Source organism: Amblyomma americanum, chromosome 2, assembly GCF_052857255.1.
Source record: "Amblyomma americanum isolate KBUSLIRL-KWMA chromosome 2, ASM5285725v1, whole genome shotgun sequence".
Classification (NCBI taxonomy): domain Eukaryota; kingdom Metazoa; phylum Arthropoda; class Arachnida; order Ixodida; family Ixodidae; genus Amblyomma; species Amblyomma americanum.
This window is the reverse complement of record NC_135498.1, coordinates 103,184,806-103,328,984: the sequence shown is the minus strand read 5'-3', so window position 1 is coordinate 103,328,984 and position 144,179 is coordinate 103,184,806. Positions and strand designations below refer to the sequence as shown.

Here is a 144,179-nt window from a genome sequence, read left to right as displayed (position 1 = left end):
GTCCAAAAGTGGGCTATTTTCTTTCAGAGCCAGCCGAAAAGCCAAGAAGTTTCTTTTTATACGATTTCAACCAAAGAGTAGAACAAGCAGCAGGTAGCTAAATTGCGGCTTTTCATAAGTTTAGCCGCTTAAAAGCGAAAAGCGTTCCGCGCAAACGCCTTATCGTAGCATTTTCTACACACTATTGCGACAAAGATGGCTGTATTAGAAAAGATAAATAAAAACAACATTATACAGGTGACTGCGAACTTACTGTCAGGAGACCCCTAACTCTTCTGCATCGATATCCTTGCGTCTTTACGCTGCAGGTCACCAAAACAGCTGGAAGAGTGACATTGATAGTTATTACGAGCTCTGGGCAGTAAAAGCGCAGTTTGAAATTCGCAAATTCAACCATACAATTTTCGCGTTGTGGTGTTGTAATATGCAAAAGGTGCACGAGTTTTTATGCTCGAGGATTGCACAATAGAACCCTCCATCGATTATGTAATACTACGTGCCTGTGCACTTAGACCCTATATTTAGTGTAAATGCCATGGCTGGCACAGCCGTACAGCGCATGTAACAACGGAAGTCAGAGCACAAGCTCGCAGGGCCTACGTCGTCCTGCCTTGCTTAATTTCATTCCATGCTGCATAAACCCTAAGGACGGATGGGACGCAGACTAGAAGAATTTTCCTCCTCTGGCCACCAAACAGAAGCCATCGTGCCGAATTTTTTGTTGGTGGCGGTTTGAGGTCTTGTTCTTGCACCTAAATTTACTGTTTATCTAAATTTTGTATTTCGTTTTAACAAGTGATGTGTATTTCCCGACTGTCAAGTAAACCTTAAAAAATAGGTTGAGCTCCCATTTATTGAAGATATGGCTTTGTTTTCTACCAAGAAGGTATCGTTTATTCAAGGTATTGCTTGTTTTCTGCCAAGACGATATTTTCAGCACGCTGAATGCTGACAATTCAATCTTTTCTGCGAAGTCCAGGGTAGGGGACGGTTCGGGTGGTTAATGCGACACATCTTTGTAAGCTCTAGAAATCTGAACTCAAGCCGTCCAAAAGCCTGCATTCACAATCGCTGAGGGGCCGTGGCAGTAAGAAGGCGCACATGATCTCATTAAAAAGGATAAGCGGAATGTCACTATACCAAAGATATCGCTTGGCAAACCTAATTTTGAATCAAACCCCAATGCCTACTGCTCGTATCTGGAAAGGGGAGTTCTGTGGGACAAATATTTTTACAGGGCTGTCATCGCCTGCCGTGCGGGAAAAACATATCACTTTCATGTCGGAAATTTCCCATTTTTGTCCTTTCCGCTGTAACTTCGACAAGGAAACCATTCCACTTAGAAATTTTTCTCCGCGACACTTTTTTAGCCTGACTGAGAGTGGTCTCGTAAGTCTCGATCAGAGTTTCGTTGCTACGCCACCTGTTAGCGAAAGTGGAAGTTACTGTCTGCACTTATTACTAAACCAAGTTCATAAACCACAGTACAAATGCAAGACAACTCCGCATCCACACCGTGTGCTTAACATTCCTTCAGCCTAGTTCACAAAGCAGACATGAGGAAAACCAAGGGCGGATAACGAAACTTTGCCCTGTAAGCTGATGCCGTGAGAAGGTCTGCGATGAAATTCAAACTGAAACTTACCTAACATAGCCAGAAGCGGAAGGCAGCCTCGTGTGGCAGCCATGGCCCTCGTCTGCCGCGGGCGTCTCCGCTTACTGGACGTTTGTGTGAGCGCGAGAACTTAAGGCTGGCACAAGCACTGTAAGCGCTGGCCTTGTATTCTTAAGCCATTTTTGGAGCGCATTGTCTTTCTCCTGCAACAAAGAACCGCGGGATCTGATATGCACGCAGTCTCCAGCATGTAACATTGCCTGCTAACAAAAAAACGCTCAAAAAGAACTTTAGACTTTCGTTACCTACGTCTGGGATGAACTTCTATTGTCTTAGAGTTTTTCAGTGGACGTCGGGAAGGCAGGCCTTTACAGGACGCGTTACGCAATATGAAGGGTTCTCCGTGCGCACAATAGGGTTTGCCTCCAGGGTGAGAAAGGGTCACCTTCAAGTATATGTAGAGGATATATATCAGTATAGTGACAACTTGAGACAGCTGGGCTCTGACGACGGTATTACAGCTACATATTTGCCACACTTCAGTGACGAGCAGCATGCGCATGTGTCAGACGTATTCATAGCAGCTCTACAAGAACAGACGGCGTCTGCTTGCGGGCCGAAACAAACAAGTCACTGACACTCAGTGATCAAAGAAATACATTGAAGCATTTTGGTCCCTGTATAAGAGCAAAAAACGGAATACTATTTACTCACGCTGCTCGTACTTGGATCCCATTGTCGTGAGCGCAGTAGGCGCGTCACACATGAGAGACTGACGCGACTTCTTAACGAGAATTACTAGCGGAATATATCTCAAGGTCCCTGAAGTACATTCGGGCAATCCGATTGAGCGGCACTAAACCTACATTCGGCTGTCTCAGGTCTACAACTCATCCGTCTTGAGTGCACCAAGAAATGCATTAGTTGTTTTTTGAATTGGACATAGAATGCTCACAATGCAGAGATCAGTGAACTATTAACAAAGCAGCAGCTGTGAAATTGAAGAAGAGGGCGGAGTTTCTATGTAAATAAATATACAGTCTATGAACTACAATCAGGATGTCTAGTCCAACTATCGTACTGATTTTAACTCGACGCGTATATTTACATGTTTCATGGAAGTAGAGTAATTTGTTCATGTGCGTGTAATTAGAGGCTTCCCCTTCGGGACTATATGATGTAAGTTTCAGTATCGGAACGGAAGTATTATTCTACAAAAAGCATGCTTTTCTTAAGCCCAGCCAAGGGGCACAACTTCGAGCACACGTGATTGCTGAATTTATAAGACATAATTGACCAAATGCGAAAGGGCGCGAAGAAACGAGGACGAACACACAAAGACAGGATAGGTTTAGTCCTCGTTTCTTTGTGCCAGTTCACCTTTGTTTAATTATGTCTCGTTAAAGCGAACTGGGTCAAACTAAAGCAGTGCTAAACGTACACACAACCTATTCTTTAATAATGGTGCTACGTGAAGTCAAGCCGATGAAAGAGAACGACATGACGGATGATGATGGCATGATATAATCCCTGCGCCTGGCACGAGCGCTCCGTGCAGTGCCACAGCCCATTTAATCGTCTGCTATTCCGTGAGAGAGAGGAATAAAAACGTTTAATGCACAGAACTTTATTTTCCACCCATGTACGAGGCTCCCTACTCCCCGCTTCGGGGACGCAGGCTCAATGGTTGGGTGGGCTATCATTCCAGGACCCCATTGGCTTTTACCGCCACTTGTGCCCAGTTCACCAGCGAAAGCTGGTCTTCCGGCAGTGAGCCTGTATTGACTTTATGGTTTCTTTTTCTGCAAGTCGATGCTTGTGGCTAAATACCCTCCTAATAATCATCGCCACTTGCTCAGTTGTTGCCTTCAATCAATCGAGACACAATGACACGGCCAGGCCCGGATTGCTGCTGAGAAAAAACAGTGCCTATTGCATGATCGCTAGCGTCAGTGCGAACTTCAGTGGGGGCGACGACATCGAAGTGTGTGCCAAGACTGGCGAGGTTGGGTGTTTCGAGATCAGCGTGGCAAATGCGCTTGTTTGCTGGGGTCACCAAGAGAGAGTCATGTCCTCATGTCCACAGAGGTGGCGGGCGATGTCGGCAAAGCCTGGCACGAATCGACGGAATTATAAGCACAGCCCGATGAAGCTCTGCACGTGTTTGCAGGCAGGCGGAATCGGAAAGTCTTTCATGGCTCGGATCTTAATTGGATCAGGGTGAACACCCGTGGCGAGGATAACACGGCCCAACATTGCAATCTGACGACTCGCGAAACGACTCGCATTTTTAAGACTTGAGCTGCAGGCCGGCCTGACGGAAAAGTGAAGTAATCATGGAAAGGTCATTGAGGTGAGAGGAAAAGCGCGGACAGAATACAATGACGCCGTTGAGATATGAAATAAACGTGACCCACTTGAATCCGCGCGCAAGGGCGTCTATCATATGCTGAAAGGTGACCGGCGCGTTGGATCAGACGGAAGGCCTAACGATGAACTGATACAGCCCATCAGGCGTCAGAAACGTGGACTTCTTATGGTCCTGGTCATCCACTGCTATCTGCCGATAGCCGGAGCGAAGATGTATGAAGAAGGAGAAATTGGCACCATAGAGGCAATTAAGTGCGTCGTCGATTAGCGGGAGGGGAACACGTGCTTTTTGGTGGTCTTATTCAGGTGGCAATAATATACAAGAAATTGAAGGCGGTTTAGCATTGCTAAGCATGAAATATTGAGCGAAAGCAAGTTTTTGCAGGTGGATACCACCGCCACCTGTTGTTGCTTCGAAGGCCCAGGCCCGCAGATTGAGCTGCCCCGCACTTGCCCCGCTCGTTTTAAATGTCAAACACAGTACTCGTCTCATCTAAATCAACTGAGTTACTTTTTCCTCGCTATTGCCAATTTTCTCAAAGTACGGCGGCGGACTATTGCTCGATCGCCGTGTTTATGCAACAATGTTATCAACGCCAATACATTTTGCTCCAGTGCCGCGCTCCTACCAACGAATAGAGCACCTTACCTTTCACTCCCGCCACGTTGTTCAAAGGGCGAATCAGCTGACCAGCGGAGCCAGTAATTCGCGTTTCCTTTCCTTTCGTGACTGCCTCATAGGCTTCACGTCCACCTGCAGATTTTACGGGGTAGGAGGCTAAATGTGCTCTTTGCGCAAAGATGCAATTTGATGAAGACCACGACGTGCAATGAACAGCTCGAAAGTGTGGCAGTTTAAAACGAGGAGTGATAGATTACGGCCATATAGCACAGCGCTGTCGTGCAGTGACCAGCGAAGCTGATCTGTTCGCGCCGCAGTGGTTCGAAACTGAGTAGCGGCCATATTTATTTCATTGCTGCAGGCATCTGAGAGACTTGATATAAATGTCGCCTTATTCAAGTTGCTAGTGTAGTAGTGCTTTCGCACTAAAAACTGCATGAGCCAACCAGCACCTTCACAGGGACGGCTGACGAGGCTCAGGGACGGTTCGATAATGTTCACAGCAAGCGTTTCGGTGACCTCGGCGTTGATGACCTGTAGCTCAGCGTGGGAGACTCGGTATGGTCGACAGCGGATACGAGAGGCATAATAATAATAATAATTGGTTTTTTGGGGAAAGGAAATGGCGCAGTATCTGTCTCATATATCTTTGGACACCTGATCCGCGCCGTAAGGGAAGGGATAAAGGAGGGAGTGAAAGAAGAAAGGAAGAATAGGTGCCGTAGTGGAGGGCTCCGGCATAATTTCGACCACCTGGGGATCTTTAACGTGCACTGACATCGCACAGCACACGGGCGCCTTAGCGTTTTTCCTCCATAAAAACGCAGCCGCCGCGGTCGGGTTCGAACCCGGGAACTCCGGATCAGTAGTCGAGCGCCCTAACCACTGAGCCACCGCGGCGGGGCTGAGAGGCATCTCCGGTGTCGATGCGTTGCGTCATAACGAGAGCATGACCCAGCGGGATGTTACTAAGGTCGAAAATGTCCCCCAAAAAATCTAGAATGTCTCTAAGTGGAGCAGCATGCGTGCATATAGCGAGGGGAGATAGGGCGGCAACGCAATGCCGCACGGAAGAACCTGAGGAGAGAAGCTGAAGGTTAGAAAAGGCAGAGGCAGCGCGTTCGCTTCGGATGTGGCGATGGCATAGGGCAGTGCAACGTTGCGGGTCAGCAGGAGACCAGTCCCACGTGCAACAAGGTAGGCCTCATACAGAACGTGAGGAGAGGGTGTCAGTGCACCGATAGAGGCGGCTTGGGACGGCAGGCCAGCAGTCTCTATTGAGCAATCACGGGTAGGAATCGACGTGCTCGAAATCGAGTGGTAGGAGCGCTAGTTTGAGGACATCCTGCGAAAAGAGCTCAATTGTGGGGGAGGAAGTCCATGGCGAGAATGAGGGCGTGGGCTCAGGTGGTCAGAACGGTGAACTGAACCGGAGTACTGTGGCCTGCAGCAGTGACACTGACAGCATACATAGTGCGTCGACAGCAGATGTGCCCCCATCCATGACGCGCACACGGGATGTTGCACTAGCACAAGGCACTCGCCACAGTACTGCTGCTGATGTCGCCGACTTTCTTCTGTACTACCTCATCCTCCGTTATGGTGCACCTCGCAAACTTCTTACCGACCACGGCCGCTGCTTTCTGTCCTGAGTTGTCGACGACACTCTCCGTTCCTGCTCGACTGAGCATAAGCTGAACACCGCCTATCGCTCACAAAGAAACGGCCTCACAGAGCGACTGAACCGCCCTCTCAACCGGATCACCGTGACCGGGTTGTCGCCCTCCCATACGTGATTTTCTCATACAACTGCTGCCATCATGATACTGCCGGTTACTCACCTTTCTATCCTTTGTACGGCCGCTAGTCCCAATTAAATTTGTACGCACTGCTTCCTACCCCTATTTCTCCGCCTTCTGCATACGCCCACGACCCAAATGCCCGTGCCGACTACGCCCGTCAACTGGCGCGGTCCCGACTACTAACCTCGCAGGTCTCAGAGCAGGACTACTACGACCGCCCCCGCCCGCATGGTCTCGGTAAAGTTTCTTCTCTTGGGTCCTTTTCCTTGTACCAGGGATGCGCCGTCCGAGACGGTTTCATGAAGGGAAGGCTAATCGCACCTGAAGTGGTCCGTCAGTGACGGGCTAATAACGACTTGTGGCCGCGGGAGTTGACGTGAAAATGCAATTGAATTCAATACATAATATTTACATAAACAGCGTATTTACAAAAATAGCACATTTAAACAGAGATGCAATTAAGATGGAACTGACCAAAAGGGAGATCTTCCCTCCTCGGCATAGCCGAAGATGCAGAGCATCTAAACCTAGCCCAGAACGACGGATTGGGCTCCCGGGCTCGGTTTTAAATCCTCCAGAGTCCCTCTCGCACTTAAGAAGCATCCAATAGCAGCAAGCAACACGATTGGTGGCTTTCTGCTTGCTGCCCCTTCAACTTTGACCATATTAACACTCATCCCCAAAGCACAAAATCAAAAAAAAGAATCAAATTATTTACAAAATGCGATGCACAGAGCGATCTCCGCAAAAACGATTGGCTTTCCGAATCGCGCGTCCCGCCCTACAACCTTCATAGTGCACGCCAAACGCCTTCTCTAGGTAAGAAAGGACTAACAAACATAAACAAACAAAGTAGACGGACCGCTGAGTCTTTCTCTGCAGCTGTCAAACGGGCGCCTTGCTAGAACAACCAACTATGACCCCGCATGCGGTCCCCACACTTGAGACATTCCAAAAAGTTGAAAACGCACCCTGGCCTTTGACCCGTTGACAACCGGCCACACTGAGATCCCTGTCACCGGCCGCCCTTCTTACAAAGGCAAATATGTCGAAGGGAATGCCGTATTTCTTCCACTCGTCCCACGCACCTGATGCTGGCTCATCGACCCTACAGTCTCCTTCTCCCCTGGTTTCTTCGTCTTGCTTTGGTCGCCATCTCGCTGCGTCGGGCTTTCCGAGAAACATCTGTCCCGATATGTTGTCCTCCACCGTGTGTTCCGCCAGGTAACCGCCGTCACCTACGAGATCGCTCCGGCCTCCCGTGAAGACCGTCTCTCGTGAAGTTCAGCGTGATGTCGCACACGTCTCACGCCTCACACCCTACCTCCGCTGTCCGCTGCAACGCCCTGCAACTGGTAATGCGAATGTAGACAAATTGCACGAAGCGTATCTGCGGCGTGCGTGTTCTCGGCGTGTGCGCTTCGTTCCGCGCCACTGCCCACATCATCATCTTCTAGTACGTGAGAATATCATAAGAACGTTGAAGAAATGGCCTACAGCCCCTTGCGACAAAGCGTAGCTGCAAAGCAATCTGCAAACTGCAAGCACTTTTTGCCCGATGTGCGTGTTCCAGCACGTTTCGCCGCCCCGCTTCGTGACACCCGCTGTACAGCCCTTTCTTCGATGGTGTATTGATAAAGTTAATCAACCGGCGGGGTGTCCTGTCCAGTCAAGGTACAAAAAAAAATTGCCCTGACTGCTTTTTACAGTGAGTGCAGAAGTCTGAGCGTGTACGCTGCAATTGTCAACAACTTGTTACTAGCGCCACCAACACAGAAATATTCATTTACGGACCGTGATGCAGACCCGTCTTCGGAGAGCCTCACGAGGCCACAAGGACCCGCAGTCAGTCTATTTAAAACAATGCAGTTTATGCGCTCGAGAAACAATCTTTACCGAAGAAAGGACGTCGGCATACAAATTACTTGCACCTACTAAATAATGTCTCCAAATGAGCGCCATCATTTCCCAGTTTATCGACCTTCTTTAGTGAATATTAGGGCACCGTCGGAGAATCCATGTACCACTTAGTAAATTGTAACTTCATCATAATCATCAGCAGCAGTAGCTGTAGCCTGACTACGCCCACTGCCGGACAAAGGCCTCTTCCATATCTCTCCAATCAACCTGGTCCTGTGCCAGCTGGGGCCACCCAATCCCCGCAAACTTCTTAATCTCATCCATCCGCCTAACTTTCTGCCGCCCTCTGCTACGATTTCGCTCTCTTGGAGTTTATTCCGTTACCCTTAAGTGCCAACTCCAAGGCAGTGTTGCCGCATTGGCCGTGTTGGTTTTTCCAAGTTGTCGGCTAAAAATTTCCCGTTTTATCTCACAGATATATTTTTTCAATATATAGTAATTTTAGAGTGAATACAGCCAAGGTAATAATTATAAGAATGAGTGAAATAAAATGTATGCAAAGCCCATTAATAATGAACTTCAGGGCTGAATTGTTCTTGATCACATCATCAATCACCACTTCGTTTTTATTAGTTGTTGCGTTGGGACGGGGACCAGCTCGGCTACTTCCATTTCCTGTCTAGCCTCTCCTGTATAGACCGTAGAAATTTTCGGGAATTGTTTTAAAACAACATGCGTACATAGGGGTTGTGTAACTAATGACCTGGGAGTGGTTGGAAGTAGTTAATGTTAGGGTCACTGCCACTATAGCTAAAAGAAATCCAAGGACGCAGCACTCGAAGCCTGAATGGACCTGAATGGGCCAGGGCTCTGTATCCAAGTCTAGGCAGCAAATTAAAGGGAAACATCAAGCCAAATTTGTTCTCGCGACACTAGTCAGGCCGCCATGATAAGAGAATTTTCCCTTCATCTCTGCACATTTTCCAGAGAAAACTCATTTAGAACACCGGTATTTATCGAAACCAAAATTTCCCACGTTTTCAATGCGTTATTAAACATAATGCCCTTTTTCCCTCAGTGGCTTGATTTCCCACGATTCGGCGACACTGCTCCAAGGGCCCTTCCTGGGCGTAGGCGCCCAGCGTCGGCGATCTTGGCGTACGCCGGAACGGGCGCCAAAAAGGGGCATCCATCTCCATCTTCCTCGTGCTGGCTCACTCTCCCACTTCAGCCGACCGAGAGAATTTTAAGCTGTGAAGAGAAGGGGCTGGGAGGCGCTTAAAAGATAACTTAAACCGCGAAGAAAAGTTCGGGGAACCTGAAACAGCTTCAAGTCATGTATAAAAATTCGTTGGAGGCACTTAGCCGTTGGCGACTCATTAACTCATTGCACTAATTTGAATTTGAGCGGTGACGTCACGCTGCGCATGCGCAGTTGTTCCTGGGTGGCAGATCACACCACCCGCCACAGTGGGCAGTTTGTTCACAGTCCAGTTGGCAGGTTGTGATCATGTGACAAGGTCACTTGGATGACCTATAGGATGTAACGGACGGAAACGGTCACGTGGCCTAGGATGTAACTGACGGACGCGGTCACGTGACCTAGGATGTAATGGACGGATACCGCGAAGTCAAGTGACCAGACGGAAGGTCACCGCGAGTCATCATCATCATCATCAGCCAGACCACACCCACTGCAAGACAAAGTCCTCTCCCATGTCTCTCCAATTAACCCGGTCCTTTGTCAGCTGCGCCCACCCTATGCCTGCGACCTAACCTTTTGCTGCCCCCTGCTACGCTTGCCTTCTCTTGGAATCCACTCCGTTACCCTTAAAGACCAGCGGTTGTCTTGCCTTCGCATCACATGTTCTGCCCAAGCCCATTTCTTCCTTTTGATTTTTACTAGGATGTGATTAACCCGCGTATGTTCCCTCACCCACTCTGCCCGCTTCCGGTCTCTTAGCGCTACACCTATCGTTTTTCTTTCCATGGCTCGCTGCGTTGTCCTTAACTTAAGCTGAACCCTTTTCGTTAGACTCCACGTTTCTGCCCCGTAGGTCAGTACCGGCAAGATACAGCTGTTGTACACTTATCTCTTGAAGGATATTGGTAAACTGCTATTCATGATCTGAGAGAACCTGCCTTATGCGCTCCACCCCATTATTATCCTTTTAGTTATTTCCCTCTCAGGTTCCGGATCAGCTGTCACTACCTGCCCCAAGTAGGCGTATTCCTTTACCACTTCCAGCAACTCGCTTCCAATTGTGAACTGCTGTTCTCGAGCTGGACTGTTGAACACTACTTTGGTTTTCTGCATATTATTTTTTACGCCCGCTGTTCCGCTCTGCCTGTCTAAATCATTGTTCATGCTTTCCAAATCACCTCCTGGGTGACTCAGCAAATCAATGTCACTAGCGAATCGCAGATTGTTTAGGTATTCTCCATTAACTCTATACCCAACTGTTCCCAATTCAGGCCTCGGAATACCTCACGTAAACAAGCGGTGATTAGCATTGGCGAGATTGTATCTCCTTGCCTGATGCCGTTTCTTATTGGAATTTTATTGCTGACTTTATGGAGGACTATGGTAGCTGTGCAGTTGCTATAGATATCTTCCAGTGTTCTCACATAAGGCTCTTCTACACCCTGATTCCGCAATGCCAGTATGACAGCTCAGGTTTCCACTGAGTCGAATGCTTTTTCGTAATCAATGAAGGCTATATATAGGGGTTGGTTATATTCTGCGCATTTCTCTATCACCTGATTGATAGTGTGAATATGGTCTATTGTGGAATATCTTTTACGAAAGCCTGCCTGATAATTTGGTTTATTAAAGTCTAAGGTTGCCCTGACTCTATTCGCGATTACCTTAGTACATAGCTTGTAGGCAACAACCAGTAAGCTGATCGGTCTGTCATTTTTCAAGTCCTTGGCATCTCTGTTCTTCCAAGCATCTGGTACGGCCGAGGACATGAGGCATTGCGTATACAGGGTGGCTACTTTCCTAGTGCAAATTCTCCTCCGTCCTTCAATAGATCTTCTGTTACTGATCTTCAACAGCTGCTTATCCCCATTTCATTGCTGCTAAGGCTTTCTTTCCTTCCTCTTTCGTTACTGGCGGGAATACGCATGGTTTTGCGCTACTGTCTCTATTATTAACGTTCTGATTACATTGGATAGTGTACGGATTTGTGTAGAACTCTTCGACTACTTGAACTGTCTTCTCCATATTGCTGATGACATTGCCCTCCTCTTCTCTTAGCGCATGCATCTAATTTTTCCCAATTCCTAGCTTCCTGTTCACCGCTTTCAGGCTACCTCCGTTGTTTAGAGCATGCTCGATCCTCTCTATATTGAACTTCCTTATGTGAACTACTTTGGCTTATTTATTAACTTGGATAGCTCTGCTTGTTCAATCCTGTCTGTAGGGTTAGACGCCTTCATGCTTAAACGTTTCTTAATCAGATCTTACGTCTCCAGAGATAGCTTGTCGGTATCTTGTTAAATCGTCCTACCGCCTACTTCTACTGCGCACTCCGTAATAATAGCTGTCAGATTACCGTTCATTGCACGGACATTAAGATCGTGTTCAGTTAATGCTGAATATCTCTTCTGCAGCGATATCCTGAATTCCTCCATTTTACCTCTTATCGCAAACTCGTTAATGTACTTCTTCACTAGCTTCTTCCGTTCCCTCCTCAAGTCTAAGCTGATTCTAGACCTTACCATTCTATGGTCGCTACAGCGCCCCTTTCTGAGGACGTTCACGTCCTGAACGATGCCAGGTTGAACGCATAGTATGAAGTCGATTTCATTCTTAGTCTCGCCATTTGGACTGTTTCATGTCCAATTCCTGTTCGCTCGTTTGCCGAAGAAGGAAGTCATGATCCGCAAATTATTTCTATCGGCGAATTCTACTAATAACTCTCCGCTGCTATTTCCGGAGCCTATTCCATAGTCGCCTACCGCCTGGTCACCAGCCTGCTTCTTGCCCACCTTCGCATTGAAGTCTCCCACGCGTACTGTGATTTTACTTTGTTTATTGCCGATTCCACGTCGTAGAAACTTTCAACGGTCTGGTCATCATGGCTGGATGTAGGCGCGTAGGCCTGCACCACTTTCAGCTTGTACCTCCCGTTCAGCCTAATTCCAATAGCTGCTACCCTCTCATTAATACTATAGAACTCTTCTACGTTGCTAGCTATATCGTGATTAATGAGGAATCCCACACCTATTTCTCGACTGTCCTCTAATCCGCGATAGCACAGTATGTGTACGTCCTTTAGTACTGTGTACACCTAACCTGTCCTCCTAACTTCGCCAAGCCCTATCACATTCTATTTAATTCCCGCTAGTTCCTCGAACAGCACTGCTAGTCTAGCCTCTCTATATAAAGATCTAGCGTTAAACGTTGTCAGGTTCAGATTCCAATGGCGGCCTGTCCGGAGCCAGAAATTCTTAGCACCCTCCGCGGCGTCACAGGTCTCACCGCCACCGTGGTCGGTTGCTTCGCAGCCGCCGGGGACTGAGGGCCCAGGGTTAATTAGTTGATCATAGAAGGTTGTGGTGAAGTACCACGGCAACGTGGTCAAGTCCTGTTCTGGAGAGAGAGTGCGTTGTCGGTTCTGGTCACCGAGATCAGGCCGCACCCCAGGCCTGGTTGTTCAATTCCATCGACACGAGGAGTTTATTATTATTATTTTTAATAATCAGAAGAAGAATTGCGGGGCACCGGGATTTGAGCCCCGGTCCTCTTGCACGCAAGGCGGAAGCTCTACCTCTACGCCATCGCTGCTGTTTTTTTTATGAGCCATTAAGGGCTTTCGCCTTAAAAGGGTCACCAAGAGCCCCGCGACCCTCCGATTGTTGTAAACCGTACCCCGCTTCCGACGCATGCGTTCGCTTTTGCCCGTGCGCTGACGCCGATATCTTGCACGGACAGATATCGGCGCCTCGCCGACGTGCGCTGGCGTCGCCTGCAGCGCGCATGCGCAGAATGGTTCTGGCGTACGCCAAGAGCGCCCACGCTGGGCACGTACGCCCAGGAAGCACCCCTTGGTGTTGAAGCATTAAGGAGCATCGGTTACCTTGCTGATGTAACTTAGGTCACCATAAAAATGTGATCAGAATCCGCCTTTCACACGCGGCCGCTTTACGCACACATGCTTTTCCTCGACCTGCACTGGTTGAAACGAAACTGAAAGCCTGGACTGCGCATCCACAGTTTTTGTTCGTAACTGGCGCAAGCGACGGCTGGCGACAGTCACAAACACACACCTGCCGTTTCGCAGACGCAGTAGGAGTATAGTGCCTAGCATATATTCTAGGCACGATAGTAGGCGCGTCCTAGAACCGGATCTCGCCGGAGTTGTCAACCTGTTTTCTCGATAGCAGATGAATTTTGGTGCACTTTCTAAAGACCGCCATATATCGTGAAAAAGTCTGATTGGAGAGGGAAGGTAGAACCTTTAGCGCACTCCGCGTGCTGTTTCCTGCAACAACGGTATTTTTCCGTGACTTCGATCTCGCATCGCTCAGAGCGATGGGTCTGCAAGCTATTGTTTTGGTCTTTTTTTCCTCAGTAGAAAACAGCAAATATTTGGAATGCCAGCTGCGGTCGCAGGTATCCGCTGGGCTGTGACGGTGTCGAAATTTGCATATATCACATTTTTTCTGATTTTTCATTTCGTTACTCTCTGTAGGTTTCTGTCTAGAAGCTATGCTGTTCACAACTCCGTGGCCAGGTTGTGAAGACATCACAAGGTCACGTGACCCCTGACGACCAATCAGTGATTTAATTGCCACCTTCCATGGCGGGCACGCCGCTCACAATCTAGTAGCCATGTTGCCGCCTACACCTGACAAGGTAACTTGACCTGTCTGTGCCAATTTTGTGACACTGAACATCGGGTGGGGGGTGGGGGCGGTGTGGCAACTCTAATGCTGTCGCACCAAAACTTGCATGCTTGCTTGGGTAACTACTCGCGCACTTTTCGAAATAAAGTACACGCATACTGTGATAGGTTATGCATTGCACAGAAGCGAAAGAAATAGATGTCATCGCTTGCCACGGGAAAATTGCCACCGGATGACGGAGGGTTAGAAGCTTTGCATGTTATTTCTTATATTTTGGCTTATTGAGCAACACTTTGCAAGGGCACAAATGCCTGAATTATTGTTCGACCGGAACATTTTTCGTCTGACTTTCACCTTCATTTTCTCCTCTCCGTCGCCTGCGTGAAGCAAGTTTACGACTTCTAGGTACTTGGTTTCCGGGATGAGGAACTTGTAGCTTCGAAGCAGCAGGTCACCGTCGACATGCAACACGTCACGGGAGGCCATATGCCCGTAGCGCATCCGCCACTGCCAGATTGGTCTCGGGCCACTCTGTCGTTGCATAAAGGATTCACTGCGACATGAGTGTGCCGTTCTTGGTCCCCGAGCGAATGTTCCGCTATTGCAAGTCTGCGACAGCCAGACAGGATACAATATACTTCAAACTTCTCCGTCTCCTCTGAAAATATCGCCTCATTTGTAAAACGCCACAGGGCATCAGTTATGAACTGTTATTTGCCTGGTTTGTACTTAACGCTGTCTGCAAAATTTTGAAGCATCAGCCTCATGCGTTGGAAGGTCATTGACCATTCACAAAGAAGCTTCATAAATATAATTTTAGTTCTCTATGATGAGATTCCACCATTATTTCTGGTTACCCAAATATGTAACCTTGAAATTTTGTGCCGCGTACAATTTCAAATGGAAATTGAAAATTGTGCGTAGCACTGTTCTATGGTTAGCGGATTCGGCGAGTGAACAATGGGTAACGTTGTAGCTTCCACAGCGTTCTAGCCCTGCATAAACTGACAATACCACCACCTGGTCTTCCTGAAAGTACGCCTGGGCTAGAGCTTGCATTGTACTTGCTCGTAGATGTTGAAAACTATTATGCTGTTCGTCTGCCCAAACCCACTCAATTTCTTCATTCAACAGCTCTCTCAGTGTGGCCGACATGGCAGACATAATGGGTGCATTTCGCGCCCAAAACTTGACCATCCAGAGGAAAACTAGAAGCTCTTTACAATTTTGCGGTGGTGCGGTGTACTTGCAAGATGTCCTCCTCCCTTTAAGGGTCTAGGCAGAGTCCCTTCGCAGTTAGTAGTAACTATGCAGTGTATTCGAGGCTGTAAGAAGTGGTATATTTTGTTATTCTTGGCTGTAAAAATACCTGTATGTCTGGTGGCACACTTAATCAAAGAGCCAGTTTGAATCGCTGTTGATGACATCACTGCCTTGAGTCGGTGCGCGACTGCCATGAGCCTGCTGGCTTGCTTCAAGTTCAAGTTCAAGTTCTTTATAATCTTTGCCACAATAGGTCGCGCCGTTATCTGGATGTTTAGCCAAATTAGTAATGGATCCATGCATTACATTGAGAAAATATTTCAGGACGCATGTATTCCCTTGAAAGGAAGCAAAATAATAGACTTATTTTAATATTACAAATTTTTGTGAACTACAAATAATAAGAAAATATTACGAATTAAACAGACCGTAAGGGCGAATGACACGAAACAGAGATCTCATATTGCAAAAGAGAACATATCTCTGTGGCACAAAATTCGGCGCATTTTAGAAAGAAAGGGCGCAGCGCGTAAGCAAGCGCGCCCGCGCGCTGTAAAAAACAAAGAAACAGCGGGGAAGGATCCCCGGAGAGCGCGTAACTTGCGTGTGCGGCTGCCCTTTCCACTCAGCTCGCCGGCGCGACGCCAAAGTAAACATAGCCACGCGCGGCGTCGATTTCTCTAGAATGTCTGAGTAGTTTCTACTCATCGTCGACGGAGAGGACGCGATCTTGACCGCGTTAAAGTGATACCCTCTCCCCTTAGCTCTCGCGCCGGCGTCTTCGCATGCGAGAAGAAACCAGAAATGCCTCGAACGTTGTCTCCGCGCTCGACCAATGGGGTCGCGCGCCCAGCGTGAGGAGGAGGAGTTTGTGCAGTTGAAACTGCGTGTATGTGCGCGCCTGCCTCGGCGCGAAGAACAAACAGACGCGGACTGCGTCTAAGATGAGGGACTGCAACCGCTGTCGGACAGCCCGAGCCGCCGTTTAAGCTTCCGAGAAAGCGCCCGCTCGACTCCCGGGAGAACACCACTCGACCAGCCACGGACCAACGAGGCAACGTGCGCCAGTCAGCGGATCGGCCCCGTCGTGCTCCTCCGGTCGTCGGACCGTTGCAGTGCCCGGTGAACAAATTGGGTTTTGTTTATTTGTCTCTCTCTCTGTGTTAGTGAACTTTAGTGTTGTAGACAGTAGCCACATGCAGTGGCTAGGCGTCTGCGTGGCTTGGCTTGGCTGCGGGCGGCGGCCCGCGGGCGGCTCGCAGCGGCTGGCGCGCGTCTCGTGCTCGTGCTGGAATTCGCTGGGCTGGAATAGAACTGTCCGGTTGGCGTCTCAACGCTCTCTTCCTCGGCCCAACATGGTGTCAGAAATAACGTAATTCCCACAGTAAGCCCAGCCGGGGCTACTTCATCTCGCTCGGATACGCATCAACGGTCGCACACGTCACAGCAGCGTCTACGGCCTGGACTACGCGGCCAGTACATGGCGTCCTTGGTCATTCAACCGCCCGAGGCCTTCTGTTTCACGACTCTTGCCGACTGGCCGAAATGGAGGAAGCGGTTCGAGCGTTTCTACACGGCTTCCTGTCTCTACGACAAATCAGGATCACATCAGGTCGACACGGTCCTTTACTTGATGGGCGACCCGGCCCAGGACATCCTCGTAACCTTCAAACTCTCCGGTTATAACGCTGAGAACTTGGAAGTCGTCCTGAAGCAGTTCGACATGCAGCTACTTCATACCAAGGTGCAACGTCATTTTTCAACGGGCACGCTTCAACACGAGGGTCCAAAACGACGGCGAATACGTGGAAGACTTCGTAACTGCGCTTCACACGCTTTCCAACCATTGTGAGTTCGGCACCCTCCGAGAGGAACTGTGTCACGGATCTCTCCGGAGAGCACTCGGACCGAAAGAATCGACTAGGCGACGGGTGTACCCACACAAACGCACATTTAATACACCCTACGCGACACACACACTAGAACACAAAACTAACAAAACTAACACAACACACAAAGGCTATAAATACACACGACCCGGGCACACTACTACCAGCGTCTACTACTAGCGTTCTACTATTCGTGGTCGGCGTTCATGCTCACGGTTGCTTCGGTGTGGCTGCGGCGTTGTATGGATCTAGTAGGCGGCGTTGAGGCGGCGTTCGCCGTGCTTGGGCTGGCGTGGCTGGCGGCGTTCGACGTCCTTGGGCTGGCGTCGCTAGCTGCGTCGTACAATCTCCAGGTCCAAGCGCCCGTGGAGATGATGCCGGTGTTGTTGGCGTTGGGGGCACCACCCGGACGGATGGCAACAGCGCTGGAGACACCCCTGGCCGTAGCAGGTGGTAGCGTCCTCCATTGACTCCCCGGAACGGGCTCAGGCACGGCAGGAAGTCCACGATGCGATGTCGTAGAAACGCGAGCTCACCGGAGCAGTAGCCGGCGTCGCTCTCTTCCAGCCAAAGTGTCCCTGACCCGCCGGAGCCTCCGATTCTCTGCTGTTCCCCCCTGTGCCTCGCTCTCGCTCGCCCTTTTATAGCCTCGGTGTTAGTCCACGTAAGCCTTGTCGTCGTCTGCTTCTCTTCTCCACCAATCATCTCTCTCCACGTCACCGTATGCTTCTCCACCAATCATCTCTCTCCACCTCAACGAATGCTTCTTCCTCTTCTTTATTCTTCGCTTAATTCGCGTCGTCTGCTTCACACCATTTTCCTTTAAAATTTAATTTAGGTTCCTTAATATATGTGACAAACTGGTTCGAGACAGACTGGTCGTCGGCATTCAAGACCGGAAATTGTCAGCGAGACTGCAACTAGACCCTGATCTTACTCTTCAGAAGGCGCTTGAGAGTATCAGGCAGGTCGAAAGCGTTCGTCAGCAGCAAGCGGAGCTTCACCCCGAAACGCTGACCGTCAACAAAGTTGCATCAGACAAACAGCAAGTCAGGCACTCCACGAACGCTGCTCACGTCAACGACAGCCGAGAGCACTTTGAATCAAGGCCACATCCGCGTCCAGCTCATAGCGTTCCGTCATCGTGTCGTTGGTGCGGGAAAGAACGACACCCGCGTTCACTGTGCCCAGCGCGGACGCAGGTAGGCAGGGGCTTCCGCAAAAAGGGCCACTACGCGTCTGTCTGCATGCCACGCCGGGTTGACATCGTTGAAGCATCTGGACCCCACAGTGAAGGTGGGTTTATCGGAACCCTCTCGTCCTTCGAGTTTCCTTCAAGACCATGGGAGAGAGTTGCAATGGACGTGTTCTTCTTCAACATCCACTGGGGGTTAATCGTGACTGATTATTACTCCAGATATCTGGAACTGACTCGTCTAGAGAAGCTGTCATCTAGTTCATTGATCAATCACTGCAAATCAATTTTCGCCCGCCACGGCATTCCAGACGTGGTAGTCTCCGATAATGGACCGCAGTTTTTGTCCTCCGACTTCGCAAAGTTTGCTCAATAATACGGGTTCAAACACGTCACATCAAGCCCACAGTACCCTCAGAGCAACGGACTCGCTGAGGCTGCGGTAAAAATAATCAAAACATGAATGAAGAAGACCCACGACCCGTACTTGACCCTCTTGTCCTACAGGTCAACTCTATTGAAAAATGAATACAGCCCCTCTGAACTATTGATGAGGAGGCGGTTGCGGACCAAGATTCCTCTGACTCCCGGAAGGCTTGCTCCCCGTTTTCCATACACCACTAAACTTCCAAATTTTGAAACCCAATACCGCGAACAGCAGCGAAGAGATTACGATAGACGACATGGCGTACGGCAACTTCCGACCCTTCTGGAAGGAGATGAAGTCTGGGCTACAGACTTAAAGCGAAAATGGAACGTGGTGTCGCCCGCAAGTGAGCCTATGTCATATATAGTTGACACTGGGAACGGCACAATAGGGCGCAATCGAACCCATCTTCTCCCTTTTCTCAAGCCTGCGAAAGAGGAGAGAGACCACCAAGACGACGTATACGACGAATCTCTCCCTGGGATTTCAGTTTCTCAGGAAGATTCCCAAACAACCTGTTCTGACGCCTCCTACGAGGAATCTCCCCTGGGACGTCAGTTTCTCTAGAAGATTCTCAAACAACCTGCGCTGACGCCTCCCACCGGCACACCAAGTGTGCACGTTGCGTCATTCCTCCCAAGAGGTTGCTTTTCTGTTGGGGAGATGTTGTAGGCAGTAGCCACATGCAGTGGCTAGGCGTCTGCGTGGCTTGGCTAGGCTGCGGGCGGTGGCCCGCGGGCGGCTCGCGGCGGCTGGCGCGCGTCTCTTGCTCGTGCTGGCTTTCGCTGGACTTGAATAGAACTGTCCGGTTGGCGTCTCAACGCTCTCGTTCTTCCTCAACCCAACATTTAGGTGCAAAGAATTTGTTGAATTGTATCTTTCTCTATTGTTACTTTGCACGAGTTGCATTGTATTTGTAAGTCACTTCGTATCTGATCGCACGAGTGATAGTGAAATACTCGGTGTCGTCTCTTTGCTGTATAAACTTTGTTTTGTTTTGTGAACCTTTGGCTCCGCCCCATCCTCTGGCTTGCGACCGGCGAAAGCTGGGCACCAAACGACCAACCCCCTTGTCACTTGGTAGCTGGTCTCCGGCTGAGCTTGCCACGCTGAGTCGAGGGCATCTCCTTTGTGACCGCGACCGCTACTCCCATACGCTCTAAGGGTGTCTGGGGGCGCACGCAAAAGTGCGCGAAGTGGTGACACTCTGAAGCAGATATAATGCACAGATTCAGCTAACCAATTCATTATCAAGAAGAAAAATCATGGCAATTATAAAAAAACGCTGCAAGGAGCACGTCTTGAATACAGTTATATGAATCCGACAGAAACTTTTTTTAATTAAGTACTGGTGACGGAGTGATTCTTATTCGAAATTCGCACCTTTCCGCACACAAGGCGGCGCTGGGAGTAGTGACTACGATACATGTGGAGAACTTCACTCTGTGATGATGACAGCCTATTAGTTGTAGCTGTATGAAATTTTTCTTGAGGAGAACAGGGATACGCCAAACAACACTCTCGGCACGAGTATCGTAACCCGAAAATCTTAAAGCTAAAATGAGAGTGTTATTTGTTTACTAATTAACAGTGGACGGTATTCGGGGCTTCGCAATTTTGTATTTTCAGCTCCCGTCTCTGCAGGCATAATGTAGGTTCAATGAAAGTTTCGTAAGCGAGCCACCGAGACTATATAGAATAAGACAACTGTGGCTGAAAAAAATCTGAAGTATCAAGTCTTTTACCTGTGCAGTTCAAAATTGCGAACAGCTTTAGCCTGCATTGAGCACATAAAAGAAAGTCTGCTGCACAGTTTGTCAATAAGAAATTTCCAGTTTAAGGCATCATCTAACGTCGCACCCCAGTATTAAATGGTGCAGACTTGTTCTAAGTTGTGCAGACTTGTTCTAAGTTGTTGTCTCCTGTCGATATTCTGGCAAAGCATCTTTTATGAGGGGGCATAAACTAGTGTGCTTATTCTTGCTTACAATGAGAAAATTTCTTTTTGTGAAATAACATTTATTAATAGGCTGAAATTAAGCATTTCAAATTTGCGTCGGAGTTAGCTTGTGTCGCAATACTACTGAAGTGTCGTCAGTATACATAATGCGGCTACTACATAAACTCGCAGGTTGCTATCAGGTAGCCGTGAAGGCACTGATATCGTAAAGAGTAAAGACCGAAGAAGTGACCTCTGAGGAGTAGCTAGAGAGCTGGACGACTAGCTTGACATGTGGTCGTTAATGATAAGTCAATTCCGCCGGCCATTCAGATAATGCAAAAAAACAGCGCGAACAAACGGGGACTAGACGAAGAATACACAGGAACAAGCGCTGACTCTCAACTAAAGTTTAATCACAGGAAGCACACTTATAAAGGGAAACAGAAAACGAAAAAAACACAAAATCAGAACGCATGTGTTACTATGTGATGTCCAGATATGCAACCTCACAGTCACGCAGGAGCAGGGATGGTTGGCTGACGCATAATCTTGGTTTCTTTGTCATGTTATACGCCTCGATAATTTCCCTGGTCAACTGGTCGGGGTGTTTGTACAAAATGTCAGTAAAATGCAAGGACGGAAAACATGATTGACACTCTCGGCAATGATCAACTAGATTAGTGGAGCGATTAGATTCTAATGAATTGAGATGTTCTCCGAGTCGTGTGTTAATACAACGTCCCGTTTGCCCAATGTATATCTGACCAAAGGATAGGGGGATTTTATAAACTACCCCTTTGGAGCACGGCACAAAACATTTAGCGTGCTTAACACCACAGGACGCTACAGATTTCTTGGGGTTGCGGGACTTATTTTCTACTGCTGAACAAATTTTACTGAGCTTATTCGGGGCCGAAAAAACCACATCAACTTTATACCTATGGGCCACATTTTTAAGACCATGAGACAGGCGATGCACATAGGGAAGGACTGCGAACTTTTTCCGTTTCTGTTCTTTCTGTGAAGACGGCAGCAATGTCGGCGCTTTAAGCTTTTTAATTATTTTATTGCAACCCAAAGTGATAAGCTCAGCTGGATATCCTGCTTCCTTTAGTCTCTTAGCCTGATTATCAAAGCTTTCTTGCATAGCATTCTTGAAATCTGTAGCGTCCTGTGGTGTTAAGCACGCTAAAAGTTTTGTGCCGTGCTCCAAAGGGGTAGTTTATAAAATCCCCCTATCCTGTGGTCAGATATACATTGGGCAAACGGGACGTTGTATTAACACACGACTCGGAGAACATCTCAATTCATTAGAATCTAATCGCTCCACTAATCTAGTTGATCATTGCCGAGAGTGTCAATCATGTTTTCCGTCCTTGCATTTTACTGACATTTTGTACAAACACCCCGACCAGTTGACCAGGGAAATTATCGAGGCGTATAACATGACAAAGAAACCAAGATTATGCGTCAGCCAACCATCCCTGCTCCTGCGTGACTGTGAGGTTGCATATCTGGACATCACATAGTAACACATGCGTTCTGATTTTGTGTTTTTTTCGTTTTCTGTTTCCCTTTATAAGTGTGCTTCCTGTGATTAAACTTTAGTTGAGAGTCAGCGCTTGTTCCTGTGTATTCTTCGTCTAGTCCCCGTTTGTTCGCGCTGTTTTTTTGCATTATGTATCACCAACTCGCCCGCTTATCTATCCTGTTGCATTCAGATAACTTGTGAAGAAATCAAGAATGGGTTTTTGCCTAAAATAATTCAATTCCCCGTTTAAAATCCTTTTTAGTATTCAGGAATGCACCACTAGCGATATTGTTATTCAATAGTGTTTCATTAATTGTGTCGGTCATGTAAAGCACGTCAGTGGTAGTAATATAAATTTCTGGAAACCATGCTGGGAGGGATGATGAGGGAATGTTTCTTGAAGAGACTGTAAATACAGCTAAGGCCTTGAATTTGCCTTTACCAAATTTATAACGATTTGAAGTTTTTTGGATAGGAAACAGCTTTAACATGTCACGATAAGTGCTGGACCGAAACGTTCTCATAAATACTGAGGCCTTCGTCGTAGCTAGGGCTCTACTGTTATTCTGGGTACAGACACCGGCAGGCCGTATAGGCTTGCGTCCTTACTAGCATTATTTAACTTAAGCTCACTGATTATTTTACTACTAGTTACTTCCATAAAATCGAAAGTTGATTAATAATACTCAGCAAAAGAAGACTCGCATGCAAGACCCAGACTCAACCCTAAATCAATGTCCACTGTCCAAAATTAGTCATTAAAACCATCTGAAAAAAGATGGCTACCTCCGCGAGAGCCAGAACGAAGAAGTATCCGGTTACGCGCATTAGGCCACGTTATTAATTTTATTGTTTCCAAAAGTTGCTTAAAACTCTTGGCGCTTGCATTTATTTCCATCTTCTAACAAAACTTTTTTCTGCTCGCTATTGCATAGACGCAGCAGCCGTTTATGTGAAATCTGTACACTGCACTATAATATACGTTTCATCTGTTTTCTTTCATTTTGGTGTGCCCGCAATCTCGTGCTTTTATCATGAGTAGTACAGGGTATCTGTACCCAAAAGGCATACTGAATACTGAGTAAGTTTATCTTTGTAAATTTACTATCTCTTAATTAAACTTTAATTTTCACGGCTGCGAGGACCTTCAATCGAATGAATTTCATGAATGCCTACAAAGCTGATATGAGAGCCTAATTGCGTACTTACCGTAAACAGTTTTCTTAACAAAGCTACACATGCTCTCACCTACCTTACGACTATATTCCAGCCGATGAAAATTGCTACGGCGAGGTGATCTGCTACAGCTGCGTCAGAGGGAGAGAGAGAATTGAATTTTAATGAGAGGAAACTCGGAGAGGTTGGCCTGTGGAAACATGACCCCACAGATGCCTCACATGCCCCACAGAGGCTACAAGATAGTGCGAAATCACATAACCACTGGTGAAGTTATATCGAAATAAATTCTGCAGGTCGTACGGGCTAAACATAGGATTCATAAGATTTGGGGTTTATGGAGGTTTCACGTCCCAAAGCGACACAGGCTATGAGAGACGCCGTAGTGAAGGGCTGCGGAAATTTCGACCACCCAGGGTTCTTTAACGTGCTCTTACATCGCGCAGTACGCGGTCCCCTAGGATTTCGCCTCGATCGAAATTCGACCGCCTGTCTCACATTGCGCCATTTCTTTTCCCACCAAAACCAACTTCTTTTTCAATTTGGATTTCTGAAATCATCGGCAGGGTTTCCGCGTCATTTCGAACCCGAGTTGGTTCCTTATCTCGGCACGCAACGAGCAATAATATACGTGTTGTAAACGAATTGTAAATTTCAGTGAAGCTATATTAAATATATTGCCGCATGCAAGAAGACGCCAAAGATGAAGACTTGGTCTACGAGCGCGAGGCAAGAAGAAGAAGCTGAAGTGCGCAGGGACTTTTTCTGGTTAACCAGTAAACCGTTTTACCTTCAGCTCTCCTCGGGGTTCTACCGAGTCCTGACAGTGGTGGAGGTGCGGGGTATGCACAGGACTCCTTCCGGCAGTCCACAGCGAGTCCCGGACATCGACACGCCTGTCCATCGCGCTAGCCGCCGACGTCTAGGCCTTTCCCCGGAGTACAAATATCTACCGGGCGACTCTTTAAACGTCAAAGTTCGCCGGGTGTTCCAAGCCATGGCACCTCCCACCCCTACGTCGGTGACTCCTCTCAACACCAAGGTACCGGAGTGCTTCCGCGAGAACGCGTTTGAAGATGTGGAAGACTGGCTCGGCCAGTTTGAACGAGTGGCCAAGTTCAACCAGTGGAGCGTGGACCAGAAGCTTTGCAATGTTTATTTTGCATTTCAGGGTACTGCTAGAACTCGGTATGAAAACCACGAGACCAGCTTGTCCACGTGGAATGACTTCCGCCGCCAGCTGGTGGACACTTTTGCCACTACTGATCGACGAGAGAATGCGCTGCGCCTGCTTGAAGTGCGCGTCCAGAAGCCAAATGAAAGCGTAGCTATGTTTGCGGAAGACATGGCTCGACTTTTTCGGCGTGCCGACCCCGATATAACTGAGAAAAGGAAGCTATGACATCTCACGCATGGCGTCAAGGAGCAGGTGTTTGCCGGCTTGGTGCGCAACCCACCTCAAACCGTCAGTGAGTTCCTCAAGGACGCTACACCTATAGAGCGAGCCCTCCAAGAACGGTGCCGCCAGTACGACCGACCCTTCACCGGTGTTCCACCGACTGCGGCGCCACTCACTGCAACCGATGGGAACACTCTTCGAGACCTCATTCGAGAAATTGTCCTTGAGGAGCTGCAGCAAATTACTGCTACGAGCGTTCAGTCACCAGAGGCCGTCGCGGCAGCCGTTAGGAAAGAGCTCCGGCATGCTCTGTCACCGTCTGCACCATACCACGAGTCTCATCCAGTTGACAGCGCCGCAGCCGTTTGCGAACCATACCACGTGCCCCAACCCAACAGCAACACGGTCGTCAACGCGGCGCCTTACTATGAGCCGGAGCCGCAACCCGCGAACTATGCGGAAGTCCTTCGTCGTCCGCCACCAGACCACGCCCCACCGAGCTCAGCGAGCCGTCAGCAGACGCGGTTCTTCCAGGAGCCTCAGTGGGCACGTCCCGGCCGCCCTCAGCCGCGCCGAACTGACCTGTGGCGCTCTTCTGACAGCCGACCACTCTGCTTCTTCTGCGGACAACCTGGCCATGTGTATCGGTACTGCCGCTACTTCCAAGACGGGCAGGCCTTTCCGCCTGGTTCTGCTCGACGCCATTTCGACGCTGGCCGTGCCCAACTCGAGGACCCGCCGCTCAGCAGGGAAGCCGACTCACCGGGCTTCCGCCGCCGCTCCCCATCGCCACGGCGTTATTCTTCACCGATGCGTCGTAGCGATGCTGACGTTAGCGGACGGCGGACCCTGAGCCCTCGCCGGGGAAACTAACCGCCGCAAACTCGCGAGGGGAGGTTGCAACCAGTCGAAAAGTTTCAAAGCCCTCACTACCGCCGCAACTGCCGACCGCAACCCATGACTGTGACGCCTCTGTTCACATTGACGCTGCCGCACTACCACCGAAAATGCCGCCTACATTAGCGCCGAACATGCCGAACCAGATAAGCAACCCCGACGACGAAAATAACAGCGCCGACCTTACCGCACTTCCCCCGCAAATGCCGAGAGAGACGAGCAGCCCGGACGACGTTGTTAGCGCTGACCTCGCCGTTTGCATTGATGGGCTGGAGGTACACGCTCTGGTGTATACGGGGCGGATTTTTCAATCATTAGCCAAACACTGGCTGACAAGCTGCGCAAAGTAAAAACCGAATGGACTGGGCCAGTAATAACAAGTGCTGGGGGTCAGCTACTGGCACCGACTGGGAAGTGCACTGCCCGCATAGGAATTGGAAACTCAGTGTTCGTTGGCAGCTTCGTTATCCTCTCAGACTTACAAAGACCTCATCTTGGGCATGCACTTTCTGCGCCTTCATGGGGCTGTGATCAGCTTTCGGGACAACGTCATTGCCTTCACCAAAAATCATGGAGACCTTGGTTATGCGCAAGTACCACTGATGCCCTTACGAGTTGCCAATGAGGGGGTGACATTACATCGTGCTCTCTTGTTCAAGTGAAGTGCGACATGGCGCGTACCGGCGATGGCGTCGCCGAACAGGCCGTCACCCTGATACTCAGCCGAGGTGTTTCTATAGCTCGAGGACTAGTCAGTTTGGCCAATGGGCACGCCGAAGTGCTGCTGACAAACTTCAGCGACGAGCGTCGGAAAATTCCGAAAGGCACAACTGTGGCCTTCTTCGATAGCGTCCCAAGTGACCAAGACTATTTCGTGCTGCAACTGGAAGGATCAGTGAGCAAGGCGCCCGCACCCATAGTCGATGTGAGCCCAAATCTGTCGTCTTCAGGACGGGAACGTCTTTTGGATCGCATAGATCACTTTCGAGACTGTTTTGCTTCAGAATCACGGGTCGGCCAAACACCTTTGACCAAACATCTCATTATCACGGATGACGCGATTCGCCCGATTCGATAAAATCCTTACCGTGTGGCTCCGAAAGAGCGCGAGGCTATTCAGCGTCAGGTGGCCGAAATGCTTCGTGACGACGTTATCCAGCCGTCACAGAGTCCCTGGGCTTCCCCCGTGGTACTTGTTAAAAAAAGGGACGGCAGCTTACGATTTTGCATTGACTACCGCAAGCTCAATCAAGTGACCAAAAAAGACGTGTACCCCCTCCCTCGCATCGATGATTCCCTTGATCGGCTACGAAATGCACGTTACTTCTCTTCAATGGATTTGAAAAGTGGATATTGGCAAATTGAAGTAGATGAGAGGGATCGGGAGAAGACAGCATTCATCACTCCTGACGGATTGTATGAGTTTAAGGTTCTTCCATACGGTTTATGCTCGGCACCAGCAACATTTCAGAGGCTGCTGGACACTGTGCTCTCAGGACTCAAGTGGCAAACATGCCTGGTGTATCTTGACGATGTGATTGTGTTTTCGGCAACCTTCGAGGAGCATTTGCGCCGTTTCGTAGCTGTTTTTCAGGCCATACGATCTGCGGGCCTCACACTAAAACTCGAGAAGTGCCACTTTGGTTACGAGGAGCTGCAATTCTTAGGACACGTTGTTAGCCAAGAAGGTGTCCGGCCTGACCCCGAAAAGCTCTCCGCAGTCGCCAAGTTCCCAACACCTACGGACAAAAAGATGCTTAGGCGCTTCGTGGGGCTTTGCGCCTATTACCGTCGATTTATTGCTGGCTTCTCATGAGTTGTCTGGCCATTAACTTCACTGACACGCGACAACGCTGTCTTTCGCTGGGGTGAAGAAGAGCACCAAGCTTTTAATGAACTCCGGAGAGGCCTACAGACGCCACCTGTCCTGGCGCACTTTGATGACGACGCCCCTACCCTGCTTCATACCGATGCAAGCTATGAGGGTTTAGGTGCTTTATTGGTGCAGCGCCAGGATGGTGTGGAAAAAGTGATTGCTTATGCCAGCAGGACTCTGTCTAATGCTGAAGCGAACTACTCGGCAACAGAAAAGGAATGCCTTGCAGTTGTACGGGTGGTTATGAAATTCCGCCCTTGCTTGTACGCTCGCCCCTTTCAAGTCGTTAGCGACCATCACTCTCTCTGTTGGCTGACGAACTTAAAGGACCCTTCAGGGAGACTTGCGCGTTGGAGCCTTCGGTTACAAGAGCTCGACATGACGGTTATTTACAAATCCGGAAAGAAGCATGCGGATGCTGACTGCCTTTCGCGAGCACCAGTCGGACCCTCCACAATGACCGATGAAGACACTGCTTTTTTAGAAGTCATAGATGACGCAACTCTTGCCCAACAGCAGAGAGAGGACCAGGAATTGCTTTATCTTATTGGTTTCTTGGAGAAGCGAACTACGGATGTGCCTAAGATTTTCGCCCGCAGCCTCTCCTCATTATTTCTTCGCAACGACGCAATTTACAAGAACTTCCGTCCTGGGGGAAACAGTCATCTACTCGTCGTCCCAACAGCTCTTCGCACGGAAGTCTTGCAAGCGCGTCACGACGAGCCAACCGCCGGCCACCTAGGCTACACCCGCACGTTGGCTAGAGTACAGCGCGGATACTACTGGCCGAAATTACCGGCGACAGTGAAGCACTATGTACGGACGTGCGTAGACTGCCAACGTCGTAAATCACCCCCTGAAAAACCAGCTGGTCTACTCCACCCTCTTCAAGTGCCAAAGACACCTTTCAAGCAAATTGGCATGGATCTCCTGGGACCATTTCCGACGTCTACTGCCGGGAATAAATGGATAATTGTCGCAACCAATTATCTAACTTGCTACACGGAGACGAAGGCTCTGCCCATGGGGTACCGCCGCCAAAGCAGTTCGGTTCTTTGTTGAGAACATTTTCCTCAGGCATGGCGCTCCGGCACTCATTATAACTGACCGAGGAACTGCCTTTACGGCCGAGCTTTTGGAAACCGTTCTCCGCCTCAGCGGTACCAGTCATTGTAAAGCGACGGCCTATCACCCCCAAACCAATGGATTGACGGAACGCCTCAATAAGACAATCGCAGACATGCTCTGTATGTACGTGGACGTAGACCACAAGAATTGGGACGAAATTCTTCCCTACGTCACGTTCGCCTACAATACGGCACAACAAGACACCACTCGCATGACGCCTTTCAGCCTTCATGGCCCACCAGTGACAACTATGCTAGATGCCATGCTGCTCCTGAATACCGACGGCGACGATGTCGATCAGGACGCCGAGGAATTCGCACAACGCGCAGAGGAAGCTCGCCAACTAGCGCGTGTGCGCACCAGAACTCAGCAGGAGGCTGACGCACGACGCTACAATCTTCGCCACAGATATGTCATGTATGACCCTCGCGACAAAGTGTGGGTCTGGACGCCTATTCGCCGTCGTGGACTCTCCGAAAAATTATTACGGCGTTACTTCGGGCCCTATGTTGTGCTGCGACGTTTAACCGACGTCACGTATGAGTTGGTGCCGGACGGGTTATCGACATCCAAGCGACGCCAGAAACAAGTCGGCGTCGTCCACGTTGTACGTATGAAGCCGTACTACTTGGGCCGATCTTGACCTCCTACTTCCTTTTGTTACCATCGAGACGATGCTTCCTGAGGAGGGGGGCAAATGCCGCATGCAAAAAGACGCCAAAGATGAAGACTTGGTCTACGAGCGCGAGGCAAGAGAAGAAGAAGCTGAAGTGCGCAGGGACTTTTCACTGGGTTCTGTTCTGTTGACGTGGCTCAGCTACCCAGGCTGCGGGGCAGTGGCTAAGTACCTGGCGGTGTTGCGTTAGCTTGCTAAATTTCTCCTTCTTTTTGCCTGTGCCTGTTTGTTCCTGTTCTGGGGTGATTGGGTGCGGGACGAGAGCTTAATGTCGACTTCTTCTCCTGGCCAGGGGTTTTCCCCTTGGTCGGCATCTCTTCCTAAAGACCAGCTCCCACTTGATCTCTTTTTCCGCAGCGGTGTTTCAAGCATTCCAGTCGCATTAGTGCCTTCCGATGGAGGCGCTATCCGACTGAACAACCCGGAGGCAGTGCAGGCGGCCCTTCAGTCCACATGGAAGCACTTTATGCACATTACCGATGTCCGGCAGTTCGGCAGGGGTGGTGTTTTGTGCCGGTCGTCGGATAAAGACTGTATTGAAGATCTTCTAAAGTGCACGACCTTCGCCAGCCACCCGGTGAGCGCATTCATTCCGCCTCATCTCGCATGTTCCAAGGGCTTGGTCCGAGGGGTCGACTCTCGATTGAGCCCTGCGGAAACGCTTGAGAACCTCTCGCCTGCGGGAGTGATTGCTGTCCATCGATGCAGCAGGCTGGTTGACGGAGTAAAAATTCCTACGGAGTCCGTCATTGCCACATTTGCAGGATTATTTTGCCCTTCAGAGATTAAGGTGTGGCCATTGGTTTTTCGAGTAGATGCCTTTAACTCTCGGCCCCTTCAATGTCAAAACTGCTGGCGATTTGGCCACAGCGGCAAAGCCTGCAAATCGGCCTTACGCTGCTGTGCCTGTGGGGAACGTCATTGCAGAGAGGAATGTCCTGAACAGCGAGAGAAGTGTTGTTTGTGTAGCGGTGCTCATCCTGCTGATTCGCCTGACTGTCCTGCCCGAGCACAAGAAGTTCAGGTGCTCGAGCTTATAGACAAGCGCAGATGCACGCGGAGAGAGGCTTTTGCCGCAGTCAAGGAGAGAGCCTCAGCCTACTCTAGTGTGGCCGCCAAATGCCCACCCATAATGGATTCTAGTTTGTCCCAGGCTATTACAGCGGCAGTTGAGAAAGCTGTGGCAAATGCAATGGATCGCATTATGGAAACCGTGTCCACGTGCATTTCGCAAGTCATAGCTGCTCAGATGACCAATCTTCTGCAGGCGTCCACCACTCCGCTCTTGTCTTCTTTGGCTTCGGAAGCTACCCCTCCTTCTGTAGTAATCGATTCCGCTCCACGGGGCCAAAAACAATGTGAGCAACAAAAGACCTCTCAGCCCTCTCCTTCGAATAGCGTTATGGACGCATCCTCTATGGATTGTATTGATATGGAGTGTGATCTCCGCGCCCAGAAACGAAGTGGGTCTCCTCTGAATATTGCACGTCCATCTTGCCCCCAGTCAAAGACAAAGAAAAGTAACGCAAGTCAAAACGCTAAGACCAGTATTCTAGAAAGGGCAGTCGCGGCTGCGGCACTTCCGCCAAGATAGGGTTCTTAAGTGTCCTCCAGTGGAATTGTCGATCAATATTCTCAGCTTCAATAGATTTAAACTGCCTATGCAATCAGCTTCTACCAGATTTAGTTGCTTTACAGGAAACATGGCTAACTCCAAATTTCAATTATCATCTCAAGGATTACCATCCGTTCCGGCTTGACCGGTCATCACGAGGGGGAGGGTTGTTATTGCTCATATCTAAAAAGTTTTGCCACAGGGCATGCATTTCTTTTCAATATGCGGACAATGAATGTGAAATCCTTGCGGTTGACCTCAGTGTCCCAGGTCAACAGCCTTTTACGGTAGCTAATGCATATTTCCCGTCTGGTGTGCGTGCCACTCGGCCCCTTGACTCACTCATGTCTAGTAGCCGATCTCAGGTTCTATTACTTGGAGACTTCAATTCACACCATGTGACTTGGGGGTTTAAAACAGACAGCTTTGGTTCTAGGCTATTTGATTGGGCTTCTGGCAACAACTTGATCTGCAACAACTCCGGATTGCCTACGTTTGTTCGCAGTCAATGCCGCTCTGCCCTGGATTTAACTTTTTCCTCCCCAGGAGTCTCCGTTATGTCTTGGGCGCCTGTTGACTGTGCAACAAACAGTGATCATCTACCGATTAGTTTCAAGTTTGCGTGTAAATTAACTCTTCCTGAGCGACATCAGCGCATGTTAATAAATTACAATTGCTTTAAAGACACTCTAAAATCAGCCCTCCAAATCACTTCAGACACTCGCGCTCAGATAAGTGCCGAAAGCAAGGCTGCACATCTATGTTCAGTACTGGACCATGCAAGGCAAAAGTCTGAATTTTTGGTTAAGAGAACAAAGGGTGCAATCGCGAACAGTTGGTGGAATTCTGAGTGCACGCGTGCATATAGACGACGGAAAGCAGCTTGGAAGAAACTTCTCATCAATCAATGCCCAAAAAATTGGCTGGATTATAAGTATGTTGCAGCAACATTTAAGCGCACTGTCGCCCGTGCAAAGGAGGAGTATAATACAAATCATTATGATTTCCTTTCCCAATCGGGCAGTAAACGAGCCTTCTTTAGTTTCATGAGGCGCAACAAGGTGATTCCTCCGACTGCCAACATTGAATCCCTCGTTCAGTCCCCTGCTGACATCGCAAAGGCCTTAGAAGATATTGCGTGTGGCCTAGAGCTTCGCTTTACATCTGCTTTGCCTTCTCCTACTATATTCACATGCACCTCAAGTGATTTCACTGAGGTCTCTATGCCTGAGCTGTCGCAAATTGTTCTGCGCTTATCCCCAGCGGCTCCTGGCCCCGATAAGGTCACTTCATCTATGATCAAAATTTTGTTCAATGAATCTCCTGCAGACCTGTTGGCTCTAATTAACCATTCTATTAAAGGTCCTTGGATACCGCATGAGTGGCGTCTTGCTGAAATAGTTCCATTGCTTAAAAAGCAAGGGGAGGGCTTAACTTTAGACAATATACGCCCTATTTCGTTAACATCGAACCTAGTGAAATTGGTGGAAAGGGTCCTTCTCGGCCGTGTCATGTCATTCATTTCAGAAAATGCTGTATTGAATCCATGTCAAATTGGTTTCAGGCCGGGTTGTTCAATTTGGTGTGCTCATACTGATCTTGAGAGTCGTCTTAAATAAGCTCGCAATAGAAAACAGTTTGCTGCGCTTGTCACCTTGGATATCAGTAAAGCATACGACAGCGTGGAGCACTCGACTCTATTACTAAGATTACAGGAACTCAACTTCCCAAGCTATTTTGTAGCCTGGATTTCTGTCTTTTTAGAAAATAGAGAATTTTACTGCTGCCAAAATGGTATTTCCTCAAGGAGATTTCCACAGACAAGAGGTGTTCCGCAAGGATCAGTTCTCTCCCCTGTTCTTTTTAACATTTTTCTAAGCTCAATTCCATGCATTCCAAATGTGAAAACTTATGTGTACGCCGACGATATTGCATTTTTTGCATCAGCAGGTGACATTCACACTCTTTATCGCACCCTGCAAAATTACCTCAATGTTCTTGACAACTGGCTAGGAAGAATTCATCTGTCCCTTAATGTGAAGAAATGCGCATTGTTAGTATTTCCAGTTTCTGTTCCTGTAAACATCTGCCTGGTCTATAGAAATAACATAATACCTCAAGTTCAGACGGTGAAGTATCTCGGTGTAATATACGACTCTACTCTCTCCTGGCGGCCACACATTGAGCAAGTTTCTGCAAAAGGAGTTCGGGCCATTGGCATCCTGCGCAGGCTTTGTAGTGCTAGGTCAGGCATGAGAAGGCATACGCTTCTGATGATTTATAAAATGTACGTCCGCCCAATTTTGGAGTTCGGGTGTGTTTTATTCTCAGGAGCTCCTGCCTACAAACTTCGCCCTCTTGTGCTTTTGGAGCGTGAGGCGTTGCGCCTTTGTCTGGGGCTTCCAAAATATGTCGCCAATGCTGTTCTGCACCTTGAGGCGCGAATGCCTTCGTTATCAGCTAGGTTTCGCCTTTTAACAGTTCAAACATTTTTAAAATTGTGCGACTCCCCTCTTCACGCGTCCAGTATAATATTTCTTAGTCAACCTTCCGCCTTTTTTAGTGCTGCCTGGTCTCGATTTCATACCCCGCAGATATGTTACGTGCAGTCCCTCCTTGATCGCATAAATATCCATTTCACTGATGTCCGCCAAATATATAACAACTCCTCATCTGTCCAGATTGAATTCGATGACATTTTCCCATCGAATGCAAAGCTGCAGCCCTTCCCGCTTCTTCAGGGTCTATTGCAGGACCACCTAAGGTCCTTTCCCTCTCATGTTCTTATTGCTACCGATGCCTCGCAGGATCGCGAAAAGGCAGGTGTGGGAATTTTTTCACCTTCACTGGATTGGTCTTTTTCTCTCCGTCTTCCTGACTTCACTCCAATTTTTCTGGCTGAATTATTAGCAGTAATCTTAGCCTTACGAAAATTAGAATCTACCGTTTCCCAGGTCGTGGTTATGACAGACTCTCTGTCCATTTGCTCTTCCTTATCCTCGCCCACTGACTCTCGGCCATTACGCCTCTTTAAGTTCCTGATTCCGCTGCATCTAAATTCGGTAAGGTTGCTTTGGGTACCAGGTCACATGGGCTTTCACTTAAATGAGGTTGCAGATTCCTTAGCAAGAGCCTCTCTCAGCGGCCCAATTGTTGCTGTCCTACCATCGTGTGCATATACAGCTGCGGTGAGGTTTCGCAGCTACACAATATTTCAGGAATTTGCTGCCTCGGCTCTTACATCGTCTCCCGAATATCAGCATCTTCTGCATCCTTGGAGTAGCAAAGACTGGCGCTCACGCAGACTAGAGGTCTCTTTCACGCGCTTGCGTTGCCGGGTTCCCCTTCTAAATTTCTACCTTCACAGATCTGGCCTGGCAGCTTCCCCACTGTGCCCTTTTTGTGCCGAACCTGAGACAATAGATCACTTCCTGCTGTTCTGCCGCCACTTTTCTCATTTGAGGAAGCGTCTTTTGCAAATTCCATTTCATCAACTGGGCTTGCCTGTGTCTTCCGCGGTTGTTCTTTCCATTGGCGCTTCTTTGCTTGGACGAAGCGACAGGAGTGTGCGCTCTGCTGTGCAAAATTTTCTTCAAGAAACGCAGCGACTCCCATTCTAATTTCTTTTTCCTGATCTCTGTCAGTAAGACATTGCAACATTACAGGCATTGTGTACTATTATGCACATTAAGCAATTGTCCCGTCTTCGATCTCCAAGTTAACTGGACCCCTTTCCTTCCCTCTTCCAATCTATCAGACTACATACTATTACCACTCCTTTTCCCGTCAAAAATTTCCTGTATCCAGTAATTAACCGCCTGTGTCTTGGCCACTCCCCCGTAGTGGGTATGTGCCAGCAACGTCTGAGGCCTTCCTTCCTTCCTTCCTAAACCGTTTTACCTTCAGCTCTCCTCGGAGTTCTACCGAGTCCTGACAATATGCTGTCTTGTGTGAGCGCCTTTAATGTCAATTCGAGGAATTAAAGATGTTTAACAAATAAAAAATGCCTACTACTGCGTGTGTCTCATGGCTGTCTGTGGAAACCGCCAGTCGCTCGACCACAAACTTAGACAGGGAGATGCAGCTTTTCGCTTTCGACCAGCATTAACCAGATCTAAACCACTAGCAAATTTTTTTTTCGTACAGTCATGCCGGAATGAAACGTGAACACGCATGCGCCATGCTTTTATATTCCACACCAAGATATTGCTTCACGAACAATTTACGAAAATGTATTTCGGTAGACCCTTGGCGAAGAGACATGAATTAGGCCACTTGTACAGTGGAGCTGAAAGTACACAGGTAAGGTATTTTCTTTTCTTCACAGGCGTTGTTCGCCTATTCTGGCTTGACTGTACACAGAAGCAGCTTGCCACGAACGTCACGCATGTTCAATTTGTGGGCGATAATGTGCTTGTTTTCATCGACGGTACACAATGTACGGTGTCAATATCGTTCATTATTCTCGCGATTCCGAATTCGTGGCTATAGGATTGAAAAATGGCTGTCAGCGAGTCACTGCGTGTTTTACGCATGCCTTTCAGCTCCAAATTGTTTCTTCGGCTGTACTGTTGAATAATCCGCCAGTTGTACTTTGTCGAGCTCTAGCTGTAACCAAATCTCGCTGTTTTCGTTCTTTTTTCGCGTCGCTCCTTTATAGTTTAGGCCTGTTCATTCTTGCAGTCCTCAAGACGTTTGCTCATAAAATCAGCCGATACCTTTACGGTGATAAGATCAAATTTATGGTTGTGGTTCATGGCTTCCAACTTCCTAATCATCTTCAAGAAGTAAACTCCCAAGCTCTTGGACAGTTGCAAGAGCCTTTTCGAACAGTCTTTCACATTCTTCTTTCATACCAGCCGTGTTTTCGGGCTCATTGTCCCTCTTTGCTGTAGGACGACTCATGTACTACGTGCATATTCTAGAAGAAATAACCACGAGCTCTTGTTTGAAATTGAGTTGCACGCAAAGGTTGACAGCCAGTTACCTGAAGAATACAATGCTCTGACAACCCTTCAAGAGTGATGGAGGTAAACGTTATCAATTCGTAGTTATCTTATTGTACGCTTTACATCCATCACTCATAAAGGAGCTCTATTTTATTACTTGGAAATACGAGCGTTACAGAAAAAATTAGCATCAGCAGCACAAGTTTATTTTTTGTTATTTCCCATTATCCTGGCTTATGTTCATCTGCGACAGAACTCACGGAGCGTATGGTGAGACCCTAATTGGTATGTCATGATTTAGAACATCAAAACTGCGCAAGAGGTGAGATACACAAATTAGTGAATGAGTGCACAAGACACAAAGTGGGTTATCTTTTATTATCGTTGTTGCCACCTGCACACGAGTTGAGTGTAGCGGTGCAACAACGTTCGTCTATTCTTTAAAGCACAGAAGTCGCTTCGTTTAAGCAGGGATTTTGTTGGTATCGCTTCAGTTTTGCCAATTTTGTTCGCTTAGTTGTCTGTCACGAATGCAAAGAGGATTAAATGCTGTACGTGGACATGAAACAGGTAGGATGTCATTTATTCTATTTTGTTCCTTGGTAACTGCCCTTACTGGTATTCTGAGCACAAGCATCGGAACCGTCCCTGGGCACCTTTCAGCAAATTAGGAGTGAGTCCTTGTTACTGATTTCGCCTTGCGCAACTTATCGTGCTCAAGCTGAAGCTGCTCGCTGTGCTTAATTGCGGGGGTTTGTTCAGAATAAATTGTGCATCTTTGTGTAGCAACTCAAGACCAATTTTTGTGGCCAGCCTGACTTCTTCCGAAGGACTGATCAATATCAGATCGTGTGACTCTAAGATACGCGGCCAATTTCCTTCATGCAATGCATTTAATCTATATCGCCGATAGTAAGCAAGATATATTTTGACAGCGTAACCACAGCAATCAGCTTAGGACATTCATTACTAGTCCGGTCGCGAATGGAATATCTAAGCTGCTTTTCCACTTATCATTGTGCTCTCACTGAACAAATAACACGACATAAAAGCGCGGATAAAATTCCTCGTCTTGCAAATGTATTAATGCTACCTGGAGTTAAATGGTTGGACCCCACATATTCTTGTTCCTTTCGCAACTATATTCCATCATGTCACGACGGATCACCGTATACCTAAAGATACCTTTCGAAAGGCGTTATATAGTGTTTTCAATGACGTTGGTTGCGTTGATAGCGTTCATAAGTACCGGGAGTTATGGTCCAGCGCGTTTCTGTTGCGTTCGACCTGTAATTTGCTCAAAGCTGGTTAAGTACGTGGCGCTCTCTCTGTCCTGAGTCCTACTATACAGGAGGAAAAGACACGTTACGGTTGCGGCAGATGACACCCCCAGCACTGCGACTTCTGAAGATCAGAGCTGTGAGAGAGATGAGGAACATCAACGCTGAAAAACGTGGTACCTCGAAACTGACGACGTCTTGCCGGAAAGAAAACAGGCGTCAAGAATGTAGCCTGCAGCCAGACAATGCCTTCGATTTCGATTGCGTATCTCATTCGGTGAGCCCTTCTCCAAGCATTTCATCACAGAAGAGTCGAGCACCAGGCCGGACGAGATCTTGATCAAACCCAGCACCTCATAAATGTGAGCCGGATGCTTTACCACATAGCCACTGCTTCCTATTGAGCCTCCAATACATGACACCTTCATGCGTCATGCACAGTGGCATCGATGATTTTGTTAGCCTTTCAAAATATCGCCCATACACACACTAGGGGATCGGCGTCGGCCCGCGTTAGATCCTGCCAATTTTTGTCATCGAACCATCAACGCAGGTTTTTTGTTTTCTTCTCCAGACTTTTGCACCTGTTTGGCTTTACGGATTAAGTTTTAATTATATGGAGCGCTCAGCGTTACAAGGAATTCATCTAGCAAGAATTCATCTAGAATTCATCTCTCTATGCTACAGCAGCCAATTCCTTAATGAGTGGGAAGCCCAGAAAATGCCTCTACGTGATCTGATATCGTATCAAGAGGCCTACTTGTTCAGCAGCGGACGCTTACGACCCGACGAGCTTTGTGCACCGTATACGACAATGCGGGTGGAATTATGTAAATCTTTCTAACGTGCTCAACAGCAGTCTCTCAATTTAAGTGTGGATTTGGTTCTATATTATCTAGCCCATAGCAACCATATTCCCATTAACCGGTTTTGGCTTCAAACGGGCCAGCTCATGCCTCTCCAATAAGCGTCTATAAGACATGATGTTGACTAGGTTTAGTCATTATGGGGCTAATTATAATGGGCCTCCACTGCACAGCAGCCACGGTTACTAGGAAAAGTACAGATTTCGGATATCTTGGTTGGTGAACAAAAAGTTATCTTGGTTTCCGGCTTGCACTCGGCACAAACGCGTGGGTGCGGGATTCGGTTCCACTTTTAGGACAACAATACCATAATTTGTGTCCATCTATGGTTCTTACTAGTCTGTCACTATTCCTCCTCCATATTTGCAGGGCCGTCGGCAATGTTGTCATTTCTTGGGAATGGATTGTGCTACCTTAGCATTCTATGGGCTTTCTGTTCACATTATGTATTTTGCCGAAGTCAGTTCAATTCCCTTCATTTCATCATTTTTGTTAACTTGCTTCTTACGTGATCTGCGCACTCTTTCTCTTCTTTTAACTCATCCAGTTGCTGTTTTCGTTTTTGTGCCTTGGCGCGATGTACACAATCTATTTCAACTCTTGAAATTATAGCTGCCATACGCAAATATTCCACACTTACTCCAGATATTATATAGGTTCAACTCTTGCGCCCTGTTCTCTCCCCGCCTAGCGTTGAGCTCCAGTTCAAATACACGACCAAATGTATTAAAACCCATATCTGTTGTTCCGGTTACTTATTTTTCAGAGATGCTTCCTAACATCTACCGACAGCACATTATCTGTAATAAACGCCTGCTGGCTTTCTAGACTGTTAAGGCGCGTTCACACTTGGAAATTCGGTGGCGAGAGCGAACGGAATCCGCTGCCGCGGCAGAGAAGCCGCCCAAATACCCAGCGAAAGACCGATCGGTCCAGGACCGAATTCTGCCGCCGAAAAAAAAATTGCCGAATCTAGTCAACCAATAGGAAGAGGAAAACGAAGCTGGATTCCCGCCGCGACGAACATGGCGGCGCCCATCGGACGCCTCGCTTCGGACTGAATTCGTTGCTGTTACGGCCTTTTCAGCGCGTTCACTGGCCATAAAAGAGCCAGCGGTCTTTCGCTTTGTCTCATTTTGTCCATAAAACGTGTGAGTGATAAAAATGCTTTATTTTTTTATTTCGGGTGACGGTTCTTCCCCTTTTAGGCTTAAGAGTGGTGTCGGGTAGTTGACAACAAGGGCTCCCCGCCTAACCACCAGATGGCGCCACGAGGCTATTATCGTTTAAAAAGTGAGAATGTTAGAAATGGCGTAATGCCCGACAAAGTAGCTGCATTTGGCGTACCCAAGCGTGCGTACGGTTTTAGTATGTAGACACCATCGATTAACCTCTTGCCATATCTGTGTATGCCGTGAGCAGACGACACACAGAGGATGAGCGGCGGCGCGGCGGCCGCGAAGTGTGAACGAGGCAGCATTTCGGCGGCCGAGGATTCCGCTCGCTCTCGCCGCCGAATGTCCAGGTGTGAACGCGGCAATACGCGGTGCTTTAGTTCGAAATATAATCATTTTTAACGGTGGCGCTGCGCTTCACATGAGCAAGTCCTAAGCCAGCTATGCAATTCTTCTCTTTAGCTATTAAGCAGAGAAATGGCACGTAGCATGCAAATCGTATCCTGTCAGCGCATTCTCGATTAACTCTGATGCGAACAACTTCCTAGTCGAATCCTTTCAATACCACAACTAAGCAAGCAGTGGCTAACAACGGATAGATTTTCACCTGACCCGACGCCATTTCTTATTATTTTCTAACTCCTACTCATGACGTAATCTTCCCAAGTATCTTTAAAGCATATGCATGCGCTTTATCTGCACTCTGGTAATGCATCTCCAGTGTGTGTGCCGGCGTTTCAGCAGAATAAAATTAAGTTTTCCACTCTGCAAAGCCTCTATTTTGGGGTCATTATGTTTTGACCATTTTCCATAACTTGACTGATAACATGAACATGCTCCCATGACCATATTCTTACATGTAGTCAAAAACACGGCCTCCTGACCAGTGTCTTTCCCAAAATTCAAGCTTCTTTTCTTGGTTCTATAAAGTCTCAGACGGCTCTGCTTAAATTAATGCTCCCCTTTGTATACGTTTCAGGAATCCATCTTCAGCATCAGTCTGACTACGCCCACTGCAAGAAGACTTCTCCTATATCCCTCTAATTAACACTCTCCTGTGACAGACACGGCTACCTTGCACCCGCAGACTTCTTAATCTCATTCGCCCATCTCACTTTCACCACCCCATGCTACTCTTGCCTTCTCTTGGAATACAATTCGTTATGATTAACTAGAATCCGTTATCTTGCCTTCGCATTACATGCCCTGCCCAAGCTCCTTTCTTCCTCGTGATTTTTTTAGGATGTTATTAACCCGCGTTTGTTCACTAATACTGCCCTCTTTCAGTACATTAATGTTACACCTGCCATTTTCCCTTCCATAGCTGACTGTGTTGTTCCCAATTTATGCTGAACCCTTTCTTCAGCCTCCGTGTTTAGAGAAACCCTATAGGTGAATACCGGTGAGACAAAGCTGTTATGTACTTTTCTCTTGAGTGACATTCATAAACTGTCGTTCATGATCGGAGAGAACCTACTAAATGCGCTCCAACCTATTATTGTTCTTCTAGTAAGTTCACCATCGTGATTCGGATAGGCAGTCACTGCCTGCCATAAGAACACGTATTTTCTTACCACCTACAGCACCTTGCTACAAATAGTATCCTGCTGTTCCCTTCCGAGACTGTTGAACATTACTTTGGTTTTCTGCATATTAATTTTTAACCCCGCTGTTCTGCTCGCCTGTCTAAGTTATTCATCATGCTTTGCAATTCATACACTGAATGACTTAGCAAAGCGATGTCATCAGCAAATCGCAGATTAATAATACGTTATCTATTAACTCTTATCCCCAACTGGTCCCAATCTATGCCCCTGAATACCTCGTGTAAACAGGCAGTGAATAGCATTGGCGAGATCGTGCCTGCCTGCCTGGCACCCTTCTTTATTGGAATTTTAATCGTGACTTTATAGAACACTGTGGAGGTTGTACAGCCGTTACAAATATCTTCCAGCATTTTTACATGAGGCTCATCTACACTCTGATTCCGTAATGCATGTGTGACTGCTGAGGTTTTGAGTGAGACATATGCTTTCTCGCAATCTGTAAAGGGTATACATAGGGGTTAGTTATAATCTGCGGTTTTCTCTACCAGCTGATTGATAGAGTGAATGTGGTCTATTGACGAGTAGCCTTTCCGAAATGCCGGTTGATCATTAAGTTGATTGATGTCTAAGGTTATCTTTACTCTATTAACGATAGACCTTAGTAAATTCTTTGCAGTCAACAAACGGAAAGCGGGTCGGTCTGCAATTTTCGAGTCCTTGAAGTCCCCTTTCTCATGAATTAAAATCATGCTAGCGTTCTTCCAAACTTCTTATACGCCCGTGGTCACAAGGCATTGCGTATACAGGGTAGCTAGTTTTCTTTGCAAAATTTCCACACTATCCTGCAACACATCTGCGGTTGCCTGATCCCAACCAGTTTCTTTCCCTTTTTGTATTTCTCCTAAGGCTGTATTTTCTTTCTCTTACGTTTCTGGCATAATGTCTCATTGCTTTGCGATCCTTCTTCTCTCAGTAACGTCCTTATAACGTTGGCTGAATGCCGGGATTCGTGATCGATATGAGTTCTGCTTGCACCATGGAGGTATTATACGGAATTAAGGAGAGGGTGGTAGTTATCTGCGAAGTTAATAACAGGTACTAACTGAGGATTCCGCAGGCGCATGCACCTATATTCTCTCACGATAATATATATTGTGAGACTGTGGACCAAGCGAGCTCTTTATTCCCGCCGGCAAATATGGCGGCCACTCCTCACAAGACGAAGATGCGAGATGATGATGAATATTCACAGATTAAGACGAGGGTCACGCACTGTGCTCACAATATATATATATATATATATATATATATATATATATATATATATATATATATATATATATATATATATATATATATATATATATATATATATATATATATATATATATATATTTATATTTATATATATATATATTTATATATATATTTATATATATATATATATTTATATATATATATATATTTATATATATATATATATATATATATATATATATATATATATATATATATATATATATATATATATATATATATATATATATATATATACAGTGAAAATGCTCCATATACACTCTCCTTATGGTGGTACATCGACGCCAAGGTAGGCATGAAGCAGGCAAATGATCAGCAGCTGTAGACCACGGCATAGGTTCTAGAAATGACGCGTGCGAAATATTAGTGGAGTTCGCAGACCACAATACTTTACGCTTTATGAATGCCTTCACCCGCAAAGCGCAGAAATGTAAATGGGCTACAGTTGAAATGAACTTCATACTGTGCGCTCATCCTGGCTTTGTGAGGTGTGCGTCGGTACTTGCCTGGTAAAATGTAGTGACCGTTGGATGATGAGGTTTCGATTTTGCTTAAATTTAAACACGGAGCACAGAGAACTGATAAAGAAGTAAGTAAAAAAATTAGCGTTATGAGGCAGAGTAGAGTAATTGTGGATTTGACTTTAGAATAAATATTCCGCTTACACACAGGATGATTACCTTAGAATTCAAGAAATTAATTATAATCTCATAATAGCACCATTACGACGTACTCAAAACACGTATATGGTAGGGAGGTTGCGCAGTATACTGTGGTTTGGAAAGTGCAACGTTTGAGAGCTTATAAGCCCATACATATTATAGAGTTCGCACAACTGTCAGAGGTTCTCGATAATGATAAGTTAAAGGACATGCGGATTTATGATACAGCGAGGGTCGAGCAGGCTCTAAAATTAGTATGTAGACCGAAAGCGCGCAAGAGGAAGTTAGTCACTAGCAAATATCACATTCGCTCCCTAAGAGGGAATGGAGGCAATGTCATTACTAATATGAATAACTATCCTACAAAAATCTCGAAGTGGTCGAAATAATCAGGATACTAATGATGAAGCCAGTCGTGTGTCCGAATGGACATTCCGTCGATAACGAAACAAGAGGTAAAGGAAGGCATACATGTCCCGCAAAAGGGAAGAGTACCTGATGAGGGTTAGGCAACTGCACTTTTGTTAGAAGTGGAGGAGGAACAACTTTATTTTAAAACGGAACAAAAGGTCCAGGAGAGGTGTGGGGTGGGGCACACTGAGCTTGAAAGACTTGCACTCTGTGTACGTAGTGCATCATGTCCCTAAAAGTTCCGGGACCTTGGAATCTCGCTAACTCATCGCAATCCATAAGAAACCAAATGCCAGCGACTTAAAAAATTGTCTCTGATTTAGATCTGGTTAAACCTGGAGTGACGCGTTAACTACAGCTGGCCGAGTGGAACTCGCTCAGTCGAATTGCAAAGTAAGTCTTTCGCCGCTCGGTTTCGCTTGGCGTTCCTTCATCTTCGTCCCTGGACGTGATTCACTCTCTCCCCCCTCTCAACCTCTGCCCTCCCCCCCTCGATTTCGCCGGTGCGCCGCGCCGCCTGCAGCTGCTCCGCACCACGGTGGCCAACCACGTAACCACCTGGCGGCGCCGCCACGCTGATGGCTCGAAATGCTAGCGTAATGTAGCTACCGTAACAAACTTACAGACCCCATAACTTGTTTTCCGTTGTCTGCAAGACATTTAATAAGAAAATGGCTAATCGAATTAGACCAGCCTTACACTTCACTCAATAAAGTACCAGGCTGGACTTCGGAAAGGCTATTCGACGATAGACCATATTCGCACTATCAATCAGGACACTGAGAACTACACTGGGTGTAACCGAGACGATTCAGTGTATCACGATAAGCGAATACTTGGCTGGAATCCACTCAATAGCTGCAGAAAAGCACAAAGGATGATGTTTTTTCGTAACTTTTCTTATTTCCAAGCAATTATACGGTGAGACAACTATTTTTTTCACCGGCGTTCTTTAGAACGACATGATGGCCATAAAAGAAATTACGTGCAAAACTGAGAGATATAAAATGTCGCATCTGCCTCGCAAACTTTTTGGAACTGAACCGATTACCAAAAGATAATGCAAACAGTATTTAAACTGATATTAGTGGTGATTAAAAAAGGGGTAGGGTTTTAGATTACTGAAACCTAGCAGACCTGCTAATTAAAGCATGTATTAGCCTGGTTGGATCATTGCTGAGTCGTCTGCACATCAGGCGATGATATTACACTCAATATTAAGCTCTTATCGATGTTAAGTTGATCTCATCTGTTAGCCCCGCAAATCGATCTTGATGAAGACGACGACGTGCAATGCAAAACGCGAGAGATTAGCCTCGTATACATGAGCCCGACTCAGCGGGTCGAGTCGGGGCGCTCCAGATGTCGGTCTGGCCCAGCCCGACCCGATCGCGTTTATACGAACCCGTTTTCTGTCGGGCGGAGGTAGCCGCTACCCCTTGCGTCGAGGAAGCAAACCACGTGTGGACGCTAGACCAGGAGAAGGAACGCCCAGGCTACCGTGAACTAGAATATTGGGCATACAGCTAATACGACCAACACATATTGGGTAGTGTGCTCACTGCGCCGCGTCTCCATAGGCCGAGGTGAAGCCGCCGGCGTCGACATTTTTTAGTTTCCCGCATGTCCGCTAGGTGCCGCCGCCGTTCCGTTCTTCTTTTCATCCGTTCATCTTTTCCGTTCATCTTTTAAAAGATATATATAGAGGTAACAGAGTGCTCATAAAATGGGAAAAAAATGTATCAGGGCCTGTAGAGATACAGCGGGGGCTTAGACAAGGATGTCCTCTGTCCCCTTTGTTGTTCATGTTGTACCTGCAAGGTTTGGAGGCCAAGCTAGAGGGGAGCGGACTAGGTTTCAACCTATCTTTTTTCAAGCAAGGTGAATTGATTAAACAGACATTACCGGGACTAATATATGCGGACGATATAGTGATAATGGCTGACAACAAGGAAGACCTGCAGAATTTGTTAGACATATGCAGTACAGAGGGAGATAGATTAGGCTTCAAGTATAGTAAGGAAAAATCTGCAGTCATGACATTTAATGAAGAGGGCGGCGAGCATAGAATACAGGAGTTCGTGCTAAAGGTATTGAATGAGTACAAGTATCTTGGGGTGTGGATAAATAACAGTGTTGAGTATCTGACAGAGCATGAAAAATATGTAATGAATAAAGCTAGTAGGAATGCAGCTGTCATGAAAAATAGGGCACTGTGGAATTACAATAGGTATGAGGTGGTAAGAGGGATCTGGAAAGGGGTGATGGTCCCTAGCCTGACCTTCGGGAATGCGGTCCTGTGTATGAGGCCAGGTGTTCAAGCAAGGCTGGAAATTAGGCAACGGGGAGTAGGGAGGTTAGCTTTGGGAGCACATGGCAATACACCAAATCAGGAGGTACAGGGTGATATGGGATGGGCGTCTTTCGAGAGCAGAGAGGCTAGCAGTAAGATAGCATTTGAGGAACGATTGAGAAGGATGGAGGAAAAGCGGTGGGCTAGGAAAGTTTTCAGATACCTGTATATAAAGAATGTTGACACGAAATGGAGAAAGCGAACTAGAAAATTGACAAGCAAATATCTGGACAGCAGTAAGGGGGCAAATCAGCAATTATCGGTTAAGAAAAAGGTTAAAGGAACAGAGAGAGCTTTGTGGAAAACAGGGATGCTGACGAAATCGGCACTAGAAACATACCGGACCTTTAAACAGGAAATTGTCAAAGAAAATATCTATGATAATTGTAGGGGAAGTTCTTTGTTGTTTGAGGCCAGGACTGGAGTTTTGCGGACTAAGAAGTATAGAGTCAGGTACCAGGAGATAGACACTTTGTGCATTGCGTGCGGAGAGGAGGAGGAAACGGCTGAACACTTGATACTTTTCTGTAAAGGGCTTCACCCTACAGTGGAAGGCAGCGGGGCTGACTTACCCAAGGCATTGGGGTTTAGGGATAGTGAAGGGAAAGTGGATTTTAAGAGGTTAGAAGTAACCAAGCGAAGGTTATCTGATTGGTGGCTAAAAGCAAGACAGGAGTAAAATTTCACAAGACATGGCTAGGTGGCTTGAGCCACCGCCCGATGTAAAGGGTTCAGCCGTATCCATCCATCCATCCATGTCGTGGCTAGGTGGCTTGAGCCACCGCCCGATTTAAAGGGTTCAGCCGTATCCATCCATCCATCCATCCTGTAGTGGCCACGGCACAAGTAGGCGCGGTCATGAGCTTGGGAGTGTTTTTTGGTCGTTGTTGTTTGTTGTGCTCATTTTGTGCCTGCTTTGGAGGATTCAGTGGCGTGCTTAGGACATTAATTCGTCGCCCACGAACCTGCAATGCAAGGTTTAGTTTGGTTAATGGCGATTTAACGTCCCAAAGTGACTCAGGCTGTGATGGACACCGTAGTGAAGGGGTCAGGAAATTTTGACCAGCTGGAGTTCTTTAACTGGCACTGACATCGTACAGTATACCGCGGGCCTCAAGAACTTCGCCTCCATCGAAATTCCACAGCCGCGGCCGGGATCGAACCCGGGTCTTTCGGGTGAGCAGCCGAGCGCCATAACCACGAGCCACCGCGGCGATGGCGGCGGTGGCGATGCAAGGATGTAGTATCCTGGATAGATTGAGAGAGCGTTCAGTAAACGAAAAAAAAATGCCGGGTCGCCTGCAGAAACATTGCTTCGCGCCTGGTTTCGATATCGGCTGTGCTTACAGGAAAGATGGCCAGAAGGTAGCCCAGGCCTCTTCAGCGTGCTGAGTTTCTAATTATAGTTTTGATAATCATAATCGCAGTTCTTATAAATAGTAAACTGCCTTTCATTTTTGACTTGGTGAAATGCATTTCTCAGAGAAACTGAATATTCGGCCTCCTTGCTTGATGCGGAAGATAAAGACGCTGCTCAGATATCTGAACGTCGCATGCCAAAACGATAGTGAAGTTGCCGGTTGATCAGGCTGGATCATGTCGTGATCATAGTTAACATGTAGCCAAGAGTGACTCACGACTAGTCTTTCACATTGCAGGCTATGTAGCTGGAAAATGTGTCCTAAAGGCAAAGTGTGAAAGCCGCATTGCCCTTCTAACTATGCCAGCCATTGATGACAGTTCTCAACTTGCAAGGCCCGCAAAATACTGCGACAAGGTATATGACTCATCTACCCTTCCGCACTGCTCTATGATTCTGTGCTGAAGCTTCAGAACCTTTTTACTGAATGCTGCAGCCAAAGCCAACTCCATTCAGAGAGCATCTTTGATGTGCTGGATGTGGTCAGGGAAATGTTGTGTAACGAGGTTGGTTGCCATCTTCACGCAGAAGTTCTTTCCAAGTTAAAATTAAAATTTTACATCGTAATCAGGCTTCACTTTTTTGTGCAAGGAGAGAACACTGAGAGGCCTGGCAGACGTGAACGGGCCAAACACTTGAAGTTGAGCCGTAGCTGAACCTCTGCGACACTTGCTTTCTCTGTGCGCTTATCTAAAAAATATAAATAAGTCTGTCTTTGCCCCATTTAAAGATGAAGGGCTTCATGTAGTGCTTAAGTTCAAATTTTCAAAAAACGCGGGTTCGATTCCAGCCACGGCGGTCGAATTTCGATTGAGGCGAAAGTCTAGAAGGCCCGTGTACTGTGCGAAGTCAGTGCACGTTAGAACCCCGGGTGGTCGAAATTTCCGGAGCCCATCACTAAGGCGTCCCTCATAGCCTGAGTCACTTTGGGACGTTAAAGGGAAGCTGAAACGGTTTACTAATCGCATGAAACGCTGTGGTTGAGAAGAAAGGACCTTGAAAATCATGTGTGTAAATTATTTCTCGATTCTGACTGCAAACAGAGCTGCAATCGCTTCTTAAATACCCGCCGCTGGCCAATACCACCTAGACTAGCTCAAGGCCTCCGCACGCGTCCGTGACGTCACACACAGCAGATGTGCCTGGAAGTCAGCTTCACCCCACACGGTTTTTCCGGTTGCCCGTCGGGCACCCATTTCTCAAAATACTGCGTGTTTTGTGCCAGCGTAATATTAGTATTTAACGGTTTCTGATTAGAATATGTATTCTTCATGAACAGGCGGGAACGCGAAATAATCGACGCCTTCGCTATGCATGTTGCTCCAGATAAGCAATGGGTCAGCTCCGCTTCGGTGCTGTTAGGGAGAACTGAATTGAACTAAGATAAGTAATCTTCGGCTGTTGCAAAGGCACGTGTTGTTCGTTTCTATTCTATTTTATTTCTTTCTTCATATCGTTCTTGTCAGTGCGGTGCGGTCTTCCCTCTTCTGCGCATGATTTGACGTTAACATGTGTATATATATTCATGTTTCTTCATAGAATAAACAGTTGCTAGAAAGCGCTTTGTCCTGTTTGTTCGTCCCTTCTCGTATTTTGACAGCGCTTATCATCCCCTTCAAGAATGCATTTCCAAATAGCCCCAGTTGTAGCTCCTTTGACTTTTTTTTAATTCTTCCTAGTCAGTTGTCTTGCATCCATAAAATGATTACACTATTCACTTCCCACTCATAACCACTTCAGTAAAAATCGAACATTCCCCTATGCTTTTCTTGGTTGCATTGACTGTCAGCTTCCTTCATATGTTATTCTATACTACTTCACGTTGCACGGATGTTTCACAACAAACCAGCAAGATTTCTAAAAAAATTTGCAAAGAATACAGTGAATATAGAGTTCATTTAAGCACTTCACACTCACACACACTTACACAAAGAATATAGCTGTCACCAAGTTGTGTGATTTGGTGAGATGCGCACACAAGAATCCAGTACAATTTGTTCAGTGCCATACTGTATGAAACAGGAACAAACATACCCATTTGCATTTACATGTTCATCATACAGAAGGGAAAAAAATTTGGTACACAAGTTACCACTCACTACAGTTCTATCAAATGTTCTATATCTGGAGTTGCTAAGTATGAAAAGAACATGTACAGATTATAAAATGCCTTAATACAAAGCTATCTTTATAATGTAATCAGGTGGTGTGCAAGAAAGGTCCGCTATCTCAGAAACACTTGCCATTAAACGATACAGTCATCAATCCTCAACTCTTTAGAGTTTGCATTTTTCGCTGCCCCTTCGACACTGTTGTGTTGTTTTTCGTTTTGCACAGATTATTTAACAGCGTGTTGGCAGCAGCACTCAAAATATGGTGCATGACTTTTTCTGGCGAATGACCAGAATCACACGTATCAAGGTCTCCAGAATCGTGGAGAATGGTTGACACAAGAGAAACAAGGGCCTCCTTCTGATTTGGAAGAGCCAGAAATTTGGATGCATACTGCTCACTCCTCAATTTGTCAAGGACTATTTTTGTATAAAGTACAGCGTTCACTACGACATATCGTGGAAACTTTAATCCTCCTCTTGTCATGCCTGAAATGAGCAGTGTGTCATCATGGTCCAAACTGGTGTTATCCAGGACGAGATTGTCCTTGCACGACATACACATGAGCTTTTTCAGTGTTGCATGGGCACAGTATCCCACAACATACGCAACAGCGGGAATCATCGACGAGTTTTTTGCTACATCAGCATTGGTCACTGCTATACTGAACAGTGCACAAAGTGATTCAACACTTATGACGGAGATCGGTTCTGCAATAATGACAAGATCAGGCATGTCCAGTACTTTTTGAAGCCTTAGCTTGTTCTCAGATTCATAAATCTGCCTGATCGAGACATGGTATTGGGCTCCGGATAGCTGGCGATACTTCCCGAATCTATCCTCAAGGCAATGTGTTTGAAATTTTCCAAGGAGCACATACCGAAATCCCAGCTCTTCCAGGCAGTATAAAGCGATCTCATGTAGAGCGTGGCTCGTGTGGCCAAAAGCCATGTGAGTTTCTTTCGTCAGGTGGCCAGCATCGTGTCTGAGGCTAGCCCAGTAGTCTAGCCGCTCTGGTATTTTCCTCAAAAATTCAAGCTGTGGACATGTTGTTGACGCAATCGGAGACTGCATTTCATCACGCAGGCGTTCACCTTTTCTTGGCGTCTTTACATTCACTATTCGCCACCATGTCAAAATGGTGTTTATGAAATCTGCTGTTCCTTTAGCATGTTGTACTACGGAACATTGCAGTGCAGCTGCTGTCGATTCATTAAAAATCCTGAGAGCAAGCTTAACGTTCTGGCGCTCCATAGTTGATGGGTTAAGTGCTTTCAGTGAGTGTGTTGGTGCCAGCTTTAAAAGGTTATTTTGCTCAGCCTCATGCAGATCACACAAAGATTTAAATGATGCCGTAAGAATATGTGGCTTTGGGTCATTGCTGCTTGGATCAGGGTAATATATACACTTTCCACTGTTTCTCTGGTTTAGCCAATTGTTCCTAATTGACTTCAAAAGGTGCACAGGGTCCAAAATGGAAACAGTGGACGAGAGAAATCAGCTGGGTGTGTGTAAACTATACTGGCTTTGGGGGGGGGGGGGGGGGGGGCTAGCAAAAAATGTCATGGCTTCCGATTGATAGCATTGCTGTCTGAAACAACAGCTAGTACCTTAAATCCAAGTGACTCAAGGTCAGTAATGAGCTTGTGCAAAAATAGATGCAGTGCTTTTGCATCTATCTGTGCGACTGGCAAAATGTGAACAACATCCTTGTTGCTTGACAAAAGGCTCTTTAGCATGAACACATATGCTGTTTTAGCCGGATCGGAACTATTGGCTGCGGCACCTGTAACGAAGCCTGCTTTGCACTCAAAATAGGTTTGAAGATGGATCTCATCCATCATTAATGTCACAGTGCGCTCATGCTCGGCCATTGCTTGCAATACAGTTTTAGCATAGTTCAAGAAACAAGGATCTTGCTGTTCAAGTGCTGGATTCATGTGATATGACGAACACAGTCGTCGAATAGTGTCTGGGTGCGGCAGCTTAATTTTAAGCGAGCTTCTGATGAACCTGTATGCATGTGGAGAAATGGTATACAGCAGACCTGAAAACACGAGTGCATCTGGTGGATATCGAGGCACATTTTTCAAAACAAGCTCGACTTGGCTTCGCACAAATTTCAGTACCTGTAAGTTCCATCCATGATGTTCTTGGAGCTCATAATCCTTGTTCACCTCATCCAGGAGCATTAGCACAGTTGCGAGAAGCTGGTGTTCCTTTTCGCTGCCACTAGCACAACTCTGCAGCTTTTCAACAGACTGCAGCACTTTATCAAGCTCCCTTAAATCCTTCATTTGTGACGGCACACATTCGTCTCCAAGATTGTGGAGACGGGACCCTCCGAGAAACACCTGAACAGACAGGTCGTCTAAAACCACCACTGATGAACGCACTGCGGGAGCTTTGTCGAGGGAGAGCTCCAGGAACAAAACCTTTGCCTGCGTAGTGACCACAGTCCAGAAGTCAGAAGTCTTAAGCTTCGGAAGGGCAGAACACAGCTCCCCAAAACTGCAAATTTTGTTCCTGCGATCTTCTTCCTCTTGAGCAGCAACAGAAAGCTCTATCGCTTTTCGCAGTGACGCTGCCTCGAGTCGGGCCTTCTTTTCTGCAGGAGCTTCTCGCGAAGATGGTGGCTGAGAGAGATATTTCGGGCAGCCGGGAAACACACTCGGGACAGCAGCTGGCTTCAGGCGGACACGCTGCAGCGGAACTTCGATAACGTTTCCAGTGTTCTCGTCCGTGTACGTTGCAAACCTGACGAAGTCACTCGTTTGAAAGTATTTTTCACACACCTAAAAACAAAGTAAAACCACAAGTCCATAGGTTTGGGCGACAGGCTTACAAAATTCGGCAAGCGAAATAACTGGGAAATAACACTCCGCAAGCGAAGTAATAAGAAAGTGAAGAAAAAGTCCCCTCTCCGAAGCAAGCCATAAAAAAAAATGTCGTGTGAAGCACAAAACCAAGGAAAAGGAGCAGCGCAAAAGCATGCAACCACAAGAGAAAAAAGGACAAGACACGGCACAAAACGCGAAAACAGCGCTCGTGTCTTGTCCTTTCTTGCGTGGTTGCATGCTTTTGCGCTGCTCCCTTTCCTTGGTTCAAAATGCACTAACTAGGCTAAAAAGAAGTTTTACTGAAGCAAAAAGTTTAAGGCAAGCATCCTGAAAAACAGCACCAAAAGCGACGCTTACCACAGTGTGCTTGGTTGGCACAAAATCTTCTCGAGAAATAGCCTTCGTCCATGCTGCCCTTTGCGTCTCGTCGGCAGGAAACTTGTAGACGCGGACACTCGGACCACCATCATAATTTGATCTGCAGCCTGGGGCGCAGCAGCAGCCAGGCATTTCAGAACTGAGGCTACGCAGGTTCAAACACGCAAACGAAGCCTCTGCAGATGAAAAAGCTTGAATAGTTCTTGAGCTCTTCCGTGAAAACGCGACACATTCACGTCAACTAGCACCATGACCATGTGCGTACTGGTTGTCTCAGTGTTCCCAACCAACTTAGGATGCGGACTGGCATTAGCTTTCAAGCGCAAGTAGCGTTTGATATTAAACATTGTTAAAGCCGCAGTTGACAGCAAGGATGCAAGGCTTAACACGACATTTATTTTTGCAATATTTCAAACTACAAACTCGTTAATATAAGCCTGGAAAAAAATAAGAAAAGAGCTTTCTTGAGTTTTAATTGAAGCGACAAGAAAATAGCCAAGTTCGAGCCAAGCCAGGATAATTCCAAATCCGATCGAGGGAACAGAATTTTTCCGCTTAGTCAGTTTTCTCCCAGATGGCGCCACGTCAACCTGCTGCGCGCTTCATCTCTTAGCAGTGACGTAGACGCGTGGCGAGGAGGTCATGCGGGGGCCTTGTAAAGTTATCTAGGTGGTATTGCGCCGGCACGCTCTCGTCGCTTCCGGAACCGCTGGGTGGGGGGACCGCAGAGAGGGAGTTCTGGCGGAAGTGACGCCATTCACGGAGAGTCGGCCGGCCGTCCGGCTGCGCTTGCTTCGCTGCATCCCGCGCTTTGGCGAACCACATATCAACGTAATCTTCTGCCAGTGCCGATTACTTTCTCTCGTTCGGGCGTTCCGTGTAATTCTTGAAGGCTGTATATAAACCAGTTTTGGCATGGTACTTCTATCGAACAGCTCTCAGCACACAGCTTGGTAGAATCCGCAAGGCGGATTTAAAATCTACCTTGGAATCCGTCGGTTGTTCTCTCCCAGCCTCTTCCACGTTAACCAGACAATTTGGTGGTACGCAGCATGCCGAAACTGCCTGCACAAAATATGTGCATCAATATTTCTCTTTTCGTTATATTACTTTCTTACCTGTTGGCAAACTCTGCTTTTTGCAGCTGGTTCACATCCATGCTGAGCTAAGGCCACTTCCAGCACTGTCTTTAAGTCACACAGTCTAACTCTTTTGAGCTCGTTACGCACTGTGTGCATTTTGCTTTTTCCCGATTCCTCGCACCTCGTGGCAGCACAGGTAATTCTCTTAAGCTTTCATCAGCGCGCAGCAAACGCTGCTGCACCTAACTGAACTAAAAAGCGATTATTAAGCCTAGTATACTTGAGCAAAGCAAATATTTGCATTCATGACCGCTTGGTCATTGTTGACGATCGACAATGGCGCCAGAATTCTTGCTAATTTGTCCTTGAATCAGAATGGCAAAGTTGTCGATCCGCGTTACGCATACATGTATGTCATCCACAAGTAATTCTGCTGGTTATCTCGATACGCAACCGAAGCAACCATATCTCGCAGCACACTAGTTTCGATGAGCAGCACTGCGAGCTCCGAAACGCAGCCATCATTATTCTTCAAAAACATGTTCAGCATCCGAGAAAAAAAAAACAACGCACGGGGGTAAGTGCAGAAGTTTCATGGTTGAACAGTAGCCCGAACATGCGAAAGAAGGAAAGCGCACACGGGAGCTTCCTCCCGGCCGCCTCGTCTCTTCGAATTACAGTACAGCAGTGAACCCACTCCAACTCATCCAGTTTGGCATTCTTTTGTAGTTCTAAAAGGCCATCGGGAGTAATTAGGCAAGTAAATATAAATAAATGAGCAAACAAATGCTTTACCTAGCGCGACTCGTGTAGGCGTGCCGGTGATCTGATTTAGATTATGTTTTCAGGCGTTACAAGAAGTTCGCCAAGAGAAAAAAAAACAGTGAAAAAAAGAAGCAGGACCAGGAGAAGACACACACAGACTGTCGCCGGAAAGAAGTTGGTGGCCAGGCTTTCATGCAGCAGCGGTTCACCACAACGTTTCGGCCCAATTTACTTTTTTTTTATTGCCACTTGCACACGCACCTACACAAAAGATACGCACACGCATGCACCTACGCAAAACATGCGTATCAGTCGAGATTTGGTTTTAATGTTACCCTGGTAGGACGTGAAAGGCCCATACTGGGCTAACGGAATTTCCGGCTTGCAGGCGCCGCCATGCGGTTGCTTCTCTATTACTTGGCTTCTTATCCGGTGGCACCAGTTTTCTGTTTAGTCTGCAGTTCTCAACGATTTCGGAATAGGTTAGCGCGCGCTCGTCTAGGTTCCGACAGTCGGGTGGTTCCACGGTTATCCGGAAGCAAACAATATGAGAATGCACTGACTACCCCGGAGTCGACGAAGATATTGATAGCGGAGAAAGCTGGGAATCTCTGCTGCGCAGCGAAGAACCCGCTCAGCAGAAACAAGCCAGTCCGCCTGGCGGCTGAGGCCGCAAAGAGATAAAATCTCTTTGTTAGCCTTTAGTCACGTAGGCTCCGGCCCCCGCCCTACAGACCTGCGTGCTGGGGGGGGGGGGGGGAGGGGGGGTTAGTAGTAAGGGGTCTCCATTTCTGGTGGAAATAAAAGCTGCCATCCATCCATCCATTCATCCATCCATCCGTCCGTCCGTCCGTCCGTCCGTCCGTCCGTCCGTCCGTCCGTCCGTCCGTCCGTCCGTCCGTCCGTCCGTCCATCCATCCATCCATCCATCCATCCATCCATCCATCCATCCATCCATCCATCCATCCATCCAATCGAGATTTCTGACACGTGAAGATGTCGCGACTTGACTTTCGCTGCCGGCGCACACCGTGGCGTCGTTGGTTCCACCGTTTTCTGAAGCTGCTAATGGCTCGAACATGTATGGTGAAAGTCCAAACTGTTCAACAGTGCATGAATTATCCATAATTTCCAAAACTTAGTCCTTAAAAGCCAGCTGAAGCAACGCACTACGCAGCAACGCCGTCAGTGCCTGCCGGAGATCCCCGTGGATGACGGCACAACAGTTCCGGCCAATCGTGGGCAAGAGCGGCGTTCGCTCGGCGCCCTGAGGCCATGGGGCGCGTTTTCTTCTAAAATACAAGTTTTTGCGTTTATTTCCCCTCTTTCTGAATGAGATATTCTTTTTCAGCGGACTGAAAAGCTATAAAATGACGCAGAGAACTCTTTTTTTTTCGGAAAGTGCTTCAGCTTCCCTTTAAGCTCCATAAAATCCAAAAAACTGCTTCATATATTGTGCTGTTTTTTCTCTCCACACAAAGGATTATTTGCATGTTGCAAGAGTGATGACCGTCTGACATAGGTATGCGGAAGTGCCAAGGATTGGGCAATGCATCGGTTTGGAGCTGTCACCAAATTGTGGCATATATATATATATATATATATATATATATATATATATATATATATATATATATATATATATATATATATATATATATATATATATATATATATATATATATATATATATATATATATATATATATATATATATATATGTATATATATATATATATATATGAAGGGAGCCAACAGTCACCGAAACCAATGTGCATAGGAAAACGTTATTATTTTTTTTAATGTGTTGTGCTTATCACTGGGATAATATTACTTACATTAATAAATCTCTAAAAGAAAATTACTTGTAAAGCAGCAGAAAAAACTATGCCGCCGGTGGGATCCGAACCCACGACCTCCGAATATCGCGTCCGGTGCTCTTACCAACTGAGCTACGGCGACGGCTGTCCAATCTGCTGCTCTCGTGGTTATTTATGCTTATTTGGTGTACGCGAACCTTGAGAGTGCTCACCAGTGCCACCCTCGACGATAGCGGCGGACGTAGCACGTCCTGTAATACCGCAAGCGTGACGTGGAACGTCATCTAACGGCTCCCTTCATAAGTTTGTCAAACGGGCCCCTCATTTACTTTACCTTGTCTGCTAATGTATATATATATATATATATATATATATATATATATATATATATATATATATATATATATATATATATATATATATATATATATATAGGCATAGGCGCAATTCAATGTACATAATGAATGAACAGCCCTAAAGACGAAGACGAGCGCTCGTCGTGTTTACTCTTCGTCCGCATCTTTAGAGCTGTTCATTCATTATGTCACCGTACCAACTAGCCCAGATGTCTCTTCTCTCTTCTCTTTCGAGGTACATATGCAGACCTGCCCAAGCCAAAAGAGGGCTTGTGGGGCAGTGCCCGGCAGCATGGGTCAAATCAGTATGCATGCATGCATGTATGTATGCATGCCGTGCTGTCTGCTTACATAAAAGCGGTTGGTTACTTTTGTTTCCCAGATTTGGTAAATATTATTTTGCAGTAAGTCAACCTGTGACGTATATTTCAGTGTTTCTTCTATGCTCCTTATTGTTATTATTGCTTCTTGACTGCCATTCGTTGTTCAAGGGTATTTATTTTTGTCGCTAAGTAAACTGACCTCTAGTTTAGTTTCGATGTGCACATATCAAATGCATACCTTTCCACTGTTAATTCTGTTCCGCACTGTTGTAATGCCATGTCAGCACCGTCGGTATTGCGATAAATAAATAAACAAACCCCACAACATAGCCTTCATTGATTACGACAGTGCATTTAGCTCAGTCGAAGCCTCAACATTCATATAGGCGTTGTGTAACGTGCGTGTAGAAGTGGCATGTATATTGGAAAATGCCATAGCAGTTGCACAGCGAACATCGGCCTTCACAAGTAAAGTAATAAAATGCCAATCAGTAAGGTTTTCAGGCAAGGAGACAGCTTATCTCCGGTGCTATTCACCGCATTTTTGCCGGAAATACTGAGAGAAGAAGAGTCAGAAATGTTTGGGATGAAAGCTAATCGAGCACACCTTAGCAACCACATATTCCCTGATGGCATTGCCGAGGTGCCGAACTGAAAAGCCCTATTAAGGACCGGTACTGACAAACCGGTATTTTCTGTATAAAAATAATATGAAGAAATCTAGAATACTGTTCCACGGTCTGGGAAGAAATTAGAAGTTTGCAATAGTCACGTAGCGTAGGAAATGGTAAGAGAATAATACATCTACTCTGGGCGGGTAGTGACTGCCGCTCACTACCACGAGAGTGAATTAGGTAGGCGAGTAAGATTGGTGTGGAGTGCACTTCGCAACCATTTGCAGGTGATGAACAGCAGTTTACGAATATCGCTCAAGAAGAAATTATCCACCTTATTCATGTGGCGTCAACTTCGCGGAACACTTATAGGCAACCATGACACGCAAGAACATTGCAGTCGCCTAGCGTCGCGGCCACCCGCCACACTATGCAAAGATGAAAATGGCTCCCGGCTCAAGGCGTGGCGGAGGGGCAGTTTTTTTACCGCCCTTCATCGTACAAATTTGCGAAATGGGGTCCGCTGCCCTCTCCCCGCCTCCCTCTGTGCAGCGCCCTTTCAGCTGCGAGCAACCCTCAATTTGATTATTTAGTTGAGTTCAGTTTCGATTCTCAAAGAGTATGGCGGCTGACGGGGCAGACGGGTGAACATGGAGAAGCGCCCTGCCTCCCTCGAAATCAGAGATTGAATAGCGCCTATATAACAGCTGTATCTTGGCGGTACTAACATATGCGGCATAGACATGAAGGCTAAAAGGAAAGTGTGAACCTGAATTGAGAACAGCGCAGCGAGCTCCGGTGAGGAAAATGTTACATGTGACTTCAAGATGTGGGAAGAGAGCAGAATGTTCTGGGAACAAATGCGAGTCGAAATCAAGAAAGAATGGGCAAGTGCATGGCATGTAATGCGAAAACAAGAAAGCGATGGTCACTAAATGGGTTCGAAGAGAGGGCAAGCGTAGCACGGGGTGTGAGAGAGAGTTAGGTGGGCGGATCACATTACGAAGATTTCGGGGAAAAATGGCTACAGCAATGAAAGGGCAGGGTTGATTCGAGGTATATGGGAGAAATCATTGTTCTGTTATGTATGTTGTTAAAGTTATATAATAGCCTTCGTATTTATTTTTCAAGGAAAGGAAGTTAACTAATAAGTCTTGCAATTCTGAGGTATTTTATGTATTCTTTTTCGTAGTTACGTAAGCGTTCTGTGACATTTCTTACACGCTTGGCGTAATGAGGCATTTGTTCTGGAGAGTTGCTAACCTCAACACCTCACATTTTTACTGCTAACGCGTCTAGAGTTATTGGCTCCTTGCGTGCAAATTTTCGTAGCGAGACATTTATTGGTTTCTCATTATTTACTGCAGCAATTCTCTTTTCTAATATCTTCTAGTTCATCCCTACACAGAAGGCTACTTTGACAACAACTGCTTTTGAATGGGACAAGCAAAGAAAATTCGATCAATCAAGCAAACGTTTATTTTTGTTGAAGCTGCTTCCTCTCTTTGTATAGCAAGTGTCAGCTCATGCCATGTAGTGTCTGCGGGACGCCTGCATGAAAAACGACTGCGCAAAAGTTTCTGATCTACGGGAGATCGTTTTTGACGGAAGTTATTTAATAAACCTGCATACCAATTCCTCACAGCTTACTCCCAAAAATGTACTTCAAAGAGTGCATCCTCTGCTCGGCATGTTGTAGCAGCGTTGAATGTTTGTCTAAGAAACCATGAGAACTTAAGCAGCTGATCGCGCCAATTAATGGCGCACTGCCCGGGATCGCACTGCCCAAGACTCTTTGAAGTTTGAGGTCGAAGCCTTTTGGTCACAATAGGCGGGCAGTCATAAATCGGTGAAATTCCTACTGCCAGGATTAACTTGCACGTTATGTTTTAGAATGCCGGATGGCAGTGTCCAACCAATTCCTAACTAATGCACGTCCTCTTCATGGAGCACCGAATTGGTCCCAGCTCAAAATTAGGGACAGCCGGCCAATGTGCCTCAAGCGTACGACATTTTTAACATTTATTACGTGTTCTTTACGTCACTTTCAGCTCCAGCTGTCATTACCATCAACGGCTTTGTTGAAAACTAGATATTTGTTTATCATAACGGTGATGAGTTTAACGGCGTGAGGGTAACTAGGCCAGAGAGAACAGTAGCTAACGTGTATGTGTTTTGCACAAGACGGCACAAAGACCCTTTTGGTATATTCACCTCAGTGAATTCGAGCGTCAGGTCATAAGGAAGCTTGCATCCAAAGTCAAAGATTTATTAACTGTACAAAGAACTTCCGAAATTTTTACGAAGACTGCGTTGGTTGCACCTCAGTCCTCGCCAGCATTTTCTTGCGCGAGCTCTGCTGGACCTTCGGAGCCGCCCCCTTCCTTCTCTTCAACGCCGTCTGGTTTGGTTTCCTCCTCATCGGCGGGTTTAGTGTCTTCCACTGCAGACGCTTCGCGGTCTTCACTGACTGCTGCAATGTCTTCGTCAGCGATGAGAGCATCTCCGGAGCCAGTCGCCGCATCACTCTGCTCCTCTTCGGCCTTCTCCTCTTCGTCGGCTTTGGACTCTTCCGCGTCAGTTGCTTCGCTTTCTTCACTTACACCTGCAATGTCTTCGCCAGCTTGCTCTGTCTCTTCACCTGCGGCGTCGTTATCCGCCTCTTCATTACCAGTTTGAGACGTCTCCGTAGAAGGCTTTGCGGGCGCTTCAGTTTCTGCATCTGGACCAGCGCTCTCAGACTCCTTTAGTGGTTCCTCGGAGGCTTCTTCGGTTGTCGAAGCAGCAATGGTGGTGGTGGCCGCTTCGGTTGCTGGCGCTTCGGTTGCAGGTGCTTCAGTGGCGGAAACACACTTTCCATCGACGCAAACACCTTCTATTCTTCCGGGTACCTAAAAAGAGCAACGCGTAGGCATTAATACCAGGGAAGAGCGTTTCTCTTTTTTTTTCATCGAATCTGCAATTTTAGCCCGCAGTATCTTTAAACTTGCACGAATTTGGCGCACCTCACGTTTCACCAGAATTTTCATCAAAATACAAGAGACCTAGAAATAATAGATTCACGATAAACTAATCTATAAAAAACACGACGATGCAGTAAGATCGAAAGTTATACGCAAAACATAAAACATAGAAGCGGGTAACCATCCAGGGAGTACGTATAGCTGAAACCTATTCTTGTGTGACACAATGGAGATTAAGTTAAAAAAAACTGTGCTAGCACTTACCCGGCCTGACCCACATCCGAAGACTTGGGCCCCGTTGCTAGACCGTCTAGTAAGCACACCGGTATACTAATTATTCGGTGATTTCCTTTCATGTAACTGAATTTATTGGTTTGATTAATTTATTTGGTAATGAACTAATATGTCAATTCGAATATATTACAAATTAATTTGCGAAGTTATTGACAAATTCAGGTGAATAATTATTTTATCCAATTAGTTACCGATTCTATTAATCATTTTAATACTTGATGATTCATTCATGCCAATTACATGATGAAATAATCAAATAAATCAAATTACCGCTATAATGATTTACAGTACGTGCGGACACGCTCTGATGCCGCGTTCTGTCGATACTATGCTGACAGGTCAGGTACACGGTAACCTTGAGACAAGAAATCCTTTCGCATTAAAAAAAGTTGTCAAAAAACAGCTTCGTCAGAATGAGGTGATGGCACGAGTTTCTTTGCAGATTTCGTGTAGCTTCTGACACCGGTAACTTCGAAATGCTTTTTTTTACGTCATCAAAGAACAAAGTGCCGTCAAAAGTGCGCTTCTTACAATGTCGTTGAAACTCGTTAATTCGAAGAAATTCGGCCGTGTTTCGCTTATTTCGGACAGGTGACGGAGCACACATGTTCTCATGGCGCCGAAGAGGGTGTGACGGGGGAGAGTGAGCGACTCGGAAGTGCGGTCAGAATAGGTCTAGTGGCGCTGGAGTCCAACAGAAATCTTAAGGCGCCGTGGTTTTCACAATGATCATCAGTCGAGACAGTAGGATAGCATCTTTGCGATTGTTCCTTTCTCTTGCATGCTCGTCATCACTCCTGCTGTCAGCCTTTTTCGTGTTATACTGGGATCTGTAATCGTCTCAATTTAGGTTGTTCGCGCACTTATGAAATGCTCTTAGTTTTTTTTTCTTTGTCTGCCGAGCTGCCGACGGCCTGAGTTTCATTAGGGACATATATTCATCGGTTCATGTGACGGCGTGCGCCCACTGTACGATTTGATAGAATCGCGAAAAATATTTATCGCCAGTGAAATTTCTAGCGCGAATCCCTCAACGATTAGTTTTGTTTTCAATAAATAAAGGCGTATTATTATGGAACACTTGGCTTTTTCTCAGTTCCTTGTATAGCTGCACGCTCGGTTAATTCAGTAATATCTTGTTGCAGTAAAGGGACACAGGATACGATTCCTAAAATTACTCAAAAATGCAGGTCAAGTCAGACACGTCCTTTACATGAAAACTTCGCGCTGTCAGAAGAACCTCAGCTCACATTAGAAAACTACTCATAGTTGGACTCATAAGCGAAGAAGATTTGTTCTATAAGCACACGTCGATTGAAGGTTTAAAAGGGTGAGGGCTAATGCGATGTTTCGCTGTTGGTGCAGTGTTTCTATTGTAACTATATTCTTTCAGCGCTCATATTCTCTTCAAACTCAGGCAAACAATGTTCCAAACAGTAGAAGCTGCAGTCGAAACTAAAGCCAGAACTTGCCAGAATTTCCAGTTTCGATGGTGTAAAAAAAAAAAACTTCCCATCGGCGCGGCCCTTGCGCAAATCAGACAAACGCAGGAGCATATAAGAGCAGCTTAAGTTTCCGATTACCTCTGTAAGCTCGGGTAGATGCCGCAGCATCTAGAGCTATTGGAATGTTGTAGTTTGCATATAGCGCTTGCTAGCTATTGACTTGTCGCCGTCGTGGACATTTTTCATTCATTTCTTCAGTGGCAGTGAGTAGTGGTACAACCCATATCCTCCGATGGACGCGGATTAGTCAAAGAGACAGACTCGCCTATGCTGCCAACGGCCACTCCATCTGACAGCACACGAAGGTAAAAGGCGGCCAAGGTGGCTAGACGCACCGCTCAGGCTAAATAAGAGCGGGCGAGGACTATGGCGCGTCTTGCGCCGATAGCGGCTGAGGATGGCGGACACACTACCAAGCAAAGAAGATGGAAAGGGCTGAACGCGGTGGCACTAAAGCATCAAAAGCGGCCAGGGACGGTTAGCGCTGTGTACGAAAAGTAGGTGACGGCTGCGGCCTCTCAAGACGCAAAAGGGGCCAGGGAGAAGCGAGCAAAGGCTGCCACACGCACAGCAGCCAACGGCCGCGTCCAGCAGCACAATGCGCATAGCACTGCCTATAAATCATCCTGAATGTGGTGCGTTTTTCAAACGGTGCATGACATGCTTACGACTACTCTCAACGACGAGATAGATTGCAAATTCTTTCCACAAGGAATCCACTTCACCGGCTTTGGTATCAAAGGCAAAGTGGCCTGTTGACAAGAGAGACAAATAATGCCCGCATAGTACGGCTTTGTATTCGGTTCTTGACGTAAGTGAACGTACCGCCTTGATAAGCATTTCTATTGTACTTGATATCTTGGAAGAATTTCGTTTCAGACTATTTCAAATAACTGTAAACAGCCTTTTTCAGCGTATAAAAATGTCTCAGTAGATTTAATAAACACTTGGACAGAAATATGTGTGCTTGGTATGCACTAATAAAGGAGCAAAAAGAACGCCAAGTAATCTCGCGTGAACGCGCCTTCTGAGGGCCAAATGTTTCAGTTAAGTATGCGGTAATAAAATAAAACTCGGATATAAAAGGCCATTTCAAGCTGCCTTCAAAGCAAGTAGGTTAATTTAAATTAGTTATAGCTTTATTTGGTCATGCTTGTGAAGGGTGCGCCGCTGACTGTATTTTACTCTTATCGACCACTTTGCTATAAAAATAAGAGGCACTGTACCACCGCACTTGTGGGCACACACAAAGAAAAAGCATAAACGGAGGCAGTTCATTCATGTATGACTGGTCGCTGACCATCTACTCTGCCCGCGGTGCACCATCCGTACATGCGCCTTAAAGAGTGCGACCATTGTATAGAGACAAGTGAAACCGTTAGAATCAGAAGATCTAAAGCCAGAACGCAGGGTTCTAGAAGGCCAACTTAAGAACTCTCCCGCTGGACGTCATTACACAGCCCGTAAAGTTTACAACGAAGAGTGTAGTGGACATTATCTCTAATGACCCTTCTGAGGCAGGGATTTTCCTTTACGCCAACGCGAAGATAAGACATAACCGGTGGCCGGAGATTACCACTGACTGCGACTGTGTGGAGCGTCAACTCAAGCGTCCTGTGCTGGGTTTTCTTCAGAGACCCAAAAGACACGGCGAAATCGCGCTAAAAGGTTCTCTGGCTATTGTATTCACACCCGCGCCTTCTCTTGCCTATAAGGATTTCAACGCAGTTCGGTCTTTTATTCACTGGCCTCCGCCAAGCGGGTAACCCTTGCCCACCGCCAGTTATCAGCAATAATTGAGGGCCATAAAACTAGAAGCCGAGGAGCTTTCATGATATACAGCCCTAATTGTTGATAAGACATGCGCTAATGAGCGCTCGCTTCCCGAAAGATAAGCTAGACTCACAGGAAAAAAGTGTAGCTGGAGCTGTTCGACGGAGTAGCGTAGCGCGAAATAGGAGAGCCGAAGCTTGCTGTAGAGAACGGTTTAACATGCCTTTAAGTTTTAGTACTTTTGCTATAGCACTGCGCCGGAATTGACAAATTTAGTTCCAGTGTGAATGTCGTTAACTCTAGAAGAGCTTTTAAAATAAATTGACTGGGAGCGGTCCATTTCTTAGTTAGACCTATAACAAAGTTCAGATATTGGGATCTTTGAAATAACCAATACTAACAGTTATCAAGACATTGGGAATGCAGCTGCTTGGAATATATATCTGGCGCCTAATTTTAGTTGTGAAAAATACATAGTGCACCATTACGTCTTAACATTGTGCCCTGGATGCAAATAAATAATTCTTCACCGTCGCTGCGTCCCGTTAGCTTTTCTGAGTGGGCATACATCTATGACCGCATTTCTCAACTCGAGGCACAAGTGGTAGAGACCAGCAAGCTACGTATGGCAATCTGCTCTGTTTTGCAGCGATGATGACGTCATACTAATAGCGGAGCCAGAAAAAGAATTCAGAGGTCGATGTGATGATGTCAGCGTAAAAGAGAAGCGATCGCAAAGTACCAAAGAGAGTTCGTAAATTCTCTGCTGGTCCCGCCGGCTAAGTCCGTGGGAGGTAAAATTTTACAACCGCCGTGTGCTGCAACTTCCTATAGGCCAAATAGCCCCAGGTGACCAAATTAAGCACGGGAGCCTTCGCTGAAACCCGCCTCATAATTCACGGCATTGGTTTGGATAGAATAGTGTCAGTAGGAAACACTATTAACTGCCAGTTCACCAAAGTAGATGGACTGGTCACCTAAAGGATTGAATCAACCTTATGGGCAGTCACGTATGCGATCACTTCAAAGCAGGGAAGCAAGCGAAAGTGATAGCTCGGATTGTAAGTATAAGCGCCTGTTTGACGCATGCGAAAACGCGATCGTCTGTTTGGTTCAACCATTAAAGTTGAACATATTAGGCGCATCACATTGTGAAATCCAAGGCGATCATTCCAAGAAGATATGGGGGATATGTCCTGTGGGTATTACCTCGCATGGTGTTCCGTCGTCTTCCTTTTCAAACGAAATGGGGAACCCTGAGCACTGGTAAACGCATGGCTGGAAAAGTAGCTTCCACAAGAACTGAAAAGGAAAAAAAGCACAAATACTCAAAGAGAACTACACAGAACAAAATCTGCATATAGTCATCTTAAAATTTTTTTCCGAGTGAATCACATCCAATCCTATTCATATTGGGCTCTAAGCCTCTAAGCCGACATATATGGTGATTACGAAAAAGGAGAGGGCGGTACAAGAGTGCTTCACCGATTTTTTTTGCGACGCAAAAAAGAAACTAAACCTAGTTTTCCGCTATAGTAACAAAGTGTGACGCGGTCATTCAAAATAAGTGAAACTTGCCTTTCAGTCGACCGCTTCGCAAAGTGTCAGTACCGAACATGCTGGTAAATTTTATCTTCTTGCTACTGTCATTCCTGACAGCTATGGTGGAATTTCGCGCTCTTTTACTGCATTCTTATTTGCATAACTTAAAAGTCAGTGACCAATTGCTCAGTTCCTCTACAAAAATTAAGTTTCTCGCTCCTTTCTACAGACATGGGTTTTGATCAGCTGAAAATGCGCCTTGATCAGCTGAGAAGAAAGCAACTGTAGATGTGGAATGTGTTCTGCTTTGACTTCTTGCGCCCATTGACTACACGCCTCTCGGAACAACTGCCTACTGAGATAAGAATAAAATGTGAGTATTCTCAGCAATCTCATAGCATCGTAAATATTTCTTTATCGTTCATGTAAACGTAGACCACAGGATGCAGTTAAAGCCGATGAACTGGGCTATTCAAACATTTTCAATTCGCTGTAGCACACTCTGCCGCATATCTGCTGAAAAAACAAGGCTACCGATTCACACGCGCATGGCTGGGAAAACTTGGTATGCTGACGCTTTTGAACGCCACGTGGTGTCTATACATCAAAATTCCAGCTGGGGTGCAAATTATATTGGAACTTGCTGTGCTTGAAGTGAAACTTCAAATGGAAATCAGTAATACATGCTTGGTGCTACAGGATTGTGCAAACCGCAACGCGCCAGCGTCTTGCACTCGTTTAAGGCGACCTAAGTAATAACATGTAGAATTTAAAAAAAGCCGCCGACGTAAGGACAAATTGATTGCAGCTTGCCTTCATCGTATTTGGGATGCCACCCTTCACCTGTAAGCATTTGCGCCATCACATCAAGCCAGCACATACACGCTAAAAAAAGTTTTAATAATAAAACCTCGTTTAGTCGCTCTCTCTAAGCAGGTTTCAGTATAATTTCGCATATTGCCACGCAATAACAGTCGCAGCGTGGTGAAGGCTTTGCCTTTCAAGAAAATGCGACACTACTAGCGCATATCAGTGCCTGTGGCAGTCTCTGGCAAAACTAGTTGCTCCGTCTAAGCTAACATGCATTCAGACATTGAACTTTTCACATACACCCTAATTGTTGGATACCACAACTTCCAAAACAGATAAAAGAAGCGTAAGTGCCACTGCTGAGATCCCTGTTCTCTCACCATTCAGCAGTTAATGCTTGCGGCCGATACCCAGCATTTACACGTTCGAGTGGTTAGATATTCTCGAAGCAGGAAATCACCCTTGCCTTTGTTATAAAATGGATGTATCATAATGATGACAAAGCAAAAAAAAATCGGAGGAAAGTTCCTCCCAGAAATCACCAATTAAGAACTTTTCGAACGTATTCATGTTACGCAGGGCTTACTGTCTTGGGAAGCCCAACTTTCCGGTCACGAACTTGCACTTTTGTACTACCACCTATTATTCGTCACTTTAAATGACGAATAAGGGACACTGAGAAGAATTGTGCCCAACTGTTGTTCTCAGTAGCAATTAATTTTAATGCGCCTTATGGCCATGTTTCCATTTGTTCAGCAGCAAAACTCATTTGTTGTTGACAAACTTGGATTTAAAATTGAAGCAATTTTTTTCACTCCGCTCGATTCAAACTCGTAAAGGGCAGACCTGAAAGATTCCGTGATCAGCGTAAGAAATTAAATGGTGGTATAGCCTAGAGTCAGAGATCCGCGTTTAAGAAACTGCTCTTACGGTATTACAGTTTGCATGCGAAAGCAGGGGGGGGGGGGGGGGGGCGGCGATAAGTGTGTTTCATCTCGTGGCCTAATGAAGCATATGGAAGCTCCGTATTCAGTTAACGTGGCTTCTTGGCAGTCGGAACACGCAAGTCTGTCAATACAAGCCAACCTATTTGGCTCTGTGTCACTTCAAGAACTGAGAAAAGCACATTCTCTCGTCGAATTTGCTGCTGTGTGCCAGCCTATGACGAATTTCGACGCAACAGTCTCCGTCACATGAGGGTGGACCCGCAGACACTTGTTATAGATTATGCGTTGGTCCTGCGCTCATTCCCTCCCTTCACTTGAAACGTAATGGATCTACACCTTCACTGAGACAACTGAGTGACTCCTGGCTTCGTAGTCTCCTCTATGATAAAACAACAGTTTTAGGGTGCGGCAGAAAGAGGAGATTAGTATCAATTGCAAAGAAATCCCGCACATCGGATACTTACAACTCCAACATTGGAGGAACGCGCACACTTTGGGGGAACCGCACCAGTAGACGACGGGTCAGCCGGAACGCCTGTGGAAAACAAATCATCCTTAGTGACACCGTGAAAGGCGCGATGTGAAAATATTTTCCTGAGGAGCGTATAAAGCAGCGCGCACAGAATGCCGCCCCACCTAGCCACTGGTATGTAGATAAAAAGCTGTCGTCACGCACACGCATTCTAGTATGAAAGAAATATGCGTGAGATCTAGTATCTCAAAATACAACCCTGATGTGACCTGAACCTCGGTAAGTGCTGAGGTCATTTCACCTGCGAACAAAGCGAAGACTGCAAAACGTCCTAGCACACGGCAAGATAAACGCAGAACTTTATGCTGGGCATCATTAAAACACATCACTCTTCCTCACATGAAGGCATACAGCGACGGATGCTAATTGGCACGTGTGTATGCTACAAGTAAAATATAAAGACCAACACAGCTAATATATCCGCTTGGTACCTATAAGGGAGAAGCGGAAATCAAATCGCGAAAATCTCGAAAGAAAATCGCATTTTACAAAATACCAGATATTGTATCGGTGAGGTTTTGTAATTGTATCGTGAAAAGAGCCCAGAACTGAATCCAAAAAGTGTTTTTGTGACCGCAGATAGCAATGAACTAGCTGAACTCCCCGTAAAAGTACCAGATATTTAAATGTAGTTTTGACACAAACGCCCTGCTTGAAGAAAGCTTAGTGCGACAGAGGCTTCATGAATTTCATGCGGTTTCTTGCGTGCATTGTGTTCGTTGAATTTATATCCTTTCTCATCTTTTCAACACCGTCACTAATTTGACATGACCATCATGAGTTAATTATGAAAGCGTGGATATAACATTCTGTGCAGAAAAAAATAAGCTGCTGAAAATATTTCGAGAATATCTCTGCATCAACCATTCCTTTGGGTAAAACCTAAGAGTGACTGGAGGCTATTACCTTGTTATGTACGAGCCCCTCATTTCCTTCCCTTGTCTGCTAAATAGCTTAACCACGGTCTCGGTTCTGGCAGTCTTCAAGGCATAGGGCGCATAAGAGGGCTGTCGCACGCCTTTCGCCCTTATCGTTCGATGACGTTCCCATCGCGGTAATACAGGACGTACAAAGTCCGCCGCTATGGACGAGGGCAGCGCTGGCGAACACTCTCAAGGTTCCGTTACACGCAAACATAAATACCCCCGAAAGCGGTGGATTGAACAGCCGTGGCCTTAGCTCAGTTGGCAGAGCCATGGACGCGAAATGTGGATGTCGTGTGTCCGTATTCCGCCGGCGGAATGATTGTTTTTGTTCGGCTTTATAATTATTTGTGTTAAAACGAAATATTAATCGGAATATTATTTTCCCATTGATGAACGCTACAAATTAAAAACCAGAAAAATAAACATCCCCCTTATGCACCTTGGTTGCGATGGCTGTTGCCTTCCTTCACATGCTACGTCAGACGAGCCCCTCATTCACTTCCCCTGTCTGCTAAGCTGTGTACTGAATGCGCCAAAGGAAATTATAGTGAAGTGCTTCAGCGGGTCCCACTGCTCATACAGTGGTAGAGGAATACGTGAAAATTATTCAGCCGCAAAAAGCATTCCGGGCGTTGCAACAGTATGAGTTACCAGCATAAAACCATGTCCTCTATTTTCTTGGAAGAAGCACAGAAGGCCAAATTTTTCCCTCGGCTAGAAGTGTTTCAGTAAATCGAAAATGAACTAAACATTACATTTGCGACCGCTCTCAGTTTTTCCTCACCATAATACACTTAGTAACAGTTAAAAGCGAAAAAAACTTCAGGAAATATTCACTGCATTCGAGCCAGTGCAAAAGCACAGATTTTTGCTACGTAGAAGGCGATGATGAGTGGGCAGTGCGGCGAGACTGTGAGCTCGCGCAAGGCCTGCTGCGCACAGACAACGCAACAACGGAATATTCTGCTCGGCGTTGGTACCCGTCGAATTAGTTGTTACGCGCAAAAACGAAACTGCCGTGATGCGGTAGTGCTCAAGAGTTTGGAAGTCCCCCGCTAACAAAATGTTGTATACTACGTTCGGTGCAGGTTGAATGTACCAACCGCCGAGCTACCTTCGCAAATTCCTTGCAGAAAATTTCGACTTACCGGCTGCTTGTGCTACCGTGCCTAGGCAAAGAGCCCCAACACAAAGAAAAAAAACGTTCACTCTCATCTTTCTTGCGCACTTCCAGAAAGGTTTCTAGCGCCGATAAACCTACGCTTGAATATCTCGGTTTCTGATGCGTGCGCTAAGTAAGCGTTTATATAAGCGCTCGCAGCGCCGACTCCACATTTCGCAATTGCTTTCGTCACATCTCGAACTCCAGTTTTTACAGTGCGCTTTACAACATTTTATGGCGGCACTTACGAATTCGAGAGCCAGCAGCCGAAAGGCCGTGCTTCGTTCCAAGAAACGCCACGCGCTTTTCTTTATTTTGTTGCGTTCCGTTGTCAAGATAAAAGCAAAACGTGTCTACACAAAGTTAGTATCGTCTGGAAAGGTAAGAAAGAAGCAAGCAAAGCAATTGGGCCTGCTATCAACCTGACGTGGCATCGCTCAGTCGGGCTGTGAGATTGGGAACGGTGCCACTTTTCAAGTGGGGCTGTAGTAGGCCCGATAACGACATCACGCATGCGTAATCTGAGGAGGGAGCGAAGAATCTTCGACCAGTTCATTACGCCAAGGTACCCTGGTACTCTGTGTATAAAGTGTGTACCGTTTTCTAAAGGGTGGCATAAGGATCCTTCAGATTCAACTCAAGAAGCTCTTCTCAGAGCCTAATTTTTTTTTCGTGGGAAAGCGCTGCTCCGCGGGTCAAACCCAACCTAGAATCCTGTGGCGTTCTTGGTCTTGAGGGGGCAGAAGTACTAAAAGTACTGCCGCGACTGGGTTTCGAACTCGATGCGGCGAGACCAGATCAGCTTCGCTGGCACTGCACGAGAGCACTATAATACTCGGCAAAGCAAAACCATGAGCTATACGGGCTAAACACGTGCTTTCGCATGTCTGCTCAGTTTAACTACGTTAAAACCCTACCATTGTTTTGCCAGTGGCTGTTCTATTGGTAGACATCTCTATGCTTTATTTGATAAAGGCGTTGTAGGTTAGGAGCACCCCAAACTGTTTGTTAAAATCCACGGAATACGAAACAATGAAGCATGCGCAGAGGCTTACATTATCTTTCCCTTCGCATAAAATGAATATCTAATACCCAGCTACGTCCAATTTGTAGTAATTGTTTTAGGAAAGTTCTTTTTCAGCACGAGTGTTTCGATGTCAGGTTTTTAAAACCGCAATAAACTAGCAGGAGCGTAATTAAGGAGCTTCAGTGCAAAAAATAGGTAAAGTTTACAGCCGTTTTAACACTGCTCTGCAGAAATCGTGTACACAAATATAAGCGGAATTTTGAGAACAACAGCCGAAAAGGTCGACTAATGCTGGGTACCCCGCTCATATATAGGTCCGTGTAGCCGAAAACCTTCCGTATGAAACTCACATCAAGACAATCAGTGTAATCAGGATGCGCTGCTTGGTGAACGGAATACTTAGCAGTATTTTCATTCATACACAACATTTCCGACAATTTCAAAAGAATTGGGCTTCGGCCGAATGGAGCTGCCGCCTTCTCTTCCTCGAAGAAACTTGCTACGTTGGGCACGGCAGACAGAACCGATAGCAGCAAAGTGCGTTGATGCACAGTTACACATCAGAAACCCCATTCCGCATGCGAGGAAACTGTCGTGTATCAAATTCCCTATTCATGCGGGAAGCAATATATCGGCCAAACTGCAAGCTTTTTAAAAGTACACTAAACGTAAATATCAAAGTAAGCAAGCCGGATACAATATTCCTCAAGATCACCACCGACGATATTTTTTTTTCAAGGAACGCGGCTGCATTGCTGAGAAAATAAAAAATGAAAGTACCGAAACTCTTCCACATTCGACCCGGCGAAAAATGAGCACAGTTACGCAATTTCTAGGACACATTTGGAATGGAACTTTCCAACCGATGAAGAGCAGCCACTTTCAAGGATCGGAAACGAGGCCGGCAACCAAATAGCGAATGTCAGCCGTCACAGCGACAAGCTGCAAGTGCAGGCTGCCTCAGCCACCTCACTATATACCCCACCCCCCATTGAAGAGCAGATGCTCTTCACTATATCGCGTGCGGCTTCATCCCGTTACAACGCACGCGTGAGGTGAAAATAGGCTGCGTGGCCGCGATACAAAGTTAAGTTATCGTGGTCAGCCGCAGGCTACAGAACAAGCTGCTGATGGCGCTCTGGCACGGTCACATCGGCGACGACGCAAGTTAGTGGCCTTCAGTGCGTTGTGTACTGTCGTGAAAGATACACGCAAGGTTTGAGGAAGCCTAAAAATTAGCTGCGGTTCAACTACTTCTAAACCTGGTTAGAGAGCGAAAGTTGTGGTGTATCGGGCAAATAGACGCGGCTTGGCGTCTGTGATGTTGAGTGCGTTCCGCACACTGGATAGGCAGCGCGCCCGCCCTGCCGCCCTGGCAGGTGGCCTCACTTCACCTCTGGTTCACTTGAAGGTCAACCGGCAACGCACGGCGAAATCGGCTTTACCTAGCGTAGTGAAGCTTTCGCTTCAAAAGCAGGCTAACAGCAGACGCGCTCTAACTTATTTCATTCAACAACACATCTCACTGAAAAATTGCACGCCCGTTGCTCATCGAACGTGGTTCTGTGGTGTCGGTTATGGCGTGTGTGCTTACTCTATAAATAAACGGTAAGTGTCATCTCAGGCGACTATTGTGACGGACTCTGCTGCGGTTGTTGCTCTTTCTACATTCGTGAATTGCTTGCTGTTGGTGACAAGCTCAAAATAATCAGAGATTGTTCCTCCCGACCGTAATCTGCCTCCTGACGGCAAAAGTTGTCGAACGGTAATGCGCGCATAGTAATGACAAAAACACACCAGCAGGTGAAAAGTTTTTTTTTTTTGCGGAGGCGCGTGTATCGTTAACATCAAGATACCTGTATATCACATCTGTATGCTACGGATTCGTAGTGGAGAACGAGCGCTCGGTTGAAAGGTGCTAAAATCGTCTTCCGTGCTGGTATCTCACGCACAGCACGCATGCCGTTCCGCGCTGGGAAACTATATTTTTAATGACCGAAATGAGAGTAGATGTTGCGCAGATTTCAACATCTTCAGACATTTCTTAGCACATCTGAAAGCATCTCCAAGGTCAATTTACATAGGTTGTCAAGGCAGGGCTAGATAGTGGTGTAGAACCATGTGCCAGTGAAATCAACTGGGGAGTAGGACTAAAACGCCAAAATTGTTAGTGAAGACGACAGAAATAAGAGAAAAAATAATTTGGTCATATATTGGTGGTCTTTTTACCACTTAAGATACACCTACAGTTACTAGATTTAAAAATGTTGTGTACATTTTGTTGCAAAGTAGAAAGCTGTATATTTATAAAAAAAACTATGTGTTCACGTTCTCGTACTGCAATGGGCAGCGGCTCTCATGCCATCCACCTTGACCAATCGGCGTCTTGCTTGCCGCTAGCTGCATGCATATGCTGTGATCTCACGACTTCATTGCCTGCGGCTCCTCGCCTTTGAACATCGTTAATTTCAAGTGCTCGGTCACTTTTTTTTCCTCGTCCTGCGCTCTCGTCGGATACGTGCGCGGACTTGTTCTTTGATGGGTTGCCGATGGCATAGTGAGGACTGCACATGCTATGGGGCGCCGCCAAGAACTCGAGAAGAAGGGGATTGTACCCATTCACCTATACGTCTGTGGTGCAGGCAGGGGCTTATTATTTTCCAATCTTTTTTAGGTGGCAGCAACCTAATATATGTACCCAATCACCTCCAGGCCAGAACTTGGTGGGGTCCTGATAAAGAAGGTGGGAGTGTGGGGGGAACGTATCGTTTTTCAGTGTTCGTGCGCCCTTCCAGTAGCACATTTCCAGCTTCACGGCCCTGTGCATGCGTAAGGAGACCTAAGGATCAATAAAGATAGAAGCACTCGCTAAACCTTCGTCATAAAATGAATTTCTGCAAGACCTACGCGATGAGGTGATCAGCTCTGGCGAGAAAACTGCCAGCTTTAGATCAGACGGCAGAGCCATAGGAAATATTGCGTCATGAACGTTATTACCAAATGCCCTTGTAAGCTAGCTGCAAGTAACTGATATGGCGAGACATCTCCTGAGTGCGAGCAAGCCTCTAGCCTTAGCTATGCGGCGGCTAGATCTAATTAATTTCATCGGTGCATTTTTGGCACCCTTGAACACGTTTTACACTGAGTTACTTTTGTATATCTCTGTGTTAAGACGGTGACAGTTATCTTTAATAATTTAGAATGTAGTTCCGGCCTGTGTATTACGTCTTGCATTGGCGTGTGGTACAAATATATATGACAGAAACAGGCAATATAGAAAACATGCTTGTCTTAACATAAGTAACGAGCAAAGGAAAGAACAGTCTGCAACACAAACCAAGTGCGCAAATTAGGGAAATCCACTGCGCAGGAAAAACATTTATGAGACATACAAGTAGGTGCACTACAACTTGTCCAAGGCTCTCGGGAACAAGCCCAAAGTCTAAAAGCCGACCATTCTTGCAGGCACGGCATTACATTCTGACAGAGCATGTTTGAAAAACGAGTAGTAAAAATGTTGGCTTTACACAAAATCTTCCCAACTTTTTTTTAATGATAGGAACTCGTAGGGCAGGTAGTAACGCCCTCATCGAAAATACTGTAATATTTTCTTATTTTGCTATGACAATTTAAGCGTAATAGTTTCACTCTGTAGTGATAATGTCCCATACCTATAGGTGTTCAAGTTCTGCAGCGTGAAAAAGTGCTGGACGTTGGATGGACATTTCCTACCTTTGTTTTTATTTGGGTGCATGGATTCCGCATAGCCGCAGCATTATCTTTTATCGGGAAGCTATAGTTTTACGCGGCACAATTTTTTCACAATCTGCTTAGCAAGTCAGCTATAATAATGATTTTTTTTTGCGTACAGGTTTTCCGAGCTCAAATATATGAATATTAAAAAACGCAGTCTTACGAATTGATGTCAAGCCAATAATTTTGGCAGTTCTGCCAAGTACCGACTAGTGTTTTTTGGCTCCGGCTACTTTAATAATTTGTCGAATAGAATAAATCAACTTTTTAATTACGTAATTAAGCGCTCAGGAGCGAATTTATTGTTGTGGAGCGAAATGAAAATCGACCGAGCCAAGTCCTTTCAACGAGGTGGCCTAGCGTAGCAGCATTTATTCGTCATAAATGAGAACCCGCGAGATTTTAAATCTACCACGTGATAGCGTGCTCTGTAAGGGGTACCGTCGGCACGCCCGGACGGCTGTATCGGAGCCAGCAGCATCTAAAGGCAAATCCTACCAAGACGTGAACGTGAGGCTCCTCTAATATACGTGAAGGACAATCCGGCATCTATTAAGCCTGCGTTTTCAGTAACCTCTGATAAAATAACAGGCCTCTTAACGGCGTTGTCGCTAGGCCATGTACGATGGCGTGGGTCGCACACGCATTTAGTCACCAAACAATACCACATACCCAACACGGTCTGGAAGAGAAGCAATAGCCTAAAGGAAAACTATTCGCTGTGCTCTATTATTTAAAGCATACACGTTGATGGGCCACCTGGCCCATTTTTTTCTGGTCTAACTCCAAAATTGGCCTGGTGGCCCAGGAGTTCGAAAACAGAGTTGGGGGGCAGCCGGAGACCTTCCCGCTCCCTCCTCGCCCGGACCTTGGACACCTCTACGAGCTCCATCTCTCCCTTCCTTGTTCGCGGACGAGGCGGAACACTGCTGCTGTGGGCCTACAACAGGAGGTCGCTGCTGTTCTCCAGGCCGAACTCCCTGGCACGGTCCCTATCTTCACGGAAGGCTCCTTCCTACCAGGACCCTGCCCGTCTGCGGCTGCAGCCTACACTGCCCCATCGCTTCTCGTGAGCAGACAGGCCAGACTCCCATTTGTGGCCTCATCCACAGCCGCCAAGCTGGCCGCCATTCATTTGGCTGCTGACATCTTGAGCGAGCGCCCTGGGGTCATGGAGGCAGCCATCTTTACTGATTCCAGGGCAGCCCTCCAGCTCCTCCAAAGACCCTTCAAGGGCCCTCCCATCGCCCGCAGGCTCTCTTGGTGGCTTGGCGCCATTTGCTCAAGGGGAACCCGCATTCGGCTGACCTGGGTGCTGGCCCATGTCGGAGTCCAGGGCAACGAGCATGATGACTCCCTGGCCAAAGAGGCACACTCCCCTGGAACTCCTGTCTCCAAGGGCTTCTGCCCCTTGGTTCTGGCCAGGAGCATAGTGGATCGGCACCTCCTGCTAGATCCGAGGGTGCCCAATGGCCAACCACCACACCCACTCCCATCTGTTGGCCTGGATTGCAAGGAGCGCAGCCTCCTCCTGAGACTCAGAGTGGGCTGCGCCAAAACCGGCTCCCGCCTCTTTCGCCTTGGCCTCACCGCCTCCCCTGGGTGCGAACTATGCAACGACCCAGCGGAGACAGCCCAGCATCTCTTATGTGAGTGCCCTCCCTTCGTGCCCGCCAGGACCATCATGGAGGCGGGTTACCGCTCCTTGGGCCTCCCCAGCTGTTCAGTGGAACACCTTCTGTTCCCCGGCGGCCACCATCCTGCCAACGCCTTCCGGCACCTCCTCTTCTTCCTGTAGGTCACCGGCCTCTCTGGCCGCCTCTAGTCCTGAAGGGGCAGCACATGCCAACTGGCATGTCCATTGCGGCTGCGTGTCTACCCTCCCCTTTCAATCTTCTCCTCCCTCCCCCACCTCTTTCTATTACACGTTGGCAGTGGGCGTGGAGGCTAGCCTTCCAGTAGACAAGCCCGTGTCCTACCACTTTCCATCCTTCCATCATCCACAGAAGAAGAGAAAAATTATCCTCCAAGATTCCCCATGGAGCCAAAGCTATATCAGGCGCCCTTTCTCATCCTGGTACATAAATTCAGAAAGCGACAGACTCTTTTTAAAGAACGGAAAGAGACCAGTCCAAAGACGCACGGAGTGCGACACCCAGGCATTCTAATATCTTAAGAAGGAAATCAGGCTCACCGCTGTATCTAGTTCGCGTTCTATCTTACTGTCTAGAATAACAACACTGCGTTGGCGACTGCCGAAAAACAATCGGTTAAATTGTACCTGTTTCTGCCTATACCGGGGCCCCGGATATTCAGTGTTGCGACAATCAACTACTGGACGTTTACCATGATGGCCGACGTGCACTAAAGCCAACCATTCCTGATGTCTAGCGCCAATCCAGACGGTGCGACCTCCCTTGAACTGGCACCCTTTGTCCTCTGTCTGGAGCGCCGAGGACATTTCTTGCTCTTTGACTTTCGACGGCGGGACTTGTGCTTGACAGGGACTGTGTTATCCTGAGAGGAAACAGAACTCAGCGGAATGCCACGCTTCGAGGACACACTTGGACCCAGCGCATCCGCTCCACAGTTGTCTTTAGGGAGTGCAGTACCAGGCTGGCATGCGAGAACGGCATTTGACCCTAAAACATTTCACCAATACCGTTCCCACTTCGAGTTATTGATCAATTCGCTCTCGCCCTACATAAGCTTAGCGTCCCGGTTATCTCAGTTGGTTGAGCGACTGCTCCAGTGAAGTGGTGGTCCCGGGTTCGAACCCCGGACCAGGGCGAATTTTTCTTTAACTGCGAAGTTTCCGAGGACGCTCTATAGCGTTCCTTTGCAGCCGTATGGCTGCGCTTGGGTGGATGCCAATGAGTAATTACTCCCTTATTACAAATTTACTCCACCCTTGGGGGCTTCCCCTAAAACGTTTGACCAACACTATTCCCACTTCGAGTTATTGATCAATTCGTTCTCGCCTTACCATAAGCTTAGCCTCCCGGTTAGCTCAGTTGGTAGAGCGACTGCTCCGGCGAAGCGGTGGTCCCTGGTTCGAACCCCGGACCAGGGCGAATTTTTCTTTACTGAGAAGTTTCCGAGAAATTTGTATAGCTTTCCTTTGTAGCAGTATGGCTGCGCTTGGGTGGATGCCAATGAGTAATTACTACCTTATTACAAATTTACTCCACCCTTGGGTGCTTCCCCTAAAACATTTGACCAACATCATTCCCACTTCGAGATATTGATCAATTCGCTCTCACAATACCATAAGCTTAACCTCCCGGTTAGCTCAGTTGGTAGAGCGACTGCTCGGGTGAAGAGGTGGTCCCGGGTTCGAACGTCGGACCAGGACGAACTTTTCTTTCACTGCGAAGTTTTCGAGAACGCTCTATAGGTTTCATTTGTAGCCATATAGCTGCGCTTGGGTGGATGTCAATGAGTAATTACTCCCTTATTACAAATTTACTCCACTCTGGGGGGCTTCCCCTAAAGCATTTGACCAAAACCATTCCCACTTCTAGTTATTGATCAATTCGTTCTCGCCCTACCATAAGCTTAGCCTCCCGGTTAGCTCAGTTGGTAGAGCAACTGCTCCGGTCAAGGGGTGGTCCGGGTTCGAACGTCGGACCAGGACGAACTTTTCTTTCACTGCGAAGTTTCCAAGAACGCTCCATAGCTTTCATTTGTAGCCATATAGCTGCGTTTGGGTGGATGCCAATGAGTAATTGCTCCCTTATTACAAATTTACTCCACCCTTGGGGGCTTCCCCTAAAACATTTGACCAACACCATTCCCACTTCGAGTTATTGATCAATTCGCTCTCGCCCTACCATAAACTTACCGTCCAAGTTAGTTGAGTTGCTTAAGCGACTGCTCTGGTGAAGCAGTGGTCCCGGGTTTGAACCCCGGACCAGGACGAATTTTCTTAACTGCGGAGTTTGCGAGAAACCGGTATACCTTTCCTTTGAAGCCGTATGGAGCCGTATGGCAGCGCTTGGGTGGATGTCAATGAGTAATTACTCCCTTATTACAAATTTACTCCACCTTGGGGGCTTCCCCTAAAACATTTGATCAATCCGCTTGTATTTCTGCACGCAGAACCTTCGGGTATACTGTCGTTCATCTTGTCGACGGGCGGTTATGTGGTTAAAGCAAGCTCTGCTACTGTATTGCTGAAAAGCACTTATACACCCTGTGTGTCGCCACAAAGTGAAAATGCGGTAAAGGAGCTCAACGCGGAACCCAAGCAACTTTTCCTCATATAATTATAACAATATTGCAGGCGTAATTAGGTTGTCTTTTTTTCGGTATGAAAACAATAGAAAGTGGAGGAAAATTTGGAAAAGTCAGCGATCAGATTTCAAATACTTTTCTTATGGTGTTGTGAAGACTGCAGCATATGCAGGGTGTTTCACGTAAAATTTGGCACGATTTGTAAAAGTAGGCTTTTGAGTTACAAGAACGCTTTTCCCGGCATAGCATTGTTAGCGGTGTAGTGCATCAGAATACAGATAAGGTGTGCTAACTAGCAGGCTGTTTAGCTTACATTTAATAGTTAACTTTTTAACTATTACGCTTAGGCTCCTTAATTACTGAGATGCATGTAGCCGACCTTAAGCAATACCCACATCAGTTTTTAGAATTTAGCATCGGCGCTACGGGCGCACAAATTATGGCGATATCGCGCTCAAATGCATTGCCTTCGAGAGGCTTGCAGGCAAAGCAACGTCCCCAGCCAGTGCACCTGATTCGTCGTTCTTTTTTCTTTTCTTTTTGCTATGCAGGAGGGTAGAGCAAGCTACGATTTTACATCCACGCAAGCTCTCCAATGGCCGCAACGCACACTCCGAAAACCTACGTGCGTACCCTAGCCGAACAACTCCGTGAAGAATGATCTGCATGCACACTGAGGAACTGCTGCAGTTCGTTTTACGCATACAGTTTGTCACAACTGGCTGTTAATTACCTCCAGGCACAATTCGGCAGCCGTTCCGCGGGAATGTGCAATCTGTGCGACATCAACCATTACCGGTACAGGGCATATGGCATGGCTATAGCATATGGCACGAAACATTAGCGAGCACTTGGCTTCCGGAAGATTCCTGGCTTATAGCAAACCGTAAATAGTTCGGTGGACGGCCGATAATATATGATGAAAGCAGTCTCTACAAGAACCGTATACACCGGCCGGTCGCTTAGACTGTTATGTGATGGACACATGTTCATCAGGCTCACCATTTCAATCTAATCAAGCATTCTTAAACGCTTTAAAAAACGGAACAAAAAAGTTTCAGTGCTGTGCTTTGGAACCGAAGAATTAAAGGCCAAACAGTATAGCCCACTGTATTGTTTACCAACTTAGGACGTGATTACCAGCGGCTGTCTAATCATTTACGTTGAAATAATGAATGCTTCGGATGATTTCTGGTATCACAGTAAGAAAAAGCTAGAAAAAAAACGACGAAATGCAGTGAAGCGAAATTAAACTACGTCCTCATTTCTGTTTCTGGACCAGCTGGGAACGAGAAGTCATCAGCCAGAGGTGTCTTTTGTAGTAATTAAGCCTCTGTTACTGTAATGTTTACTGTGCTGCTCAATATACTCTTATACGCGCTTTACTTCGAATTATGATATGTCACGTAGCTTTTCAATTTAAAAAAAAAGATTTCATACTCCGTCCGGCGTCCCTGCGTTCCTAATTCCGCACCTTCACATTGATGTGAGCTACCTACCCTTGACCGTTACTGATTTGTGGGGTAGACCTACGACCTTCTACTCGGTTTATTTCTTGCCTCTGTGTCCGCTCTTTTTGTGTCCGCGTTCCAGTTTGTTAGCGTCTTATCCAGACTTAGTATTCTATTTTCTTGTGGCTGCTTGTGGCACACTTGCCAACATTGATGACTTCGTATTGTGTATGCCTCCTTGTTGTTTGTTCTGAATGTCGTCTTTCTCACTGTTTTCTTGTGAGCTATATCTTCGTTTATGGAGTCCGCGTCACTGCTAGTCGCAGTTATCCACTTTGGAATTTGGTGTCAAACTGAACCGAATCACGTAGAATAATATTGTGTTGTATTGTTGATTTCATTTGATTTGAAGGTGTTTTAGTTCCCAACGCGATTCAGGATATGAGAGAGAGACCCTTTCGTGGAGGGCTCTGGATAGTTTCGACGACCCTGAGTTCTTAAGCGTGCACTGACATCGCACAGCACACAGGCCTTGAGCATTTCGTATTCACGGAAATGTGACCGCCGTAGCCGGGATCGAATCCGTGTCTTTTCGTTCAGAAGCCGACCATCATAACCACTGAGCGATGGCGAAGGGTGTGTTTTGTATTGTAATGCACTGTAACTGCGCAAAAATGTTGGTCACGCAACGTAGTTTCTGGCGTGGCGCGCCAGCTACACATCTTAATTGCAATATGACACAAACGCCGATAAAAGGTGATTCACGACAGAGCAACGGTGCGGGAAAGTAAATGAGCAGCGGATGCGTTAGCCCTCCTCTGAAATGTGCCCTAATTTCCGGCATACATCTCGGGGGCTGCATGTTCAAAACTTCAAATTTTAGGCTTAGCGTACTGTCTACATGTGCGGACTATACTTACTGCATTTGTTTTTTCAATATTGCCCTACATAGCCAGAACTTCCCAACGAGATTGTATGCACCGGATGCTGATTAAACACCGATGGCGAGAAATCTGGTAAACCAATTTGTATTTCTACTCGAAGTTCAGCTGTGCGGAATTTCCCCGAGTGCGAAGTGGACACCGCATGTACGTAGTTGGAAAGCCCGTTACCAGCTCCATGAGTGTCGCTTTGCACGCATCATTTACCCGCCGCGGTGGCTCAGTGGTTAGGGCGCTCGGTTACTGATCTGGAGTTGTCGGGTTCGAACCCGACCGCGGCGGCTGCGTTTTTATGGAGGCGAACTGCTAAGGTGCCCGTGCGCTGTGCGATGTCAGTGCACGTTAAAGATCCCCAGGTGGTCGAAATTATTCCGGAGCCCTCCACTACGGCACCTCTTTCTTCCTTTCTTCTTTCACTCCCTCCTTTATCCCTTCCCTTACAGCGCGGTTCAGGTGTCCAACGATATATGAGAAAGATACTGCGCCATTTCCTTTGCCCAAAAACCAATTATTATTATTATAATTATCCTTAAAACAAGTAAAGAGTGTAAAGAGGGCTGTGTACTGTTTTTTTCTTTCCTTATGCTTCCAAAGCACAAGTGTGAAAGATTGTGATTGAAATCTCAAACGCACTGGTAAGACCTCTGATGCGCTAGCCAATGTTGTCCTTTATTTGGGCATATCTATAATTTTCACAAATCTGCACAATTGTATTAGAATTTTCCGCAGTGAACAGGTGGTTTTTCACTCAATGATCGGATCATTCAATTTCCCTGCGTTTTTAATTTATTAAACTAGGCATTTCACAGGGTTACGCAGCTTCTTCAGTCTCAGCAGCAGCACCTTCTTCGCCTTCTGCCGCCGGTTCATCATTGGCTTCTTCTGCTTCCTCAGCAGCCGCCTCTGCCGCGTTCTCCTCTGCTGCTGGCTGCTCTTCAGCCTGAGCGGGCTCTTCCGACTTCGGTGCCTCTTCGCCTCCCTCAGACCTCTCCTCAGCTTCTGCCTCAGCTGTCTCCTCAGCAGCCTCTCCAGCAGAGGCCTCTTCTGCAGCGGGCTCCTCTGCAGCGGGCTCTTCTGCAGCGTGCTCTTCTGCTGCGGGCTCTGCAGCAGCGGGCTCTTCAGCAGCGGGCTCTTCGGCAGCGGGCTCTTCGGCAGCGGGCTCTTCGGCAGCGGGCTCTTCGGCAGCTGGCTCTTCGGCAGCGGGCTCTTCTGCAGCGGGTTCTTCAGCAGCAGGTTCTTCAGCTGCGGGTTCTTCAGCAGCGGCTTCTTCAGCAGCGGGTTCTCCGGCAGCGGCTTCTTCAGCAGCGGGTTCGTCACCAGCGGGCTCTTCCGCGGCGGCTTCTTCGGCGGGTGCTTCAGCTGACGGCTCTGCGGCTGGTTCGGCGGCCGGTTCAGCAGCTGGCTCTACATCTGCCGGAGCAGGTGCAGCTTCTTCAGCAGGAGCCGATTCCTCGCCAGCTGGCTCAACGGGCGCCGGTTCTGGTGCGGGCTCTACAGCTGCTGGTTCTGGCTCAGTTTCAGGAGAAGGTGCTGGCGCAGGGGCCGGAGCCGGTGCAGGAGCTGGAGCTGGTGCAGGCGCTGGGGCAGGAGCTGGTGCAGGCGCTGGGGCAGGTGCCGGCGCAGGCGCAGGCGCTGGAGCAGGTGCCGGAGCAGGGGCAGGTGGAAGAGGAGGCAGTGTTGCCACGCACTTCCCGTTCAAGCATTCTCCAAAAAGGACCTTTTTTGTCTGTTAAAATGACGGAAGGAAAGTGGGAGGTCGTCAACGGCGAGTGTTTGCAGCTTTGAATTGCTATACGAACGGCTACTCATCGTGAGTGCGTTTTCTCAGAAGGAGCTGTGGCTGCTTTCGAAAAAAATGCTGGCGTACTAACGACAACTCTTAGTCATCTGTCCTTTTTTCACCATATATGACGAACTAGGCGAAAATGGACAGGCCGGTTCAGACACCATTTCTTTGTGGTGGCGTTGTGCATGGCAATGTATAACGATTACATGCCATTATAAAGGCTAATAACACTTCAGTTTTAAATGATAGCCTCAGTATTTCTAATGTAAGAAAGCAAACATTCGTTCGATACTATCCATTGGTCTTATATGTTCACGTATGTTCTCATTTCAGGGGAATGTACACAGTTAACAAGTTGACCTGGTATGCATTACGCAGGTGGAAATCTGCAACCTTAAAATTAAGAGCAGCTATCACTGTCATCCTGCAAAGGCTAGTTTGTGGCTGCCTTCCAGGAGACAGGCTTTAAGGCCGAGTGTTTATTACCTGCTCACTAATGTGTCTGATGCAGTGCAGCAGAAGACACTAAAACTACGAAGAGTTGGGTTACAGCATTCAGTATGCGTTGGTAACAGGTACCATTGAAATAGGCACTGGTATTACCTGGCATGGAGTTCCGTTGTCTTCAGTCTCAAAGCGTATGGGATATCCTTGGCAAAGATATTTGCACGGGTTTCTCAAACGTGCAAATATAAACTGAAAAAAGAAACAAGAACACCTTTAGTTGGAGCACCAGCAACAAGCCGTGGTCTGATGCGCCTTCTGAGTACATGCAGATTGAAACCTTTTTTAATTTTTGCTAAGTGTCATGTAATAATTCACATGGAACTTAGAGATAAAGGCCACTGTAAATAAGCTTATAATTAGCAGCGACGATCATGACAAATCTGATACTTGTAGCTGGCACCATCCGCTTAGTGCTGGATTTATTTCGATTTTTTCAAGTTGAAGTTTCTTCGTGCATTCTCTTGTAACTTTTATGATCTCCCAAAAACATCTCACAAATTTTCTGGACTCGCTTAGATTTTTCTGTTGAGACCTCATTGGAATATATGCGGTAATGAAAGAATGATGCGCTACATTGCTATAAAGGTCTGCTATTGTCGGGGATGGTTTGGTGCGCATGCGTCGATGGAAATGTGCTTTGTACGGAAGAGAACTCCACGATAAGCATCGTGCACGCATTTTAATAAAACAGAAGCCAACAAAATGTGCATCATATGTTTAATCCCCCGATACTTCTTAGGTGCAATCTTTGCGCTCTGTTTAAGTATTATTGCCCCCGGTTTGAGCGTTTAGAGACACAGTCATTATTCCTTTCTGACAAGTGAAATTTACTTACAAATCCATAGTTGGTAGCCTCCGGACATTTGGGTAGGAGTAAAGAGGATGAGGCCGCTCCCAAAGGAACGGCTGAGGACCGAGAAAAAATTGGAAACAAACAAACATTTTCTCTCAGCACAAGTAGCGTTCACGCAACCTATCCTTGACAGGTAAGTTTCCATGAAATTCCGTTATCAAAGTCGACAAATGGCAATACTCTTAGTTCCTTATAGATAAGGTTTTGCATGGTAAAATACACTACTGCTCTGAGGCTAAGTTCGGCACGTGGCATGTGAGCGTGTGTAAAAGGTGTGCACGTCTTAGAGGTTGAAAGGTGTCATGCTGCACATAAAATAAGTACGACCAAGCATCGTCGCAGTTTTAAAGATATGTCAAATAGAGAACAGCGCAACACCCATGACATCGGACATGGCAATAAAACTCGCAGTAGGAGAGCCATTTGTACGAGGCACAACATTCAGTGTACCTGCAAGTATCTAAAAATTTGCTTTTAGGGATGGTGTAGAGCCTCTTCTACACGAATGAGAAGCATACCATGAAACCTGATTACTTTTCTAAAAAGACAGTACCTTTTTAAAATCTTCGTTTTAATCAGCGGTCCGACGGGAAGAAGATTTCCACGCTCCTAGAACGAAACTATGCGATCATCTACAGTTGCATTTTAAAAACTGGAGCCTCTTTTTACAGACCAGACACAAATGCGCAAGTTTTGAACAAGAACGTTAAAATTAAAGTATAATGGCGCTTTCCTTTCGTAGACTTATAGATTTCTAAGTTGCGTTTGTAATGACGAAGAATTTGTAGATGCAAAGACTCACCCATAACTTGCACCGTCGTGCTGACCATGACAGCGCTGAGACACAGGAACATTACAACTACTTTCATCTTTCTGCTTCGGTAGTATTCCTTCACACTTGTACGCTTCAGATGTTCTCTTCAACTTCTCTGTGTGTCCGCTTCTCAGTGCTTCGTGGTTTTATACGCATCGCTGTTTTGGTGTCCAGCTATCAGTCGAGCCTCGAGCTCCGGTTTGCTGGCTACCGCGCTTACGTGGGTGACGTCATGTTTACGGTGGAGTTTACAGACCCTGTCGAACCAAAGGGCGACGCCATGGCACGGATCTGACGTCTCCTTGAAGGGGCCTCGGACGACCTGGCGCGAGATAAGGCGTCTCCCTGAGCCCTACATACCTTGACGTCACCCCTCGAGTAAACTACCATAAACCTTTATTGAACGCCGACCGCCGCGCGTCTTGCCTCGTCTCGACTAGCCACACAGCGCTTCTCGCTTCTATCATCTTTGTTTTTTTTAACACTGAGCACTCTAGACGGCAAACAATAATATACTGCTATTCCTGGCTACCTTACTCTTTTTGTTTTTCGCAGTGTCAATAACTTAGTTACCGTATACTAATGCACGTTATAACGAGCGTTAGTCTTTGTTCCGCCTTTTTTCTGGAAAATACTTTCTATCCTCCTAGTTTCGCAGGCCCCCCACTTGGAAGGTAACGAGCTTATGGGCGGAGATTATTCCCGGATGCGTCCGTCTGTGGCCACAGGATGTAGATAAGAGCTTCGCCGACCCCTCCTCACTAATTGCGACCCGAAGACATCGTACGCGTCTTGCTTTTTACGTGCTATTATAGCTGATATGCGAGCCCGTTTGACCCTTTTGGAGAAACCCAAAAAAATTCTCGGATCAAGGGTAGTAAGGATATCAAAAAGACTAGTTTTCGGCTTGAAAATAAGGAACGCGCATGGGCGCGTTAGATCTCTGTCACTGTCCGACTGCTGGTAAGTAATACTAGAAATGAGTATCGTAAAAACTATGTTTTCAGCTTTTTCACGGTGATATGATAATCTACAGGCTAGAATATGTTCATGATGGAAATTTTTTACAGGTATCTCCTACATCATGCTAGCACTTCCGTTTGAATTCCATTACAAGGCTTTGCCGTTTTTCGTTTATTGCGCTTGTCAGGAGCCAGTTAAGTGCATAGATATTATCATTAAGACCAGATTTTTCTTCGCGAGCCAATCGTGCGAACTGCACGCTTTCGTTTACCAGTTGCTGCACAGTAATAGTTTTTATGTTTGACTAACCTTACTTAAAATAACAGTTCCCAAAATTTTCCTCGTTTCTTTGCTCCCAATTGTTCCAGACAGCACTTGCTGACCTCAGACCTCGGACGAATGCCAGTTAACGCATGCGACCCTTATATGCCGGGTTTTTCGCCTCAGATGTTCTGCAATTTTCAAAGATAGCCTTTTTCAGATACAAGTGGGCTTTGTTCGGCGTAACAATGTCATCAATGTGGCACACTTTTAATTATTAGGTTGGCGAACTGAAATTGTACAGTTTGCTCTTTAACTATATGTGTTAGTTCGCTTATTTATTAAGGTGTGCGTAGCTTACCATAAGTATATTCTTTGTAAGTTCTAGAATTTTGAAAACAGTTACCCTAGGAACAGTCGCCCAACAAATTCTGGCGATTTAGACGCACTAGGCAGACCGAATGGGTTACTTTCGACTACAAGCTTTTTGAAAGCGCATGTATAATAAAACGATGTCGGCAAAACTTCTTGCGCCACAGCGCCAAGGGTATCAACGTTTCCGAAAATGTAAAAACTGATATGAATTACAGTTACTATGGGCTCTCTTCCATCTGAAAAAACTTATTTTTAAATTTGCAGAGCATCTTAGGTGAGTACCATCTATAATATGATCGTTCTAAGGTCAACGGCCATGACGAGGTCGTTGGAGGCGCCCAGTTCAATAGATTGCTTTCCCATCGAGTCACTTAAACTTGGCTGCAACTTTAAAATATTGCATACATCAGCATGCTCAAATACGCAGGAACGGCGTCTTTGTAGTGCAGAATAGTTTAAAGCCTTACTAAACCTGCAAATGCCCAAAAAGCTATGGCTCCTGTAACTTTTCTCGGAGGGGCTTCTGAATCCTCGGAGGCAGATAAGGTATTGCAGTTTGGCTCAAAATTTGTTATCGAGGCCCAAATTTACTAACAATACATGGTCGCTTCCTTGCACAGAATAGCTATGAAAGCTCCTGATAAAGAATAAAAAGAGCGCTGTCTTGCTCAAGGTGTTGACACTGTTTGCGAGAGCTTTAGCAGGAAGGAAAATGGCTTGGAAATTGTGAGTGAGGTTGCTGGGTTCTTTTCTAAATCTGGAATGTCCTCATGGCAAATTGACGGCTTTGTTCACGCCGTTTGTTCTGTGAGAAAGCCATGTCAGCAATCTTGAAGCACACTATAGGCCGTCAAAGCTTAGACCGCGATAAAGGCTAAGGCTGTAGCATCGCTGCGTTACCTAAAATTGGACTATCTACAGAAGTAGGAGACGAGTTTCAAGGCGCGCACGTTAATGTGTTTTTACAGAGAAGACACATAAACCGCCTTACCCCTTCAGAGCCGTTATTATTGAGCGGGACTGCTGGCAGGCGCATGAGAGCAAGTTCCTTCAAAGTCGTCTTAGCAGGCTTGTTCGGGATAATCCTCTCAAGTTAGGCAGTTCCGATAGTTTGGTTAAGGCGCTTCGAGAAGACGTCGTAGAAGCAAACGAAAGGTGAACTATTCTTGATTGTCCCATGAGTACGTTGTGACGGCTCCAGTCACGAACATCCAAAACTCCTGTGGTGTCCCAGTGGATGCTTGTTTGAAAATATTGAATCTGTATTTAGACTCAGTCACTGTTAGATTTGAGAATAGAATTTATGTACAAATGCACGGGATATGTACAGGCCTCTGTGTAGCACCTGCGCTTTGTGATATATTTTAAGCCAAATTTGACCGAAAACTGAAGGCAGGTCTCGACAACCGAAGTATTGTTAAAATTTATAGACATATTGACACTTTTCTGCTCATTTAACAACTAGATTTTAACTATTATGTTTCTGTTGTTGCTGACTTGGACTGGGGCAGTGTTTACGCTGCTTCAAGGCTTGCTCCAAGGCTCTGAAGGCTCTGAACAATCACCTCTTCTGGCCCTGTATGCCACGATTGAAGAAAGCTATTTTATCGTATTAGTCTGCAGTTTTTGAGCTTGTAAAATGTGGCATTGATTCATCCTTCCTGAGGTCGGCCCTTTTGGAAATCTTGCGCGCACAGACTAAAAGCCAGTTCTGACCGCCAACTTGAAGGTCTAGAACACGCAGGCTTCGGTTCTTTGTTCTGTCCCTGACACTTTACGGAAAATAATGCGGAAACAGGACAAAATAGCTGGTGATCTTATGTCACGCAGAAAAAAACCTGTTTCAGAATCCTTCCGCATTTGCATAAGTTTTCACATAATGTCATAAGAGCGACAAATAAGTTCGGCTTAGAAGTTCTTTTTTTTTTTTTTACAGTGCCTAGCTTTGACACTGCTTCGCCTGCGCGCACCAACCACCAGGTGGCAGGATAGGAAGAAAGTTTGTGATAGCAATCACGAAACCGAATCTGTTCTTAGCATTGTGTATGTGGATACCTATTCGGGGGTGCGCTTTTTTTTAATAGGCCTGGTAGGGTGCTGTCTGCATGACAGGCGTATAATAAGGAAGCAATTACTCATTGGCATCCACCCAAGCGCAGCCAAACGGCTACAAAGGAAAGCTGTGCAGCTTTCTCAGAAACTTCGAAGTTAAAGAACAATTCGTCCTAGTCCGGGGTTCGAACCCGGGACCACCGCTTCACCAGAGCAGTCGCTTTACCAACTGAGCTAACCGAGACGGAAAGCTTATGTTAGGGCGAGAGCGAATTGGATGCCAGTGAGTGACTACTGCCTTATTACAAATCTACTCCACCCTGGCTGATTCTCCTAAAACATCTCACCAAATGACAGGCTCTGAGAGAATGCTGCAACCTTAGGCTCCTACGCTGGTATGAACTTGTCTTTGCATCGCAGAACATGCAAGCTTAGGTGCCACCCTTTGCTCGATTCTAGCGTAGTAATTGGGCGCGCTTCTGACAGACTTCCCGGGAAATTCTGGATGTTTTTTAAGTTCAGACAGACTTGTTCTAATTCATGCGCGAGTATGGCATGAGTTGCTGTCCTAAAGAAAGGGGTGAATTTTTTAGCGCCATATTAAGACCATTGTTTCTCCCTGCTTCGATATTTTATGCTCATCTCTGATGTCTGATGGCCACGTTCAGTGGCTTCTCGCTGTTTATATCGCTTTGATAGAGACGTAGACCTTGCTATTTTTATACGTATTGTAAGCTCTGGGCCAACGCGTTTCAGTTCTTCTCATTGATGCCGCTTTCTTTCTCTAGATTTGCAGGTTTGCGCTATAGTGTGTTTTTCTCTCTAATACACTGTTTGCTTTGCGCAAAGGCTTCCTTGCAAGGACTCAACGACTATGCAGAGCTGCTTCTTCGGCGAAGAAAAAGGGTGCTACGATACTGATATAATCTGAGTCAAAGAATCAACCATTGAAAATTACAGTTCAGCCTGTTTACTAGACAGGAAACAAATTTCAACATTTTCGCTTAAAGAAGTATAGAACCTAACTTTTGGGTGCGTGCTTTTTTTGTTTGTAATGACGAGTAAGGTGTTATTATACATGGATTACCAACTTGCATTCTCGTACGACCACTAAATAATTTTTGATCGCATTTCTATCTCGTGATATTTCGGTTTCGGTTTCAACAGCCGAATGAGAACTGTGATTTTAACGTGTGCTTACAGGTCACGTGAGGCATGAAAAAACTGCAATATAATCGCTGCTTCCACATTCGCTGTCTTTCTGGCTCTTTAGGAACGCTGGCTTCAGCACTACAGTAAATTAAAACAATGAAGCAGCGATTATATGGACGTGTTTCCATGTCTCACGTCACACAAAGGTTCTCTTTGACGTCACAGCCATCGTTCGGCTGTTGAAACTGACACCGAAACAGCTTGAGAGAAAAAATTCGATTATAAATTATTTCCGGAGAGCAAGCCGCCGGGCTAGTTGGAGGTGCATGTTGTTTAGAAGGCAGCGCAAAAATACGGGCGAGGGACTGAGGAGAGACGTTCACGAGCGCTATTTATTATTTATCGATCGTACGCGAACACCACATGGTCATTCATGCTTAGTAGAGTCTTCAGCATCATTGTAGAAAAGAAAACATGCCCCCAAACTAGGTGTCTAACATGAGAATTTATTGATCTTACATAAGGAAACCGCCAAACTTTAGCATAATAATAATTATAATTGGCTTTGGGGGAATGGAAACTGCGCAGTATCTATCTCATATATCGTTGGACACCTGAACCGCGCCGTAAGGGAAAGGATAAAAGAGGCAGGGAAAGAAGAAAGGAAGAGAGAGGTGCCATAGCGGAGGGCTCCGGAATAATTTCGACCACCTGAGGACCTTTAACGTGCACTGACATAAGATAACTTTTCGCGGTGCTCTGATATTACGGGTTGCGTAGTTTAAAGAGAGGACACGCTTTGTCCAGATAGACTTGATTTATTACTGAAGCAAAGCCCCACACTTTTCTCTACGCAGAAGGACAGATCATAATTTCGTCAATTACTGAGACCTCATTAACTTTACTAGAAAATCTTTCTAATTATCGGCTTAAACATATATATGGTCATGGCGTCAGCCATACACGGATGCGACGTACGACGTGGTCACTGGTGCAGTTAGTTCCTGTAACTATTTATGAAAGTTGCCTCAAACGATTGATTCAAAAGCAGTGTGGCATATACTCGTTGTGCGAAGGCTTATTGCGTCTCTTTTTTTTTCAGAAAATCTAATCAGACCGTACACTTATGACAGTGGGACTTCGAAGCGCCGGCCCATTTCCATCGCACTGCAGGCGTACCTGTAGCAACGTACGGAGTTCCAGCGCTTGGCGAACCGGATTTGCACTTTTAACTATTCGTGTTTCACTAACTCTTGTCCGGTAAAAAACAACAATGCTTATATTCCATTACATGCTTTTTGCAAGTTTCGATAGAATCAGTTTTTATGATGCAATGTTTGGGAGGCAATAAAATATTCTTGCTTTGAAAACGCCGAATACAATGTGCTGCAGTTGTCCCAATTCTCTGGTTATTCCCTGTTATTATTTACGGCAGAACTATTTTAAGTACTGGCGATTTGTGCAACCCACCAGCGCACACAATTCTGCAATATAGAGCTGATCATCTGCAACAACTGTTCTCTTTCACGGACCATTTTCTAATATAATAAAGGATAATGCGGATAGAGTGGCGCCAGCAGCGACCTACATAACACACGCATCGCAGTCTTCATGTATGGTGGGCTGGCTTCAAGTGCTGCTGTTTAATTATAATGGCAGCCCAGGCTTACATTTTGTCATAGTTTTTCAACATTGTGCTTGCATACTGGTCGCCAAGACGAGACAAATCTTTAAATATGCGGTCTTGAGTGCTTCGGGCGGCTTTCTTCCAAGCGGCAAGGCCATATAAATGGACAGTAAAACCTCGCTTTCGACGTGACTTAGGCGCTTACGTATAGCCGCTTGCGAGGGCTCTAACCCTATAGTATGACTGAGCTCAACTCTATGCAATTATTGTCCTGACCAAAAACGAATTCTGCAGCTTTTTTCGGATATGTTGACGTTTTTCGGCAGCAAAACAACACATTTATGGCCGAGAAAGCTCGATTTAAAAATCCTTCCGGAGGTCGAACTAAACTCGTGACCTCCTTAGCGAAGAGAACGGATTGCCAACGTTTAGAGGGGAATGGCAGCGTAACGTAGCCTCTGAGATCCGTGACTAACATTAATTCGGTGCTGACGCACACATTTTACTTGCGAAATCAATCGTGTACGGCTTTTAGATTTTTTTTTTTCAAGATTACAAAAGTAAGCACGGTATGTTTGTCATTTTAAAGCTTTGCCGTGTAGATACAGTCGAACATCAGTTAGGCTTGAGTGTCCCTTTGCTATAACACAAAGTGGCTGCTTTTTGTTAAACCTCAAGATCCTGTCGTTATGAGCCGTGAAAGATCTCTGACCACAACATCCAATCCCCGGTTGTTAGTTCCGTCTTAGATCGGATTAAGTTGTATAGCGGTGCGACAAAGCCACATAATCATCTGTCCATGTTTTATCGTTTTTCTCCAGATCGCCACCGCAGTTTTTGTCTCTAAGAAAAACATTCGAAAAAATTATTCTATTATTTAATTATTGAAGATGAAAGACCAACTAGCTATCATTGCAGCCTGGAATAAAGATGTTGCGCAAAAGAGACGAGCACGGGAGGGAGACACGACAAAGACGAACGCAGCATTCCAGCATTGCAGAATTGCTTACGCTGATTTCGAGTTCATCTGGCTTCACGCTGCGCACGTTACTTGTCTCGTCTTGCTGTTATTTGCTGTAAACCCTAGTGTTTAAGTACAACGCGCCAACACCATAACGTTAAAAACTATTTGATCTGGAAAGTAGGTACCTTTAGGCAATGCATCCAGAATACTGCAAAGCGTTACTGCAGCGGAAGTCCAACACACTCAAAGCATATTGTAAGCAGCTTGGTGGGATGAGATTTGATGAACAAAAAAAAATATAATCAGCGACCTCTTGCCCTCGAAAGCTTTCTTCGAAGGAGTGACACTCAAACCTCGGCGCCAGCCCTGGCACCAACAATCCCAAGCGCGCGTCATCACGTTACTACGGTTAGCGCAGTATCGGAATCAGTCACAGGCCTACTTAGTGCTAGCAGTGATTCGTCTCATGCGTAACGCCTAAAACGAAGCACCTCTGCACTAAAGAGTACTTCATTTGATGCCATCGACCTGGGTTCAAAGTGGTGGTGTGTAGCATATATTACGGCAAGATAGCGTCACCATCGCTGCAGTTGTTATCATCAACCAAACTACGTCTACTGCAGGAAACAGGCCTCCTCTTCCAGTGACCTCCAATTAACCCTGTCCTCAACCAGCCGCGGCCACCTTATCTCCGCAAACCTCCTAATCTCCTCTATCTACGTGACTCTATACTACCCCTTGCTACACTTGTGGTCTCTTGGAATCTACTTTGTAGCCCTAAGAGACAACCGGTTATCTCTCCCTAGCTTTGCATGCTATGCCCATGCTTTTTTCCTTGATTTCAGTTAAGGCATCATTATTTTCGTTGGTTCACTGATTCAGTCTGCACTCTTCCTGTCTCTTAAATTCATAACTATAATTTTCCTTTCCATTGCTCGCTGCGCTGCCCTCAGTTTGATTTCAGGCCTTTCCGTTAGCCAAGTTTCTGCTCTACATGTGAGTACCGGAACGATGCAACGTATATACTTTCCTCCTTGGCGATACTTGAAAGCTAATATACGTGGTTTCAGAGTAGCTGCAAGAGTTCCGCCACCCTATTCTTATTCTCCGAGTGTTGTGCTTTCGCGGCTGGGTTTTGAGGCAACTATATACACTAAGACGTATTCGCTTCCCTTTTCCAACGCTTCTCTGTCTGTTATAAACTGGTGATGTCTTTCCCCAACTGTTGAATAATACATTAGTTTTGTTCGCTATCATAGTTTATGATAACAAACACTTCTCCGAACACCAGCTGGTAAGTAAAAGAGTTATTCGGGTAAGTGGTGGTGGTGGCAAAACTTTATTTTTGTCGAAATTCATTGAAAACTGCTCTTTCGTAGATCGAGTGGGGTTTCTATTGCGCTTTTTTTCTTTACCTGCTTCACTGCTGGTCGCTTGATGTGGCAGGGGCCCTTGGTACTCGGCGACTTCCAAAGCTCGGCTCACGGCCCGGAATCGGGTTTTCAGTTCGGAGCTGAGCACCGCAACCTCCCACTTTTCGCGGCTCGAGAGCTGCAGGTCCATCGGCGGTGTGTCCCGTGGACATTCATGCAGTATATGAGCTACGTCGGCCCTATCTTTACCACATAGCCTACACTGGGGCGAGAATACTCACAGATACATAATGGAGTTTTTATAAGGTTTGGCTAAAGTGTTTGTCTGGGGTTGCCTCCAGGCCACCTGCTGGGGTTTGGTCAAAGACTTATCTGGGGGTGGGTTTTTAAGTCTATTATTACCATAGTGCATAGTTATGTCGTGATACGTAACCATACGCTCCTTGGCCGACCTCAGGTTTGGGCAGGTCATGTGAGGATATGCCAGTAATTAATGCATCAGTGGGCTGGTAAGGTCAAAATCGAGCTAATAGAATGCTATCAAAGGACTGTGATGAATCTTGGGAAGCCAGCTAAAGACAACCTATTTAACAGCAACGGCAATTTTAAACCAAAAACAGCTGCATGGCAAGAGTGCATAACTAACTAACTTGATCGGCTGAGCAATTGCTAGTCTTGCTATCAGCAGTTGGCGCTAACGGTACAAGTCGTTCGGAAATGGCGTTTTACTTTAGTATCAGCAGCCCCTGGAACACAAAGGAATGTTGTAGGAAATAGTGCATAGAGTTTAAGACCTTTTCTCTCAGTGCGGAAATCCATGTGAGTGTACGCGCTTGCACCTTTCATGAACATCCAGAAGCTTCGTAGGTCATAGATAAAGTATGCGTATCACGAGATACATGCAGGCACTGAAATACTCTGCCCTTTCAGACAACAGACAAAGACCTGCCATTCGGAGTGTGCCCTCATGGAAGGATGTTTCCAATATTACACGCACAGTAGAAAACAATCTGGCAGTCTGGCACTATTCATTCCACACAATCTTTAAGACTTCAACCAACTACAGCGCTTATTATAGCACAACACATTACTCTGAGCGGAAAGAAAGCTAGCTTTTTCTCTCGTTGTTGTCCATTTCGGCAGGTTAGCAGTCTTAAAAGCATTCTCTGCCTCGCTGACACTTGAGACCAACGGGCCCACCATTCTGCAGGTAAAATGGTGCAATTCGTGCCTTGAACTATGATAATAATTCAAACCTTTTGTTTCAACTGTTGGAGTTTCAAACCGCAGATTTTGATTTTGTCGAAAGCACATTACTGTGAAGAGCGATCTGAAGTTACCCGTAGGAAAATATCAAAATCAGGTGATGGTTAGCCGCTAATAACCATATTTCTATTTTAAAAAAGTAGAACTGTTCTGCTAGGGCGGCCTTACAGTACCGAAAAACACTTCCGGAATATAGTTATGGTGACCACTCTCCGGTCCCCAGCATTTTGTTTAAAGCACACGCTCTCATCTAGGGGCAGGTTCAGCATCCTTACTAAAACAATAAAGTGCCTCTCCCCACTGCCTTGTCAGTAGATAAAGTTGTCTGATAGCGGCCGATTTGTTCGTATAAATGTCTCCTGAAGCACAGCGACGCAACGTGCACTTAATCACGTCTCTGAGCTGAAAGGCTTATAATTTCGCAGTACATGAAATATGAAATAGAATCCTACAATTTTGAGTCTGTAATTATTACTTGGCACTGGTTTAAACCATACGCAGAGTGCAGTCTGCGCCGCACTTGTGCAGAGAGCTCAAGCAATGCGTACCGGCCAACAAAAACTCAAATTAGAAAGCAGTCTCTTATTTCTGCACAAGTGTTGGCTGTGGAACCTAACAGCTGCGACAAGTTCCAGCATTATTTGCAGTGAAGAGCGCCATCTGAGCGCTCCGCGCAAAGGTGATGCACACTGCACAACAGGCAGGTGGCGTAATCCTTCATGTGACGCTTTCTCGTGGTCATTAGCAGCCGCCCTCTGCATAAGAACAATAAGATTTTGAAATTTTTCAGCAGTTATGTCGTAATATCTCAGTAAACGGAATCACTTAAAAAGAAGCTATCTGGTCTCCAACCCCTGACTGCTCATTCCACTGCTGTTGCTTCTTCAACGAAAAATACCTCACTGCTGTCTGAAAGGCTGTTCACGTGCTTGTGGTGCGTCCGTTGCTAAACGGCGTGAAATTTTTCTTGGCAACACCCAAGTTAATGGTGGCGTGCACTTGGAACCGAGCTCACCATGTCTTTTTTGTATAAGGATCTTGTTTCCCAACCAGGGTTAGCGCATATTCAAAATTTCACGTTAGGTGACACGCAGAAGTATTTATATTACTTCTTTAAACGTTTGAAGCCAAACTTCCCCCCATCAATGCCATGTGATGGCATAAGTAAGCAGCCTCATTCCAAGATTTGTGCAGCGGATCGTGGTTTCAAGATATAGGTTTCATGTTTTCTGGAGAAGAAACCCGTTTCTCTACTAGTTACTGATGACGTAAACGTTACAGGCGAACGTTACAAGGAGCGACTGTCGAATATATAAAGAGATATTTTAGTAGATTGCTTTTAATCTTAACTAAATTAGGACCCCTGTCTTCACTGTTCAGCCGATAAGAGGCCGCTTACGTTTCTCAACACACACTGCTCTGTACTGTTATTTTTATGTGGAAGGCTTGTCGTCGTCCCTGTGACATTCGCGATAGAATTCTTTGGGAGCACACCCAGTAGCTGGCCGAATGGCTTGTTTTGTTTACCGGATTTTTTAGCATGCAGAATTTTTTCACTGAGGTTGTGAAAATATTGACCAATATTCTAGTCCTCAATTCTAGTTTTATTGCCAAACGACTGGTAAACAGAGTATTGGGCTGCTTGCTTGACAGATAAAGATAACTGAAATAAAGTGAACTGTATCACATATAGATATTGACTGGAATAGAACGGATTAGGCGTCATGGGGTTCGGAATGTGCTGGTGAGACCGGTATGGGTACATTCTGTGGGCGTTAAGTTGATTTGTTCTTTTGCGTTTTTTTATGTTTGCGCGTATGCAATGAGCTAGATATCGCCGCCGTGTACTTTCATCAATCCCTGCACCAATATTCGTATAAATAATAGACGAGTAATATACCATCAGTCTGATACACTGCGAACTGCCGAATTACGGAAGGTAACTCCATATATGCAATGGCTGACGCGCTTTCGTGCCTAATTTATATTCGCCCATTTTATACCACAGTGTCGCCACCACCATTCTGCTGAACACAGAGTCTGAAACATTTTCTATACAAGCAGTTCTGAAACCCTAATCGACTGTACCTGAACTGTTCAGCTCATTTCATTTAGTTTTATTTGTCAAGCAAGTAGCCCGAAATCTTTGACAATAAAGTAAAAGAGGGCGTAATTTTAAAAGCTACATCGTAATAATTAACCATCGATCTTCGAATTCAAAGGCTGCCGTAGTATTCACCAAATAACCATCCTTGCCAGCGCTCGGGTTTGCTAAGGGTGCAGTGATCGCGCGCTACATGTAAAAAATACGAAATTCAATAATATTTTTCGCCGTTATTTATTTATTTGGAGCATAATGCAATCTACGAAGACCAAGCACGCGCGAAGATACAGATAAGTATACTACGTGTTATCTGTGCTCAGGGAGCCATATCTGAAACGTACGCTTGCTTACAGAGAAGCAGTGGCTAAATATGACAACGAGAACAATTGCCCGAAGAATTTGGTATCAGTAAGAGAGAAAGCAAAAACCGCCGGAAATCTTCCTTCGTGATCGTTTAATTCAAGTCAGCTTGCCAAAGAAGAACCTTGCTATGAGTATACTATATCTTGCTCGAGGGTGATGGTGGTGAAAACTTTATCCAGTGAAGATACTTTGGAGGCCAAAAATGGCCGTTCACATATGTGGAGTCCTTAGTCCGGGAACGCGGCGGACGAGGCCGCTATTCGCGCCCGTTGCACTAGAGCGCTTTGAGACTCAGGCCCCGAGCAATTGATTAGGGCTGCCTCCCATGCCACTCGGGAAGGGAAAGGGTTTGGGGGAAGGGAAGGATTCTTCTGACTGGCCCAAACCATGTGGAAGTTACCGGACATTTCCCCGCAGTGAGGGCAGCACACATCAATTTTGGGGTCAAAATGTTTTGCTATCGCATGGCACAACAAAGCGTTGATCTGCAGGGGTGTGAGAGTTCGATCATCGGTTTTACTCAGGCCCTTAGCAAAAACCGGGAAAAGCCGATGCCGCTCGCAATGCAACTCTAGAATTTCCCTGAACCGCAGAAGCGGTTGCTTAATCTCTGAGCCGGGGGAGCCCGGATGAGGTGTAGGAAGGACGATGCGATCCGCCTATCGTTCTCACTCCTTTTCCCAGCAAGAAAAGGGAAGAGGGTGGGGACGTAGAAGTTTTCATGTTTTACGCGATCCTTTTACTTTTACACGAGCGCAGCCCTTCCAATTTAAGTTTTGTGGCTGGAAGACCATTTTCCTCTTGCGGCGACTTGGATAATACGTCTCTTTCTAACTTTTCCTTCTCCGTGTGTAATGACATAGCGGATAGCAAGGAAAGGGAAACTTAGCCAGAGCAGAGAGGGATTCAAGTGGCTGGATGAAATTAGGCATTTATCGGGGATACGACCGCCGGAGCTGGTGACGACAGGGTTAATTAACGAGGATTTGGGAGAAACCTTGGTTTTGCATTAGGCGTAGTTATGCCGATGATGCTGAAAATGATGTAGCGATTAATCGCATGTGCAGTGTATAAAATTACGTCAACCTGGATGCGATGTTACAAACCTAGGATATTTATTTCGCTTAACAGGATGTCACTCAGTATTTTCAAAATGATATAGCGATACGACTATGGGCATGGGTGCGATCCTCAGACAGCGGCAAATATCCAAAAATCGTTACTGCTTGTTAAGCCAATGCTGATGTTTTTCTTCGAAACAAGCTGACTTTCCTAAGACCTAGTAGTGTCGTTTGCTGTGAGGGCATGAAGAGATATTGCAGGAGTCACAGTTACTATGCATTTATTAGCGCTATAAACCAAGCGTTCTCTTATGAAAAGTCCTTTTCTATTCTCGAAGCAAAAAATGGCACCCGATTGCAAGGAAGACATAAATAATATTTGTGCTCTAAAGCTTCCATTGGAAGCATCACTGTAATTTCAGCGACGTTAACTTGTTGTTCCGACGAGCTCGCACTTTCCAGCCTTACAGAAACCTTCTTTTCTTTCTCCGTCCACCAATTTCTGAAATGCAATGAGCAGAATATTAGCCATAAGAACTGGAAGACATTTACTTTTTAGGCACATTTGCACAATTTTCACACAACTGCCGCTTTGCAAAAATAGCATCTTGAAAAAGGCAGTACTTCGGCGCTCACACGCCCAAGAAAGTGCTCAAGTTGTGAGCAAGGAAGGCCTTGTGGTTACGACCGAAACACTAAATTCACAACAGCATATCTTTTTATTATTCGCCAAAACAACAACAAATTATTTCTAGGAGTTGGTCGATGCTAAAGCGCGCGTTTTTTTCTGCACCCAGCGAGAAAAAAAAAGCTTCATAAATTGTAACTTTACTTATTTGTTTTAGTTCCCTAAGTCTAACTTGCGCCACAATATGCGGCATGTACGATACCACTAAGAATATTACGTAAGCGATATTATTTCTAGGACATCTTTTTTTTGTTTATGTGCATTACCGCTCGTGCAACTTGCTGCCCAAAGAATGAGCGTTTTATTTTCTAATTTCAAATCCCTATAAAATTTCCGCTGAACAAAGTTTAAAAGAAATTAAGAGCAAAACAACAGTGAAAACTGAGCAAACATCTTATAATTTCTATATCTTTTGTATCAGCTTCACACGCAAAGCTTTTATTTCAGAGTGGCACAAATGTTTCTGTTGTAGAGAATACTTTTGTGCGCATAGCATATACTCATTAATTTATCAATTTTCTCTCACCACGCACGGTGTACCATCGTACTCCCAAGATGACCGGTAGGGCAGTCCTTCGCAGAGGTATGTACATTTTGTTACGTATTTTCCGAGAACTTTCTGCGAGAAAAGTGAGTTGCGTAAGAAAACTCAATGGGATATAAAAACAGGCAAAATAACAAGATACTGTACGTTATTACTTTATGCGGAAGGAGAAGATGAATAAAAGCCCTATATAAAAAAACCACCCTGCTCTACAGAGATGTCTGCTACATCTGTCACTTCTTTCGATTCTAAACAAATATTTGCGGCTAAAATAGCATTCCAAGTGTACAAAAAGTCAATTCGTTAGTTTTACAACAAGAAACACCAAAGGGTAATTTTTTTACACGCGCATATAAAATTTATTACAAGTGTCAAAAATAAACTATTCACACCAGGATTTTTGAAATCAACACCGTAAGAATTGAGAAATCATTTTGTGTTTAGAAGATGCACATCGCTTTACAAATTAATAAAAAAATGTCTTAAGTACTCCTGGGCTAATCTGTCACCGAGAAAATGAGAAATGGAGGTACACGTGCTACCAAAATCCTCGTTTTACGAAATGCTTTCTTGTGTTCCTATGTTTTTTCCACGCTTCTCTTATATATTTTCCTTTCGGCTTAATCTATGTAAAAATCTAAAGAACATATCGATGGCTTACGAAAGCCGGTAGTAGTATGGTTTTGCTCTCTTATTTCTTGTTTTGATAGTATCAGAATTCATCTTGAATTTTAAACTTACAAAGTGAATTGGATTTCTGCAATTCGGAACCCATGGAGCTTCCTCAACAAAAGGCAGCATATCTAGAAAGAGCAAATGTTTAAATGAGTTATCATAGAAGAAACTCCACCAAGTTTAAGCAATTTTTGCTTCTTCAGGCAAAACGCAGTTCACCAATATTTTTAATGCAGTTTCAGAACACATACCTATCTCACATCTTCAATTTAAATCGTACAGACGGGAGAGTATTAGATTTGCGTAGGTGTGGCATTAGTTCCTTCTAGTAATTGAACGAGGGAAAATGAAAAAACACTCGGACAGCCGTGGACGTTACTGGACCATTTAACATTTGCTTCGAAAAAGTTTCATGTAACAGTCATGTTGGGCTCAGGAAGAAATGTCGAAGTGATCATTTATTCTCTAAGCTGAAATACTGCAGAAACATGAACTCAACCAATGCAGAAATAATCAAGAAAAGACCAACACACAAATTCTCGTTTATTGTCGTGACCAAAATAATTCCCATTTAACATGAAGCTTCAATCCATTCGGTGTTGCGAATGACCATACCTCCTGGATGTTTAACGCCGGAATGAATAGTAATGCTCCATAGTTGCATCCTAGACGACAAGAACGCACCGAAATTTTTTGCCAGGCTTACAATCAGAACTCGTATTGCCATTGTTCCGAATGACATAAGGCCACCAGAATGGTTTTGTAATCCAGTGATGTCATACATTATAGTTTATAACTGTAACTTCTAATTTTCTCTAAATTTCTTACAGAAAAATTTTATTTAAAAATTAACTTCTGCGTGCGTTCTGCTGACTAAGAATGGTTTTGTAATCCAGTGATGTCATACATTATAGTTTATAACTGTAACTTCTAATTTTCTCTAAATTTCTTACAGAAAAATTTTATTTAAAAATTAACTTCTGCGTGCGTTCTGCTGACTATCACCTAAACACAGCGATATGCAGGTGTCACCGTGATCCCGGATGCCTTTTGTTAATTTCTGAGGTCTACAGCAAAGCCTAAGGCCTACAGCCGTTGTTGCAATCTGCGCTACCACAACAAACGCAATGGTAGCTCACTCTCGTGCCTGGTTCTGGCCACGGGATTCAGTGCAACAGGGAAAGCAATCAGTTAAGGTTTGTAATTGATCCAAAAGACGTGTTACCAGAAGCCATGACGGTCGTGTCGTCGGCGTACAAGAGACATTGGGTTGTATTTAAATTTCACCTGTTTTTTTTTTTCTTTCTTTCCACCCTTTCCTCCTCTCACTCTTTCGTTTTAGGCTGACGTCAACGCCGCGTAATCAGGACACGTGTAGTTAACAAGTGTCACTGTAAAAATCCTTTTCCCAGCCGTAATGAAAACGAAACATGAGCGCTCAATTTTGTCTAGCTATAAACATGTTGCCTCAAGCAATTGCAGGTGGGGTGTAGGGGCTGACTTGCAACGGAACGCAACACTCATTGAACGCGGCGTACACAATAGCGCTCCACAACTCTCACGTACAGAAATCATAACAGTAAATAAAAAAAGCAAGGACATCTGTTGGCTGCAGCCAAAACACAAAAGCAATTATGCGATTCATAAGCGCTACTTGTGTACACAATTCCTAAGAGTGTTTGTAAAAAGAAGAGCGAATTCTTCATCACTGCGTAATAAAGCTGGTCACTAAACCCTTTATTTTAACTTTAGGTTCGAAATCCGTGCAGTTTATACTCAAGGACCATCGCCTGCACTGTTTTCGAAAATTCCTACATAAAAGACTCTCTCATGCTTTTTTTTTGCCGCCGCAGTATGTGCCTCGCATAAAAATTTAACAGTTAGTCTGCATTACTTCTTTCACAATTTTTCAGATGTCTATCTTGCAAACATTACCCGCCTTGGGGGCTTAGTATACACGCTGTTCGGCCGCTGAGACTAAGGACTCTTGATCGAAACCGGAGCGGCCAGGTTTTGATGGAGGGGAAATTGAAAAACGCCGTTATATTAAACGAAGTCAGCGCACATTGACGGGCCCAAGGTAGTGTAAATAAATCCCAAACAACGCACTACTGCGTCCCTCACAGTTCTGTTTCCCTTAGGGACGTTAAACCTCACGTTCCATCTTAAAAAGTAAATTGGCGGTGGTTTGTCTTTGGTTAAAAATGGAGTGACGCGACAGCTACAGCTAGCCGAGTGGAACTTGGTCACGTGACGAACCACGTGATCAGCCACGGCGCTGCGCCGTCGGCAGCTGCTCCACACCACGTGACCAACCACGTGACAGCGTGGTGGCGCAGCCACAGGGTGGCGGCGCCGCCACGCTGAAGACTTGAAATGCTACCGAAATGTAGCTCTCGCTACAAAATAGCTGTCGTTTGAACTTTGGTTAACCCTGGTGAGAAGCGAAAGCTTCCTTTGCATGGCTACGTTCACAAATGCCACACACACTGCCGAACGCATTGTCTGTAAAGCGTCTATGAAATTTCCGATGCCCGATGGTGCAGTTGCCACCTGCCACGGTGGGCAGATTGCGATGAGGTCAGTAGGTCACATGACCTGCCACGTGACTACACTGACGCTGCCCTCTTGAAAACCTAGCGCAGTGAAGCTATTGCTTCAAAAATGGCAAACAATTTAGAGTTGTTACGCCAGATGCTAATTAGGCGCGCCAGCATTCCTGTTTTCATTCTCGTACAGTTCATGCTCTATTTCAGATCCATATATTCCTGAGAGTCCTCATGCCACTCTTGGCACTGTGGTTCAGCGGTTAAGCAATACGCCACTGCTCTTCTATGGCAGATGCTGCCATCGCTGGGGCTTGTGAGACCCCAGGTTGCAAGCTCTTCCCTAGCAACCTCTCGCTACCAATTATTAATTGAACTATCGCCTCTGATGGTGGGCACTGCGCTCACAGTCCGGCAGGCAGGTTGTGATGACGTCACAAGGTGACGTGACCTACGTGGCTCACCTGTCACCTAGGCAGGGGCGCCCAGCTATTTAGTTGTTCAAGATCGCAGCGGGACTGGAGTAACATCGGCAAAATCGGCGAGTTCAAGCCCTTGTGCTGGCGCACAAAAATACCCAGAGAAGCAACCACGGACGCAGGCAGGGCAGCTATGTCACGTGATCTTGTGACGTCGTCACAACTTGCCCACACAGAGGGACTGCATAGACTGCAGCTAAGCGGCTGAGTGGAAGCTCTAGTGCTGGCGCACTAAAAAATTCATGAATTCACCCATTCATTTTGATTTCGCGGTTTCCTTTCTCATTTTCATTATCTTCAATGGGGCTGATTTGAGCGGAGCTGTCATCCAGAAATGTGACGTGGTGTTTACCAAGAAATTCTTTCTCTTCATCTTTTTCGCTGAGATATGACTATCGCCTTGCACAGCTCAAATATAGAAGAAAGAGATATGTCAGCTGTGGAGAGATTCCAATACTGATGAACACTGCAGAGTGAGTGACGTGCATTTGGACATTTGAACCGAAAGAAGAACACTTACCCGTGCACAGAGCAGCGTGAAACGCAACGCACAGAAGCATGAAATATCGCATATTGGACGGAATAAAGGTTCTGAGCACGAAAGCACCCCACAAAGCTTCGACGAGGAACCGACGTCCTTTGCATGCGGCACCGCAACGGCTAGCTCTACAAGCTCTCATACCAGACGTACGAGACGAACCTATGCGGACGCGTACATTCTTTTGTCGCTTCGCTTGTCACTGACTCATCGCACAACGCCCCCTTGTAAAAGAGTCATGGTACGACTCGGTGGAACCGCTTCCGGCACGATGAAACCTAGCTATAACGTAGGGGAGAGCGGCCGAGCTATTCCATTAAAAAATAAATGCATCCGCAACGCAGGCCGTAGTTGTGCAACGGCGAAAACACAAAGCTAAGCTTGAAGTAAGAATTTGATGGCTGAGCTGCATCCTGCTGCTCCCACCTGTTAGAGGCGGCCAACCTTCGGTAATGTTAAGGCCTTCCACCTGCACTTGTGGCATCCCGCATATATGACGTGGCGAACACCGCAGTGGAGCACGTAGCGCCTTTGGCGTGTCGGTACAATGAAGAAAATTAGTTGAGGAACGCTGGTCCTTCACTAAGATGGGTTATTGCACCTGCGTTAACAAATTGTATAGATGTTTCACACCTGTCTTTCATTTTCCAACGTGCCTGACTTACTCTTTGTCTCTACCTGTTCAAACTTAGATATCTTGCTTAAATATCCTATGATCCGCCAGTGCCGTGAACTACACAAAACGTGACGTCTTGAGCGTACACTGACGAAAAAATTTTTTTTCGGTGAAAATGGTCCTGTGAGCGTTACCGTCATGCAATTTAACATAATTGTAGAAAGCGTTTAGGGCAACATGGCGTTCCCTTCTCGCTGACAGAACAGTATACATCGCATAATACTTGCAGAACGAGGCAGTGGTGGTGAGAGAGATTGGGCCGGTTCAGAGTTCAGAAGCTTGGATGCCACAGAAATACCTGTGCCCAAACAGCTGGACGCTCAAAATTGACTTTGCATTCTTTCAAATCCCCGCCGCGGTGGCTCAGTGGTTAGGGCGCTCGACTACTGATCTGGAGTTCCCGGGTTCGAACCCGACCGCGGTGGCTGCGTTTTTACGGAGGCAAAACGCTAAGGCGCCCGTGTGCTGTGCGATGTCAGTGCACGTTAAAGATTCCCAGGTGGTCGAAATTATTCCGGAGCCCTCCACTACGGCACCTCATTCTTCCTTTCTTCTTTCACTCCCTCCTTATCCCTTCCCTTACAGCGCTGTTCAGGTGTCCAACGATATATGAGACAGATACTGCGCCATTTTCTTTCCCCCAAAACCAATTAATATTATTATTATTATTATTATTATTATTAGTAGTAGTAGTAGTAGTAGTAGTAGTAGTAGTAGTAGTAGTAGTAGTAGTAATAGTATTCTTTCAAACGAGGAGGTTTACGTGAATGCACTTTTTATGGGCACGTTATGCGATGAGAGGGGCATAAAGTGAGAGGATAACGGCCGTCCTGTGCCTTATAACTAAACTCCATTATTATACTTTTTAATTAATCCGGCTAGCGTGATTGCTTATGTTAAAAACTTGCAGGTGGTCATTCCTTTACTTCTCCATTCGGTAAAATTTTTCTGGCATGCGCGTGTTCCGAGAAATTCGCTTCTAAAGCTCGCATTCCACCAATTCAATTGCGCAGTGACCAGACTTGTATGCAACGCGTTACAAGGAATTGACTACTTGTAATTAACTACTTTCTTTTACTTTTCTAGTGCATTGATCACTTTTTACATAGTGTAACGTTCTAATCCAAATATTTTTTTAATGAATCGATTACTTTAGATCTGTAACATTTTACCCTCCAAACACAACTTGTGGCCAGTTTTATGATGTCGAGGACTTGAACTGGGTGGTAAACAGCGGTGCAGAGCAGATTTTTCTCGCTTTACAGAAACCATGGTCGGTTTTCTGAGAAGCCGCTCGCGAGGATGTTCCGCGCTTCTCATTTCGCATTTCAAGACGGCAGCACACGGGAATGTTATGTTTTATGAGCTTTAGATTTCTCTCCTCTGAGCAGAAACAAAAGCGAAGCGCGGGACTTCGCATATCCTCGAAATAGAGCACAAGGTCTTCATATTTTAAAGAAACGCACTTGGATTTTATGCTCAAGAAAAGTTCGCAAAATAACTGCAGGTTAAATTACGCACGTATCTATTCAATCATATAACACGTAATCCCTGTCGCGTAAGGTCAAATCGTTAGTGAATTTTTGTACTTTGCTAAAAAATGACGAATGATAAATTGCGCAGTAGTAATCGATCACTTCTCATGAATTGCTCATTACTTTGCATGGGCTTTAATTGACCGCTACAAATGACCGCGCTGTAACTGTAGCGCTAGTTAATTAGAGCTCTTCTGTAACACGAGCGCGACTGACTGTGACATAAAGGACAAGGGAAACGACCTTATCAGTAGACACCCGTAAAATCTCGGCCAATTTTCTCGTACAAAACAAGCATTCATGGTCTGAAAGTCCGCATTAATTAATTACCCTGATCAAATGGTGCTACGGGCAATAAAAAATTATCGCAATTCTTGGCACTTCCGCATCAATGTGTCAGACGCTCATCACTCTTTCCACATGCAATAATCTTTTGTAAGGAGAGAAAAAACAGCAAAGTATATGATACAGTTTTTTGGTTTTATGGAGCTTAACGTCCCAAAGCGACTCAGGCAGCTGTGGACGTAGTAGTGGAGGAGTCAGGATATTTCCTACCATGTGAGGTTCTTCAACGTTCAGTAACATCGCACAGTACATGTACCTCTAAAATTTCCCCTCCATCGAAATGCGACCGCAAGAACAGAGATCAAATCCGCGTCTTTCTGGTCAGCAGCTGTGCAACACAGACACCCGGCCACCGCGGTGGCTGGTACGATATACTTGTCAGTGTCAGCGCAACTCTCTAAACTTTCACTATTAAAGCGTGTAACCAATGTATAGGAGCCTCAGCTACATTGAGTGCACTCGAGCCCACTTGTAATGAACCCGACGATCAAGTGAATTCCGTTCGTTATATCCGATGTTCGTAGTAAGTGGACTCTACGTATAACTGCCAAAAATAATAAGTCCATCGAAAGCGGCGCTTATTTATTTAAAAATCTGCATTATTTGCGTCTGCTTGACAAAGGCATACCCTAGTGCGGCTCTTTCCAGACTCTCCTGAGTGGCCGTATTCCCCACGTTGAGACCGTTACTTCCAATAATCAACTTTAAAGACTGAATTTAACTAATTACTCATCCAAGTTAATCAGATTCCTAGCAGGTAGGGGAGCGCACGTACTTGCCTTTCAATAGCTTCATCAAAGAAGGCGGCTCTGCGATGTTGTGGTCCCCAGGAACGTAGTCATCCGAGGAAACATCTGGCCAGCTATGCATCAATGACGCGTTGCCGCAAATACATATGCGTCTGATCACGCATATTTACGAGAACTTCCTATATCGTTCCTAAGCCCATGCAGCGACGAAAGTAGCGCAGGGCTCGTGGCACAGAATGTATCATCTGCACTGTCCGCTGTCTGACGCTGCCTTCATGGGTTGTAGCAGCACAAAAGATGGAGCCGCCCTTACAAAAACTTTTAGACTGTTAATAGACTTCTGTCAGTAAAGTCTAAAGACTCTCTATACAAGAACCCTAGAGAACAGTCTATAGGAAATACAAATCTTATAGACAGTCTATAGACAATATATAAATGTATGGCCGTGCACTTTAGTAGACTTTTTCTATAGACGGTCTATAGACTATAAGTAGACAAAAATAAATATCTAAAGGAAGGCAATAGAGTCTATAAGAAGTCTATACACTGTCTATAGACCATTTTTATAAGGGCGACTGGGGCAGGTGGCGATACCGCGTAACCAGCATGGCCAGTGAGGCATTCAAACTTCCAAAATCGTTGCTGTTAGTTGCCCATGGGCAAAACCTTCGCTTTCAAAGGTGCTCCAGCCTCGCGCCCGCCACGCTTCTTCCACTCGGGATGTTTTGCCCAGCCGGCAACACGCAGGCAAAGAATGCCCTCATAGGCGATCGGCGCGCGCTTAGCCGAAGGTTAATTACGGCTTCAATGACGCCTTTTTATTGCATTTTTGGGTCGACGTGTTCTTTCCGGGGCGGTGTCACAAGGGCTGAGAGACGCTTTTGCTGGAAGCCTCTCTGCGCTTGCTGGATGCGGGAGCTCTTCAACTTCGGGTGGCGTTTACGGCGTCTACGCATCCGCTATAACCGAGTGGTGCGGCCTAAGTTGTCCGTTGTATCTGAGAATTGCCATTGCCCTAATGCGCTATTTGACGGCCGCGTTATATCTGCGGTCGTTATAAGTGACTTGGACTGTGTATGCATAACCGTGAGTCCTAAAATACCTTCGCAGATTCTAACAATGTCACCATCATTCTTCTCGTATACGATCGACAGTCACAACTGCACAAGTCTCGAACGCGAGGCACTTCAGTGACCCCTGTTCAGTGCGAGCAGCCTTGAATATAAACCTTGACTATGGCGCCGACATGTGAAGCTTCCATAAATCTGTCATATTTTTTTGGAGCGCAGTGCAAAGGCTTTGCAACAAGCGGGGTGACCTAGCGAATTATTGAGCATGACATTTTAGTTACACGAAATGGGGCAATTCCTACCCTTGAATTAGGCATAGTTGCGGTAACGCAACTCCTAAATTGTAAATTTTGTTGAGTGTAAACAATGAACCGAGTAAAACAAAGTAACGAGGTAGCACACCCCCCGTAAGCCGAGTAGAATTATGTTATTATTGAATTTTTTTGTAAACCTCCGCCCTTCCAGAGTGCCTACGGAATGAACAAGAGGGCAAAACACTTCCCGCTTTATACGAGCTACACACGAAGCGAACAATCACGCAGCGAGGCCACCCCAGTGCTCGTGCCGTGCGGACTGGTTGGCTTGTTCTTTACCTACCTGCCTAGACTCGTAAAGAACGCAGGTGGCTTGTTGTCTGCTCTGGCAGTTCTCTCTCGTCACGATCGCGCAAACGTTCAAACAGCCGATCGTTCTGACGAGGTGACTGATTTTCCACTTGCGCTTTTCTCGCGGAATCTCTTCAAAAGCTGGAGACTTGCGGTACCGGCATTGCACTAATCTTAGTATACCCCTCACATCATCTTTCCACTGCCGCCTATTGTTTCTTTTTCTTATTTTTTTCCTTTACGCAATTGCTCTTCCTCTTTTTCATGTGTTCTTAATCTCAAAAAAATCTTGATTTTGCTCAGCCATTATTTACTGCCCTCGGGCCTTTAAGGTAAATATAAATTAAACTCAATGAAAGTTTCCTTGAGTTCCACGCCTTCCCGAAGAATATCCCAGCTGAAATTCACTCGGGTCTACATTAGTGGCCAGCACTGCTGTATTTCCTCAGCTTACCTGAAATCTTGAGAATAGCACTGCAAACTTTGAGCGGCACGGATACTCTGGCAGTTCCCTGTGTAAAAAAAAAAGTGCGGCGACATCTTGATTCATGGACAACAGCAGGTCATTTTGCATACAGTGCCTTAAATGTCAACGAGAAGCAGTGGCAGATTTGAAGTTCTTGAGGTTTATTTTGAAAAACCAACTAAACCGCAAAACATATCTGTTATCCAGCACTTACCGAGTGTTTAATTGAAACCATTTTTAAGCGTTTAGTAAGAACGGGGAAAATTGAAGAAACTCTGCTGATATGTGCGTAACATACACACAGCAAGTGGAAATCGTAAATGATTGCAAATTTATTCGTAGTACAGGTTAGCGCTGGGTTTCTGATCTGACATCCGGTATACCAAGAGGCTTATCAATGTGAAAAGCAAACGCCTGCACATTGCCTCCTCTTCTCACCCTCTCCTTTCCGCTCTGGTACGAAGTCATAGTGAATGGCGCAATACGCACTTTACATTCATAGCAAGTGCCTCTCCTTTGTTATACATCTGTTAAATGCTCTTTAGACAACAGTCGGGGACGACAGAAAACTAGAATAGAGACCCGTCCGTGTGTCTGTTTTTTCTCGATGTCTGGTCCCTGGGTGGAAAGGAGTACCTTGCAGTACCAACTACCCTAAGGTATCACATTGATCAGCGCTTTGTTCACGTGCGCGTTAATTATTCGTGTATGCTTTCGGTATTACCGGTACGACTCACGTCCTAGTATCCGCTAGCCCAAGTTGGGACGCTTGCCCTTCAACTGCCCACAGCGGACGGGCCTCCTTTGATAACAGGACCGATGAAGGTGCATTCACGAGTGCGTACACTGCCTATAACTAATGGTCTCAATGTCATTGTCATTCTCACAGAAATTAATGTAGTTTTCTGTTGCGAAATACTAGCAGCGCTGACGACGCCTGTTTGTTTACGTTGATAAGGTGTCCATTCGGTTACGTTGTGAAACAATCGCAAGTAGTTTGCAAGTAGTAAGTTTGCAAGAAATGGAACATAGTTGAGGACATTACTGGGATTATTTTTGGCAGCGTTTTATTTTTATTTTTAAAACCAACTAAGCCATATTTCGCGCCTGTCCAATACGGATAGTATCTAAATCTTTTACTGCACATGTTCCTATGTTCTATGTCTTGACTATAATCAGCCTAATACTTTCAGTGCAAAGACAAAGGCCTCTCCCACATCCCTCATATAGACACTTTTCTTGGCCAACTGGGGCCACCTTATCCCTAAATTTCTTGTCTCATCCGCCTGCCTAACTTTCAGCCGTACCCGGCTATGCTTGCCTTATCTTTCAATCCTCTCCGTTACTCTTAATTCGTTATGTCCCCTTCGCATTAGATGCACTTCCCACGTCTATTCTTAATGTCGAGTAGGATGTCATTAACCCACGTTTGTTCCCTGGTCCATCTAGTAACTTTCTTGCCTCTTAACGCTACACCTATGATTTTCCTGTGCATAGCTCACTGTGTTTTCCGCTACTAATATTCTACACTTATCCTTAGCCTCCACGCTTCTGCCACTATAGGAGATACTGGTAAGATACAGCTGTTATACGCTTTGTATATGAGGTATATTGACAAACTTCTATTCGTCACCTGAGCGTGCCTCCAAATCAATGCAATCATACCTTTCTTATTCTTGTTGTTACTTCACCGTCGTGATCCTGATCTGCGGTCCCTACCTGCCGTAAGTAGAGGCATTTCCTTTCCACGTTTAACGCTCTGCTGCCTATTGTAAACTGCTGTTCTCTTAAGAGAGTGTTAATAATTACCAATTTTAAGGTCGTGTGCGTTATACACTGTCAAACACTAAGGTCTACGTTATCGAGAGTCAAAAAGTGCTAGAAATGTGACAGTAGCCTACCTCCATGAGCTGACGACTGCTTTTATGACGGTCGTGTGACTATTGTTGCCTTTACAAGTAGGGTTAGGTCTGATTTCAAACACAGATGGCATTGTTCATGTGAAATAACATCCGTATACTCCAGCGAAGAGACACGTGCCAATGATGCCGTCAGGATAGAAGCACAGCCCATGGTAAACAGAAATTTAAGCCAGCTAAGCCATATTTTTTCTATGTGATACTCTCTGTTTATACTGGCTGGTGAATTCGAGAAGATAGAGATGTTAAAAGCCAAACTATGTCCTCCGTCATCTACATAGAAAACTTGTGCTTCCAACGGCATGCTCTTTTTCATCATAGCCTTCGCGGTATTTCCGCTGCAGAGCTCAAAATTCGTCCCTGTCAGTAGATTCACACAGGTGTTCTCGCAGCCCCTGACAGTACTGTCAATGGCACGCAGACGCTGTTGCAACAGAGGATGTACCGCGCCAAGGTCTTCTCGCTTTGCTGGGAAGCAAAAACATCTGCGGTATTTCGTTAACTTCATCAGTTCTACGAATGCCATTACGACACTACTTGGATTCTTCCGAAGTTTGTATCTCCAGCTGCGGTGGCCCAGTGCCTGGAATTCGGCTGCCAAATTCTAGGTTAGGTGACCGAACCTTCGATGAAGCAGAGATACAAACGCAGCCTCGTGCCTTACTTTGCCAGTTAAATCACAAATGGCTGAAGTTATTCCGGAGCACTCCTTAACGATGGCTCTTTCATTTTCTTTCCTTCCATCCACTCCCTCGTCACGAACTTCCCCATGGCTCGCTTCAAGCGCCCACCGTGAGAGAGACAGTTATGCTCATTTCCCTTTGTCATGACTACATCGCGACCAGCAAATCATTATTTTATATATTTCCTCCGAGTAAATAATATCGGGAATTATACAATTAGTTAATTTTGAATAGGTTGGTGGATGACTGATCGATCGATGTTGGTCATCGACAGATCGATGGTGTTGACCTTGAAGTCTCCTGATGGTTCCGTGATCCGGCGACACGTTGCGGAACAGACTGGACGACTTCTTCGGTACACTACCTCTTTATTGCACGGAGGCGGCCTGCCCTGCGATCTCCCCGCTCGCGCCAAAAACTCGCTCTTAAATCCGTTCGCCCATCATTCTGGGGACCATTTCTGTAACCAATAGGAAATGCGCTTCTCAGAGCCAATCAGGAGAACTTCGTTCAAACTCAAGGAGCTAATAGCACGTCGGTGCTCACGTTGTTGTTGTATCGCGGGCCCCGCGCGAATTCCACGAAGATGTTGCGCATTTCCGCTTGGTTAATGCACACAGACACAAAATCACTAAAACCGCCAGCGGAAGCTGAGGGAAACCGAACACCCAGTCCGAACCGCGCGCACTGACCAGGCCACGCTTCCGCCTTCTGCTTCCTGCTCCAAGGCGTCCGGCCCGTCCTGCGGTCCGCCGTTAAAAGCCATGAATTCACAAGCGACCCCCTCTCGAAACCCCAGGGGTCCGCGAGTTGGCCGCGTCTTGAGGCCCGGGTGCGACTTTACAAGGACGGGCCTCCTCACTGCCGGTTAATCGTCGTTGCCGCCATCTGCCGCGTTTGTCTCAAAACAAACCCATTTCGGTGGCGCCGGGATGGCGACTTGTCGAGGAGCCCCAAAAACAGCAAACACACACAAAACCAAGAAGGCCAAGCTACCGGCTTCGGAGTGCGCGCGCGATCGGTCCCTGAGCAACAGCTCGGCAACTTAACTTCTCCTTACTGAGAATGTTGTGCGTACACTCGCTGTACGTACAACACAAGGCATGTTACAACAATGAAAAAGTGCGGAGGGACGTACGAAACCAAGTATATGGAAAAGCACATCGATAATACACACAACTACCACATCTAAGAAGAGATTAACGACAGTCCCGACTCACCGTGCTCACACACACAAGTCGCGAGGGCAATATCAGAGAACAATAGTTCCTCTTTATGCAGTGCTAATTACAAATACACTCAAACTTGTAACCAAAACACGACATCATTCTCGGGGCACTCGAACATTTTGTAATATGCAAACTAAGCAGTTCCGAGTGTTCATACCACATTGTCTATAATCACTGAACCACACAAGGTACAATCGGCATAACTTCCACACAAACAACATTCGGTCATACCCATGCAAATGGTCTATCAATGCTTAGTCCTTCTCGCCATGGAACCCCCTCCCCCACCTACTATATCCGCGCTTACTCGAGCCTTTCGTTTCATCTCGAGACATGCTACCAAGGTTAGCCGTGTTACATATCTGCGCACGGCTCCTTGTTGTGATATGGCGAGGCAGTTAAAGGTGGAGTGGGCATGGCCAACGCAACCTACGATTCAGCGGCGTTCTTCGGGGTCGAACAGTCGAACCCGCCGTCTACGACCGAATATCGGTGCGGCACAGGCGGTCCGGGCAGTGACATTCCGTTTGCGCAGCGGTCTATGCAACTTACGACCCTCGTTGGCCGCCCGCGCACTCAGGCCACTTGCCATCACGATGGACAGATCCATGTTTTCTGAGGGCGTCTTCGTGCTTTGCGTGCTCAACTGCGGTAGCGTGTTTACGACAGACGCCAGCCACTGGAGCTGCGTAGGTAAATCCACGCCAGGACCGTGCCGTGATTTGGGATGCTCCGCAAATTTTAGCCGTGTTTCCGTGCTCTGCTCACGGTAAATGACGCAGACACCGTCCCTACCACCTGATCTCCTTTCGTATGGACATATCTTCGCTGTGGCATTGCCCGTGCTTGTGTCCGCTGTGTCAGAATCGCCTCTAGTCAGCTCCGACACCTCCACATCAAGCGACGCCGCTACCACTGAGCTCGATGTTTGAACCGCGCCATTGGTGAAACTCCCCCGACGCACCGCTTCCACGGCGATGGGCGAAACCCCAGGGGTCAGCGCTTCGGCCGCGTCTTGTGGCCCGAGTGCCACCTTACAAGGACGGGCCTCCTCACTGCCGGTTAACCGTCGGTCTACGCAATCTGCCGCGTTTGTCTCAAAACAATCCTATTTCGGCGGCGCCGGGATGGCGGCTTCTCGAGGAGCCCCAAAAATAGCTAAGACACACAAACCAAGGGGGCCAAGCTACCGGCTTTGGGGTGCACGCGCGATCGGTCCCTAAGCAACAGCTCGGCAACTTAACTCCATTCATTACGCGAGAGTAACTCAAGCTGCCCCGTACATTCGAATAGCAGAGACAATACTGGCATTTCGTATAATCTGTCGATACGGGCCATACATTATGCCTATTTATGTGCAATGGCCCCAAATCTTAGCTAACCGCATAAATAGCACAGCGATGGCCTAGTGGGTCGAGCATCCGTTTCCACTGCGGGAAGTGCGGAGTTCAATCACCTGTGCCGCCAGCACCGATCGGTGGTACAAAGGGTAAAATCTTTCCTTGCCGTGCTTCTCGGCTTCATAAAGGTGAAATTCTTGGGAAATTGGTCTTTCACCGCACCTGAGTTGACAAAAACACCTTGTGCCATGCCGCTCTTTGGCCACAGATGCCTTTGCGCCATACAAAATCGTGATCACCAAATCTTAGTTCACGGTGTTCCGCTGCTGCGACGGAGAAAGATTGCACATTGCCGCTACCGACTGTCTGCCTCGGAATATCAGACTGAAATGTATTTCCTTTACTAAAGAAGACAACCTAAAAAGTAGCTACCAAAGGAAGCGAGTTAAAGGGACAATGAGGACAACTCCATCCAGTGCATATCGTGATTAAAAATCACCTTTGCGGCTCTTTCGGCGTATGTAGAAATTTGTCAGGCAGAAAAAGGTGAAGTTTTGCTGAAAAAGCTGAATATGACATTGTTAAATTCAATTTTTATTGCCACTACACTCGAATTCGTGCCGACAGGAGCACAAATGACTTCGTGTTGGCAGTTCAAGAGTGCATAGCGGTGGATTAGTGTCCGCGAGGTGGATTAGTGTCCAAAAATTTTCTTTCAGTTACCGCAGTGTGGTTTTGACGACGACCTGCGTTTTGTTTTTTTATGTGCAAGTTCTGGCTTATGCAACCAAGAAAGCTTATTTAAAGGGAAAAAAATACCGATTACGTCGGCGTAGCCGGCAAGCACTGGCTGTTCCTGAGATCAATCACTGGGTTCGGACACTTCTCAGTAATTCAGTCAAGTGCACCCTGACGTCAACCACCAGCTGTGGCTGGAAATGCCGAGCGGTTCGACGGACAGCACCTAAAATCATATTAGTGCAAAAGCACTCATACGCTCACCAACATCGACCAAGAATCTTGTCATAAGATCTTGTGTCGAGCAATGGCGACGCCACGTCAGGTTAAGAAAACGTCAGTCAAGTTGGTAATCAGGCCATATGCGGATATATGCGCTAGCATAATTTCAGTTGTCCGTTAGAGCTACGACCTGCTAGGCAATAGCATGCTATTACCTAATTACTACCCTAAGATCTTCCATGTGGCTACTGTGCAAGCATGACTCCAATCACGTTCTTCTCCTAAGCGCTGCTGCTCATTCCGCTTAGCTCGGTGCGCATAGCGGCGGTGCCGTCTGATATCCGCCTTAGGTTCTCGTCTGGCTACCACCGGCTACACATTGGCAATTACGCCCCCCGGTAGTCAAGTTAGCAGTGGCGTAGCGCCCCTGGTTCTCATCTGGCTACCCCCGGCACCACCTTGGCAACTAAGCCCACCAGAGGCCAGGTGAGCAGTGGGCAGTGGCACAAGGCAGATGCTTTGGCAGGTTTTGCCATCGGTGGGACTACGTCGCTTGGGTTGGGTTTGAGACCCGGGTTGCTCTTCCAGAGCAGCCTCTCACGATCGAATTGGCTACCGCCTGGCGCGGTGGGCAGATTGCCCACACCCGGTGGATAGGTGAGAACAAATCCGGCCTCAGAGAAGAAGACAGACAAACAGACATATGAACACACAACGCCCAAATGCGGAGAATGGCCACTATAAATGCCAGCATGCTAGTAGAAATGAAATAAGCGAGTCAACGAGGGATATAAGTGACGAGACCAGTCTCTAATATCCCTCGTTGACCCTCAGTCAAACCCTATTTCAAGCGCTAACGTCGCTGACATCCTTAACGAGACCTTTAGTGCAGCTTTTTCAAGTACCGTAACTGACATTACGGATGTTAGAGGCTGTGCATGTAACATAAGCTTTTCAATGGACCCTGTAAGGTTTGGTTATGAGGGAATTATTAACATAATTAACAATTTGAAAATCTCTTCTTCTTGCGAGCCTGATAACATTAACTCCAAAGTCCTGAAGAATACTAAAATGTACTCCAAATTTTTTTTACTGAAGATATGTGAGCAATCGCTTCTAGCAGGAGATATACCACACGAATGGAAACTGGTTAAAGTGATTCCACTCTATAAATCTGGTGAAAGGCATTCACCCTTCAATTATCATCCCATATCATTAACTTCCATTTCCTGTAAAATCATGGAGCATATATTATTTTCTTAATTATCTGGTTTTCTTGAATCATTTTCGTTTTTCACGCCTTTACAACATGGTTTCAGGAAACAGTTTTCCTGTGAAACCCAGGTATTATCTTTCAGCAACGAAATTTATTCCATTCTTGATGATGGTTCACAGGTCGACGTCATCTTCTTAGATTTTTGCAGGGCTTTCGATAAAGTGTCCCATAGTCTGTTGTTGTATAAGCTTGCTCATCTTCATATCGACCCGAATGTTCTAGCATGGATTCGTTGTTTTTTATCTAATCGCTTGTAGTTTGTCCACGTTAACTGTCTTCAATCATCTTCAATGCCGGTTACGTCTGGGGTACCACAAGGATCGGTACTAGGACCCTTATTATTCCTTGTGTAAATTAATGATCTGCCTAACAACATAAAATCTTCTATCAAACTATTTGCAGATGATTGCATACTATACCGTGAAATTAAAAACCCTAATGATGTCCACTTATTGCAAGGCGATCTTAACTGTGTTACTGACTGGTGTACTAAATGGAAAATGGTCTTAAACGCATCAAAATGCATATCCATGCGCTTCTCACCTCAAGGCGTCTCGCCACCAGCCTCTTATAGCATCAAAAATGCTTCGTTAGCCCCGGATACCTCGTATAGATACCTTTCGAATACACCCATTTCAGTCAAACCCCTTCTTTATAAAACACCGGTTCGTTCAAAGCTTGAATACGCCGCGTCGATATGGGACCCTCAAGCTAAGTCCCTTATATCTGTTTTGGAAGCTGTTCAGAGCCGTGCCGCTCGTTTTATCCTCCACAACTATGACCGCACATCAAGTGTCGCACTAATGAAACACACTTTGTCACTGCCATTACTTTCATTGCGCAGAAAAATTTCACGACTCTGTCTTTTTTTTTTAAGATCTACAATCTGAATCCTCTTTTGAAGAACGTTTTGCTCCTTGCGCCCACCTATGTTCATCGCGCATTGATCATTCACGCAAAGTGGGCGTTCCACCTTCTCACACTACCGCTCGCTTAAATTCTTTCATTCCAACTACATCATCTGAGTGGAATCACTTGCCAGCAGATGTGGTACTCACCAACAATCTCTAGAATTTCAAGAAAAAGTTAAGCGCCTGCATTTCTTGGTCATGATATGTGTGCCCTTCGGTTCGCAGTCCCACATGAACTCTGTTTTGTTGATTTGTAGTTTTGTGACTTGTTAGTTCTTGTTTTCTTTCTTCTTTTTTTTCTGCAGCTTTCCATGGATGTGCACAATTCCTGAAATATGTACAACTCAGTGCAGTGCAGTATGTATGCTGTAACCCATGAACGTATTTTAATTTTCTGTTATCTGTGTTTCTTGTTCCACTCCTCTCAATAATGTCCGCTGGGCCATGAGGGTATTTGAAATAAAATAAATAAAATGAAATATCCATGACTGGGAGTCAAACGCGCAGCGGCGCGAACAGATCAGCTTCGCAGGCCGCTGCACGAGAGCCCTAGGCTATCGGCCCAGCCAAACACTCCGTGTTAAACTGCAACGCACTCTCGCGCTGTGCATTGCACTTCGTCTTCTTCGTCCACTAATATATTGCGTGGGACGTTTCGGGCTTTGGTGCATTGCGCTGTGAATTGGACGCCATCGTCTTTGTCCACTAATACTGCTTTGGGGCTTCGGGCCCGTGCTCTCGCACAATAATCGGTTTAACGGAGAGAAAACAGACACACTTTTTTAAAATTATGTTCCACTCAATGTCTGCAACTGAAACTTTCTTCAAGGCATCTTCATATGCCCATGAAACGTCTCATAATAGAGAGTTTTAGTTTCACGTACCTTGAGGCTTCACGTACGTAGAGCTCTAACGGGTGACCACTGCGCATGCGCAGAACGCAAAGGGTTTGCGCGAGTCTCACGTACGTACGTGAGATTCGGATTTTTACGTTGCGGTCTTTGCGTTGCTTGCGTACGTAGCGTTGACAAACAAGCGGCGCCCGGCCCGCCGCTTCACAGCGATAACAGCTTCGTCGCTAATCCCTCGACGCGGTATCGTGTTATAAAATGTTGTATTCGCCTTCCATTTGCCCATTCTTACCCTAGCATAAGGTTTCAAGCGACAAATAGCTTTTGTTTTCCAGACAGAAGGGCGATTTTTCAGCTGTTAAGCCTGACGAAGTAGCGTTTGTCGTCGTCATAACAACGAGATTTCGAACTGAGAGAGCCCCAAACCAGCTAAATATAGCCAAACCTCCAAACACGAGGGCAGACCGAATGGCTTGGCTTAAAGACTTGTCTTGGATGATTTAGGCTACAACCAGTGTCTGTGTTTCTTAGTAGATGGCGCTAGGAGTAACGCGCGTCGTGCGTCGATTACGTGTAACTATAACGGTTTCAAACGACCTGCGTGCAGCTACGTAGACTTCCCACGTTTGCGTACGTGAACCCTCTACGTACGTGAAACGAAAACTGTCTAATATTTGTTTGCGTTCGAAATTTTGTCCCCTTTAAGGCAGAAAAAAGCGATCAAAGATTTTTTTTTTTTCATCTCGAAGTGTCTGTTAAACCTGTTATCTCTTTTTTTTTAGCCGGAAGGCTGCGCTTGGGTGAATGCGTTTTAATCCCTTAATCACTCACTAAAAATCTACTCCACTTTGTGGGATTTCCCAAAAGCAGTGGACAAACACCATTGATTTCCGTTGTCTTTATGTAGCTCTTATAGATTGCTTGGTAGAGCGACTGCCCGGGACAGGCAGTTGGTCCTGGGTTAGAACATCATACCTGGACAAACTTTTTTTTAAATTGTCAATTTCTTCGAACGCTTTTAATGCGAAAGCATTATTTGCCTCATAACCTGGAAACTGTGTTGTGTGCTGAAGCCTCTCAAGTTAATCACATGATTTGGGATATGGCAAGAAATAAACGAGACTTTGCATGAGGGCGACTTCGGCACACCCAGAGAAATAAAATAAATATTTCCACGACTGGGTTTCGAGCCAACGGCAGCGCGAACAAATTAGCTTCGCTGGCCTCTACACGAGAGCACTACGCTATCGCCACAGACGGTCACGCCGCGTTTAAACTGCAACACACCCTTGCGCTGTGGATTGCACGTCCTTGTCTTCATCAACTTCCATCTGTGCGCAGGTCACGAAAAGAAATGTGCTTTCAATCGCCCTTTCAGGTACGTGTCGTTAGTGTCCAGCTGCTAAAACCTGCTTTCGCACAATACCTCGTAGTTAGCAATGCTAAACCACCAAAAGGTTTCTAGCTTTGCCGTTTAGTAGTGTTGCTGCGCTTTTAGGAATGCTAATTAGCAATTACTGTAATATTATTAATCTTTCTCCGTCTTCGGCGATTCCGCTAAAACATTAGATAAGCTGTCATTGAAACGCGGGAATCTAGCAAGATGGCCAACTTCAGTAAGACTTCGGTGTTTCTTTAAAGTGAAGCAGGGCGGTATCGTCACTTACGAGCGCTGAGTCCCCACCACAAGAGCTAGACACGCCCGAAAACACGATATGTCCAAGCCTGAAGAACCAAACACTAAACACCAGCGCCTTTCAGCAAGCAAAAAGGTACAGTTTTTTGTCAAAAGTATACCCCCCAAGACGTCTGCTCCTCAGAACTGCACCGCGGCTCCTTCTGCATACTCAGGGACCCTAATCCCACGAAGGTGAGAGCTACTTCCGTCCTCAACCCTCCCAAGCTTAGGACTGTCAAATATACTATAGAGCACCGCTACACGGCAAACTCCTTTGGCAGTATATTTTTCAATAGGACAGTACATTAGGGCTCCGTGCGTTGTGGAGCCATAATACTGCATAAACATGACAGCCGTCATAAAATTTCATTACGGCATAGAGGGGTGGAAATGTGTCCTTCTTTTAATGATTTACTATGTCTGCTGTATCAATGAATTCTCGCTTGAGCTCTTCTAAATGACGAGCGCCTGCCACCTGCCACCTACGTCGCAGGTGGTCACCTAGAGCAGGTTGCCCACAACCAGGTGGGCACACGGACAGAAGGAACTCACAGACAACGGCTAAGCGGCTGAGTGGAAGGTCTAGCACTCACGCACTATAAATTACATACCAATGCACAACATAAACGTTGCAATGCTTGCTATCACTGTGTGGAAGGAGGCAACTGCGGTCCGTATATAGCTCGCACTGCTTGGACAGTCAAGAGGGGAAGGGGTTACGTTGAGAGCAAGAGAAACTCTTGCTTTTTAAGGGTGAACTTTGCTTTACTCGAGCTTTGCCCTTTCGCTTTATTCATTGCAGCAGAAGAACAGTTTGCTTCTTGTCGCAGCTCTGGACGGTACGCCTGTGTCTAATACTTCTTTCTCCATAGGCAGTGACGTAAAGGATTCCAAGGGAAGGCAAGGAGTGAGTCAGGCGGCCGATGAGATTAGGAAGTTTGCTGGCTTAAGGTGACCGCAGATAGCTACGACAGAGTTACTTGGACTGGTATGAGAGAGCACTTTTTTCCTGCAGTGGGTGTATTTAAACCGATAATGGTTTGGTTTATAGGCGTTTTACGTCCCAAAGCGACTCAGGCTATGAGGGACGCCGTAGTGGAGGGCTCCGGAAATTTCGACCACCTGGGGTTTTTTAACGTGCACTGACATCGCACAGTACACGGGCCTCTAGAATTTCGCCTCCATCGAAATTCGACCGCCGCGGCCGGGATCGAACCCGCGTCTTTCGGGCCAGCAGCCGAGCGCCATAACCACTCAGCCACCGCGGCGGCTAAACCGATAATGAAGATATTGATATGGTGATTGATGGCCTGCGCACTGCATAAAATAACTGTCAACCTCTATGCGTTGTAAAAATCTCAGACACGTTCTTCGCTTCAGAAGGACATAGCCAAGTTGCTTACGTCGAGATGAAGGAATAGAACGCTGTGCATTGCTGAGATCAGCTGAAGGCGACTATTCTCCAAACATTTTATTGCCTGTACAGCAAATACTGATTTTTTTTCTCCAACACAGGATACGGCGCTTATTGTGAGCATATTTGTAAATATCGCAGGATTCAAAAATATCTCCTAATTTATTAGCGCTATAAACTGGGGCCGAGAAAACCACTTTTCATATTTTGCAGCAAGAATATGACAGGCCGATTGTAATGCGGGCACAAAATATCACTGGTGCCCTCAGAGTTCCTTTGGCAGCATCAATAATTACGATTTCACCGACGTCACTTTTCTTTTACATAGAGTTCGCACTGTCCGTCCTTACAAAAACCTTGCGCTCTTTCACCGCCCACAATTTTCTGAAAAGAAATGAACAAAATATTAGTGACAAGAACACGAAGATCATTTCCTTCCCATGCACGTTCGCACTATCATCACACACATGACACCCAAAGGGAGCAGCCTGTAGGCGACATGCCCATGGCGTTCACAGGCAAGAAAATCATCATTGTTGAATAAGAGCTTCTGCTTAAGAACGAGCCACATTCCGATAACTTGAAATAAACTGATAATATTTTATTGTTATTTGTTTGCTTTCAGACAGGGACCAAAAAAGTGGCAAAGCATTTCTCGTAACTGGCGGCTGCACGCAAATTTTTGTGCATAAAGGGAAGAAACGGAGTTGCATAAAATGGGGCACTAGATAATTTATATCTATAAATCTTGCTTGCACCAGAGTTAATAACACGTAGAAAAACCACTGAGCAAATTAATATAAGCCCATTTATTTATGGCAAATCTCTTCAATTGCTCTGCATTAAAGCTCCTGTTTTATGGTGCGCGCCGGATGTGTATTTTATTGCCTCATTTCTAGCTGATGTAGACCTCTCCCGGAAGCCAATTTAAAGCAAGTAATCACCAGGATAACCGCAAGAAGAGACACAGCATGCTCTAAAATCTGCAGCATTTCCTTCGGCATAACAAGCGAAGCTCTTCCTTGAATAGTTACACAACTGCTTTTGTTGTAGAGAATACTTTTTGTGCTTTGGAGCTACTATGTAATTTTTGAATTATAACTCACCACACATTGTGTACCATCGTCCTCCTTAGCCGACCTGTAGGGCAGTCCTTGACACAGGTATACGCATTTCATTACGTACTCCCCGAGTACCATCTGCGGGAAAATTGGGCTCGGCTCCTAAGTTAGACTGAAGGTAAGAATAATGCGGACACAGCTAATATGGAACACATCGTTATTACCACCACGCCGTCATGACAGCCGCATAACACATGCAGGTAATAGGGTGCATTTATGTCAAATAATTAGTGCTTTCTTCATAGATCTAGCAGTGTCATCCATACAAATATATTCGCCCATAAAGTGCATAAATATGCTCAATATTTCTTTCAAGATCAATGAAACGGAAAAAAAAGCACTTTTGCAGTTGACAGTCTTCAGCGTGCAAAATCAAATGGCGATGTCATTTAAACAGAAAACTACGGTGGCGTTTCCGGCTCCATGTTCCAGCTTTAGTACTTGAGAAAACTTGTTTTATACGCCTTCCTTTTGCTATAAGGTGTAGAAAGTTTAAAGCATGATTTATGGGTACAGAGGCCGGTTAGAGATGAAACAATATAGAGGACAGAAATAGTAATACACGTTGAATATGATACTTACATCATCTTCGACTGCCTTTCTGCAATTGGAAACCAAAGGTGCCTGGTCGCCAAAAGGCTGCATACCTAGAAAGGGCATATGTGTAATGAAATTGTCATACAACAGATGACATCATATTTAAAGCATCTTCGTTTAATCAGGCATAACCTTTTCTAATGTTTTCTTACTGCGATTTTAGAGCACTAATTTAACATCTTCCTCGGAAATTCTGCAGCCAGGTGAGAATTAAACTTGCATAAATATTACCGGTCATATTTCTACAAGTCAAAACGAAATAACCAATCTGACAGTCGTGGAGGACACCGTAGTAATAACAGCAGTACTAAAATGTTTCGTATAACAGTAAAGCTGGGATTAGGAAGCCATGTCGAAGAAGCATCAGTGCTTTAGGTTTCAAAAGCAACATTTGTGAAACATAAAATAATGGAATTAACAACAAAGAAACAGGACAACACACAGCATCTCGCTTATTACGGTTTACGGTTTATGGGGTTTGCCGTCCCAAAGTGACTCAGGCTATGAGGGACGCCGTAGTGAAGGTCTCCGGAAATTTCGACCACCTGGGGTTCTTTAACGTGCACTGACATCGCGCAGTACACGGGCCTCTAGAATTTCGCCTCCATCGAAATTCGACCACCGCGGCCGGGATCGAACCCGCGTCTTTCGGGCCAGCAGCCGAGCGCCGTAACCACTCCGCCACCGCGGCGACTGCATCTCGTTTGTTGCCACAAGCAAAATATTCTGCGTATCACGCAAAGCTACGCTCTTCTTAATCCTGGAAATGAGCATACATATTTCATCGAGTGAATAACGGTAGCTTCATGCAGTTGCATCTAGTTGTAGCGCATACAGTTGTGCTATCTTCAAGTTTCTTTTCGCCGTCACTTTTTTATGCCACTACTGTGGGGGTCTCGGATGAGTAGCGTGTGGGTGGAGGTACTCAGGATGGCCCCGGAGGAGACACCTGCCGGACCCGACAGTTTCCAGATGGTATCACGATCCGCTCCTATCCGCTAGGGGCGCTGAGGAGTCGAGGCTTTATACAACCTTTGTCCGTAAAGTTCTGAAGCTGAGCCCATTAAAAAAATGCATTTAACATTGTAATCATTTGTGCAGCACCCCTTTCGAACTAGTCTCCCTTGCAGTCTATACACAGCTTCCATCGCTTCTTGAGGTCTTGGAAACAGCTGTAAAACGCTTCTTTTGGCAGGGCAGTCAGCCTTTTTGTCGTGGCGTCTTGAATGGCCTCCACGTTCCCCTTCCAGCGACCTTCTAGGGCTCTCTTCACACGAGGAAATCGAAACATATCGCATGGCGAGAGGTCAGGCGAGTATGGCGTTTGGGGAAGTGTAATGCTGTGTTTGGCGCGAAATTTTGTCACGCTAAGAACAGTGTGCTGCCTTGCGTTATCGTGGAGAAGGCTCCATTGTCCAGATTCCCATAAGTCAGGGCGACGGCATCGCAGTGCATCACGCATGCGTTGGAGCACGCGGATATAAAACTCCTGATTCACTGTCTGCCCTTTTGGGACGAACTAGCAGTGTATGACACCTCTGGCGTAGGAAAAAAACTATCAGCATCGTGTTTGTTTTGGTCCTCTGTCGCCGCACCCTTCTCGACGCCGGAGAACTTGTCGACCGCCATTCAGCGCTCTGCCTCTTTGTTTGAGGATCGTATTGAAAACACCATGTTTTGTCTTCTGCAATGATGCTGCCGACAAATGCAGCATCCTTCTCTGCCTCGGAGAGCAAATCAGCGCTCACTGATGCCCGCGTGCCCTTCTGGTCCTGTGTGAGAGAATGCGGCACAAGTCTGACGTTAAGCTTTGGTTTCCCTAAGTTCTCACGCAAAATTTGGTGGCATGTTGTCTTGCTAATGTCGAGAGCATCTGATAGCATGCGGACTTTAATGGTGCGGTCATGCTGTACGATTTCCCTTATCCGAGCCACATTGTTTTCTTTTCATGAGATTGAAGGGTGCCCCTGCCTTGTGTCGTCTTCCACCGACGTTTTCCCCGAAACAAACCTATTGCGCCACTCGAAAACGCGCGCCCGAAATAATGCCTCGTTGCCGTAAGCGTTACGAAGGAGCTCATACGTCTGTGTGGCTGCCTTGCCAAGCTTCACACAGAAATTTGTTTGCACGCTGTTCTAGGTGGACGCCCATCTATCTACATTCACTCACAGTAGAATGCGCAGATGAGTAGTGACACAGTATTTGTTTACATAAATAGCTCAGGTAAGCCAGAAACGATGGCGCTACACATACGCGCCAACATTTGTTTTTTGGCGAATCATTTCTAGAATAGAAAATAAATCAGTCCCGAAACTTTATATACAAAAGCTGCGCTATGACATAGACCATACTCTGATACAAAGACAACTGTGACCAGGCGCATAGGCCGCGACGACCATCCACGGGCTAACAACACGCCATTACAGGAGCTTGCCAAACGATAATCACGGAAAGTGCCAAACCGCAACACACAAGCGTAATTTTAGCAGTACATGTTCGTGCATGGTGCCGACCGCACCGTAGCAGCAGAGAACCTAAAGTTCAGGCACTAAGATGCGCCTCAGGTACAACAAAACAAAAGAAAATCCAGCTTCAAACGTCTCTGAAAGTCAAGAACACCCCTTGGCTGCGTCCGCCATTTCGCAACCAGCTGGCCCACATGCCGCAGTGCCCCCGCGCCTCCGCGGTCGGCGCGTGTACTAAGGCTCGACCAATATTTGCGCGCGCTCTCACCCGTGTCGGTTGGTCAATGCCAGCACCTAAATATATTCTTTCAACGTGGGATGGGCAAACGAAAAAACCCACGGCCTGCTTCCCCGGATTGGAAACAATGAGGAGGCTCTGCCGAGGCCTTCTGTTTCTCAAGACGGCTCGGCCGCTGTGCCAATTAACTGTCACTGTTTAATGCGCTGAGCCGCTAAGATCAGGCTCTACTAATTCTTTTCCGTTCAACGAGGACTATAGTGCTAACGCAGTGAAATATTGTGAAGTGTTTACGTAATAGTCAATTATAGTTGCACGTGCGTAACGGTCGCAATGGGTGCACGGTTCTATGGCTGCCGCTGGTCACATGATTGAAAATTGGTTCTGAGGAAATGAAATTGCGCAGCAACTGTCTCATGAATCTCGGTAGACACCTGAACCGCGCCTCAAGGAAGAGATAAAGGAGGGAGTGAAAGAAGAACTGTAGAAATAGGTGCCGTTATGTGGGGCTCGAGAAGAATTTCGGCCACCTGAGGATCTTTAACGTGCACTGACACGTGCACAGCACACGGGCACCTTTTTTTTCGTTTCGTCTCCATAGAAACACGGCCGCCGCCGCCGGGTTCAAACCCGGTTCACATGATTACACATGACCGGATGTCGACGGTCTACACGTACAGTATTAAATATGGCCTGGGAGGACTAGATATAATAGCTGTGCTGTAAAATCCACCAGCCGTCTACCATTGCATTAATACGAACTTCAGAGATAGCAGGGGTGCGAAATTATAATGTCGGTCGGAGCGTTTAATACGATCGGATGGCGGTGTGGGACGTTGCGTTTATACCACTACACTTGGTCAGAGAGTTGGGGTAGGCAAGCGATGCTAGCAGTTATGGTGTGTAGGGGGTGAGTGAGAGCAGAGCGCAGAGTAGGCGCGCGTCACACATCACGGTTGGTCATGCTTTCGACCATAAGAGACACATACGGTGACGCAAGACTGCTCAACCACTCACAGCAGCCCGACGTGACGGGTTCATGGCAGGGAAAAGGGTTACAGGTAGTGGGAGAGGAGACGGATGGAAGGGTTAGATAGCACTCGGTGGCGTTCTATCATGTACTATTCGCGTCATCTGCAGCGTCACTCGTGAGGTCCCTGTCTGTATTGATAAGCAAGGCGCTTTGCCATGAGGTGACTGTGTTCGTACGAATCAGCGTGACGCGTTGTCGCTGCTGTTTTTGTCGCTCTGTCCTCTCCTCTGCTCTCTTCTCACTTCTTCATGTTAAAAACTGACATCGACACCGCGTAACTATAAAACATGTCCTTAAGAGCTGGCGCTGCGAAACGCCTTTTTCCAGCCGTTACGGACGCATGACATGAGCACTTCAGTGCGTCTAGCCATAAACATGCTGCCTCAGACAACGGCAGGTGGGGCGTAGGGATGATTTGCAACGGTACGCAACACACATTGAACGCGACGCACGCTATGAAGTAACACAGCTTTCGTAAACTGAAAACCTATGAGTAAATTAAAAAAGCTAAGACAGTTGCTGGTTCTGGGCAAAACACACTAATCTTGCAACGCGCCAGCCATCGTGAAATTCATCACCACCGATTCCGTACTCAATGCATAAGTAGACAAACAGCGCGCATGCTTGTGACTGTGTTATACAACGGGAAACTACACAGCTACGTTTACATGTTAGTTTTCTATTTTGAGGGTTTTAAACCCAAGGTACAGCCCCTAAACTGCTTGAGAAAATTTCCACAGAAATGACTCTCATTCTTTTTAGGGCGCCACACTCGTCTAGAACAAACATTAAACAGTTGGCCCACCTTGAAACTTTCTTCCGTAGTCTTATCTTAAAAACACCCGCCGTGGTGGCTTAGTTTCTACGGCATTCAATCGCTGAGTCCAAGGAGCCGGTATAGAAGCGGGAACTGCCGAATTTCGATGGCGACGTAATTGGAAAGCGCCCCAATACTAAACGATGCCAATGAACGTTAACGGACACCAGGCGGTCGAAATTACTCTGGAGCCCTCTACTACGGCGTCTCTCATTGTTTCATGCGTCTGTTTTCGGACATTAGAAATCACGTGCCATCTTGCAAAAATTCCGCGGTGGCTCAGTGGTTAGGGCGCTCGACTACTGATCCGGAGTTCCCGGGTTCGAACCCGACCGCGGCGGCTGCGTTTTTATGGAGGAAAAACGCTAAGGCGCCCGTGTGCTGTGCGATGTCAGTGCACGTTAAAGATCCCCAGGTGGTCGAAATTATTCCGGAGCCCTCCACTACGGACCTATTTGTTCCTCTCTTCTTTCACTCCCTCCTTTATCCCTTCCCTTACGGCGCGGTTCAGGTGTCCAACGATATATGAGACAGATACTGCGCCATTTCCTTTCCACCAAAAACCAATTATTATCACCTAATTATTTTAAAGGGATAGCGCTAAGGCTCCAGTTCTGCAGAAAATCTGGCGTCGTCGTCGTCGGCGTCTGCGTTTTGCACAAAAAATCCCCGGAGAAGCAACCTAAAGGTACCCCCTAGGTTACGTGACCTTTTCTGGGACTGGGGTAGCGTGGTCCGGCCGGAGTAGGGACGAGGAAGCCAGAGAAGTGGTTACGGAGAAAACACAGAAAAACTTTATAAAATTATTACATTTTTAACACATAAAGAGCCACTTGAAGTCTTTCTCAGCCACACTCGTTGCCGAGTTTTAAAAGGCTTTCATTCCTCAACTCCTTAGATAGACGCCGGTCCTGCCGAGGAAGGAGTGTCCTGAAAAGTTTCCTTTGGCGCATTATCACCAGCTCTCTGACTACTGGACATGCCCTCAGCACGTGTTAGCTTGAAAATGAGGAGGACGGCATCTGTGCTCTGCAGACTACGGTATATAAGCAAGTGGTGTTCTTAGCGTCAGCAGGCGTTCGACACAAGAGGTCCGCACCTGTTCTTCACAAGTCGCGATGCGCAGAGCCGGCACGCGGGGCAGAGGAAACCACTGGAAACTGCTTCTTTGTCTGCAGGAATGGTGGTGGCGAATAAGTACAATGCACGCCCGCCCGCCGCTGTCGGGACCGGCACACCGAAGACACCGGAAATGAGGCCTTTTGTGTCCAAAGTTCAGCGTGGCATTCCTTGGCGTTGAAAACGGGCGTGCTATGACGCGGCCAAATACGAATTGGACCCATTAGGCACCCAGATTCTCTCCGGGAGGTCCATTACGGCAGGCATTTGGAGCAATCTTCGCCATGTAGACAGAGGGTGCACTGGCAAGGGTGTTCTGGCCACTCCCAGAGGAGACGCTGTCGCCGCCGCCGTGCCTACGTCGGACGAGACAGACCGCGTTCTAATTGACCTACGCTGGAAGGGAGCCCGGGCATAACACCTTGTGCCTTCATCAAACCCTGCCAACTGGATAGGGAGCAAACTGCCTACAGTACCTTGCGGCAGTTAAATTAATGGTTGATCGCAAAAGCTCATTCGGGAAGAGCAACCTGGGTCTCATAAGCCCCACCGATTACAGCACCAGCCATTGCTGGGCAGTGACGCATCGCTTAACCGCTGCACCACTGCGCCAGTAGTGGTATGAGGACTCCTATGAAAGTATTAATGTAAAGTCGAAAGCGACCCATCCCGCATTCATGGGCATTAACCCACTAACGCTATCGCGTCATACCTTTAAGGCGCCATTGAAGTATTTCCTGATATTTTCTTTTCGTAGCGAGAGCTACACTGGGCTACCACTCGAGCATTTCGCGGTACATGGGAGAGGCCGGTTGCACGCATGCGCTGCTACCAAGGCAACCGAAGAGGAGCAAAGTGCGGCGTGCGCTTCGCCGTTGGTGCGGCCGCGCGCCCGCTCCACGGTCAACTCCGAGCGTGACGTCACGCGAATGAGCAGTTGTGCGCATGCGCCGATACCATGGTAACAAGAGACACCCCACATCTGCCACGCGTTCTTCGTCTCCACCTAGCCGCACGACGCTCTATCACCCAAAACCCGCGTCGCATGCGCGGGATTGCGTATAAAAGGCGGAGATTTAGTGGGCGTCTGTATCACAATGTTTGACAAGCATGCAGAGAAGGAGAGTCCAGCCACTGCTAAACGGCGGTATAGACAAGGGCAGATTAACTCGTCCGATCCAGAGGTTGTCGCCTGGCAGTTGAACCAAATAAGAACGCTGGAGTCTGTGAGCACGCGAAACGAGGTGTCACCGAGGTGTCACATCTCCCTTCGATTGCAGTGAATAATAGTGTTATCATCGAAGGAGTCTACATGGCCCCGGGAACATCAGTCAAGCAGACGATCGGTGTGGATGCCACGTGTATACCAGCCTACGGCGAGGTTTCACAGTTGTGTGTGACTTTGGGTCACACACAACTGTGTGTGAGAGAGACAGGACTCTCTTGGTCAGTTTATGAAAGAAAAGTTCGACTTTAATTTAGCTTCGGACATTCACGTCCAGAGAATGGGGAACTACTGTAGAGCTTGTATACTAAAGAGGCTCGACCAAATCAAAATACTCTATCGACAAAATTGAGACCGCTGCATTCTACTTCACAGATCATCATGCAGTCTTCGTCTCTGTCAATCAAAATGAATAAAAGATGTGTATATCCAATTTCTCTCACTGCTAAACATACAGTGACCACAACAAGCTCAGCCAGGGAAACATACTATCTGGGACACATGTGGTACACTCCACGCAGCAGGAGCCGGAACAACAGAAAACTGCATTGTAACGCCATCTAAAGTAAGGAACATTGAAACGAGTCAACCGACTTGTCTGCAGATAATAAAGGGCTCCCATAGGCTGTCTCGATCCCAGGTGCCGCTTGTAGATGGTGCAACGATGCAGTTTTCTGTTGCTGCTGCTCCCGCTGCGTGGAATATACAACTTTTGTCCCCAATAGTACCTCTCGCTACGTATATTATGGCGTAGCCGAGCTAAGCCACTGCCACTTTTTTTTACTTCGCACGTTCCTTCGACATTTACTTCCTCTGTTAAGAGGGCTAAGCAGATTAAGGAGCCTATCCAACTTAGCATTAGCTTCAATCAGGCTGATTTGTGCAGAGCTGCGATCTAGAAATCTGGCGACGTATTGATCCAAGAAATTCTTTCTGTTCAACTCATTCGTCTATTTCATGCCGTCACGCTGTACCACCGAAATGTGCAAAAGCATGATAAACTCTGGCCTAAGATTTGAACAGCATCGAATGCTGTAGATGAGTCAGCGGCTTGCATTTGAACATTTAAATTAGAAGAACCGCCACTTACCAATGCACAGGGCTGCGTGAAACACAACGGACAGAAAGATAAAACACCGCATACTGGGAGCAATAAAGGCTCTCAGCGCTAGAACACCGCAAAATAGCTTAGACGAGGAACCGACTTCTCTTGCTTGCAGCCCCGCACCTGGCTGACTCTGCAGGCTCTCCCACCAGATGTACGAGATGAACGTATGCGGTCGCGTACATTCATTTGGCGCTCCATATGCCAATGACTCATCGCCAAACGCCCCAGTGAAGCAGCCATTGGGCGACTGGGTGCAGCCACTTCCGGCACTCTCAAACCTAGCTCTAACGTAGGGGGAATAGGCTGAAATTTTCAAGTACAATGTCTGCGGCCGCGTCGCTGGCTATAGTTGTGTAACGCTGGAAACACAAAAGTGCTTGAAGTACCACTTCGTAGGCAGGACTGCATCCTGTTGCTCCCACTTATTAGAAGCAGGCAACCTTCTGTAATGTTAAGGCTTTGTAGCTGCACTTGTGGCTCTCTGCATACGTGGCGTGGCGAAAAAACACATTAGAACACGTAGTGCCTCCAGTGTGGCGCAACGTTGCAGTTAACCAGATTTGCTAAGACAAACAGAGCCAGTCCCTTCCACTTAAAAGTGGCGTTGCTACGCCATAAACACACTCTGTAGCCGTGGCACATCGAGGTTTTTCTTTGCACCGTGTCAGTTTTCTTTTTTTTTTCCAACTTTCAAAGCGTAGGTATACCTGGCTTAAATCTCGTATTGGGCCGCCACGGTCTAGTACGCAACATGTGGCGTCCTGAGCCCATACAGAAGACAAACTCCATCATTTTTCCTAAAAGCGGTCGTGTTGCGTTAGCAGAATGGCATTAACATTTCCAAAATTCAAAGCACTTAGGGTAACGTGGCCTAACAGTGTGTAGAGGACATAGTATTCATGATGTGATGCTTGCGAAGCGACACGGTGGGGACGGGAGAGTTGTGAAGCTTCAGTACATAAAAAAATCAGCGCCAGAACAACACGGTGTTATGCATCTTCAGAAAGATGAACTCAGATCAATTAATACCCTTTTTGATGCGCTGCGGCTATCGTGAATGATTATATTAAAAATTTGTGAGGAAACTTCAGATCCGTTTTAAGGGTATGACGCGATAGCGTTGTTGGTTATGATTTCCATTCTGAGCAGTTTGACACCTTTGAACGCGTTTGTCATTTTTTCAATTGTTTCAAATAATTCTTCAATTGCACACTGTCCATGTTCTTAATTAGCATAATCACGCATTCCTTTTATTTCTGAGCATTTTGACACCTTTGAGCACCTTTTTTCATTTGTTCATTTTCATTCATTTAATTAACCAACTAATCAATTAGTTACAATTAATTCATTAACTCATCATCGTCTATCAGACACCAACCAATCGTCAATCGCTAGCACCACAATTTACCTTGATACGATTTTTTTACATAGCCTCCGATTAGAGGTCGCCGGTTTGAATCCCTGCCGCGAGCTAGCTACTTGAGCAGTATGTTTATGCTGCTGGAAACGCTGCATCGTATGACACCATCCGGAACATTCTGCGGCAAACAGTTGGCATGGCAAGATTTTTTTTCTGCAGCCCCCGATTATTTCTGACACGTGGTGCCGACCGCGCCGACGGCTTTTCGGTCGAACGAGCTGTTTACGCTGTCGCGTAAAACATTACAGGCGGTCGCTTTCCGCGACTGCTGCAGTCATTAAAAGTCTGGCGCGCACATGTTCCAATTTATTCGCCATGAAGGTTTCATCTGAATACACGTAACTGCACTGTGGTATACGGCACGATGGGTACGATGATATCCACTGGAACCCGAGAAATCCTGGCCAGTTTTCGTGTACAAAAAGAAAAAAAACGCGCACTTTTAATGTGTGGATTCAATGACTCCCCGAACAAGCGACGCTTTGCGCAATGAAAATATCCCTCAATTGATGACGCTTCCGCCTCACCTAAATTATGTCCAAAATTTTGATCGGCTTTGACATGAGCTCATCACTGTTTCTGCTTACAGTAATTCATTGTTAGCAGAGCAAAAACGGCACAGACTATGATAAACTAGTGGCATTATCAGCGCGACTATCTAAACCATCTGCATTTGAAATATGCTACCTATGCGGAGCAGCGACAGCTTGCTTCTGTAAGTAAAGGTATCAATGCTAAAACATCTTCGCACATTGTAACGGTCCGTCACTTGGCCAACACATTTCTTCACGCATATGCTCGGCTGCCATGACTGCATAAGTCGCGAGCGTGCAGAGTTTTGCATTAAGTCGGGGCAGCCCAGATAACTTTATGGATGACACCATAATTGCATGAAATTAGGCAGTTCTTATTATGCATTTAGCTAAGCATAGTTGCACTGCGGCAACTTATAGATTGTAAATTGTGCTCTAGTCTAAACAAGGCACGGAACCCATTAAGCACCAAATAGCATGGTAACATACTTTCTTTGAGTCGAGAGGGAGTATCTTTTTATTGTGTGTGTGATTTTGTTTAAACTTTAAGTACACAGCCAGAGTGCCGACAGAACAAACAAGAGGGCAATAACACTTCGCGCTCTATCCCAGGTGCAGAGGCGAACTTCTAGAATAAACACGCAGGAAGGACATCCCAGCCTTCGGCCATGCACACTGAGTGTGCACATGGTTGCCATTCGTGCATCTTTTGCTTTTATTTGTTAAACACCTGCCGAGGCTCGTAAAGGATGCAGGTGGCATGTTTTCTCCGCTGACATTTGTTTCTCGTCACGCACATGCAAACTTTCTAACAGCCGATCGTTCTAACGAAGGTACTGATTTTCTGCTTGTGGTGTTCTCGTGCGACCTCTTACTGAAACTAAAGACTTGTGGCAATATGTCTCGTGTCGTTGAGTGGCACTTTACGTCACGAACCGTTTGGCTTCCCAGAGAACATATAAGCTGAAAGCCAGAAGGCTCCACATAAGCTGCTGTAACTGAAGAGCTTAGTCGGCTCACCTAAGCTTTCGAGACGAAGAATGCAAGTACTGAGCGCTGCAGTGTGTCGGCACTCTGAAAGTTCCGTGTAAAGAAAACACAACAGCGATCTCTTTACTCATGAATAACAACCGCATATTATTAATTCGAAAGCGCTAGATGGCTCATCGGCATGAAAACCTGGCGTCGCCCAAAAAAGTGGCGTAACAAAACCGGCGATTGGCCGAAACAGTGTGACGTCATCAAAGGCGAGAAAATACGAAATGTTAACTAGTAATAGTCAGCGCTAGTACTTACGCAACTGCATCAGCTTCAAATGAATAGGCTAGAATTAGAACATAGAAGTGGAATACAATGGATTTCTATCTCGTGAGAAGACTCCAACCACGGCTAGGGTGGTCGCCGTCCAGATATTACACAGCATGGCTTCCTATTATATATAACTCCCTAGAATGATGCCCCAGCTTGCTCACTGATGCATTTCTGGGCGAACAATTGTAAGTCTAAATTGTCGCACAAATACGGGGCTTGCTGTGTTCGAATCTGCGTGAGATGCAGCACAAAACTTCCAGTTGTAACGTAAGCCGTCAAACTGGAGACGAACTGTCAACCAACAAATTCAAGGGGGTCTATGAAAGCGAGCTGGGCCCGTATCGCAAGCTTACCATATGAAATATGGTGTCTGAACCATCGGCAGACTTTAAGCTCTTAAGTGTGTTAATGTTTTGTTAACCAGCTAAAAGCAAAACAGATGTGCTGTCAGCTACACGATTCTTGTTTCGAAGCCGCCTTTCCGCGCTACAAGATAGCTGTTCAGTACCTACTGTGGGCAGGTAGTTAGACGAAGCTCTGTTAATATGTGCTAATTAAATACACTGATCAAGTATAAAGCGCCAATGTTTGCAAATGCATTCCTTGTGCACGTAAGCAGCCGGTGTCTTCGCTGACCTTCGCTATATCAGAAGACCTGTGAATCGGAAACCCCTCCGCCACCATCCTTTGGTGCGGAGACGTCACAGCGACTGTTGTATCGCATAACGTATACCTGCATTAAAAGCGGCCTCATCTATGTCATGGTGTTTGGACAGCAGTCGAAGACGTTCAGAAAACACGCATACAGCGCCGTTCGCGTGTCTGTTGTTTCATGCTGAGTAGAAAGTAGAACATCGGAGTACTAATGACGCCTTAGGTGTGTCCCTGATTGGCGCTGTCTCTGTGTGTTGTTCGTGTCTGATTACAGTAGAAACAGTGTGACTGACATTAGACTACCCTATAGCTCAAGTTGCCATACTTGCCCGCCCCAAGGACCGCAGAGGGCAAGCCCATTTCAATAACAGGGCTGATTATGGCACATTCACGTGCGCATCTATTCCACAGCCGAAATGGTCTCGGACCACAACAGTAACCTCTAATTGGAGACCAAATGAGCACGGAAGTTTTCGGTTAAGACACACCTGTACCACTGATAGCGCAGCACCGGTGACGTAGGGAAAGCTGTCCATTCGGTGGCGCTCTCATAATCTGAGAGCAGAGCAGATGTAGCATAATGGAGGAATTAAATTTAGTATAACCATAAGTCACGGCTCAAGAACTCGTAGTTTATATTAAATAGTTATATGCTCCATATGGTGCATGCAGGGCAGCCAGATAAGTTGCGTGACAGGCGCCAGCGTCCGAACGAAAAATCTGAACCCCATCACGTCCGGAGGCTGCTAATAGACAATGCTGCCCAGGTACGATGGCTCATACGTACTGAAATTGAGCACGCATGTGTTTAGGTTTAAGCGACAAAAAAGCCAAACAATGAGAGCTATCCAAAGGGAAGCTCTCCGTCTCACTTTTGCCGTCACTGTAAGAAAGAACACAGGCAGCTGAATGTAGATTCTCGGGCCTTATGTGTAGAAAAATTAATTGTTTTCTAAGGAGATGCATGGAGCCTATTGAGGGAAATTGCACACGCAGGAATTTTCAGTAAAAAACGGTACACAGTCGGAAAAATAACGTGCCTCTTCCTGACCCTTTCGCACTTATCTCTCTAAGCAGGGCATGTAATGTGATAATTCAAGGGAATACTGAGATCGAAAGAGCAGAGTGGATAAGTAAACAAAGGTTAGTTATGGTATTATAGTTAAAATCAGGAAGAAACAGGTGTGGGCAGGGCATGTGATGTGATGGCTCAAGGGAATACTGCGATCTAAAGAGCAGAGTGGATGAGTAAACAAAGGTGGGTTGTATTTTCGCTAAGCAGTGTTTCGTGCCACCGGAATTATCTCTAAGTATTTTCGTGGCACTTCTGCAGCGCCGTATGACTTAAACACTGTAAAATACCTCGATCTTCATTATCTATACCTAAAAAGAGCCAGAAACGTGACAACAGCTCGTTTTCATGAGCTCACGAGTGGTCATATGACTCTGGAAGCGCACCCTCACTACTACAGCATAAAAGCACAGTACGCAAAGAAACCGGCATTTAGGGCGCACATTTTTGGATAGCAATAGCATGGTCGTTCGAGGGAAGGACGCGCTCCTGGGGTTAGTGTTTATTGTTTTACCTATTAGTTTATTTGTTTTTATTTAATAATACGAGAGCAATACTTGGCTATGTTCGCGGTTTCGTGTCAGATAAAAGTGGACACAAAGCATGTCCGTAGGCCCGTAGCCCGTGCGTCGTTCGAAGAGGAGTTGAGGGTAAAAGAATGAGTGTGTGAGATAGAAGATGGCGTATTGTGCCTTCACGCCAAATTTAGTTGATGTGGAATAATTAATTATTTATTCAGGCGAAAAAGTCAATTAGCCAACGAATATGCCACGGGCGTCGATATACCGGAGGGACGTCAAGCTCTGGGAAAATATGCAACCAAGCCGGATAAAAGTTTAAAATAGTATAAACAACGGTTAATTAACGTCAATTAATTAAACAGAAAGCTAAGGTTAATGCGGTTTAATTAATTATTTAGAGGCGGAAAGTCAATTAGCCGTCAAAATAGCAACGGACGTCGATATAGTGGAAGGACGTCAAAACGACCTCGGACGTCGAAATACTATAAAACGAAGAAAAAAGGTTAAAAGTGTTAATGTAAAAGTAAAAATACAATGATAAGTAATGCAAAAAATGCTTCGCGTAATCCGGCGACGAGAGGCGACGAATGTGGAAGAGGCATCAATGCTTTTGCATTCCCCCAATGCGGGTCGCCGCAGCGATCTCTAACGTTTTTGTTAATTACTTAACTTATTTTTGTGTATGCCCATTCATTTATTCATTCATTCAGTTGTCCTTTCACTCAGGTTCTATGGATCGTAAGACTATATGAGATGGGAGGGGTGATTACATAGACTAAATATCAGGAGCACCAGTAACGCGATTATACCGTTCTTATTAAATGTTAGAAGACATCGCTAAACAATCAGAACATCATTATACAATAGCGACTGAAGATTTAGTAATTCGAAAAAAAAAAACTGGCGGTGGTTTAGCTCTTGTTAAACGTGGAGTGACGCGATAGCTACCGCTGGCTGAGTGGAACTCGGACACGTGAACAAGCTCAGGACGAACCACGTGATCAGCCATGGCGCCGCGCCACCGACAGCTGTTCCGCACCACGTGACCAAGCGCGTGACAGCGTGGCGGCGCAGCCACAGGGTGGCGCGCCGCCACGCCGACGGCTCGAAATGCTACCGTCATGTAGCTATCGCTACAAAACGGCCTTCATTTCCTCTGCCGAAGCAGCTGCTCCACGAATGTCCACGACGTGTGCCTGCAGACCAGGAGAGTGAATTATAGCCAGTGGCAAAGCGGATGAATTGAAAACAACAGTTAGACCAGAAAGATGTCTGATGCTGAGAATGTTACTTAAAGCACATGGTGTGGGAAGGTTGGGAGAGAGGCACGGTTCAACGACTGATACTGTAGACTACTTTGTGGAATTGCCGGAGCAGGGTTATTAATTTCTATAATTCCAATGTCGGCAGATCGAGCCATGATTTATAGTTCGTTATGCTCGAAATATAGCTGTTTTGATTATGGCAATGAAAGTGCAGCAAGATTTTGAGCCAACTCAAGGTAGTCAAGTGGGCGTGATGGGGCGATCAAATTACTGCTGCGTACTCAAGTTCTGGACAAACATATGTTCGAAAGATCACATTACGAGCAGTAGCGGGAGCCTCGCGGAGGCTGTGCTTAGATACTTTGATATGCGTGATGCTTTGGCTATTACTTTCTGCATTTGGACCATGGGAGATTTATGAAAAATGAGCACCGACGTATTTGCATGAAGTCACTTGGGCGACTAAGCTGTTAATTAAAGGAGCATTTGGATTTTATGGCAGAATATCATTAATTATCATTTTCAGAATTGTTACATTTTTCACTAAGATAACCATGGAGTTATACGATCAAGATAATTTTGATGTGCAAAGTGACTAGCAGGTAAACTTATTTAGCGGTAAATGATGTAGTCATTTGCGAGCAGTCAGTGGGTTGATGTAACGTTAGATAGCAGGTCATTAATGCTAACGAACAACATGATTGGGCACAGCGCGCCACCTTGAGGTACAACAGATTCTACGTAGCTAAGAGGTGATGAGTGCCATTTAACTACTGTGAACCAGATCACAAGATGTTCAAGATCCTGTACATTGTTAATAAGCCCAGGTTGAGGTAAATCAGTTCAGCTTTTGAACCGAAATGCTGGATGCGGTCGGACGCTTTTGAATAGCCTAAGAATATGAAATCGGTCTGCGAGTTGCCGCACATGTTATCAATCAGTTCGTTAGTAAATTGCACAAACTGAGTGTCACATAAGCAGACTATCTTCAACTTATGCTTGTTACAAAAATATATTATTGCCCTCCCTCAGCTTTACAAAGAGCGCTAAAGGTCTCATGTCAAAAGCAGGTGACAGATCTCGTGTGAAATAGCTCCATATGATTCAGCGATGCGATGAATACCGGAGATACCGTAATGATATGGGCATAGTACAGGCAGATTTAAACCAGCTCAGACACATTGTAACGCGACAACGTTACAGGCCCCGTCAACCAGAAAATCCGGGGTCGGCGTTGTCGGCGCCGGCGTTGCGAGCGAAAAATCACGGGCATGGCCTTGGCAGGCTGTCCCCAGAGAGCAACCTAGGAGGCATGTGGGCCATCTAGGTCACGTGATCTGGCGGCGTCATCGCAACCTGCCCACTGGATAGTGAGCAGACTGCCCACCATGGCAGGTGGCAGTAATCATTGGTCGCTCGGGTAGAGCAAGCTGGGCCGCACAAGGCCTCACACTACACTGGGCGCACCTGACATTGCAGGGCAGTGGCGCATCGCTTAACCACTGCACCACCGCGCCAAGAGGGGTATGAGGACTCCCAGTCATCTGTGAATGTTAAGCATAGGACGACCTTCTGCATATATATATAGGAATTAACCCATTACGCTATCGCATCATGCCCTTAAAGGGCCACGGAGAGGGGTGTTTGAGCTTAACTTTAAAAAGATCGCACTATGTAGAGTACAGGCCACCGAGCGTCCATGCCGAGTACGAGACCTCAAAAGCGAGCGAGAAATTTACAATATATTTTTAAAAATTCCCGCTTTCGCACTTCGCGGCGACGTCCTTTGCCGGGCTTTCGCGCGAAAACCTGGCATACGACGTCACGGCGTGCAAATTACGTCAACAGCCAGGAGGTTATCATTGGTTCACAGCGCCAAATTCTTCAGACGTCACGCGCTACCGCAGTTGCGGCCACTCCGTATGCGCCGCAGCTGGCGGAGGTTGGAGAGGGGCCGAGTCAGTGGGGCCGGCGGAGGAGCGCCGCCGTTTCGACGTGCGAGAGGAGTGGGAAAGGCGCGAAGACGCGGAAGTTCAAATTTTGTCTGCATATAACTCAGCTTCCACAAAACGCATTACAATAATTATTACTGGGGGATAATCGTATGTTTACTGAGAGCCCCTTTTTGGGTCCCTTTAAGGCGAAGCTTAAGTGTCCCTGGTAATTTTTTTATATGCATACTCTCGTTATTCAAATGGCTGGTGGGGCTCGAGAGCGTGCATATATCGCTAGTCAAACTATGCCCTCTATCACCTGTACCAAAGACTTATGCTTCAACCCGCATGCTCTTTTCGTCGCAACCATGCGATACTTCCGGTGCATAACTGAAAATTTCTTCGGCAGTAGATTCACACAGTGCTCTCGCAGCTCCTAACGTGTTGTCAGTGTCCCGCAGTCGGTGTTGTTGCAAACTGAGAATGCCCCGTGCCAGGGTCTGTTCGCTTCTCCCTGACATCAAAAACACCTGCCGTATTCCAGAACTTCTGCCGTTGCACCAATGTCATCACGGCACTGTGCGGAATTTTTTTTGAAATTTTGATCGCGACCATGGCGGGTGAGCGGCTGTGAAGGTCGACTTGATCCATTCACAAGCGCGTCGTTTCAAATTTCGATGCATGCGAAATGCAAAAGCGCTCTTATGCTGCTCGATGTCAAAACCACAGGTGGCCGAAGTTCTCCACATAAGGAGAAAATTGTTACCCTGAGGGCACAGAATTTTAACACCTTCAGAATTGATCACGGCTACTTAGTAGCTTTTTGACATTTTACAAAGTACTTTCACTGTGGAAGTGCAGGTTTTGTATTTTTTAGATTCATATAGACTTAGATCTAACCAAAAATTCGTATAATTCTATCTTTGAAGTACGAGACCTCAACTGATTTCGCCGCTCGTCAAAGAGATTGCAAGTTTAGAAACTTGAATTACTGAGCATATGAGAAACGCGTTCAGTGTTTAATGTGATGTAATTAGGTATGAGGTGCATTTTTATTTATGGAATGCATCAATTGAGTACGGTTGCATCTTTTCTTTCCCGTGTCCCGTCTCTCGCTATCTGGTCACACCTGTCCGCTCATTGTTGTCCGCCCATCCGCACAGCCACACCTGTGCAAATATTATTCTGCAGCTACTCTGCACATCAGCTTATGCTGTGCATCTGAGCGGCCGCTAACGTCGTGAAACATGACAGCATCCTCTATACAACTAGCCCTCTGGTACATGTCTTCATTTGCAGCCTACCTCACCAACCCAAGTATAAGCCCTCCTGGATATGAAACGAGCACCCTTGTATTAAGAAGCGTAATGATAGCCTCCTCAAAGAACCAGTGTTCAGAGATCCTTGTAGATAAGCTCAAGAGCACGTTAACTACAGCTTAAATGATATCTCAGCTATATTTCATGGAGGAGCATACTAACGGCCTACCGCGGTTGAGCCTGCAAGTTTTCTAATGGTTTCAGGTCACAACTTAGGCAATTATAATGCATGACATAGATGTTGTGCTGCATTGAGAAGTAATGGTAAGCCTACATAAGTTATTTGCATCACGCTGTTAAAAAATATAATTGCCTGGCCGGATGTGGTTATGAAAGTCAAACATGGTCCAGTGGGTTGGGGCTTTTTGTCACCTGCTAGTCACGCACGCATGCGGGGCACGTGCAACATAACCGTCACACAGATAGTAGGATATCGTAGAGGCACGAAAGAATACACGGACTCAAAGAACAGCTGCTTTTAGCTCGAAAAATACCTTAGGTTATGCTTAACAGACTATATAACCAAATGTACACTATTGCTGTTGCTATTGTACTCAGTGCAGTTATAAAGTTAGTTTGCAATTAGAAAATGTTCGTATCATAATTCCTGGGCTTGCTTCGTTGGAGCAGCTCGCCAAACAGAGGCATCCATTGCTTCTGCACAAGTAAGGCTGCGGCAGCTTTCGCTAATTTTCCAATAGTTGCCAGGCTGTTGCTCTGCAATGGAGGCAACAGAGCTGGCAATAACAGTGACGATTATGCAGGCCAACAAAGTTACCCTCTTCGGAAGCAGCCATCTCTGGCAGGCCAGAGGCAAGTTTTGTCACTGACTCCCCTATCTTATCTTTGGAACCAACAAAGCGAGAACAGTGTCGTGCACGCCTGTTAGGCATTTACGACCTCGTCATTTCTGCACATCCGGACATGGTGCTCACACAACTTGGCCGAAGCAGAACAACGTATGACGCAGGTCACCATTTTAAGACTGAAACGAAGTAGTCTGCATATTTTGGACAATTTCTAGGACAACTGTGTGCAATAACATTGGATATTCCGCTGATATGCCGTCCATTTCTGAGCTTTTCCTGGGGCGCACACTGCGCGAGGCGCTGCTGTAAGTTTTCCAGCATGTCTGGGATTACCGTGAGTTCACGCACAGAAGATGGGCAAGCGGCGGGAAGTGCACACGTGTTTTTCCTTTTCTCGGTGCTCGTCTGCAGATATGCACGCGCCGTATAAGGATGAGGCAAGCGCACCGACGCACACATGTGCTGCTGGAATCCATCTGTGTTGTCAGCCGCTCACCGTCCCTCCACGTGTGCGTTAGGAGAGAGTGAGAGGGTGTGTGTTTGGCCCAGCTTCTTGTTTTTGCCCTGTCTGGACCCAGAGACGGGCTGCAGCGGCAAGCTCGCTCCTCTATTGCTTTATTGCCAACTCGGCAGGTTGCCGAGGGACACGGCAAGGAAAAAAGATGAACCGCAGCGTTTTATTTATTGCCGGCAAGAGATGGGTGGCCTGCGCAGGGAGTCACGACAGCCAAGTGTGAGAAATGTCATTCGCCGATAAGATTTCTGGAAGTTTCTGGGCTCCATTTGACTCGGACAGACACCGCTCTAATCCTTGTCCACGCTTCGGGCAAGTGTGTCGCTGGCTCATTCATGCGGCCAACACTTATTGCCTCCAGCGTTTACCTAACCTACTGCTCGTTTTCGTCCTTCAGTTACGCTGTCAGTGTTCCACGAATGTACAAGACATATGTTTTATTGTATGTGGCCACAACGCGGTAAGATTCTAAAAAAGCGAACAAACCAGACACATTTTAAAAAAAAAAAACCAGCGCCTTCGATGCCATGTACAGATTGCGGGAGGAAAGCGACCTGCACCGCGACCATCTTCACAATGCACAAGAACAAGCGTTTTGACAAAAACGCGCGAATCATATGTTTGATGAATATGCTGTCTCAGATCAGTTACTTTTGCCGTATTCGACTTTTTCGTTTGAAAGTGAAAGAAGCTCGGACTCTTTGATGGGTGATCGCGCTTTCAGAGAAGCGCAAAAGTCTCTAATTGATCACTAGACGGGAGAAGGCAAAATAAGGCCCGATTTAATGTAAGTTGCAGATGTTTACCAGATAACGTTCCTGGCAGTCTACTTTGTATCAGGTTGGCAAGAAATGAAGCATGACACACGCAGACGGCAGATGTGCTCACGTAGGTATGTTAAGTTGTTCACAGAAAGGTGAACGGCTTGAAATCCTTTGGCCTTCCATAACCTATACTTGCATCATGCGCCATTCCAGATACCCCACACATGTCCCTGGTGCAGCGATAAGCCCAGGCTATTCCACATTTCGTGAAGTTGCGTAAGAAAACTATCTCACCTGAGAAAAATCACAGACATCATACGAGCAATGGGAGGCAGCCCTGACCAACAATGGTCTGGAGGACCAACGTTAGA

General features: G+C 46.3%; 3 protein-coding genes, 3 long non-coding RNA genes and 1 other non-coding gene across 7 annotated transcripts in view; all 7 read right to left on the bottom strand.

The window, feature by feature from the left end:
* The window catches only part of LOC144121693 (uncharacterized), a 15,378-nt gene extending 13,605 nt beyond the window's left edge, over nt 1–1,773 (bottom strand). The window contains exons 1-2 of the long non-coding RNA XR_013312671.1: nt 1,646–1,773; nt 254–321 (exon numbers count right to left, since the gene is read on the bottom strand). This is a non-coding gene — a long non-coding RNA (uncharacterized LOC144121693). The remainder of the gene's footprint in view (nt 1–253; nt 322–1,645) is intronic.
* Nucleotides 1,774–36,385: 34,612 nt separating this feature from the next.
* Nucleotides 36,386–52,635, bottom strand: LOC144119948 (uncharacterized). The gene is made up of 3 exons (XM_077652446.1): nt 52,429–52,635; nt 51,018–52,026; nt 36,386–36,399 (listed from the first exon to the last, which is right to left on the bottom strand). Exons 1-3 carry the CDS (start codon nt 52,579–52,581, stop codon nt 36,386–36,388), a joined length of 1,176 nt encoding a protein of 391 aa, XP_077508572.1. The 5' UTR covers nt 52,582–52,635.
* A 7,027-nt stretch (nt 52,636–59,662) lies between these two features.
* LOC144118895 (uncharacterized) lies at nt 59,663–70,008 on the bottom strand. Its single transcript, XM_077651677.1, has 4 exons — nt 69,850–70,008; nt 67,708–67,778; nt 65,154–65,246; nt 59,663–60,300 (listed from the first exon to the last, which is right to left on the bottom strand). Exons 1-4 carry the CDS (start codon nt 69,914–69,916, stop codon nt 59,734–59,736), a joined length of 798 nt encoding a protein of 265 aa, XP_077507803.1. The 5' UTR covers nt 69,917–70,008; the 3' UTR covers nt 59,663–59,733.
* Nucleotides 70,009–81,919: 11,911 nt separating this feature from the next.
* Nucleotides 81,920–85,474, bottom strand: LOC144121691 (uncharacterized). The gene is made up of 4 exons (XM_077655042.1): nt 85,220–85,474; nt 84,400–84,470; nt 83,661–83,753; nt 81,920–82,997 (listed from the first exon to the last, which is right to left on the bottom strand). Exons 1-4 carry the CDS (start codon nt 85,284–85,286, stop codon nt 82,083–82,085), a joined length of 1,146 nt encoding a protein of 381 aa, XP_077511168.1. The 5' UTR covers nt 85,287–85,474; the 3' UTR covers nt 81,920–82,082.
* A 3,578-nt stretch (nt 85,475–89,052) lies between these two features.
* Nucleotides 89,053–89,126, bottom strand: TRNAT-GGU (transfer RNA threonine (anticodon GGU)). The gene has a single exon. It is a non-coding gene; the product is annotated as a tRNA-Thr (tRNA).
* Nucleotides 89,127–98,801: 9,675 nt separating this feature from the next.
* LOC144118894 (uncharacterized) lies at nt 98,802–109,750 on the bottom strand. The gene is made up of 4 exons (XR_013312179.1): nt 109,697–109,750; nt 100,766–100,827; nt 100,007–100,099; nt 98,802–99,294 (listed from the first exon to the last, which is right to left on the bottom strand). It is a non-coding gene; the product is annotated as an uncharacterized LOC144118894 (long non-coding RNA).
* Nucleotides 109,751–121,832: 12,082 nt separating this feature from the next.
* Nucleotides 121,833–131,820, bottom strand: LOC144118893 (uncharacterized). The gene is made up of 4 exons (XR_013312178.1): nt 131,675–131,820; nt 123,673–123,737; nt 123,076–123,168; nt 121,833–122,353 (listed from the first exon to the last, which is right to left on the bottom strand). It is a non-coding gene; the product is annotated as an uncharacterized LOC144118893 (long non-coding RNA).
* Between the last annotated feature and the right edge of the window lie 12,359 nt (nt 131,821–144,179).

Bases quoted from the DNA above. Each gene is read 5' to 3' on its own strand.
- LOC144121691 (XM_077655042.1), bottom strand. From the start codon at position 85,286: ATGAAAGTAGTTGTAATGTTCCTGTGTCTCAGCGCTGTCATGGTCAGC. The intron at 84,471-85,219 runs GTGAGTCTTTGC...CTCGGTCCTCAG, and splicing joins CACGACGGTGCAAGTTATGG to CCGTTCCTTTGGGAGCGGCC. The intron at 82,998-83,660 runs GTAATACCAGTG...TCATTTTAACAG, and splicing joins ACAACGGAACTCCATGCCAG to ACAAAAAAGGTCCTTTTTGG.
- LOC144119948 (XM_077652446.1), bottom strand. From the start codon at position 52,581: ATGCCTGGCTGCTGCTGCGCCCCAGGCTGCAGATCAAATTATGATGGT. The intron at 52,027-52,428 runs GTAAGCGTCGCT...CTTTGTTTTTAG, and splicing joins TGCCAACCAAGCACACTGTG to GTGTGTGAAAAATACTTTCA.
- LOC144118895 (XM_077651677.1), bottom strand. From the start codon at position 69,916: ATGAGAGTGAACGTTTTTTTTCTTTGTGTTGGGGCTCTTTGCCTAGGC. The intron at 67,779-69,849 runs GTAAGTCGAAAT...TGTTTTCCACAG, and splicing joins CACGGTAGCACAAGCAGCCG to GCGTTCCGGCTGACCCGTCG. The intron at 60,301-65,153 runs GTAATACCCACA...TGCTCTTTTTAG, and splicing joins ACGACGGAACACCATGCGAG to GTACCCGGAAGAATAGAAGG.